This window comes from Hakea prostrata, chromosome 5 (assembly GCF_041222555.1).
Source record: "Hakea prostrata isolate BN-2017 chromosome 5, UWA_Hpros_2, whole genome shotgun sequence".
Lineage (NCBI taxonomy): Eukaryota > Viridiplantae > Streptophyta > Magnoliopsida > Proteales > Proteaceae > Hakea > Hakea prostrata.
The window spans coordinates 20,549,107-20,663,215 of NC_142604.1; the positions used below are offsets into that span (position 1 = coordinate 20,549,107).

Here is a 114,109-nt window from a genome sequence, read left to right on the forward strand (position 1 = left end):
CTTCAGGATATGCCTACAACTTATGCTGAATTGGTACAGAGATGCCAAAAGCAGGCAGAAGTCACAAAAATCTTAGACGCATGCCAGGGGGATAATAAAGCCTCTGCGAAAGAACAGAAGGCTCCTGAAAACAAGCAGAAGCCGAAGCAGGATATTCGAGATCAAGTTGGAAAGCCTCATCAGGCATGGCGGCAGAGATCTCCCGACAAAAGTGAGTATACTCCATTAAATATTCCTCGGGCTGATATTTTAAACATTATCAAGAAACATAATATTTTGAAATGGCCTCCGAAGCTTCCTACTAAACCAGGGGAGCAGGATCGGGAAAGGTATTGTCATTTCCACAAGGATTACGGTCATTATACCAATGATTTCAGACATTTAAAGGCGGATATTGAAAGATTGATATCCCAGGGACATTTGTCCAATTTCGTCAGTAGAAGGCAAGAGGAACCACGTGATGTCGGAGTAAAAAGGGACCGTTTAGTTAGCCCAGATCAACCGAAGGAGGCTCCTAAGTCTAAGAAGGGTAAGGAGGTAATTGATGCTACTCGGTCACCGATCCTTACAATCTTTGGAGGTCCCGAGCCTGAATCACTCCGGAAGCTGAAAGCGAAATCCAAATTTGTTGGGACCAGAGAGACACAGAAGCGTAAAAGGCCAAATGGTGAGGGTTCGATCACCTTTGGCGAAGAAGATAAAAGAGGCGTTTGTTTACCTCATGATGATGCCATAGTCATCAAGGTAGAGATTGCATGCCGAGAGGTACACAGGGTGTTAGTTGACACCGGGTCTGCTACAGACCTATTATCTTATGCAGCCTATCAGAAACTTAAGGTGGATGAAGACTTGATGGAGCCATCGTCCACGAATCTATATGGCTTTGCAGGATCATCTGCAATAGCGGAAGGGTCAGTCCAGCTGGATCTGTCAATTGGAAGCTTCCCCAAGGAAGCTACCGTTCAAGTAAATTTCTTGGTGGTTCAAGATCTCCCGGCTTACAACGTTATCCTCGGGAGACCATCTTTATCAAAGTTAGGTGCTATCATTTTAACGAAGCACCTGAAAATAAAATTCCCGACTGAGATGGGAATTGGTCAAGTTTCGTCTGACCAGAGAATTTCTTGGCAATGTTATGTCACATATTTGAAGGACAAGGAAGTCCCGAGGAAGGTGACAGCTCTACTGATTGAGGTACGAGACGATCGGGATGAAGCAAAAATGCAAAGGCCCGAGCCAGTAGAAAAACTGGAGCAAATCCAGTTGTATCCCGATGATGAAAAAAGAGTTACTTATATCGGGTCGGAACAGCTAGAAGAATTCAAGGAAAAGTTGAAGAATTCAAGTAAAAGTTGAAGACTTTTCTTCAACAAAATAGTGACGTGTTCGCATGGTCTGCAGGTGACATGCCTGGAATTGATCAGCAAGATGCAGAGCACAAACTTTGGATAGATCCAAAAGTGAAACCAGTTATTCAAAGAAGGAGAAATTTCTCCATGGAAAAATACGAAGCCGTTCGGGGCGAAGTTGAAAATTTGAAGAGCTCTGGTTTCATTGAACCAATTGAATGTCCAATCTGGTTGGCCAATGTGGTAATGGTCAAAAAAGCAAATGGAAAGTGGAGAATGTGTACAGATTACACAGATCTCAACAAGGCTTGTCCTAAGGATTGTTACCCGTTGCCCAGGATTGATCTCTTAATAGATGCAACTGCAGGCTATGAAACATTGAGTTTCATGGATGCCTATTCAGGGTATAATCAGATCCTCATGAACAAGGAGGACGAAAAATTTACAGCTTTCATGACTGATCGTGAAAGTTTTTTTTATAAAGTAATGCCTTTCGGCCTGAAGAATGCAGGAGCTACTTATCAGAGGGCCGTCAACAAAATTTTTAAAGACTTGATCGGAAAAAATGTCGAAGCTTATGTTGACGATATGCTAGTAAAGAGCATTGCAAGGGCAAAACATATTGAAGATTTGACGGAGGTATTTTCAGTACTGCGAAAATACCAAATGAAGCTGAATCCGGAGAAATGTGCCTTCGGAGTTTCGTCGGGCAAATTTTTGGGCTTCATGGTATCACAAAAATGTATTGAGGCTAATCCAACCAAAATACAGGCTTTGATTGATATGGAAGCCCCCAAAACTGTTCGGGATGTGCAATGCTTAATGGGGAGAGTAGCCGCTTTAAACCATTTCATCTCACAGTCAGGAGAAAAATGTCTACCTTTTTCATAGCACTCAAAGATTTGAATAGCAGTCAGGAGGCAAAGTGGACTGAGGAATGTCAGAAAGCTTTCGAAGAACTGAAGGAGACATTGAGAAGACCACCGCTATTATCTCGACCCGAGAAGGGAGAAATCTTGCAGCTATATTTACCAGCATCCCCTTTCGGCAGTCAACGCAATACTTGTTCGGGAAAAAGACAAGAAGCAGTGTCCAATTTATTATATCAGCCACGTACTACTTGATGCGGAGACACGATATTCTCAGATCAAGAAGCAGGCTCTAGCTCTTATGATAGCAACTAGGAAACTACGGCCATATTTTCAGGCTCACTCAATCGAGGTATTTACTACTTTTCCCCTTAGTAAAGTTCTTCGTAAACCTGCTTTTTCTGGAAGAATGGTGGCTTGGTCGGTTGAACTCAGTGAGTTCCAAGTAAGCTTTAATCCTCGAATGGCAATCAAAGCTCAAGCACTAGCGGACTTTGTAGTAGAGACTACTGCACCAATGGAAGACATTGCCGAACCCACTATCCCGACCATTTGGGAGGTATATGTGGACGGTTCGAGTAACAAGCAGAGAGCAAGGGCTGGAATTCTCCTAAAGAGTCCGACAGGGTTCATTATTCGATATGCATTGAGATTTACATTCGAAGCAAGTAAAAATGAAGCAGAGTACGAGGCCCTAATAGCTGGAATTAGACTGTCAAAAGTATTGGCGATAGTAGACGTAACTATTTATAGTGACTCCTAGCTTATTGTCAACCAAGTACAAGGGGAGTATGGTGTCAAAGAACCCGATTACAGAAATACCAAGAGATTGTGCAAGCATTGCAGAAAGAGTTCAGGAATCTAAAAGTATGTCAGATTCCAAGAAATGAAAATACAATAGCAGATGAGCTATCCCGATTAGCTAATACTAAAGAAAAGAATTTAGACCCTTCGGTCTACATAGAAGAGATAACATTTCCAAGTTATCACGAAAAGGAAATTTCCTATATTGAAGCGGAGCGTTGTTGGATGGATCCAATGGTAGAATATCTGAGAGATGACAAACTACCAGAAGAACCGAATGAGGCAAGACTAATCAAAGTGCGATCAGCACGATTCATTATACAAAATGGAAGGCTATACAGAAGGTCTTATTCTGGACCCCTTTTGAGGTGTTTGGGTCCCGAAGGAGCGGAATTAGCTTTGGAAGAGGTGCATTAAGGAATTTGTGGTTCACACATGGACAGTCGGGCCCTGGCACACAAAATCTTGAGGCTTGGGTTTGTTGGTGCAACCTAGAGGGGGGGTGATTAGGTTGTACCTAGTGGTTTATACCAATTTTCTGGTTTAGTTGCAATTTCAAAATGAATTGACAGTTCAAGATAAAATCTAATGAAAAACAGCAATCACAAACACAGAATTTATAGTGGTTCGACTCTACAAGTCTACATCCACTCCTCTCTTAGTCTCAAGAGAGTATTTCCACTAACGGATCTCTTTCAATACAGTAGGTAGAGAAACAAACCCTTACAATCTTCGTTTCGGGGCAAGAGTACCCTTTACAATCTTCGTTCACGGACAAGAGTATCCAATAAAATCTTCGTTTACGGACAAGAGTATCCAATACAATGAATTCTAATCAACCTAGACTAGAATTAAAATAACCAATTCACAATACGAAAAGTATTAGATATTACCTATCAAAAGAGAGTAACCCTTTACCCTTTGAGTGCAAGTGATGTAATGAATGAACCAAGAATCAATATACTTCAGCGGTTTCAATAACTCCAGACTTTGCTTCAGTGAAAGCTTCAACTTTGGAATATCCCTCAAAGTTAACCGGAGTTGGGAGGACAGCAATAATGCTAAAAACACCAAAACTTTGCTTTTTCACTTGTGAGTGAATATGTGCTAGATGGGGGAGAAGGATCATTCTCAAATGGGGATGGTTGGGCTTTTATAGACCCCAAGTTACTGCTTTCCCCATTTCCCCAACGGATATAAAATCTTTGCGAGATTTTGTTCCAGACGGACGTCCGTCTGCCCAGACGGTCATCCGTCTCAAAGGTATCCGTTACAAACAGCTGTAGAAGATATTCTCTTAAAACTAGCCGTTATAGTCAAATCTGGGCCAGATGGACGTCCGTCTGCCCAGACGGTCATCCGTCTGACCTAGATTGGCTCAGACGGGCATCCGTCTGCCAGACGGAAATTCCGTCTGGCCTTCTGTTGTTTCTGAGAAACAGAGTTATGAAAACAGACGGACGTCCGTCTGCTCAGACGGTCATCCGTCTGGCCTTCTGTTGTTTCTGAGAAACAAAGTTATGAAAACAAACGGACGTCCGTCTGGGCTCTGTTTTTCTAAACAACTTTGGGCTGGGATATGGCTTGGATTTTTGGATCGTTTTGACAATCCTAAGCGTTGTACACCTTACTAACATGTCCTAGGTCACTCTAGTAACATGGATTACATATTATGGATGCATTTACATGTGTGTGTATGCAAAGGTGTCCTAAGCCCTGATTTAGCCTAAGTCTTGATCTTTGACTTGATCTTGATCTATGATCTTGATGCTCTCCTCTTGACTTTGGTTCTTTGTCTAAGATGGTTTGATCTTGAGCTTAACTCTCCGGAAATTTCTTTGAACCGGATATTTACATCAAGATTCTCTGCAGTGATGAGCTGGACAAAAACATATCTACATGGAAACATTAGTAGAGTGTTTGTCATCATCAAAACTGATTGGAGACTGATGTGGCAAATGCTGACTTGGCATTTTCCAACAGGGTTGTATTGGCCTAAACTCCAAAGTTCCACGCCATCAAAGGAAATTGAACCCTTCATGGGAAGGACCATATATGGTTATTAAACCAGTCAGTTCGGGTGCTTATAAGCTGAAGAACATGACAACCCAAAGAGAGTTGGATCGTTCGTGGAATGCCAGGCATCTGAAGAAATATTATCCCTGAAGATTATCATTTTCGTTCATGATGTAACAAATTTCAACTCAATCAATACAATTATCAATTTTCAACATACTGTCTTTTGATTGGGGGGCATCATACAACTCTCAAGAATAGATCCAGTGACAAAATAAAAAGGCATCGGTTTAAAACCCGAGTGAGTTCCTTCTCAAACTTATTGAATTTCTCCGAGAATTCTTAAGTAAAGGCATTGGTTTAAAACCCGAGTGAGTTCCTTCTCAAACTTATTGAATTTCTTCGGAAATTCTTAAGGAAAGGCATCGGTTTAAAACCCGAGTTAGTTCCTTCTCAAACTTATTGAATTTCTCCGGAAATTCTTAAGTAAAGGCATCGGTTTAAAACCCAAGTGAGTTCCTTCTACAAGGCATCGGTTTAAAACCCGAGTGAGTACCTTCTCAGACTTATTGAATTTCTTCGGAAAACTCTAAGTAAAGGCATTGAATTGAACAACTAGACCTATTGCAGCAATGACTCAGGTGACTGACAAAGTTCAAAGATGAAGTTAATTCTTTATTTCTTTAAACGATCAGAAGGGGCCAACCTTTACATCAAACATACATATGAGACAACAAGTGTTGGGGTACAATTAGGGGTGTCAACGGTGCGGTTTGGAGCGGTTTCGGGCCGGGCCTAACGGTTTCGGGCTAAAAAACCTCCAGCCCAAACCAGCCCATTTAAAAGATAATGGTTTCGGTGCGGTTTCGGTTTGGTGCGGTTTGGGTTCGGGTTGACTAACGGTTTGGCCTAATGGTTTGGATTCGGTTTGGCTAACGGTTTGGACTAAATTAAAAATCAATATTAAAATTTATTTTTATTTTTTCCTCAACTCCAAATCCTAGTTTCTCACACACAAAACTACAAAAGATAGATGAAGACTCCAAGTAGATCTAACGATAAGTGATGGCATTAGCTTGATCCAAACCACCCTCCACCCTCAAAATAAAGAATTTCGATTTTTCTATCATGTGTAAACCAACCTCACAATTTTCACCCAATGAAATTGAATTTGTAAGAGTTAAGAGTTATCAATTAAGACTTTAAATTTTAAAATAATAAAACTAAATGAAATTTGAAAATTAAAAAGTTAACGATTAAGATTAAGACTTAAGAGTTAAAGAGTTATCAATTAAGACTTTTAAATTTTAAAATAATAAAACTAAATGAAATTTAAAAATTAAAAAGTTAAAACTTAAAATTTAAACCGTTAAACGTGTTAACACTAACTCTCAACAACTCAAACTCAAGTCTCAACGTCTCAAACACCGAAATTCATGGATCATTAATTACATTTAAACAATACAAAAAAAATTTTAATTACATTTAATATTTTAATTTTATTTATGTAAATGACTAACGGGCTGACGGGTCGCACACGGGCTGGGCCGGGCCAGCCCGAAACTGTTCGGGCTGAGGACCCTCAGCCCAATTACGGCCCATTAAGGATCGGTCCGGGCCGGTTCGGGCTATAACAGGCCGGTTCGGTCCGGTTTTAACAGTTCGGGTTGAAAATTGACACCCCTAGGTACAATCTTCGCTTGGTCAAAAAGAAAGTCATCATCGGTGATTATTAAGATGTTAAACAAGATCGAAGCAGCTTTGTCAGAGGTAACACAAAGTCGGGACGCAGCATAGATTCAAGAAGAAGAAGAACAACAAAGTCGGGAAAACATATGTTATCAAAATCCTCTACAATTCCATACTCTTTATCCAGCTTGGCCAGGAGAAAACTAGCATTCAAGGCAAGCTCTTTATAACTGAATCCCTTGAGAGGAGAATAAGGAGGAGAATCGTCAAGATGATCCATGATATCCGGATCTGGGGGTGGAAGGTCTGTTGCATCCTTGGTCCAGGCAGGAAGAGGAAGTCCCAGCTTTGCAAACACTTCAGGATGACAATTGGCACGGTGGGGAGTCATGTTGAAATAAGGATTTCTCCTTAATATCGATTCCCCATACTTCGTTTTCGCCATCCCGGTATGCCTGCAAGTTATAAGCTTCAGCATGTCAACAAAAGGCTTATTGTGCAAATACTTGAAGATGCAACCCCTGCGAACATCAGTTGGGAGGGACTCGGGCAAAGGGATAACAGGTTGCCTTTGGGGTAACGCTCCAGACCCTTTCGTCCCTGGCTTCCCTACTTCCCGTTCCAGCTGACGGATCTTCTCCCTAGCATCATCCAAATCCGAACAAAGACGTTCGATCTCGGAATTCTTCTCTCGAGCAATCTCCCAAGCTCGGTTGCCAAGACGAGCAATCTCAGCGTCCTTGGCTTTGGAGTCTTCCCGAAGCCTGGAAACTTCATCACTTAGTCTACTGAGTCTAGAGGCTGCTTCCACTTGGTTGTGGAAGTTACCAGTGAGACTCGTACAAAAACTTCAAAGTTAGTCATGAGCAAAAGAAAAGTCTTTAGAACAAAAAGGTAATGAAGAAAAACTTACATCACCAGTGATTTCATAAAGTCACTGTCTGGATCGTGGAGAGGACTCTACTCTCGGCAGGTATCCGAACAGCAGTGCACCATTCTAGTGCCTTGTCAAAATTGCCTGTCCCCAAGTCAGACCTCTTTAAAGGACAAGAAGGATGAGCTACATCATCCGCCAACCTAGGGCGCTTCCTAGTGGCAAAATCCTCCAGCTCCAAGGAAGGAGCGGAGGAGGATGCCAAACAAGCACTAGAGTTGGAAATAGAAGCGACACCAGCAGGGACCGCATCTTCCTCAGATGCTCGAAGGGTCTTCATCATGGAAGACCAAAAGATATCTTCGGCAGGGGCATCATCAGTACAAGCAATGGCGGAGGGAGCCACGTCCTCCTTGGAAGACCGAACGGTCTCTTCAGGCAGAGGGAGCGTAGGAGAAACATTAGCAGAAATTGTGGGAATCTAATCTGAAGATTCACCAACAGTAGTCTCCTCGCGTTTAGAAGATTCACCAGCGGCAATCACCTCGGAGGAAGCAACCTTCGTCGGTACTAGGGCAGCTTTCTTGCAGGAATTTGCGCTAATAAAGTCCAAGTTAATTCTGGGAGTCACTGCAAAAACAAAAAGCAGTGTCAGTACGAAAATCCAACAACATACAGAAAAAGGGAAAACCCTAGATCTCTGTTGAACATGAACTACTCAGAACATCCGTCATAAGTAAACCCCAAGTATGAATACTGTGGAGTTTACTCAGGAAGTAGAAGAGATTCGTGACATAGACAGAGGAGAAGACTTACTTGTTCAGATTCTGATTGAAAATATTGCTGGATGACAAGAGTACGAATACAGCAAAGGGAGTCGGAATGTCGTTTTGCAAATCTATCAGACAGAAATAACTTGCAGATAGCGAGATAAGGATGAAGTACCCTTGAAGGGTATCCTTGAGGGGCTTAAATAGCCTCAAAGAGAGATGTGATGGTTGAAAGCCTAAGACAATCAAGGGACAGGATCGAAGCAACGCTTCAAATTCCTAAAAACACAGGATCAACGGTCAGGGGATAACGGCGCTTCAAATTCAAAATTCGAAGGTTGAACAAGGTTTCCACGTGGAACAGTATCCACCTGATACGAGAATACTGCCAAAATACCAATCGTCACACCAGCATTAAATAATAGAGTATTTCCAACTCCTTGGGAGGAGTGATTGGTATACGAATACACGAAACGTTTGGACTTCGTCATAAATGAAGGAGCAGTTGGCAATAAAAGTTCAGATGGCATAAAGTTCAGAGCTGAACAAATCTCTCCCGAACGCATCTTCATGATATCCTGAACGTTATCTTCCGTTAAGGTACAAGTTAATCTGCGTGATAACTTATATTATTCACATATTGTTATTAAGACAATTTTTGGATATGAGATGAGGAAGTATTAAAGCAATCATTGGAAGAGTTCGAGAAAAAAGACTGATTTCCATTTCATAAAAATTGATGGAGGGCCAACCCTTACAAAAGAAAAAGGAAAATAAGGAGATGGTTTCCTATGTTTCTTCCTCATTGTCGACAGAAGGGTCTTTCTCAGGATTTTTCTCAGGAGCAGGCTATTGAGGTTCTTTGGGAAGAGGCGGCGAGTCATCAAGGTACTCCTCAATTTTTGGTTCTACTGGAATAGGATCCTCCTCTTCCAAAACCCAATCAGGAAAAGACAACTTAAGCTTCCCGAAGATTTCCTTGTGACACACCTCTCGAAAGGGACTTGTATCAAAGGAAGGGTTAGATTCAAGGATCTTTTCCCAGACGTCATTTTGACCCGCTCGGTAAGCTTGAAGGTTGAAGGAGCCCATTAGTTTGGTAAAGGGGACGCTGTTCAGATACTTCCGAATGCAGTCCTTCCGAAGACCCGGTCTAATATGTTCGGGCTTGCTAGGAACTGCCATCTTCGATAGATGTTCATTATCCAAGGACTTAAACTCGAGGCTCTCACCAAAGGCAATAGCCTCATTCTTGTACTTCTTGGCCTCACGTTCGGTAGCAACAGCACGAGTAATTAACGAGTCAAGTTCCTTCTTCAAGGAATTCATCTCCTCATCGTGCTTCTCCTTCAACTCTTCGACTACTTTCTTCAGCCGGTCTACTTCAGAATTGTCAATGCCAAATTCTCTTCGCAGGTCTGCAGCAAGGAGCCATTGCGACCAACTTGGCTCAATGCCTCCATGTGTTGATAAAAGCTCAACACAGCATTCCAAGAAAAACAAGGAGATTATCAGAAAAGCTCATGAGAGATTACAAAGCAATTAGCGAAAGATCATGAAAAATAGTACCTTGTGGAATGACGAACGAGAACGTCATCCTCCAGGGCCTCAAAGGCCTGACGATCGGCAAGCAAAAGACCGAGAGAGCTCCATTTCGCAGCCTTCTCAGGATCCTGTGTTGCTCGATCTGTCCGCGTCAGTGTCCATTGAGGCATGAAGATCTCCTCAGAATCTTTATTCTTCTTGGATTTCTTCGGAGCGGAAGCATCAGCTGAATCATGCTTCCTTTTAGTTCGAATGGGAGAGGAGAGGTCTACCTCTTCCATTGGTCTTTTTCCTCTCCCCGAAGCCTCAACCACGGCTTCAGGGTTCCTAATACCCTTGTAAGAAGGGTCTGGAGGTGGTGCAGAAGCTACCTGTTCTACAGTCAAGGCTCGAGGAGACCGCTATTCAGCAGTCACAACAGCCCTATCAGCTTTCATCCGAAGACTTTCGGGATTCATTCTTGGAGGCACTGCAAAGAAAGACGAGAGTCAGAAAAGAATTCGCAGTATTTTCAAGAAAGTGAAACGTGGCAGAAAGGAAGCTCACGTTGAGCCAACCCCCAGTACTGAAGTATGGAGTTGTATTCCATCTCATATCCATGTATTTCTTGATACCATGGAATTCACTTGATCTTCCCGACGGCTGCTCTGTCTTCTTCATATAAAGGAAGGACTCGGTTATCCTCAGAATATGAAGTGTGCTCCTTCCAAGCAGTTGGGAAGTTAATATCTGATTGAGGCGCTCGGCAGAAAAAAATACCGCTTGCGCCATCCTTTGTGATTGGAAGGGCAAGTTCCTTTGGCAAGAATGCTACTCGTCCAGTCAAGCTCCACTTTATTGTGCTTAGAAAGCACAACCCAACCAGGAGGATGGGAAATAGAAAGAACGTGAAAATGTACAAAAAAAAAAAAGGAAGAGAAGGTGTGATGCCAAGTTCAAAGCATAAACCCAAAAAGCCGACGATGAGACTCCAGCTATTGGGAAGAAACATTCCGGGACATATGTCCCAATGATTCAGAATGGCTGCAAACAAAGGATTGAAGAAAGGAAAGCGAACCCTGCTTTCCAGTGTATCTATACACAGGGAAAATTCGCCCGGAAGGGTCGAATCAACTCTCTCATCAGACTTGGGAGCCCTAAGGTGATAGGAAGAAGGAAAGTTAAAACCCTGGATAGCTAAAAGAAGGTTTTCCTCATTATAGGAGGAAGCAACAGAATCAGGTCCACCAGCGGATTTGGTAGGTTGTCTCGACTGCCCAGAAGATTCGGTAGTCACATTAGGAGTCATGGAAGGTCCAAACTCAGGAAGGGCAGAAGAAGTCTCAACTTTTTCTTCTACTACTCTTCGTTGGCTAACTTCTGTAAAGTCACGCCAGAGAACAGTTAGGGTTTTATTGTCACTATCCGATTGCTCAGAAGGGACAGAAACAAAGGCCTCATCACTATCGCCTTTGCCGGCGCTAGGTACAGGGGAAGTCTCAGAAGAAACCCTGCTATCTTCCATTATCAAAAGGTCTGATTGAAGTTTTTAGAGAAAAAAGAAACCTGGAGACGAAAGTAAACTTTGCGAAGGAGTCAGTAAACTTACTAAGTCACTGATGTCACGCCCTCCCAGCCGGTACCCTATCTGGCATACCCGAGAGTGTGATCCACAGCCCGAAGATCAGGTATCGAGTGATCAACCTCCCACATAAACAATAACATAATCATGAACAATCATAACATGAGTGCGGAAGATAAATCATAGATCCAATAAAGAAAGAATGAATCATAAATGAATCAGAATACTAAATATAATCAGAGTATCAAACAGATAAGTAAAGCGAGGCAAAAATCCCACTTTACAACCAGCGGAAAAGTAGCTCTAAAAGAATAAACTAAACAAAACCTAATCCCAATAACAAGTACATTGGGTAACTAAATTGTTCTCCACTTTATAGACAACATCCTTGTAAGTGTAAATCTCATAAATAGCACAAGGACGCTTCCACTCAATGGTCGGACTAAGCATCGTACGGAGCATAACCACTCGCGGAATCTTCAGAGTAATTGTGGTAACCGCAATCACCTTCCTGGAGATATGTCTCTTCGCCTTGCGCTTCTTCGTAGGGACCGTCATAGTACTCAGTACCTGCAGGATAGTCTAACAACATTGTACAATAAAGGAATGAGTTTCAAAGAAACTCGGTAAAGCGATTAAAAACCATAATAACATAAATGGCGAGAATTCCAGAACAAACATAAATGCAATATGATATGAGACAAACAATGAATGAATGAATCTAACTCTATGTATGCTGGTCTCTATTGGCGACATGCTTTAAGTCATAGCACCGTACTTCTTTAGGAAAGTCCACTCACATCCTCAACCATTTAAGATATCTTGGATTCTCTCACGGATCATTTCACCGGTCTTGAGCAGCCGATTGGTAATGGGTCCTTCATCCCTCGGGACAAACCTTGGCGAGGGGTTAAGTCAACACACTCTCTCACAACCATTTGGCATAAGTGCTTGGCGCATGTCGGGGTAAAACCTAGCCAAATGCAAGTCTTCTACTTAGTTACATCAAATGGGGATCCGGATACTTCCATTCCTCGTCCCTGACGATCCTTTCCGGTATCCTTCACACTAGAGTCAGCGTATCCTATGGCACCGACCAACTCGGACTACGGACTCATCAACCCTATTGATCATCCACATATGGTAAACGGGAAGCTCTCACGTCCTCTCACGGGTTGGTTACCGGTCTTAAGCGCCCGTGAGCCCAAGTCTAATCATATGCAACCCTACCAATAAATGGCCCCCACAATGTGATTCCTGTCCTCTCACGGGTTGGTTACCGGTCTTAAGCGCCCATGAATCCCCATTGCTACCACGGGTCGTTCGGTCTCAATACCCCTCCGATTAGGGTCTGACATAACAGGACATCCTAGCCAAACACTACTAGACAATCCTAGATATGTCATCCAACAGTTTAGGAAGGTGTCCAGAGGGCATCTCCGGAAACATCCCATAATATTCCCGTAGTAGTCCGAGGACAGAAGTGTCGAAAGGACACCTCTCCTTTCCAAACCATACTTAAGCATACACATGCATCAATTCATATCATCACATATATGGTAACTTCATATATGGAAAGAAATCGATAATTACAATCACTTGTATAACATTGGTAAGTAAATCATACATGAATCAATTTAATATGAATAAGTAATGCTACTGTAATCAAAGTTATGCAACAGTAGAATATCATTGTAAGAATCTAATTTAGGAATCATATCTATGATATTCAAATATAGAAACTAGATTCATGCTATCTATGTAATTAAGGAAATAACCATCCTTACCTTTTATAACTCGCAAAGGAATCCTAAGAAATCAAGTAAGATCTCGGCAAACTTGAGAAGAAGGTCCTAAACAAGTATATACAACATATTAGGAAAGATCCCTAACAGAAAAGATATCAAAACATCCGAAACAGACCAAATGCTGGAGTTGCTTGTACTCATTGGTCGAGTGGATTGGTCGAGTGGTCCAATCGACCAATCGATCGACCAATGCGAGACGATAACCTATAAAATCAGAGTTTTAATATATGAAATCCGAATTTGGTGGTTCAAAAGGGTACTAATCAAGGGGTAGACTACATCAGTAGTATTCTAACAAATAGGGGACCTCAAAACACTAATCAAATCAAGGTATCAAGATCCAAATTAGGAAACAAAAAGTTACCATAATTAAATCAACCATGGATCTTGATGAATTTGAAATAGAAAACAAAGACAAGAACAATAGGAGGATGGATCATTGCTTTCGGTAATGGTATCATGAAAACATACATAGATCTTCATGGAATAAGGCTTAGAAGTATAAATCTAAATAAGGAAATAAAACCTACCATATATGTAACTACCATGCATCATGAAGAACACATAGTATGGTAGAAGAGAACAACTAGAAATCTATAGATTATGGATCATGGAAAGAAAACACAGATGATTAACTACTAACATGATCAACATAGAAGATCCAAAGAGATCGGAATTCAGATTAGAAGTTTAACGAGAGATTAGATCATGGTTTGATCATGATTCCTTCAAAAGCTTGCAATGATCTTGGTTAAGATCATTGTTCTAGCCTCAAATCCTTAGGATGATCATGAGAACATGTTCAGAGATGTTTGCAACAGAGAATGCAGCATCTCTTCTACTGTCTCAACTCAAAAAGGAAAGAAAAACAAAGATGGAGGAGAAGAAGAGAGAGTAGACATACCCTTTGATGCAAAAAGAAGAGTTTCGACAAAGATCCGTCAAGAAAACACCAAGGATGCAAGAGAGATGACTTGCAGAGGTCTTTGGTTCGTTCCGGAGGGTTTGGAGGCAGCAAATACGAAGTGGACTCGAGATTGGACTTAAATAGAGCAAGAACAACCTAATTGCCAAAGACAAGCACTCATTGGTCGAGTGGATTGGTCGACGGCCCAGTCGACCAATCAGTCGACCAATGCTTGACAAGCAAGACCAAAACGAGGGAATTGGAGGTCCAGATCAAATCCAATCTTAAAGGGGTTTTGCACACAAGTCAAGTGACTTACCTAATAGGTAGAAATGCCTTCAAACCAAGATAGAGAGCACTCCAAGTCCATCAACTAATTAGATCTTCATCAGGATTCAGTTTCCATAAATAGAACCTCATCATCAACTTTCATGGATTCAAAGCCAGACACCAAGTCCTCTACTGGGATGGCCCAAAGCTGACTTCTTACTTTACTTCGGGTCATCGGACCTACAAATAACAAGGTTTCCGGGTCAAGGTTAGGGCTGGGTTTTGCAACTGAGGCAGAAAGTTCGAGGACGAGAGAATCGTGAAGGCGCGAAGAAGACGACGAGGTTTCAAAATTCTAGACAATGAGAATGAAACCTATGGAGACAACGAACCGCTTTTAAGCACCCGCACGAGTGTTCGGGGACGTGTACGATCGAGATGAATTCAGCATCAACGATCGAGATTTGAAGACGGTTCAAAAGTTTGAACTCACGAATCCAAAACAGGCGTTCGAAACTTGTCGTTTTGATTGCATGAGCCACAAGAGTTTCCACTGCAAAAAGACACGTGGCATCACCCTCACAATGCTCAAGGAAAAAGCGACACTACTGCATTAAATGTGAAATGACATTTAATGGGTTATGCAAGATTATTGCTCGAAGAAGAACCCAGTTAAAAACCAAGCCCTCGAGATCGACCGAACGCTTGGTCTGGGGGCTCATGATATGGAGAAAATATGATCAAACTTGGTCCATTCTTGGTTCGACCATCAACTCCGGTCGAGATGAAGGGAATCGACTTGCTTCCGAGTGAGCCCGGTTCAGGAGGTGGCTTGCTGAGGAAGAAAACTAACTCAGCCACAAGCACGCCCTAATCCGATACTTTTGGAGTAGGTTAATCAACCTAATGACGGCTAGCAGAATCTGGCGGCTATCACTCATCGCTATCGTACGAATAACCATCAGATAATAGTCGGGTTATCCTAGGAGTCACCTACTAATCCAAACTAGTAGAAGTCTATCACTCAAAGGATCTATCAGTTAAGATCCAACGACTACCCGAAGAAGGCTCAAATACATCCAACGAAGGAGATTGGAAGGTACACTCTATATAAAACATCAACCTACCCGCAAGGGAGGGATAGACGAAAACACTCAGATGCTTACTATCTGAATCGTATTCTTGTTATTCATTCCTTAGCTCTGTGCTCTAGCAGAGCCATTTGTGATTAAGTTAATCAACTGACTTAGCCTTCGGAGGTGGACTCCCGACTCCAGCGGTCATGCCACATCTGAGGCTTTATTTTGCAGGTCACTCTCAAGAGATCTAAGGGCTAAGCAAATTTTGGACGCATCAGATAGTATAATTGAGATCTTTGTGGATGTGGATCACACCACAAGCTGTCGGGACGGATTTAATACCGTCAAGTAGGGTGTGACAATTTACTTCTCTTCTTCTCTCTCTCTCTCTCTCTCTCTCTCTTCTCTCTCTTTACTTTTGTTTCTCTCTCTTCTTTATGCAGAAACCCCTCATATTTACAAGTAAAACATTGTAGTTCTTTATTATTACTATATTTTACACCCAAAAAATTTTTATTATTATTATTATTATTATTATTATTATTATTATTATTATTATTATTATTATTATTATTATTATTATTATTATTATTATTATTATTATTATTATTATTATTATTATTATTATTATTATTATTATTTATTTATCCCATGTTGATGGTAGGGGAAAGGGATAGGACAACGGTGGGTGGTGGGAGACTGGGAGGTGCCACCGCGCGCCTCCTTCCTCCACCATTTCCCCACCACCATATCCTCTTATTCTCCTTATTTTGTTATTATATTTTACTTATTTATTATTTTATCTATAAGATTTGGTGACACTTATTGACTCGTGTCCCACAAGCTTTCACATGCCATTTATTTACTATTTTATGGCTATCGTTATTATTCTTTAATTTATTCTTTTTATTTCATAAATTTTACTTCACCAATTCACCTTTCTTGCAACGTTTTCTTACCCAATGCTTTGAATATATAAATTATTTATATATAATAGAGTTTTTTACATGTGAGTCTTTTTAGTAGATTATAAACTAATGTTTGGTCTTATTAATATAATATATTCGTGTACCCAAGTAAGCTAACACCGTTAACCGTGTTAAAGTATAATCAAATTTCAAATATGAAAGGACCAAAGTACCGCTCAGATTATTTAAAACATTATGTTAATATATATTTTTTAAAAGAGATAATTGTTTATTAAGCATTAATTATATGGTTAAAAAAATGTATATATAACAACACAATGTATTAAATAACTTAGGGGGCATTTTGGCCCTTCCACGTTTGAAATTTGAATATACTTAACAATGACTAATTGTATTAGTCTGGTTAGGACCCACACGTAATATATTGCATCGAGTGGATCCAACATTAGTTTGTGATCCACTAAAGAGACTCACACATAAAAAATTCTCTATAATATCATTCACATTTGAAATTTTAAGAGAATTGTGAGTCCACATTGGGTCTACTTATGGGGTCTATGTCGGGATTAACTTCTTAGTGCCTCTAGGTGCAGAAAATTACGGAGGTCATCTTTCCGCCTTCGGTTTAGTTCAATTCCACTATATGAGAGATCGACGGATGGAAATGCAATCTAATTGACACAAATTATTTAATTAATTCAAAGTATTAGGTGTGCCAACATAACACAATAGTAAAATAATATAATGAGATGCCAGGCATCACACAACCCACCTTGTATTCTCCCTGAAATGAAACCTAATTCAAATCTATCGGCTTTGCCTAACCTGTGAACCCAAAACTTAAGAATATGACCTGACACCCAAATTGATCTCTCATTACGGAAGCCCTCGACCTCTCCCTATCTGCTGCTGTAATGTCATTGCTTGTAGAGTGTATAAAGAATCCTTAATTTCATGAATTCCAAGATTTTCAAGCAGTGGTTCTCAGTTTCAATACAGTACGAATTCTTTATAGTATGAACTTGATACGAAGAAAATTGTGCTGAACCCATTGGACAGGGTTTGCACCCTCCGTCCTGGTTAGACCACAATGGGGACCCACCTTAACCTAATCTCATGATCGGATGAGAGCGCCGCATTATTACTACCGGTCACGAATGACCTCCCAAATCTTGCGGTAGGCAAAGCTAACTTATAGGAAGCAACTATCGTCAAGGCGGAGAGGGAATCGTGCTAAGAACGGTAACTACCCGCACCCCCGAACATCTAGGGCAAAACCCTACGATCGGACAGTCATCTGAAGAGATAGAGAATTCACTTAATAGTCGAGAATTGGAGGTAAAGTTTATATAAGCGAGTGATCCACTCACTCCAGAGGTAACTAAATCATTTCTCAAATACTCTTATTCTTTTTTATGCTCTGCATCTAGCCAGAGCTTTGTGATCAGTTCATCAACTGACTTAGCCTTCAGATGTGGCCTCTCGACTGGTCAGTGCGGCCAGCCCCATCTAACGATTGTTTTGTAGGTCATTCATCAGTGATCTAAGGACTGAGCAAATTTTGGATCCATCATAACTAATTAGGCTCTGATGATAGTTATTTTAAGCCCAAAACTGAATTATTTATTAGAATCAAATTCAAGCAATCGAAAGAGGGAGCACTCATGGTAAGAAGAAGGGGAAGTTGAAATGGGATTGATGGAAAATGAAGCTTGGCAATCACACACAAGAGGTAGGGTTCAAACATCAATCATTTTTGTATGACTCCTTGGAATCACTTCTACTAATACAAAGGCTTTCTTAATATAACCTAGAGGAGGGGTGAATAGATTACTATTAGTGGATTATACAATTTAATTACAAATTTTCAATTCACTTGGCAATTTTGAAAGTAAATTGGACAATTGTGAACAACCACAACACAAAGCATTTTATAGTATTTCGACTTAATAAGTGTACGTCTACTCCTCTCTTAATCTTAAAAGAGATTTTCACTAGTGACCTCTATCAATACAATGGGTAGAGGATCAAACCTTATAAATCTTGGTTGGTCTTAGGGCAAGATCATCATTTATAATATTTGTTATGATAGGGCAAGATTACCCTCTACAATTTTTATTTATCCTAAGGCAAGATCACCTTCTAACCAATTCTAATCTACCTATACTCGAATCAACACAACAAGAAACAAAAATATGCTAAGAGATTATCTAACAAGGGGTGTTACACTTTACCCCTTGTGTGTGAGTGATGCAATGTGGGATGTATGCACTACCAATGAAACCCCAAATGCCTTCATTGACATCAAACTTGGCTCTAATGAACTTACTTTGACACCTTGGAATATCCTTCTAGGGTTGAGAGAGGGTGAGAGGCAAGGGCACTATGAATTCAAGTACTTTGAGAGATTTTGAGAGAGAAGGGAGAGTGTAATTAATGGACAAGGTAAATGCTCTCAAATGCGGGTGGTTGGGCTTATAAAGATAGCATTCAAGACATTGGCCCAACCCCCCCCCCCCCCAATGGCTAGAAGCCTAGAATTAATAGTCAAATTTTGACTCAGACGGTGCACTGTCTGAGCAAATGGTACGTTGTCTAGGCAGACGATGTGCCTTTAACTTAAATATAGCCATTGAAATATAACCGTTAGGCTTTAATTTCTCAAACGGATAGCCATTTGGGTAGACTTGTGCATTGTCCCATGAGACGGTGTGTTGTTGGCTCAAACGGAGTTGAGCTACTGTGATGCACATAGATCTTAGGGTGCACCGTCTATGTTCAAATGGTGCTCCATCACTAGACAATGCGCTATCTGAAGCACTATATGGATTTGAAGGGCTTTTTGGTCCTCCTACTCAACCCTATGTCCATTCACACTCTCCTAACATGTCCTAGGTCAATTCTAATGAGATATGCACATGATTTCAATGAAATGAGTGCAATTACATTCATATGTGCATGGAGGTGTCATAGGCCCTAGTTTAGTAAGTCTTCTCCTTAAGCTTGAGTTGATTTTTCACTATTTCTCTTCATCTTCTAGAACTACATTTTTCATGCTCAGCTTGACTTTGCCTTCATGTCCAATTTGACGTAGTCTTCATCATTTGACTTGGTCTTCACTTGGGCTTGGACATCCAGTCTTGAGTTGGGCTTGGTCCATTTTTTCTCATCTTGAACTAGGCACATACAATTCAATATAACCATTAGTACATTGTTTTTTTAACATCGGAATTAATGGAGGTTAATGTGGAATTGATGTGGCAATGCTGATATAGCATTTCCCTAACAGGCTTCATTATGATGAATTTAAATTCGCCTATTGACGTGCTTTCCATGGAATCAAGCATTTTTCACTAAACTATAGATTTACTTGACTCATTGGAATCATGTGGATTCCAAGTCATTTTTGAAATAAAAATTCTTTTTTTTTTTTTTTAATTTGGAATTATAAATCCTTGGAAGCCAATTACATTGAATTGTGGAACCAAACACAACCTAAGTGTTTCTTCTATAAAGCTCCATTTCATTTTATCCTAGGCATTGCAAAAGTTCAGTTTTAATTGCCATGAACCTAGTTTTGATTTAGATTTTTTTATGAAGTGCAAACACTTATGTGCTAAGTAAACATTATTTGATATAGACCTACTAGTGACAAAAGCACATGTCACTAATTATTATGTGAAACAATGGTTTCAACTTATTTGCTATGCATTTCACAATGACCTTGTAGGGCACAATACATAGTCTCCTTGTATTAAGTGGCTTACCTATTGAGGGTTTTTCCTCTTAGGAATAAAAGATATGATAGTTCTATTAAGGCTTCCAAGAAGAAAACCTGTAACAACTCCCGTATTTCTAACCCGGGATCCGTATTGCAGGTCCGAGAACCCGAAGGTCTAGCTGGGTAAATTTGTGGAGTGTCCGGATAGAAGCCCATGATCCATCTCTGAACCCATGGATCTGAATTCCCTTGTTGAAGAGCCTGCCTTGCTAGGTAGTTGGACCTCTAGAAGGCAAGTGATGTCTGGAGATGTCCGGAATGAAGGTAAGACATCTCCCATGTGTTCATTAGGGTTAAGTTGTACTTGGACTTCAACCCCCTGAGCAAAGCACCCTTGTATAGCAATATACTAGGGGGTGGTTGCTAGTGGTGGTTGATTGGACCAAGCGACCGCCTAGTCCTGGTTGCGGGGTTTTGCACTATTTTGCCCCTAGACTTCTATAAATAGCAACTCTCGTCTATTTTATGAATATTATAATCGGAAGTGTTGTTTTTGGTGGTTAGGCGGCAGTGGAGACGTGTTGGAAGGTGATCCAAAGTGTTGTCAGTGTCCTGGAAGCTCTTTTGTCTTTTCTAGTTGATTTGGTTGAGGTAAGTGATTCCCTGCTCACTCATACTCTACCTTTGGCTATGATTAAAGTAGATTTGTCTCTCTATTTGGTTGTTCATGATCTTCCTATTACAGTACCTACCTTTTTAATGATCTTGATGAGATCAGGTTCGAAAACGAAACCCTGCTTTTGTGAAAAGGACTGATCTAATCAAAGGGAGGATTCTGAGTAACCAAATTGGTGTCAATTGTTAGGTTTCGTTTTACCCTTGGTTGTGGGAGTGTTAGATTTGAAATTGGACTATGACCATCCAAAAATCGGATTAAAATCAGATGATCAGAAGCCTGAGTTTTGGATTGAAACTCATTGTTTTTTGGGCGACCGGCTGGTTTCCTGTGAGCAAGTAACTTTTGGATTTTGTCCGATTTGATTCATTCGACTTACATATTACTGTAACCCTGTTTATAGGTGACCTGCATTGGATTAGAAAGCCTGACATGCGCCAGTACTCATGCCAATGGTCGTGGTGAGAGAGTGTTGACTTAACCCCAGCCATGGTTTGAGATTCAGGTGTGGACTTACCATTTTACCTAGGATCCCTGACGAGAGGTGTGCCGGTCCTTGCCGGATCAGAGTGACTAGACATACCCAGAAGAGGGCTGGTGTATATCTTAAAGCATGTCAACTGTTAGAGACTTGCACAGTTAGATCTTAGCGGTATTCATACTTTGCATTTCATACATATCATATATTCATTTCTGATGGTGTTGACATACGGATGAGAATTATTGTTGTTCTTACTGAGTTCGTCAGAACTCATTCCTCTATTTTCTATGTTATATAAGCCTGTACAGATGGAGGATATACGCCGGAAGATGGATTGGTTTCCCATGAAGGAGCCTTCTCGTATGAAGAGGATGTGGCACCGGCAGTGGAAAATGGAGATAGCATGTGCAGGAGCTCCTGTGAGTGCATGGAATGCGCTTATAGCACCCATTGATGGGCGAAGGAGACAGGTTGCCAGGCAGTTTGCCCATCATATGGAGAAGAACTGGAGAACCCATTTTCTTGAAAAACATGAGAAACATTATCTAGCTTTAGATAAAGAAACTGAAAAGAAGATCATTTAATTCTTTTTTATTGCTTCCGCTTAACTTATATTTTTGATCATTTATTTCTTTTCTTGATTATTTTATTGGAGTATTTGGACTCTTGTAATCCTTTTATTTAATTATTAAACTTATTCTTGCTCATGGTTGTCTTTACTTGCATTTATTATTATTGATGGGTAAGACCGTGGATCTTGTGACGGATTACTCCCACAGGTTGTCGGACGGGTAACCGAGACTGGCGGGTGGGGTGTGACAAAACCCCTATTAAAGAAATGTTGAACTCCTAAGACTAGGTCATCATCAATCACATCCCAGTTTCTATGATAGAATGTAGCAAGTAGTCCATCAATTCAAGGGGTTTTGTTCCCTTTCATTTGAAAAAGGGCCTTTTTTATTTCAAGTTTCTTTGTTCCCTTGAAGGGCTTAATATTTGAGCTAACTTTAGTAGGGGCCATGTGAAATCCAGCCCAAACCTAGCCAGGACACCCTATCTATTTTGGGTGAAGAAAGGTTAGTTTAATGTTACATCTTGAAGTTGGACCTTGATTTCAGTGTTCTATCTCCTTCTCTCTTTTCTTCTTCTTATGTTCTATCTTGATGTTTTGATTATGGAGAAGGTGTTACACTACTATAACTACCTATTCTCTGATCTCCTTATGCCTTAGAGTGAACTCCCAATCACTCTATACATTCCTTGAAACCACATGGTGAATCTCCTCAATTCTTCACTGATTTTGATTGAGTTTTGGACAGCATGATCATTTTACTGTAGCTTCTTTTCTCATTAATGTTTAACATGTTTGATCTTAGCCTTTACTGCTGTTCCAATGTGTTTCATCTCCTTGAATCAATTCCCCTTTCTTTCTAGCCATTTTAGCCTTCTATGTTGACCATTGATATATGCATTCTAGTAAGTTTCTATTTTTGATTCCTCTCATTCTAGGATTAGTATTCTTTTGATTTTCTATTTAGTTATTCTTGCCTCTGATATGTTCTTGATATTCCATTAGAGTGAAGCCTTAATCTCTCTAATTCTTCCCTTGAATCCATGGTGAGTTTGCTATGAGAACCATGTTGTTTCCAATTTAGAAACTCATGTTCCCAATTTATAAAGTACTGATTTTTGGACCATGGATGATGTCAAATTCATGCTAGATAGTCTTAGTATGTGTGTGTGAAGTTCCTTTTCGAATTTCGGATCAATCGGACTTCAAACGAAGAAGTTATGACCAAAACAGTGCAATCTGTACCTTGCTGTCTCCATTGGTCAACTGATTGGTCGACTGGGCCAATAGACCAATCCAATCGACCAATGAGATATGTTTTCTAGATTTAGGTCTTTCTTGCTCTATTTAAGTCCAATCTCGGGATTAGTTCGTCTCCTCTGCCTCCTAAGCCTCGCGAGCGAGGTAGAACTCCATTCTAATCAATTTCCTTGCATCCTTGGTTGATCCCTCGCAAGAACTCAAGTAATCTTCTTCCTCTTGCATCAAAGGTATGTCTACACTCTCTTCTTCTTCTCCATCTCTATTTTTCTTTCCTTTTTGGGCTGACATTGTAGAGAAGATGCTGCATTCTCTGTTGCAAACATCTCTCTACTCATCCCTCATGATCTTCCTAAGGATTAATGGCTAATGCGATGATCTTAACCATGATCATTGCAAGCTTTTGAAGGAATCATGATCTAAATCATGATCTTGTCTTTGTTCATCTTTTGATTCAAATTCTGATCTTCTTAGATATGTTTTATTGATCATATTAGTAGTTAATCGCTGTGTTTTCTTTGCAAGAGTTGTAACCCTTCAATCTTTAGTTCTTTCTTCTTGATCATACCATGCTTTCTTCGAAAACCATAACCGGATCGTTTATGGTAAGTTTTGTTTCCTTATTTAGATTCATGTTCTTCAGTCTTAGATCTATTTTTCTTGAAGATCTATGCATGCTTTTCATGATTTATTTATCACAATCAATGATCCATCATCCTATCGTTCTTGTCCATGATTGTTACTATGAATTCTTCAAGAACCATGATTGATCTAATTATGGTAACTTTTGTTTCCTAATTTGTAACTTGAAGACTTGATTTGATTAGTGTTTTGAAGTCCTCTATATACTAGGATAATGTCATAGTAGTTTCCCCCTTGTTTGGTACCCTTTTGAACCACCAAATTCGGTTCTTTATTCTTAAAACTCTGATTTTGTAGGCCAACGTCTTGTTGGTCGATGGATTGGTCGATCGAGACGATAGACCAATCCAATCGACCAATGAGTACAAACTCCAGATTTGATCTGTTTTGGATGTTTTGATATCTTTCCTTCTAGGTTTCTTTCCTAATATGATATATATACTTGTTTAGGACCTTCTTGCCAAGTTTGGGAAGATTCTCCTTGATCCTTGGAGATTCTCTTCAAGTTATATAAGGTAAGGATGGTTACTTCTATAATAGCATAGATTGTGTGATTTTAGTTTCTATATTAGAATCTTTCGGATTTGTTACCATAATTAGATTCTTTTATGAATATATTACTGCTGTATTTACTTCAATTACAGTAGCATTATTTACTTGCTTTCTTTAGTTTATGAAAGTCTTTATTTGTCAATTGTATATGAGATGAATCTTATTATGGTATATTTTCTATATACTGTAAATGTGTATGATATGATTGATTTGTGATTGTGATTGATTAAGTATGGTTCGGGAAGGAGAGGTGTCCTTTTGACACTTCTATCCTTGGACAACTACGGGAATATTATGCAATGTTTCCGGAGATGCCCTCTGGACACCTTCCTAAACTGTTGGATGACATATTTAGGACTGTCTAGTAGTGTTTGGCTAGGATGTCCCGTTATGTCAGACCCTAATCGGAGGGGTATTGAGACCGAACGACCCGTGGTAGCAATGGGGATTTGTGGGCGCTCAAGACCGGTAACCAACCCGTGAGAGGACAGGAATCACATTGTGGGGGCCATTTATTGGTAGGGTTGCATATGGATAGACTTGGGCTCACGGGCGCTCAAGACCGGTAACCAACCCATGAGAGGACGTGAGAGCTTCCCGTTTACCATATGTGGATAACCAATAGGGTTGATGAGTCCGTAGTCAGGGACTATGAGGACTCTAGTGTGAAGGATACCGGAAAGGATTGCCAGGGGTGAGGAATTGAAGTATCTGGATCTAACTTGATATAACTAAGTAGAAGACTTGCATTTGGCTAGGCTTTACCCTGACATACGCCAGTACTTAGACCAATGGTGATGTGAGAGAGCGGTGACCTATACCCCCAGCCATGGAATGTCCCGAGGGATGCCGGACCCACTACCAAAAGGCGTTGTGTGATTGACCTACCCAAAGAAGTATGGTACTATGACTTAAAGCATGTCTGCCAATAGAGACCAGCATACATAGAGTTAGATTCATACATTCATTGTTTGTCTCATACCATATTGCATTTATGTTTGTTCTGAAATCCTGCCATTTATATTATTATGGATTTTAACTGCCTTACTGGGTTTCTTTCGAAACTCACTCCTTTTGTATCATATTTTTTGTGAGACTTCTCTGCAGGTTTGAAATATGATGACGGTCCATATAAGGAAGGGCAAGGTGAAGAAGATGAAGACTGAAGGTGAAGAAGAGCAGACTAAAGATGTGGATTAGATTTCTCTTATTTCTTCTAGACTTATCTTTTACTTTACTTGTATTAGCTTAGAGCTTTACTTAGATTTCGATCTACCTTCCGCATATGTTGTGGAGTATATTTCCGCTATACTCTACAGTTGTCTTTTGATTTGGTATCATGTTTTCGCACTCTGATATTCTTAGTGATTCTTTTGAGATCTTTTCTTGAATTTTACTATTAACTTATTATAATACAATGATTTGTTCTTGCTTTTGATTATGTTATTGTGCTAAATGGATATGATTGTTTCTAAACTTGATCTTTTGGGCTGTGGATCACTTCCCCGGGTAATCCAAATAGGGTACCGGCTGGGGTGTTGTGACAGACCACCTCCGACAAAGTAATGTCTGGGACACTAAGTCAAGCCTCTTAGATGGAGAAGTGGAGTTCATTGTCCTTTAGAGAGTATACCTGATGAAATAGAATAATACTAACAGAGGATAGCACACCACAAGCATTAACAATCAATGGAATTAGTATAAAACTAAGGAAGATGTAGAAGAAAGAGATTTAAGAAAACAAGCAGCAAGGCGAAAAGTAGAAAGGGCTAGTATCCCCTAACGGAAGGCAAGACCTCATGGAAGATGGTATAAGCATTTCATCCAAAGGGAGATTTTGCAGGCCAACATACTCCCATTGAGACACAATAATGAGAATTTGAGAAGAGTTTCCAAGGAATCCCCTAGATTTCAAGGGAGACAGAGAAAACCCCAACCTTCATGAGGGCAGAGGCCACCAAATTGGTCCAATAAGCACACTTTGCTCTCCATTCAATGACCAATAATCCATGGTGTGTAGCTAAATTCTCCCCTGATATCATCTTACAATCCTTACATGACAATTTATCGAACCTTCAAGTTAGGAAAAAAATCTAAACTACCATAACCCACTTTCGAATATAATTAAATCTTCATCTATCTTTCAAAACAAAGGTTTACAACAAATAAATCAAAAACCACAACAAGATCTGAAATCTCTTCATTCCTCTTTTCGAAAATCATGCCTTCCAGAGACCTTCATAACTAAAATTTAGATTTTTATAAAGTTTTGATATGACTACTTGGAACTCAAACATTTAATCCCTGTATTCAGCTACTTGTTTTCTTAATTGAGATTGATAGACTTTCAGTTCAAATAAAGATTATTCAATCAATTATAAAAATCTCCTTGTTTCCTGCCCTAGCAAATTTTGAAACCCTTTGATAACATTATTTTTAATTGAAATGATTGCCTCTGAACCTAATTCTTTTTTAGGGATTCATAAGCATAATTCTAAACAAAAACTAAAAATTTAAGTGATAACAGAGACTGAGAATACACTTTAAGCATATACGTTCTCAGTGGGAAGTGGTTCGTCGGTGGTGGCCTTCTATCTTATCTTTAACTATCATATTTTATATCTTATCAAAAAGGGGGGAAAATCATATTTTATATTTTACCACCAAGAAACAAATTATCATGTTTTGTACATGACAATGGAAGGGGCTAAAAGTCTAAAGCCCCACCCCTGCCTCTTTCCCTCTAATGCCAGCCACGCTGGACAGATGCTTGCAAGGTGAAACTTTGCAATCAAATATATATTTTATCTTTCATTGAGATAAAGATCAAAGATTATTAACCAAAAAATAAGAGAAAAAATGAATGTTTTCTTTTCTTTTTGTCCAAAAGCCATTCAAAAGGATAAAATATCAAATAGGATAAAAATCAAAGATTTGATATTTTATCTTCCATTGAGATAAATATATTGAGAATCACATTTGTTAAAATCATTTAACAGATATATCGTACAGTTAAAGGTGGGTCATAGTTCAGTACATTTTAACCAACCTTCCTCGCCTCTCTCTCTGTATATTTAGAGGTTTGAACCAGCTTGAAATCGAACCCCACGAGCCAATATAAAACTACTAATGACCAATACCTCTTGCTAAAGAGATTGTACGAGACTCGCTGATTATACGTACATATAACATCCCGATCCCATATATAAAAAACATTATTGTACAAAAAAACTGAGAAACAGTAATTTCAATTAGGAATACTACTGTCAACGCTATCTCAACCACCACCACAAGACCATTGCCGCTGCCTCAACCACCACCACTAGAACATCGCCGCTGCCGCCACCACCACCACCAACTCTACCATCACCACCACTGTTACCATACTGCCATTGTCACTGCCACCACAACCTACACAACAATCACCACTGCTCTATGTTAACTTTCACCTCCTCCACCACCTCTAGTACCCCCAGCATCATCTTTCATTGCTACTACCTCTAGCATCCTCACCAACTCTGCCAACGCCCTCACCGCAGCCAGCATCTCCTCCACTTCCACCAAAATTTTGGGTATTCAAAGGTTTGTTTGAAATTTTATATAAGTTCCAAATACATTAATGGTTATGCACAACAGCACAAGTATGTTTTTGCTTCCCTTTAAGGTTATAAATAAAAACTTACCATGCATCACAAAGCACATGTTTTTGCCCACCATGCTATATATATAAGAATACAAAAGTCAATTACCAATAGAACTTACCATGTAAACCCTTTTTTTTTTTTAAATTGTAATTGAAAATTTATACATGAAACACTAACATAAGAGATAATCACAATAAATTTAAATTTCTGATTGAACTCTGGAAACAACTCCATAAACCTAGGCAACTACGGAAACTGTAACTCAAGCCAAATAGCTTTCAAAGACCAGAATAATTGACCTCTCCTTCAGAGACAGCAAAAATTACCTCTTAGCACAACACTGATGATACCTATCTTGCTTCTCCACTTGTTTGTGCCAACAGGAAATGAAAAGAGAGAACATCTAAAGAAAAGAATAACCCATAAGTTAAAAATTCAGCAATCACAGAAATGTCAACAAGGTAAACACAAAAGCTATCAAATTGATCCTCTTTTGGAGACTTCCAAGTCCCTGCTGACCATTTATGGAGATAGGCTGGATCATGATCTCAAATCTGCAATATCCTGTTGATGGGGATGGGTCAGTCTTTGTGATCATTGAAAGGTTGGGGAACTTGCAAGCACTGTCATCCTGATTTAATCTCTGGTAGTAACTGTTAAATGCATAAGAAATATTCCCACGAGCATCGAGACCGCTACAAGTTGTTCCATAACCAAGGCTTGTGCAGTCAGCTCGCCCACATGCATAACTCACACTCAGTGCCACTTGTGGATCATCCATGCTCGCTGATGGAGACATCACACACCATTTCTTCTCCAGGTAATGAACACCCTTTGCTGAAACTAAATTACTTGAGTTTCTCCCCAGATTCATCTGGTACTTGGCAATTCCATCGAAGTAAAATATTCCCCAATGTCTTTCAAAATTCCCTGGTGTGATGCTTTTATCATCCTCGTCGATCAAGCTAAATAGATATGCATCAACAGGCCCTGATCTCATTGGTGTTCCATTCCCAGTCAGTATGTGGTTCATTAGTCCCTGATTGAATCTCTGTGCATATTGCAGATTCGCATTCTTGTCTCCATCGGTTGGCCACCCAATTTCTCCAACAACGATCGGTAGATTGCCATATCCATTCTTCTGAAGGGCCCATACCAAAGTATCAAGGTTTGCATCAAACATGTTGTAGTAGGAATTCCCATTGTCAGTCAACTGTGCAGAGGTGCTATCAAAGAAGGCATAGTTAACGGGAAAGTCCGGGTTGTTGTAAAGGCTTATGAAAGGATAGATATTGACAGTGAAAGGACCTCCATTGTCACTTAAGAACTTCACAATAGCAACCATTAGATCATGGATGTCAGTCCGGAAATCACCGCCTGATGGGAGTCCCGTTGAACTTTCATATACATCAGCATTGAGGGGTACAGTGACCTTCACCTGGCTTGACAGACCAGCTTTTATGAGTGCAGATTGGATATTTTTTAAAGCTGGAAAGGTTGTAGTAAGGAAGGTTCCATTGTATGTCGTTAAAAAAGGCTCATTCCCGACCGCCACATACCTTTATTTAAGCAAAAGAAACAAGATATTAGGAAAATTACAGTACAGATCATCAGATCTGAAAAGAAAACACTACTAGAACCTGGAATGAAGTTCCCTCTATGTTTAAGGGAAAATGTTTACATTATCATACTTCCAATGGAAGTTAATACATCCAGGGAAAAGCAACTGAGATTGAAGTGGAAATGATGTATATTCTCAAAAGGGAGTCAAAGATTAGCGTTGCCATGATCCATCAAAATATCTAAATAAGTAATACTTTGACAAACCTCCCACGTGCAGCTGAAGAAACCCTCAAAGAACCCATTAATTTAAGATTAATCATGGATCTTAAAAAAAGTCATGATTGGAAATGTTGCAACAACACTTTCAATCGATGGAATATGAAGTTGGACCTAATTACTCATATAAAAAAAGAAACTTCTTTATTTTTTCCAGTGAGCAATGTATAAGTGCACATCAATTATAGATGCCTGAATCACATCATACCATTTGGTGCTTCTGGGTTTTGTGATAATGTTACCAGCTTACATTCTGATCAAAATATCTAACAATCTTAGTAACATAAAATTGAAGATCCAATCCAACCTTCAAGAGGGATTGCTAACTGGTCAAAGTTGCAGACATTAAGAAGTGCAGGCAAAAAAAACGCAACTAAAAGTTGAAGAAGAATCTATAACATTCTGGAAGATAATTCATTTCCCAATGGATTAACATAGTTACAGACAGGAAATCGATAAAACAGAGTAAAAAATTTACTAGCAAAAACAGAAAAATAGTTCACAATTATTCATAAAAGAAACCTTTATAGACACACCCAGCAGCAAGACAAATCCTTTAATTTAATCATTAACAACATCACAATTATTTCACTGCTGATGAAAAATTCAAATCAAATGAAGCTCCTTAGCTCAAAGTCAGTAACAACAACAACAAGAAGCAGCCTTATCCCGACTAAATGGGGTCAGCTACATTAACAACTGTGACATTAATAATTAGCATAAGGCAGCTTGCCCTCAGGAGTTAAGCTTTGTTAAATAACTGAGAAAATAGATTGAAATCTGAAATTCCTCATGTCCAAACCATTAGACAAAGTGAGAAAAGGCTATACTATTTAAAAAGTTTCATGTTTAATAGCTCGTGCTAAACTCAATCAAAAGTAACGAATTACAAATTCCATATGCTAATTACTGAGGACAACAAAAAGGTATCACAGTTACTGAAAGACATGGCAAAAATTATCAAAGTACTAATTACAGCATCACTGGATTTGAATTGTAGAAATACAATTGTAACTAAAGAAAATGGAGTGAAAACTATCACATAGTAACCCAAAGCTACTGAACAATTCTATGAAAGTCTTATATCCTCTTAAGAATAGGAAGATGACACAACTGACTACAACATCAACCACATTAAAATATGCAGACCAAAATATTTAACAATTCCTCACAAGCCAACACCAATAATCGTAGGACCACCTGGAAATGGGAATCAATTCCATTTCACTATCATACAATCCATAACAACGAATATAATTATTTTAAGCCCAACTGAGTTAAGCAAATAGAAACCCATTTCATTTCTTTATAATATAATCTATCAAGGCAATCAATATTATCTTGAGCCCTACACGTTGAGTAAATGCGAATCAATTCCATTTTATTATCAAAACAGCTGTATCCTGAGGCGAAGGTATCAAAACAGTCTCTCAGCAATTTTGGACTGCTTCAAAAAATTGCCCCTTGGACTCTACTTGTGCAAAAGCCGGCACCCGGTTCAGACAACCCATGAAGGTCACACTCAGTGCACAAAGCTCATGCGTTTAGCAGAATCAACCTTACACCTGTTTTTCAAGAGGCTGTTTCCAGGTATTGAAACAGTGACCAAAAGTTCAGCTAGCAAATAGTAACCAACATACCAAGCACCTTCTTTGGAGCTCAGCAGCGCTGGTTGACTCTATTTCACCAAATATTGTGGTACTGTCTAACCCATCTAGGTACCAGATAATCCGTATTAATAATGGAACTCCAACACAAACATTAATGGTTCCAAAACTAGTTGGGCACCTCTGCCCTATGCCTTGACTGGCCCTAATTTGTCAACAGAGACTCATAAAATGAAAGGCTAAGAATTTCCATGGGATGCTGCTGGATGGGGAAAATAGATTTACAGTAAGTGTTGGACGCAGCTTACCTGATGTTTACGGTGTTTTTGGTGATGTGAGAGGAAACATTCTTCTCCACCCATGTCTCAGCTGCTTTCATACTAGAAGCCAGAATAGCGAGCATTTCATTAGGGATACCTACCATAACCTCAATCCCAGACCCGCCAAGAGCTTGCAGAACCCCTGATTCAGCATCAAAGAGCTTTACTTTCTGAATCCCATTATCCTTGAGCATCCTCACAACTGAATCAGGTGACAAAGGGTGTGTTGCCTGTGTACCCCAGTTAGCCCCAATACTGGTAACTGAAACCACCATACAAAACAAAGAAAGCACACCAAGAACCAAAGGCGACTGCGCCATAATCCTTAAATCCAGCTCTCCACCCTGGAACAGCCTCTTTGTGTGAAAACCAAACCGGAAAACAAAATAGCCTTATATTAAAGCTTGGGTTTGAGAGCTGAATGTGCGATTCAGATCCATAAGCTAAAAATGTAAAACCCAGAAAAACTCCTCCTTTAATCCGCTGCTAAGAACAGCTCTGGCACTTGACTCAACACACTAAACCTAAGATGGGTAGATACCCATGACAGAGATGATAAGGGAAGGAAAAAAAAGTTTTACATGCAGCTGGTAGAGAATACCCAACAAGAACTACTTCTAAGTTCTAACTAAGTGCAGATATAGTAGTATAGGTTTTTTGGTAAAAATATAGAAGTATAGTAGAAGATGGAAGAGAGAAAGAGAGAGAGGAGAAGAAAAAGAAAAAAAAAGAGGAAAATTCGGGAAAGACGCCTAAAACGGTAAAGGGAATAAATCTAGAAGAAAACTAGAGAGCAAAGATTACTCTACAACTACTGTAGCTGAAAGCTCCCATATAAACCCAAGAGAGATTTGGGTTGAGACACTTGGATTCTGATAAGCCTTTCCGAGTTGGAATGAAAACTAGCTTAGACCTTCAAGAAAAAGGGCGCCAGCATCTGACGTCACACCTGGAACCACTGTGAAAATGTACAACCGGGAGAGCATGAGCCAGCCTCTCAAGAAATGGCAAGCGAGCTTTGATTAAGATAAGGAGGAATGAAGTAGAGCGAAAGCTCTGGAATCTGAAAATAAAAAAAGTCGAGATCGGAAAACCTGAGGTTGCCGAGACTCGAGAAGCTCCAATAGAGAGAAAAGAGTTAAAAAACTTGGGGAATTGCACAAAGTGGAATTCAAAAGATGGTACCAAGATTCCATTAAAAAACTCAGGAAGCTTGATATAATGATGCCCGTGTAGAATAAAAGTAACTGGTGCAGGTGACACCAGCGAAGATGCTAGAATCATGATCTGAGATATCATTACATGTTGTTGCAAGGAAAATAAAAAATAAAAAATGTGAAGCATCTGGGGGAAGATAAGAAAAATTTGTCAAAAAATTATAAGACAAAAGCTTGTAGATTAGGCAAATAATTTAATACCATTCTTGTACGCACAAGACTCTACACGGCCATACAGGGATGTCTCTTTCCCCCCTTTTTTTCTATTTTGAAAAAGGGATTTGTTTATTTATATTTATTTCGTCTGAGCTCTGATGGTTTCTGCTCCATACTGCACTGCTCAGAGACGAATGGCTATCAAGTAACGGCGAACTTAACGATAAATTCAAAACCGTTTCCAAATTTTGAAAAATCCTCGTGACACTACCTGCCGTCAGTTAACTGGCAGGTAGTGGTCTTAAGTCACCAGATTCCCCGAGAAGCTGACGAGAGTGATTATTCGGCTAAACGCGCGAGGCGTCGACAAGTGTCTCAGAGGGTACTTCTTTTTTATATAATAATAATATAGAAAATGAAAAAAAGTTTCTCGTAACACGTCACGACAAACTTGTTCAAGGAACATTACGAAAACCGATACGAATTAGTTTCGGAGTTCTTTTTAGTTTTTCAAATTTTCGGGTCTCGGAGCATTAGAACAAACATATTTAAGTAACAAGTCTCAGAGACTGTGATAACCTGTTGTACTACGTACGTTGTAAATTTTTGAAATCATAACAGGAAAAGCACTTGGGGTCCACTTCATCATGAGTTTGATTCTCTTCAATCATGACCGTTCATAACAGGTGGTGGATAGAAACAAATGTCCTTTTTGAAACTTTACCCAATTGCTTTCGCTGACAAACTTATTCGAGTTCTCAAAATTAGTTGATGCTTGATAGGCACTTTTCAAACTACGGAGGCTGTTCGTGAAAGATTGTATATTCTCTCTTTAAAGCATGGAAGGAGATCATGGGGGCACCATATTATAATGTTTCTGTTCTAAAAATATTTGATTAGAAGTCATTTTCATGTTTTTTTTTTTCTTAATACTAGAAAACTGTTTTTGGCTTCTGAGTGGGGATCTAAGTACAACCTTTTTTTTTCATGTGTCAACAATGTAGCGGATGCAAATGATACGTCTGAATCTGGCTCGACTGCAAACCTTCCTTTCTTTCTACAAAAGCATTTGTTAGACGTGGGCCAATTATGCGGTTAGGATGCCGCCTCCGACAGTCAAGTGAGTTCGTGCACCACTTCAGTATGCTCTTAGTGATTGCAGAGCACTAACTCAATAATGAAAAGTAGTTGAAGATTGTTCATGCCTTTCGTAACAACTCTGGTATATCTAACTCGGGATCCTTATTGCAGGTCCGAGAACCAGAAGGTTTAGTCGGGTAAATTTGTGGAGTGTCCGGATAGAAGTCCATAATCCATACCCTGAACCCATGGATCTAGATTCTCTTGATGAAGAGTCTGTCTTGCTTGGTAGTTGGACTTCTGGAAGACAAGTGATGTCTAGAGATGTCTGGAATGAATGTAAGACATCCCCCATGTGTTCATTAGGGTTAGGTTGTACTTGGACATCAACCCCTTGGGCAAAACACCCTTGTATAGCAATATACTAGGGGGCAGTTGCTAGTGGCGGTTGATTAGGCTAAATGACCACCCCAAGCGACCGCCTGGTCCTGGTTGCGGGGTTTTGCCCTATTTTGCCCCTAAACTTCTATAAATAGCAACCCTCGTCTATTTTACGAATATTATATTCGAAATTGCTGTTTTTTGTGGTTAGGTGGCTATGGAGACGTGTTGGAAGGTGATCTGAAGTGTTGTTAGTATTCTAGAGGCTTCTACTGTCTTTTATAGCTGATCTGGTTGAGGTAAGTGATTCTTTGTTCACCCATACTCTACCTTTAGCTATGATTAAAGTATATTAGTTTTCCTCTTTGGTTGTTCATGATCCTTCTATTACAGTACCTACCTTTGTTAATGATCTTGATTAGATCAGGTCCGAAAACGAAACCCTACTTTCGTGAAAAAGACTGATCTAATCAAGGGGAGGATTCTGGATAACCAAATTGATGTTAATTGTTAGGTTTCGTATTTCCCTTGGTTGTGGGAGTGTTAGATTTGAAATTCGGACTATGATTATCCAAAATTCGGGATTGAAATCGGATGATCAAAAGCCTGAGTTTCGGATTAAAACTCATTGTTTTTGGGCAGTCACTAGTGGCAGTCGCTCAAACCAAGCGACTGGTTGGTTTCCAGTGACCAAGTGACTTTTGGGTTTGATCCAATTTGATTCATTCGACTTACATATTATTATAACCTTGTTTATAGATGTCCTCTGTTTCCAATAAAAGTTTTATAATTGTTTCTGGTTTGCAATCCAGAGGAATTCTACTTATTTACAGGTAAGGACATACAATCATATATTTATATAATGACTTGAACATACTAGTCCAGTGTCTTTTCTTACTGTTTTTTCATTTCATATACTGTTGTAACCTTGTTTAGCATGTTGATCTTATTATATGCTTGTTGTTTGTATTGTCTTTACATATACTTTGTCAATTATGAATGTATTTGATGATGGATGATAGTTTGTGGCTCTGATGGAAGGGGTATTCCATTGGGATATCTTGGCTTAAGATATCAGAGGGCTGTGGTATGGGACACATGCTCGTTGATGTCTCCAGCACTGTCATAACTAATTGATGACATACCTAGGTAGAGTCTATAATTGCATGGCTAGGTACCCCACATGCTATTACCTTTTCGGTAGGGGAATTGAAGCCGGATGATCCATGACGGCAATGATGTGACTTTTGTCCACTGTTGGTCATACAATGGTAGGGTTGCATATGTTAGGGTTGGGCTCATGGACATACTAAGGAACGGACCGGGTGTCATGAGGAGTCATGAGAGCATTCCGCCCCAACAATATGTGGATGACCATAGGATTATAGAATAGAGTTCAATAGCGGTAGCCAGTTCGTGAGGGTTCTCATTCCTAGGTTGCGAAGGATACTGAACCGAGTTGGTTGGTGCCATAGGGGATGTATCTGGACTTCATATAGTGTGTTACCATTATGACTTGCATTGCATTAGAAACTCCGACATGCGTCAGTACTCATGCCAATGGTCGTGGTGAGAGAGTGTTGACTTAACCCCAGCCATGGTTTAAGAAAAGGTGTGGACTTTCCATTTTACCCAAGATCCCTACAGAGGTAACCAGTCCTTGCCGAATCAGAATGACTAGACCTACCCAGAGGAGGGCTGGTGTTATATCTTAAAGCATGTCAACTGTTAGAGACTTGAATGGTTAGATCTTAGCGGTATTCATACTTTGCACTCATACATATCATATATGCATTTCTTATGGTTTAACAAATGGATGTGAATTATTGTTGTTCTTACTGAGTTCTTCAGAACTCATTCCTTTATTTGTCTATGTTTTATTAGCCTGTATAGATGGAGGATATACGTTGGAAGATGGATTGGTTTCCCATAAAGGAGCCTTCTCGTATGAAGAAGATGTGGCATTGGCAATGGGAAATGGAGAGTGCCTGTGCGGGAGCTCCTGCGAGTGCATGGAATGTGCTTATAGCACCCATTGATGGGCATAGGAGACAAGTTGTCAGGCACTTTGGCCATCGTCTGGAGAAGAATTGGAGAACCCCTCACCTTGATAAACTTGAGTCTTAAGTTTTTAGCTTTAGAGAAAGAAACCGGAAAGAAACTTATTTAAACCTTTTGAATTGCTTCCGTGAACTTATATTCTTTTTGATTATTTATTCTTTCCCTAATTATTTTATTGGAGTATTTGGACTCCTGTAATCCTTTTATTTAATTATTGAACTTATTCTTGCTCATGATTGTCTTTACTTGCATTTATTATTATTGATAGACTAAAACCATGGATCCTGTGACGGATCACTCCCACGGGTTGTCGGGCGGGTAACCAAGACTGGCGGGTGGGGTGTGACACCTTTACCTTGAGGCTCGAGTGGGCGTGTATGGGCATTTACCTCTTGGCTTGCACAATCGGATTACACCGTTTGGCTCTTCAGTTGTTCGTTTGATCTTAGGGTTTGTGCCTTTCTCAAATTTGGGGATTTCACATATCCCATATTACTAGATTGTCTTATGAGTCCGTTGGGATTACATTTCTTTTGTTACTTGGTAATCTTGTTGCGCATGTCATATCCCGAGGGTGATATGGTTTGGCTTATTCGGGTCATGACCAAGCCAGGACGGTCTGGACATCTGATAGCTAGTTCGGGTTGGCTCATTCGACATAACAACTACTCATCACTAGTCCCCCAAGCCACATAGTCGGTCAACTAATCAATGTGTGGCATGACAACTAGGATAAGGAACTTTACTTTCAGGAAGGAAATCCGATGGGCCCTCTCGAGGAGTTCCAAATGCCCTATTGATTGATATGACCATTGCTTTCTTACGCGTCATCTTCGTGCCTCGCATAACAAGCTTCGAAAGCCACGTGGACTGACATGTTCAAAGGCCATGGTAGCTAACTCGAACTTTGAACCGTTGTGTAATCTAGTTTGTCTACAGTGGATCCATCTTAGTCATTGCATCTTAGTCATTGGTTAAGGATTGTCTACAAACAAGTGTGTCGAACGAGTGTGTAATCTTAGCCGTTTGTTTGACAACCAAGGGCCATCGATCCAGCATATCCCTTGCCACTTAAATAAGGGGATCCTTTGTTCCTACTTCATTTTTACGCATCAAAACATCCGGTTGTCTTTTTTGTTGCTGCTTTTTTAGGTGACTTTCTATGCTTTCGCACTTGCAATTCCATTTCCAATTCCATTGTCTTCTCAAAGGCATCAATACTTCACTTGAAAACAGTAAGTTCCTTTACTCCACTTTTGTTTTTGGATCTCAGGAAGTATTAGAGTTTACATTCGCTTATTTTTGTTGGGTTCTTCTCTTATTTCTTTTTTAATTTTTTCCTCTAGTTCCTTGGCTATCTGGCTGAACCCATTCCTTCTCCCCTCATCGTGTGACCTCCAATCTTGGGATTTTTAGGGGCACCTTGACGCACTTTATGGAAACCCTCCCTTTAGATTTTTTTAGGAGGATGGGTAGTGGTAAGACCTCTAAAGACTCCATTAGTCGATTGGTTGAAGGACTAGATTCTGCTCAGCAGTCAGATCCCGAGGATCAAACCAAGTCTGTCGAGTTATCAAGCACTAAAACATTAGGGGTACAAACCGCTAGTTCGGCACTTCCTGCCTTTTACAGCAAGGGAATCTTGCTGAGGACATGGTTACTAGACCCTCGGTAGTTCCTCGTTCCTAGACTAAAGCAAGCGCTGCTTCTTCGCAGCCTAAATGGTCCAAAAATCGTTTGGGAGTTTTGCCTCCGATATTCATTCATCCGATCTTGAGGGAATTTGTGCTAAATACTCGATCCCACCCAAATACATCCTCCAAGCTCTCGTGTGTGACAAGCAAGCAAATTCCGGTCCTTCAGGAGAGTTCTCTATCTACATCGACAGTCTTAAGAGCGGATTTCTTTTCTTTTCTTCCTTGTTTGCTTAAATTTTAAACCATTGGGAATATGCCCCGACATGATGCTCCCGAATAGTTGGAGACATTATTGGTTTCCTCGGTCTCTATTGTCCTCTAGATATAAAGCCCTCCTTCTGCCTTTTTTCTCATTTTTATTCTCTAAGCAAATCGTCGACCCCTAGCTGGGTGTTTTTCTCCAAAGAGAATATGTTACTTCTACTATAAGTATTTAATGCACATTACTCAATGGAAGAGTTTTGATTCATTTTGTCCATATTTCTTTCTTATCTTAAATATATCTTCTCCATTTTATAGCACATTATCAGCACAACTCCACTCAAAGTATTGTGTTTTAAGAAGAAAGATGACAAACTATGTATCATTATGCTTTCTATTATAAGGTATAAAGGATGAGCGACCTCCTTGCGCATTTCTGTAAACAATGGAGTTCGTTTTGTCCATCTTATAATGTAAGTGCATTATGATTAAGGTACGTGATTTATTGAATCTAAGAATCAAACAAATTATAAGACATTAGGTTGCCTTAACAATTATGGTTTGTCGTCAACTAATCTTAATATGATGATTTATTTATTATATATAGGGATTATTAATTTTGCATCACAAATATAGTTGGATGATGCACTTGAAGTTGCAAGATTTTAAATGTATACTTCTGCAAATGCACCTGAAGTTGCGAGATTTGAAACTGTAAATGAATACAGTTCTGCGTTTTTAAAATTAGTTATGAATTGAAATTATGTGGAAAAAAATAATATTATTGATGAGATCTTACTAGCAATTTTTCATACTTCAAATATCTTATTACAAAAACAATATCATGAAAAAGGTTTTAAAGGCACTCTAAATTAATCTCATACCTTCTTGTGTCTGGAGAAAAATAATGAATTATTAATGAAAAATTATGAAAATTGTCCTACTAGTTTTGCTCTATTCCCTAAGTGAATGCATCAATTCTTGATAAGCCTGAGAAAAATGCAAATTTATAGTCATGGTTATATGGATGAAGCAAAAACAAATAATTATCGTTCTTATAATGGAAATAAATAAGAAAATAATAAGGATTCTTAATGTAACTCTTCAAGGAGTAAGATAATATTTGTCAGCAATATGATATAAAATGTCATTGGGCACGTATCTGTCGTACTCCACAATATTTTGTTAAGCTTTGTCAAGCTTCAAATTAAATGAACGAAAATAATGTGGAGATGAATTTGACTTTCCAAAATAATAATACTAAAGCAAAAAATTTTGCTTATAAAGATGATAATTTTGATTGCTTTATAGATACTACGCATCTAGATGCTACAGACTACTTCGAAGATAATAATTGAAGATTTGATTATGTTACTAGAGTTCAAATAAAATAAAATTGATATTATGTTAGTTTGTTTACCTTAAATGCAATTATTTTTCCTTTCTAATTTTATTCTTTCTTTTTTTATATTGACTTTCCATATATATTTTGATATATTTTTTCATTCTGAAGAATATGGATATTTTCTATTGTGATACAATGCATATTGTACTGAAAGATAAAAACTATTTATCTTATTTAATGATGGGGAAGTCAATATTCATACAATAATTGGTAATACAAAAATTGATTGAATGTTCCTGAAGAGTTAATATCTTATTATTTGGAAGACCAAATTGGATATAAATAATGCATTATTTTATAGTAATTCTCCAAAAAACTTATTAAGTTTCAAAGATATTTGTCAAAATGGTTATCATATTAAGATTATAAATAATAGTAAAAATGAACATCTATAATTACTACAAAAATGTTAGATTTTTTTCTCCCGGTTTGCACTACACAAATATTCGCATGGTTGAAACACATGTTGTGGTAAATTCAAAGAATATTGATTTTGTGGTTTTATTATTTGGCATGATCGGTTAGACCATTCCGATCAAATATGATATGAATAATTATTGAAACTTCATATGATTAGTCATTAAAGAACTAGAAGATTATTCAATTCAATTAATTTTCTTATGTTGGTTGTTTTCAAGAAAAATTTATTACTAGATCTTTACCAGCTAAAATTGGTACTAAATCTCTAATTTTTTTTGAATATATATATATAAAGTGAAATATATGAGATCATTCATCCATCATGTAGATCATTCAGATAATATATGATTTTAGTAAATGCATTTATAAGATAGTTACATATATGTTTATTAATTTGCAATTTGGTATTTGTGAAATTGTTTGCTCAAATAATTAAATTAAGAGCACAATTTATGGATAATAAAATAAAGACAATTTGTCTTGATAATGTTGGTGAGTTTACATCTCAGGCTCTAAATGATTACTGTATGACAACTGAAATCACAGTGAATAGCCTTGTTGTTCATGTTTATACCTAAAATGATTTGGTAAAATAATTTATTAAACGTCTCCAATTAATAGTTATATATTTTTCATTATAATTGACTTATGATCATGAACTAAATATTTTTCATCTTAAAATTTTTAGCTATATAGTTTATATTCCACTTACTCCACCACAACGCACAAAGAAGTCCCAAAGAAAGTTTGGAATATATGTTGGATATGAATTTCATTATATAAATCAATATTTTGTTAATAATTAGAAATTTATATAAAGCGAGACTTGTTGATTATCATTTTGATGAATTAGTTTTTCCAACACGAAGGAAGAGAATAAATAGTTGGAAAAAATAAATTGATTGAAATGCATTATCATTATTTCATTTAGATCTTCGTACTAAGCAAAATAAACTTGAAGTTCAAAAAATAATGCATTACAAAGTATTATGAATTAACTGCCAGATACTTTTATTAACCTACATATAATTACTAAATCTCATATTTCAATTCAAATGTTTCAATTAGAATTGATGTCCTAGCAGGATAATCTATCTGTGCATATGAAGTTAAATTACGCTTAAATCGTGAAAGACCAATCGGTTCCAATGATAAAATTCTAGAAAAATGAAATGAGCAATGGTTAAGATGGTCATAAAATGAAGACAATTGATCATGAAAATCCTAAAGACATAACTTCTTATAAAACCCCATAAGAGGTTTCAGTACTTGAAATAATAAAAATGAAAAGATCTCGATTAGTTATATCACTACAGAAAAATGATGGAATAAAAAAGAAATAGTTGTCAACAACATTTTTGTATATTATGTTATTATTGAAATAATGAAACAAGACGATGATCTTGAACCTAAATCAGTTGATGAATGTAAATGAATAAATTATTGGCCAAAATGGAATGATGCAATTCAAGCATAACTGAATTCGCGTGAAAAAAATAAAGTTTAAACATCTGAATATATAAAAGCAAGTGTGGTATGAATGAATTTTCATAAGAAAATGAAATGAGAAAAATAATAAAATCATGATATATAAAAGCAAGTGCGATATGAATTACGTCATGTTTATGAAATTAAAAGTAACCGCAAGCACACGGTATCGTGTAGCTAACGGGTCGATCTCAAGGAGATATGCCACTTTAGAATTAACTTCTTAATGATAATGCGAGTACAATGATTAAAATTTGTTAATTACTTAATTAAACTAAGTGATTAAATTGAAACAAAAATTAAAGCAAACATAATCAATGCGTAATTAACAAAGGCAGAAAAAAATGCGAATAATAAATAAAAATAAAAGGGAAGTGATCCGAGTGTCAATTCGATCTAGGGAAGGGGAGTATAATTATAATGACTTTGATCGTGGACCCTTTGCCGTAGCTTAAAGTCCACAGAATCGGGAAAAGGATATTAGAGAAAAAGAAATTGTAGAAAATAAATAATTAAAGCAATTAAAGGGAAGAGAAATCTTAACCAAAGAGAGGCCTGTCGATCAAGGACCGGGAGGGGAGAACAATAAATAAATGCGAAGTATTGCAAAGTAATTGGCAAATAAATAACCGAGTCAAAAAGGAGGCCTTAACCAAAGAGAGGCAAGCCCGATCAAGGACCTAGGGGAAGGGAGAACAATAAATAAATGCTGAAAGTAAATCCTAAATTAAGAATATGGAGGGGTAGATAGAAGCGGGAATGGACGTGAGGAGAAAAGATTATTGAAGAATGTTACTTGTGAATTGAACAAACGATTCGAATCTCAACCAACCCTAACAACCAGATCTAGATCTAGAATGATCTTGATCTAGATCTGCAATTGCTAGACCCAGAGAAAAATGAATATTAAAACTTGAAACTTGAACTTGAATTGCATTACATAGAAAAATTAAATCTAAACATTCAATCTAGAAATTTAAATCTCATAAATGCAAGCAAAGAAACTAAAGAAAGCCTAAATAAATTGAAGAGAGAATAAAGAGTGCTTCCACTAAGCTCTAAAACACGTTCTCCCTTGATGGAGTATGCTTTCCTTTTATAGAGCTTACATGGGATATGAATCTTTGACAAAATTTGAATCAAACTCAGGGTTTCTATCTGACTCAACCAATTAAGGTTTTGACGTACTAATCGGATTGACTTATAGAAATCAAATGCAAAATTCCACCATTGGATTTGAATATCAAGAAGTCGTGAAGTTCTCCTTCAAAAATCAGCTCGATCGGACACCGGATGACCGTTCGATGAAGGGCTTGATCAAAATTGAACAGAGACATTCAAAAACGGGAATTTTCCTTCTTCCTTATCTGAATATAATTCTTTTTCCTCTTTTTCTTTTTTTAATCAAATCACAAATAGGAAATAAGATATTGAGGTATGCAAGGACTCTTTTTCCATTTGGACTCTCTCAATAATATCTCTGTAGATAATTTATAATCTCAGCCGCAAATCAAATTTGCCTTCTTTATCTCTTAAATATTTCGGAGTTGACCCATAATCACATCTCTAGCCCATCATGCTCCAGATCAGGCCAATTTTTGCATTTGAGGAATTTGAATGGACCTCTTGACGTGTAAAATTGCATGATTCATACCCAAAACTCTAAATATTTGCTTAAAATTTGAAAAGTCCTCAAATATGCAAAAACAACATAAAACTCAAGGTAGCTCCACTCTAAGTATGTAAAATGCATGCTTTATGCCCTAAGATTTCACACATAAATGTGCTCATCACGTCACAAGATTTTCACAAATATCTGGCATTAATTATATGGAAACATGTTTTCTTATGATGGATGCAAACACCTTTAAATATTTTATTAGTATGACAATACATGAAAAACTTGACATGCGTCTAATAGATATTACTATAGCCTATTTATATGGCTCACTAGAATGTGAAATTTCTATAAAAATCCCTCAGGGCTTGTTTGGTTACATGAGTCTAAAGATTTCAAATATCTAGAAATTTCAAATCTATAGACTTCAAATCTATGGAGTCATAATTTATAAAATTAAGTGTTTGGTTGTGGAATGAAATCGGATTCATCCTAAAAAATATTTGTCGCGTGTTGGATGTGCGTTTTTTGAAACTCGGATCCCTTTTTATGGATTCAGCTAGAGATTTTTACAACCCGGGTTAATCTCGCTAATCGATTTGAAATCTCTAGATTTATGTAACCAAACAATCCCTAAAGGATTCAAAATACTTAAAGCACATAAAATTCCTGAAAAATATGTTAAATAAGACTTCAATATTCATTAAATGGATAAAAACAATCAATGCATATATAGTTTAACTGCCTTAGTGAATATTTATTAATTGAAGGGTATAAAAATGATCAAATTTTTTATTTATGTCTTTATTAAAGGATATGGATCTAACTTTTTCATAATAAGTGTTTATGTTGATGACATAAATATCATCGGAACTCCTGAAGAGCTTCCAAAAGCAGTACTATTTGAGAAAGTTGAAATAAAAGATGTTGGAAATACAAAATTTTGTCTAAGCTTGTTGATCATTTGTCGAGTAAAATATTTGTTTATCAATCAACTTCTTTATAGAAGTTTTGAAATAATTTTACATGAATAAAATATATCCATTGAGTACCCTGATGGTTGTGAAATTGCTCGACATAAAAAAAAAAAAAAAAAGATTCATTTCAACCTTATGAAAATAATAAAAATTTCTTGGTCATAAAGTATCATATCTCAATATAATTTGGGCATTCATGTATCTTGCTAATAGTACAAGACCAGATATAACATGTTATTTTAACCTATTAGCAAGATTTAGTTTTTCTCCAATTCGAATACATTGGGGAAACTTTCACAAACATCAATTTCTAACAAACAACTTTTTATATTAACTCATTTATCGCCATCAACAACATGTTTCTGCAACCAATTCGAGTAACCTTTATGTTCTTTCCCTGAAATCACTTGTCCAACTTCCATGTCTCTCACTGAAACGGTGAACAACCGTGAAAGCAAAGAAACCCAATATGAGCACCAACTTAGCACACAAATGAGTCCAAAAAGCTCGATGATATGAACCAATAAATTCTAACAATGAAACCAATGCCAGAATCACTTCAAACGCAATGAAAGGCAAATAAATAAAGTTCACGCATTTTGTACTGCTATTCAAATAAAATCAAAACATCATCAAGGTTACTGAGTCGATAGCAATACTATCAACAAGTTCGCCACTTCGATCAACTTCATTCTCACTATAACTGTAGATCAATTCAACCAGGTCTCCCCCCAGCAGTAAGTGATCAGTAACAATAAAAAATAATTTATGAGAAAACAATGTTTCTTGAAAATCTTTGAAAAACCTTGGAGCTCCCGATTGTTAGTTAGAATCGATAGATACGAACGAGATTATTTTGCTTTTGCGATTGCTGGGCTTCACTAGGATTCTTCAATTCAAATTTGAACAACGTCTCTAACTCCGATTTTTACTCACTGTTCTACTGGGGTTCCACATCCTCAACAATTTCCATGAATTCTGTAATTAGTATGTGACACGTGACATTTAATTCTTCAACAATTACAATTAATTAATTAACAACTGAATCTAATAAATTTCTAAAACTAAGCCTCAAAGAAAGAGGGGAGGTAAAATTAGAAAAAATATTAGGGATTCATTATAGATCTTGGATGTGAAATGGATGGTTGTTTGCAAGCCCTACCCAACCCAATAGCCCAATGTTAAGCATATATTTCGGCACATTCAATGAACTATTGACATTGGATTATCTTATTTAAATGAATGTGGGCATCAACTTGCTTTTTATGCAGATACATGATATTTATTTGATCCATGGAAAACTATATCTCAAACAAACTATTTATTTACAGTGGATGTCAACTATTTCATAGCGTTCAACACAACAAACTATAGCTACCACTTCTTCAAATTAGGCAGAGATAATAGTGATTTATGAAGTAAATCAACAATGTATTTGTTTAAGATCAATGACTCAACCCATTCAATAAACATGCAGTATTCCATTTGAAAAAAATGTGTTTTACTAAATATTATATGAAGATAATGTTGTATTCATAACTCAATCAAATGAATGATATATTAAAAGAGATAGAACAGAACATATTTCATCAAAATTCTTCTTCACTTATGATCTTCAACGGAATGGTAAAATCGATATTCAACAAATTCGTTCAAGTGATAATTTGACAAATTTATCTACTGAGAAGTTGTCTATTCCAAATTTTGATTAGCTAATACATGAGATTGAGATTTGCAGTCTTAAAGATATTCAATAATGTTATCATCAGGGGGAGTAAATATACGTGTTGCACTATTTTTTACTTTACTAAGGTTTTGTCCCACTAGATTTTTCTAGTAAGATTTTTAATGAAACAGCTACCAATACGTATTTTTTATATATGCATACTCTTTTTCCTTCACTAAGATTTTTTTCCACATGATTTTTTCTTAGTAAGGTCAAATGGGAAATGTTATAAATAAAATTTATTTGTGATGTTTATCGTCCCTAAAGAGATCATACATTTTCAAATGATGATCTTAGCTACCTCATGATACAATCTTGGAGATTCATGTTCTCATATTAACTGAAGATTACATCGATACTTCATTCCATATCAATCGAGATAATCATATATGCGCACTAATCATATATTGTATTTCCTTGTAGACTCTAATATTTCCATATTAAAGAATATGCTACTTCTGCTATAAGTATGTAATGCACATTACTCAATATAAATGTTTTGATTTGTCTTATCCTCATTTTCTTTCTTGTCTTTAATATATCTTCTTCATTTTATAACAAATTGGTAATTATATTTTGATGTTTATTTGCATCTTCTAAGTTCAGCTTTATGCATTTTAATTCTCTTTTGTGGATCATAATTGGACTAAGGGGTTGAAAATTAATTAACTAGGTGCTTAGGTTCCTATTTATAAATGTCAGAAAGTTAAAGGTCTTCTATATAATTATATACTTACAAAATGAGTTTGGAGGATTTCCATATAGATATTTAATTAGTTTTGTTGTCTCTTTTTGTTTTTGTTTTTGTTTTTGGTTTTTAGTTTTTTTTTTTTTTTTTTTTGTAACAAATTTCATTAAGACTGGGCAAAAACCAAGGTTGAAGAGTTCAACCAAGGAGTGGAATTGAGCCAAACCGTCGAGCCCGCAATCGACAGGGCCTTCCTTGCTAGGACATGAGCAATTACATTGCTAAACCTAGGGATTACTTCAAACTTACATTCAATAAAATCAGATTGGATTTTCCTAATATCCATTACTATAGGGTCAATGGACAAAGGAACAACAACCGATGAATCATGAAGTATTCTGATTAACTCTGCGCAGATCGATTGAAATAGAGCACGATCAACACAATCACCAATTGCATCCACCATAGCCAATCTCAATGCCAATGCTTCCCCACTGATTGCCGATTCAGAAAAGGCCCTTTTGGATATAGCTTTCACCATGGATCCACTTGAATTATACAACACATAACCTAGGCTCATGCGTTGTTGTGCTGAAATAAGTGAGGCATCACTTTGAATTAATACCCAGCCCATGGGAATGGAGTGTCTAGAGTCGTTGGTATTTCCATGTGAAACAAAAGATCTCTGCATAGGTGCTTTGTTTCTACCACTTTCTTTAACTTTCCAGAATTTTTTATGAAGATCATGTGCTCTATTAACCACATCAATTTGTGTGGTTTTATCAAATTTGAAGATAAAGTTGTTCCAAGCTATCTAGATTTCCCAGAGAATAAAGAAGCATAGACTCACTAACCTTTTGGATTTCATCTTATCCTTTGGCAGTATCGATTTCAAGGCTTCAATCCAATCAGCTATCTGAAGTGTTTCATATTCAAGAGGTTTGTAATTGAAAGGACTAGCAAACCATACCCTACGAGCAAATTCGCAATCCAAAAAAATATGCTATGTAGTTTCTTCACTGTTACAGCCTTTCTGACATGTATAATCTCCATACGTGATCCGTCTCTTCAGATTTTCACTAGTAGCCAACCCATCAGCACAAGCTCTCCATATTAAATTTCTTATTTTAGGTAGAGTGTGAGACTTCCAAATCAGGTTCCAAGTGTTGCTAGGAATGGTTTTCCACCGTGGTGTTCTTGAGGTAGAAGTCTGTTGTTGCTCTGTTTCAGCCACGCTATTTGTTATAGCATGATAAGTGGATTTAACTGAAAATTTACCTGTGTTTTCAGCTCCCCAAATCAAAACATCTTCACTGGGAAAGAAACCGAGGTGTATACATTGGATGTCAGTAGCATCAACAGGATGAAAAAAGGTGTTTAATTAGTTATATTGTCACATTCCCTTTAAAATTTTGCTTATTCACTATTTGATTTGTGCTATGATTTTAATTACAATGAAGCAAGAGAAAGATACTTGGAAATTTAGGTTCACACTATAAGTCACACAGTGAAATTTATGTGAAACAACATTGAGTCTCTCTCTCTCTCTCACACACACACAAAAACACATGCACACACTTGTCATTTTGTAAAAATGCTCACCTGGTTGTGCATCAATTATCGAGTTGTTAGAATTTAATCGGATCCTCATGAACTCAAACAAATCTCAAGCAACCCAAGTAGATGAAAAACCACTATATAGGGGAAGCAACTGAATGGGAAGGAAACAAATTATTTAAGTCAATTGGTCTACAGTTACCTATAGGATAGTTCAAGGTAGCCAACTATAAAATCCATTGAAATATTGTCCCACTTCCATTCTAGTATAGGCAATGACCACAATAATATGTATGGTCTCTATCTTTCTATTTTACTTGCTAGTAGAGGAGGGACATTGTTATGGATCACATCATAATAAATTAAACTAAACTCCACATAAAATTGCTTCAAATCCTTGTACATATTCTTGGTAGAAAGGGTAGATTAAGAAGCGATATGAGACTAATTTGAAACCATATTCTTCAATTTTTCATCTTCCAGTCCAATCAACCTCTACCTTTAAGCCTAAGAATTTTACAACATCCACAATGAAGTCTAGATCTGCTTGAATCATACTCACCAACGTCTGAAAAAATACCCATACCTCTTCTTGGCTTCCCCAATGTTCTTGACAATAGATGGCTATAGTGTAAATACTACGAGTGAAGTGCTTTCCCTCAGTGAGACACTATAGGTCCAATTTTTGGGATTCTTCTATATGTCACTCTCAAAACTAAAGAAACAAGAGAAAAAAGTCCGCAATATTCTGATGAATGCATTTGCAACTATATTTGCTACCTTTAGAGTGTTCTAACCCAAAAGGTTCTTACAAGGCTTTTCCACTTTTGAGGGCTATCAAGAGTGTACAATTTGTGAACAAAATCAAGAAGTCCGTACTTAATATATTAGCTCTAGGCCTTTAAGAGTGTATATATATATATATACAACTATATATATATATAATGGAATTGAGTTTCATCCGAGGAGCCAACTTACACGAGCCTTGACAATATCCTTAGAAGCCCCACATATGGTCTTAAGGAGATTCGAACTCTTAACCACATAAGATGAGATGTTGATTTTTGCCAACTAAACCAGTTTCTTGAGGTCGGGTGTTTAACATTGTTATGCGAAGTTTATAGAATAAACGACTGATACGGATAAAATATAATCGAACCGGGTTCACCCTTGGTTTGACCCTCGACCCCGGTCGGGAAGAAAGGATCGACTCGCTTCCGAGCCGGCCGGGTTCAAAAGATAGCTTGATGAGGAAGTAAACTGACTCACTCAACGAGCACGCCCGAATCCGTGATAATCGGAGTGGACGAATCGTCAAGGAGACGGTTAACAACACTTGCGGAAGATACTGATCGTTATTATATGGATAACTACCATATAACGTTCATATTATCAAAGAAGTTATCTATTAGCCCAACCATGAACGGATCTATCATTAATGGATCTATTCGTTAAGATCTGACGGCTATCCGAAGAAGGCTCAAATATATCAAACGAAGGAGATTCAAAGGTACACAAGGTAAGGGAGAGGGATGTATACAATCTGAATCGCATTCTCAATATTCATTCTTTGCTCTGTGCTCAAGTAGAACCTTTATGATTAGTTCATCAACTGACTTAGCCTTCGGAGGTGGACTCTCGACCCCTGGGGTCGGCCCACATCTGACGTTCGTTTTTGCAGGTCATCCACAAGAGATCTAAGGGCTGAGCAGATTTTGGACGCATCAACGACATAATGAGGTGTCTAAAGTGAGAAAAAAATGATCAATGAGATTTCTTGCGCGAGGACTGTACCCAAGCCAAACCATGCACATAACTCACCATAGGAAGGACCGAAGGAGTCTTTTTTTTTTTGTCCGGTAAGGCCTTTAGAACCAGGTTCGACCGTCCGGTTCATTTATAAGGCTCTATCGAGTATTGACCTCGTTCGCACTGGTCTCGAACCCTGCGGCCTGAGCTCGGCCTCTCTCATTTCCGTTGTCAAGCGAACCCCTGCACACTCTGTCTTGGCCTCGGCGATCCTCTCTCTCTCTCGCTCTGTCTTCAAGAGATCTCTGTCCGAAGCTTAAATTTCTCCTGTTGAGACCGGAATCTTCATTTCATGGTTCTGTGATTTGGTTGAAGATGGATTGCGGATCAAAATTCCCCAAGTTGAAGCTCCATTGTCGGACGTTCTTCTGTCTGCAACTCATCTTATTGCTTTTTCTGGTAAGGTTTAAGATAACAGATTGCTCAAGTTGATTTTGACTAAGCATGCTTTCTTTTATCCCCTTTTAATTCTTTTTTACTAAATTATATGGTAGTTTACAGTTCAATGCTTCATTGCATTTTCGTCATATGTCTTACTTTAAGAGTAGGTTGATATTAGGGTGAACAACTGGGTAATGAACGTTTATCTTGTTTACTAGTTGGTTATCTTGGCTTCTAGTTGACGATAGCGATTTTCATTTTTTTAATATTTGGCACTTTTTTCTTTTTAACGTTTTTCTTTTATATAACTTGCCCGTTTTAATGCTATTTCTCTACTAAGATACCCTGATCTTGGAATTTCATGTCTAGTACATCAAATCGACCCTCTTCTAATTGAAAATCTGGTTCGGTATGGTTGAACACCTTCTATTGAGTTTTTAAGTAATTGGACAATTGTGAATTTCCTTCTGCTTTGTGTCCACCTGAAAACTGCAGAGCGTTTCTAACTGAGACAGTCATGAAGCCCCTCTCATTGTACGGTATCAGCCCTTTGAGGATTGCTTGCAGCTCTATAGCTAGCATCAACAGTTCATCCCTTTTCCCTACAAAAGCCGATATAGGTATACCAGTAGTATCCCTTATCACACCTTTATATTCTGTTGTCGCATCTAGTAACAGTTCATCATAGTCCAGGGCCAGCATATAAGTCGCAGGTTCATTCCATGAGCAGACTTTATGTGCATTGCTTTTCCAGGCAATATGGATGGCCCATTTTCGGCTATGTATTTAGATTTTTGCATTTCACCTTACTGTAACATGCAAGCCTCTACATTTGGTCGCCATATTTTCAGTGATGGGTGTTACCACCTGGTCCTTGTATTTAAAAAAAAAAAAATCTTAGAATTTCTCTCAGTCCAGAATTGTTGAACAGTTGCACTGACCTTACTTCTTAATTACCCCAACCTTTTCATCTGTCTCATGGTGGTACCTTATCCATGATGCTGCGTCTTGCACTCATTCCATGGGCCTCCTCTCATTTGTTAGCCTTTCTTCAATGCATTGCCATACTGACACCAAGCATTGGAAGAAAAGGTGATTCCTACTTTTGGTGCTTGCCCAACAGAATATACAATTAGTCTTCATTTGGATGTTCCTGGATAGGATCTCCCTAGTTAGTAGTGCGTTCCTAGGATACTTCTAGGTAGTGAAGGAGTGCCTTGGGGATATTTTCAAGAAACCACACTGTGATGTGGTTCTAGATTGATAGATGATCAACTAGGAGCCAATTCTTTCGAGATTTTAATCATAACCTCCCTATGGGACAAATAGTTTAGGTTTAGGTAGGTTTGGTTATGGCTTTATGTCTACAACCCTGCTTAGAATCAGCGATAGTTGACTTGGCCTCGGAAAAACTCGCTTTTGAGCAAACCAACCATGGAGCTACCAGCTAAGAAGCAAAACGAGTTCTCATCCATGGATAACCAAGCTTTGACCAAGGAAGGCGAGCTAGTTTATCAGTTCGAAGGCCAGCCCAACAAGCAACCCTTTTTATTTGAAAATGGGGAAAGGGCTTTTTTATATAGAAAGAGAGTAAAAGAAAGGAGTTGGACCAAGAATGAGATACGATTAATGACCAGTAGAACGGCTAGGGCTATTGACCCATCGACTCACTTATGGCGGTCACCTAGGAAGAGTATGGTATCGTTCACCTCAATTGAAAGCCTCTATTTATAGATTGTCTCACCAGCTTCTTCCCCTGGTCTATTTATAGACTTTCTCACCTCACTTTAAGCCTCTATTTATAGACTATCTCACCAGCTTCTTCCCCTGGTCTATCTCAAAGATCACCTTACCTCAAGATGCCTCCTCTTTAACCCTTGCCTTTGGGAGCCTAGTGTGCTTACTGAAAGTATCTGATCAGTTGATACACCACTCATATTTATGGAGTTATGGTTATGTGTCTAGTGGGCACTTTGTACCATAGTTTATGTTCCCTTCCAGGGGTGCAATGGTCAAGTCTTGTGGTTTGGCCTATGATGGGATGATTTTGACTTGGAGGATGGATATGCTTAATGTGTAATGGCTTAACAATCTCGTATGGGATGGTTAGCTTAGGCTTCAAAAAGACTAGTTTAGGTTTTAGGTTTCAAGGGATTTTAAGATATAGGGTCGAAATAGGGAGATATGGGTAATTCTTTTGAAATGGGATCTTCTTTTCTTAGTTTTTTTATTTTTGGGTGGGGGGGGGGGGGATGAGGTGTGTCTAATGGAATCAGAATTGAATGAAACTTTGTGGTCGAACATATAGCTTGCTTCCTAGGATATGCTCACCTAGTTTCATTAAATTTGGATGATTAATTTCAAGTTATTAATAATCTTTATTTTGGGGATTCTTCACATCAAGATTTGCAAGAACCCTGTTTTGACCTGTCAAAATGTGCTGAAAGTTGGAGAGGGTATAGGGATATGATCCTCTGAGTCCCTGTTTATGACAGCGGACTGGTTCACACTAACTAGGTCTTCTGTGACCTATTGTAGCCTGTTAGTCAAGATCTTCATGACAATCTTATATAACAGATTACGCAATGCTGTAGGCCTAATCCGTGAAAAAGTGCTCGCATCCCCTTCCTTTAGAACCAGACCAGTAAATATTGCATCTGTAGAATGAGGCATATAGGCTTTTTCAGAGAACCACAATACTACCTTTTGTGAGCTCCTCATCTCTAGGTCCCAAGAGTGATTGAACAAGTTATCCCCAAGCCCTTCTGACCTAGGGGCCTTCGAATTCTTCATTCCAAAGCCACCTTGCTAACCTTCTCCTTTGATGCAAGCTCTTCTAATGGTCGCTATTAGTTCTCAGAGAGGTCTCTCTCTTTAGGGGAATTATTTGGTGGGCAGCCTCTCCAATGCTCAGTACCTGCTTCAATAAGTTTGGGTGGAAATCTATTGTCTCCTTCTCCATATCCTTTGGTTCATCAAGAGAGCACCTCTGTGAGTGTTTGAGTTCTGGAATGTGGTTCCTGTTCTGCCTGCAGTAAACTGCTTTGTGGGCAAAATTATAATTTCCATCCCCAAGCTGAAGCGACTGCATTGTTGATTTCTTCTTGAGAAATCTCTCCTCCATTTATATGATGTCCAGACTTTTCTCTTCACCTCCTTTTCCCTGTCCAATGATGTGTCATCTGAAGGGGAGCTGCTGAGTAAGTCTTGGAGGCTTGGACCTGCCTCAACTCCTCTTCAACTTCGCTAACTGCTAAATGGATATTCCAAACCATCTTTATTCCATCCTTTCAGCTCTAACTTTACATTGCTTAGTTGGGCAGTGAAGCCTGCTAGAGGATTTGTAGGTTGCTTTGCAGGTCAATGTTGGTACCTATAAATGGCTACCAGTACCGGTTCTTGGTACCATGGTTGTTTTTTAGCTACTGTGGAATCAAGATTTAATTCTTACGCAACAAATTTATTAAGCTGGCATGCAAGGAAATATTTAGGATAGAATGATTCACCATATTATTTCAACTACTTAAAGTGTTGTTGAAGGCGCCTTTTTAATTGGATGTTTCGCTTTTGTTGATGTGTCTGAGGATTAGCTTTTATGGCTATTTCATCAAACGAACTTTATTAATATGTACTAAGTAGATCAGCTTTTTCAGTGTTGCTGCAAGATTGAAAGATTTGGTTTATGGAATGTTGTGATTGCAAGTTGATTTATATTTTTAGACATTTACTGGTGTTTGAGAAGTTGATAACCACAGTGGCCTTTAACTTTTTTTTTTCAGTTCCTAGCAGCCAGGTCATATGGATCTCGTAAAACGGGGATGTCATCAGTATTTTCCTTGTTTAATCTCAGAGAAAACAGCAGATTCTGGAGTGAGTCTGTGTTGCATAGTGGTAAGTCTATGGCTGTTATGGAGTTCTGTCACATTTAAGTGTTGATGATGTGGTTGCATGACATATTTTTAATGATATATTCTAGAGATGTATTTGTCTTTTGGTGATCAAAATCAATTGCTGTTGTTTTAATTATCATCAGTCTGCCCTCAATGTTAATATATGGGCATGCTATCTTTATCATTATCTACTCATCTTGTTAACGTCGGTCATGGTTAGAGAACTCAGTCTCAAAGGCAACTGGATGGTCCAAAAACCATGTTGGACCAAGATATTGACAAGCTGGTGCATTTTGGACTGGAACTCTTTGGCCATCTTGGTGGGTCTAAAGCCTGGTATGCCTATCTTGTGTCTTTTTAACAATATAGCGTTATAACTTTCTATAAAATGAAGTCCAACTAGGAGTTTGACTTTAGACCATAGGTTGTTAGAGCTACAACGTATTGAAGGTCTAAAATACCCTATTTAAACGCATTTAGTAATAGAAATCGATCAAGCATACATTTGGTGCAAAACAACTTCAATCACCATCAGAAATGGGTGAATGTAAAACAAGGTTGTCAAAGCATTTGCCTAGGCCCATTTCTAGGCCAAGGTGACGCCTTATCGCCTTGCTCTGTGTCGCTTTGATTTTCGTTGCCCTCTATCGCCTAACATCGCCTTGTCGCCTTGACCATGATGTAAAATCAATCTAGGTGTCAACTTTAACATTGACCTCTTCAATAAGTAGTGGTATCTTTCCTTCTCACAAAGTTACAATCTCACTTGACTCATACAGAAGAGGCTGAAGACCTAACACTCTTAATGCATCATTCCAATTAGAAATAGGGACTACATCAATCAAAATGCCAAAGCATGTTAGCATCTGGACGTAACAAGAAGGTTTCCCATGTCATTCATAGTATTGCTAAATCGCTTTTACTACCTGCACAATGCATGTAATTACCATCATTGATATAGTACAGCAACAACTTTCCTAGGTTATTGAAGAGGCAGTTGTGCAGATTGAGCTGAGGTTGACCCACTAATACTGCCACCGGGCTGTTGAACTATGAAAGGCATGAATGGCTGGGTGGGGGCCATGGGGCTATGAAGAAGTCGTCCACAATAGCTGACCCAGTGCTTGGATTTTCTCCAATCTGAGGAGGTGCTGTTTCTGAATGGGGATAGCCATATTGCTACTGTCGCAGCCCAAACTGACTATAGCCAGTGTAGTGGGAACTGGTACTCTCGTGACCGACATTTTTGCCATGGATGATGCTCAGGCCTTGAAGGAGAAAATGGTGTTCAGTCTAACTTGTATTTGTTGTAGATGTTGCACAAAGTAAGGATGGTTACTTGTACCCCTGATGCGAAATTCCACGAGGGCCCCAAGGGCCGAAAATAGGGCTTAGGGTTGCTGCCCTGCGCAGCCCAGCTGCATGGAATCTTTTTCATCAACAGAGGCATTTTGGTACCGCTAGTCCAGTCTAAGTTGGCCTTGTTAGATTCAGAATTTTCTTAGGAGTCTAGTCCTATGTTGTATTTTGTTATTTAAATCAGTCCTTGTTAAGTTAGGTAAGAGTCCTTTTCTAGTTAGGTGTTCTATTTAAAGTAGGATTCCTTTAGTTGTTGTCAAAATTTCACTAGGAGTCCAGTCCTACTGTTATTGTGTAATTCGAACCATTCTAGGTTGAGATAAAGAAGAGTCCTGATTGGAGTAGGAGCCTTATTATTTTAGAAATTCTTATTTGTTTTGATTTCAAAGTTGAGTCCTAGTACGAGTCTTTCAATAAAGGCTATAAATACAGCCTATTGCTTGTAAGTTGCAACTAAATCAGTTTTGATGAAGTACAATTAATAAAGGAGAGTTACAGCAGAGGAGTGAGGAATCGATTAAGGTTTTTTGGTTTTTCAAGTGCAGGATTTTCCTGCGGCAGCAAGGTTACTAGCATTCTTCCATTCAAACTTCTTTCACAAACCCACCAAATGGCAAGCCTACATTCCCCCCCCCCCCCAAAAAAAAAAAAAAAAAAAAAAAAGTTTACCCTGAAAATCGTCTGACACCCACGTTTTAAAATACTTACTTCCCCTACACAAATTTAAAAAGATGGATCCACTCTGTTAGTTGAAGTGATAATATCAGCAGGTTACAGTTTACTAGGTGGCCAAATTACCCCTGAAGAAAGGCAAACTTACTGTTTTACCCTTCTTTGCAATAGAGGTTGAGTCTTAATTATCGCAAACCCTCCATCTTTCTCAAAGGCGATGATTCCCTGACAAAACTTTTCACTTGAAACAAAGGACCTTCTTAAGATAACATATGTTTAATTCTGATTTTGAATTTATACTTCAACAGGATAATCATGTCTGAAAATGCAAAATTTATGAGTGTTGTATCAGCAACTGCTGTATCACCATAAAAGGCTTTTCAGTGTTTTGGTGAGTTCTTACTATTGTATTCTATATTTTAACACTTTTAGATTCTTGGTGAGTCTGTTTCTCTAGTTGTGGATTTTATGTTTCAGGGAAATGATTTGATGCACGCCTGAAGAAGATTATATTGTTGATGAATATGGAATTTGGGATGATATAATTAAGCTTGTGTAAAGTCACTGTTTAAGACCTAATAACACTATTCTACTAGACAAAGAGAGGCTAGAAATAATAGTAATGTTAGAAAAGAACCATATGATGTGAATAATGCTTCAGCAAGGATTCTATTTGGGTCTATTGGATTTACAGCTATCTTCTAAAAAATGACTCCTAATGAACTGTCTACATGCCAGCTGAACTTCTTGTCTTTCAGCTCATGGTCCTCTCTGCCACATCCTCTGTCATCTCTGATTCCGTCTTCTGCTTTTGTTCAGACCCACAGCACCCTTTAGACATCTTTTACAAATTCCTGTTAGCCCATACGATTTGTAACTCATGCATTCTGCCCCACTCTCCACTTTCTTTTCCAATGGGTCTTGGACCTCTTGGGCACCCCCTTAGCCCCCACACCCGTTGGTCTGAGCTAGGTCAAGACCTCCCTTCCCCACTCTTCCGTTCCTCAACTGACAAAGCTACTTGGTTGCCCTTCCATAATTGAATCTCTAACTCCTCCGTTTGGAACTTATGAGTCCTGTGGCAGCCCCTAGTTTAGTTCAAAGGTCACATCCCTTGGCATGCTTTCACATTCTAGAGAGCCCTGACCCTTTGCCTTCCCACGCTGACGTTCCTCCTCTATCGCCATATCCTGTCTAACTGTAAATGCATCATGTACCTCTTCTTCTTGTGCCTTATCCCACTCTGTTTGGGAAAAATCCCTTGCCTCCATTTTGGCCCACCTTTGTGGCACATTCAGATTTTTTCTCGAGAACGGTTGTGGATCTTGAGATCCTTCACTGGTAACTCTATCTGTGACTATGCTGGTAAGTTGATGTTTGGTGCTGCTGTTTTGCACATTTGGTGGGAGTGTAATCTTAAGAGATGGATCTCCTATTTTAGGACAGTGGACTTTATTTGGAACGTCATCTGGTTTATGGTTCCTCCAGGTTCAGTCTTTGCCCTAACCCCCCATTTCATTCTTCCCAAGGAACAGACACTTTTTGTTACCTGGGGCCTAGGCTCTTATATTTTGCTTGCCTGTAGTTGTTAGATTGGTCTCCTCCACCCACCCCCACTTTCTTACCCCCTATTGGTAATGATTATTTATCCACCCAAGAAAAATTGCGTTATATATGCACACTTGAAAGATTTGCACTAGTTGGCGATTGCTGTGGAATGGTGTTGTTTTAGAATGCTGGATTCATTTTTGTAGAGGAATTTGGAGTCCACTGTTTTATTTAACATACTAGGAATTTTCTCAATTTGCTTGGTTGATTTGGTTAATTCTTGGATCATCTTGAACTAAAAGGGTAAGCATCTGCTGATAATATTTTTGAAGCATCTTGAACTGGAAACTCCCAAAAGAACGGAGGTGATCTGGGGCAACGGTTGGCTGGAGGCAACCCACGTGGGACGCTAAAGCAACAGGAATGACATATATATCCTATGCAATGGGAAGAACAGAGGTGACTTCAAAGTAAAATATTGGCTGAAGTTTCATCTGGAGAGGTAGTTGGAAGAGGAGATTCTTGGAAAGTGGAAATTTATAGGGAAGGACCCGTATACATATCCGGTTTTCCCATGGGGTTAAGATTTGCTTAGGAAGGGCATGGCTTTCTTGCAGATGCAGGGGATCATTGCGAGGTAATGCAGTATTTTGGTTGGTGCCAATGGAGAAAGGGTTTGATACTGTTTGCAGTCAACGGTAAATCCGTAAATGTGTTCAAGCATATGAGATGGTTTGTAATATTTTCAAAACCTGGCGGTTATGTGAGTTTTGGGCTAATTCCAAGCAACTTACAATTAATTTACCCATTATTATTTTTATTATCTAACATTATATGGTGGATAGCTGAGTTGCGTTGCTGAAACTCTATTGAGAATAGGGAAATAGAAAGGAATGTACAGCAACTATACATCCTAATAGGCACTAAATATGGCAAATAATGTACAATGCTATGCTACTAAATATGACAAATAATGTACAATGCTCTGCTTAGGATCCCATAATAAGGTGTACCCAGTGCATGAGGCTCCTGCCACTATGAGGTCTGGGAAGGATCATATTGTATACAGCCTTACCCCTGCTTTCACAGACAGGCTCTTTTTAGGCTCAAACTTATGGCCACGAGGCCCACGACAAGTTGGTCACAAGGAGCAACCTTGCCACTGCACCAAGGCTCACCCCTCAGCTTATAAACCCCAACACACATAAAAAGTCACAACAAATGGACAACTTAAACCTCACCCTAAGTCTACCTGTCCCTCACACCTGGCAAATTTATTTGCAATCTCATAAGTGGTTCTTGGAACCTATCGAGACAAGTTTTTCATGAGAGAAGCCGAGAGTTATTATGCAAGATGAGCAGTTTCCAGAGGCCCACATCTGCCTGCAAATAACAGATAACATTTGAAGAAGGCTTCACAAATACATCCATCTCAAGCAGTGGCAAAATGAAAGCTCTGTGGAGAGGGGTACCTGAGAGGGCATCTATCATGTTTGACAAAGCTTGCTGCAGGTTTTCTCTGAGGTCATCTATTTAAATTTGGCTAAAACACAAAAGGTAGCAGACAAGATTGTCTGGGATCCCCTGATGAGCAACAATTCCCCCCCCCCCCCCCCCCCCAAAAAAAAAAAAAAAAGACTTAGGTTGCCATTTTACTCTCCAAAATGAATGCTTACCATGCTTGTATGAATATTTCTTTTTTCTGTTTTCTTAATTGTTCATTTTACTTCGTTACTGTCCCGTTTAAAATAAAGTGATTTCTATGTTCACATAAAGATGGTTTGTCCTTGTTATTTTTTTCTCTCTAACAATGCTTGTTTTTCAGATTTTGATGATTTGGAAAATTCAGGATCCTCAAGCCATGGTGTTTTCAATTACACCAAGGCAGGTAATGACATGTCATTAGTGAGGTTTCAACCAAACTATAAATGGGCTCCTTTTTAAATTAGGGTTTTCGAATGCATTTCATTAATTTATATTTTATTTTCTATTTCTTTCCAATTTTTTTTTTCTTTGTTGATTTTCTACCTCAGGTAACCTTGCAAATTATCTGGAGCTTTTGGAAGTTGAATCCATTTATCTTCCAGTCCCTGTGAATTTCATTTTCATAGGGTTTGAAGGGAAAGGGAAACATGGTAAAATATTTATTCTGTTCAATCTTCTGGCTGTTTTTGGTCAGAATAGTTTTTTAATATTTGTTTTGTTTCCCCCCTTCTAGAGTTCAAGCTAGGCCCTGAAGAACTGGAGCATTGGTTCACGAAAATTGATCACATTTTTGAACATACAAGGGTGCCACATATTGGGGAGGAGCTCACCCCATTTTACAAGATTACTGTAGAGAAAGGACAGCGTCACCATCTTCCAATTATCAGTCACATTAATTATAAGTGATTTTCTATGGCCTCTTATTCTTCTTGTTCCCTTCCCCTCCCCCACTCCTAAGATTGAAAACTTGGAATTTTAGGTAAAGTGGAAAGTTAAAAATCATCTTTAGGAGGCTGATTTTTAGTATGGCCTGTTTGCCCTATGCAGTTTCTCAGTTCATGCCATACAGATGGGAGAAAGAGTTACATCCGTTATTGAGCGCGCCATAAAAGTTCTTTCCCGTAAGGATAATGTATCTGATACTAGGTAAAATATTTGGATGACTCAGTAGAAGAGAAAAGCATTCTTCAGTTACTTCGTTGTGCCAGTTTATGGTTTTCAATAACCTAATGAAATTCTAGAGCTTGTATGGCTGTATTGGTAGGTTAGCCTGTTTGGTGGATTAATTGCCATCAAATTCTACTTCCAAGAGTGTTTATATCATTTTGAGTTTACAGTTTCTGGTTTATCCATTTCTAAAAGTTGTATACTTCTATATGTCTATCTCTGCTAATGCTACTTATGGGATCATTACTACTGAAATTAGGTTCGTCTTGCATTTCCATATTTAAAATTTTAAATCTGGCCATTTGTCTGTACAGAAGAAGAAGATATCTGCCACGCTGCTTATTTGTTTATTTTTTAGATCCAGTAAGAACCCTGATGTGATTCCATTATCACTCGTGTTAAACTAGTTCATTGCTGATCTTGTTCTCCGCTTTCATATTAATCCCTGACTATTTCCTATAATAAAAGTTACCTTCGTATAGTTAGAGTCACCACTTAGTTTTTCTTCCCCTTTGTCCAAATGTTGGACCACTTACTGTATGTTAACTCTCCCTAATCAACTGATGATCTCCATATCCCTTACCACTTTATTAGATGTATATTTTTGGGGTTCTGATTTGGTGGATGGAAGAGTTTTAGCTAGGTCCTTCTATTCTAAACTTATCAGATAAGTCGGATGCATATGATTAAGGGCAAAGGGGAAGTGGCTCTTTTAAGTTCAAATTTCTATAAAGCCAATCTGTGGAAAGATAGGTGGATGGGATGCCATTGAATAAGGATCACCGATAGTGCAATGGGCAATCTTTAGTTTAACCCATTTGTTCACCATTGTTTATGAGGAAACTCATGCCTGAACAATTTTGCATTTTCTCCTCCCAGCCAAAATTGCAGCTCTGCATAAAGACTTCCTTTTTGCACCAAAACAGCCCTAGACCTAAACTACATTAGATCCATCACATTATTGCAAAATGTCCATTCCAGAATAAACACTGAGGTAATGGAGATACCATCCTTTCGGAAGGGCACTGGAACAAGTGATTGACAGATTCTCCATCCTTCTTACACTAAAAGAATATGAAGGGAAACGGAACAGTTGTCCCTTTCTTGACTGAAAGGCGTCTGTTGTCACAACCTATCTATAATGCCTTAACATTTTCATAGGTCTCTGAATAGTTTTACGAGGAAAAGAAAAACGAGGATTCTCTGGATACTGAGGCTGGAAGTGGCTGAAGAGCATACAACAACACACCGTTATTCCAACTAAATGAGGTTGGTTACATTTGATCTTTTTATAAAAAAGGTGAAAATTGAGATAAAAAAAATTGAGAAACAGAATATCAAGCTTAAAGACTGTTAGAGGGCATTTTGGGAAACAAAAGTAGGGCTCGAGAATTAATGCCAGGCGCTAAGTCTCGAGCAAGGTACTGCTATTTTGAGTCCATATTGGACTCTTTTCTCCTTTTTGAAGTTGATTGTAATTGGGTAACTATACTATAGATACAAAGGTAATTGTGTGGAGTTCCTCAATCGATTGAGGCTCCTCTAAGTCTCAAATCTTCTCCAGTAGGCTCCTCCTACCTTTTGATTCTAAGCAATTTCTGATACAAAGAGGTGATTTTATAGAAAAGAAAGGGATCATACCTGGTAGAAGGGTTGGATTCCAGACATCAAGGGGAGGCAGCACCTTAGCTGCACTGTGGTTGATGTTTTAGATGAAGATTCGATTCATCATCTTGTGCTGCAACTTTCTTGGTGTCTTGGTTGAAGATTGATTTAACAAAGGAGTCCTCTAACTTTCATTGTTGTTGAAGGAACCCCTGCAACTCCTTTTTGGTGAAGAACGATGCAACCAATTGCTCTATTTTTGGTGTTCTTTTGAAGATTGATGTAGTCAGTTGCTTGAAGATGAAGAAACCTTTCTCTGCAATTTATGATTTGGGGTTGTTATCGATCTTTTTTTTTTTTTGAAGGTAAGTGAACTGTTGACTTGGTTTAGGGTCTGGGTGATGCGGTTGGGTTGTTTGAAACTGGCTGGTTGGATTGTTTCAGTTGGATTGGTTGGTTTATTTTGTTGGTTCACACATCTGCTGGTTCAAATTGGTTAGTTTGACTGATCTATTTTGATTTTTTTTTTTTTGGGGTTGATTGGTTTATTTTGCTGGTTTAAACTGGTTGGTTTGACTGATCTACTTCTTTTAAGAAGAAATTTGGCATGCTCTCAATTCTTTCTGAATTTTTTTTCTTTCTGGTTTGGTTAAGCAATTGTTGGGTCTTGCTGGTTGCCATACTTGTTATGGTGTTTCTGATTAACCATCATGTCTGAACCTAAGAGTTCTATTACTGAAATCACGACATCCATCCCATTGTATTTCTGAACAAAAACTTGAAGGGGCTACCAATTTTTGTTGGTGGAAAAAGATAATCTAGGTTGTGTTGACTGGTCGTGGACAACAAGATGATACTTGCAAGACTGTAGATGCCCAAATCTTAGGGCAGATGTTGAACTTCATAGAGAGAAATATCGTTGACTTGGTTACACATAGTAACATAGTGAAAGATTTATGGGACTACCTAAATATATTGTATTTTGGACAGAATAATCTTTCTCGTATCTATGAGGTTTCACAAGAGTTCTACTTCTACAGGGCTAAGAGAAAGGGTAGCCTTGTGACCCAATATGTTGCAGCCTATAAGAAAATGTATGAAGAGTTAAATTCCATTATACCCATTTCATCTGATGTTGTTGAGATGCAAAATCAGCGGGAATAACTTGCAGTCATGGGATTTTCGGAAGGACTTGGGAAGGAATTTGACTTGGAGCACAAATTTTAGGAGGAGATAAGATACCCTCACTGTCCGAAACTTTTTTCCATGTACTTCGTGTGTCCAAAGAAAACACACATGAGTCTAGTTCCTCAAATAATTTTGCATTAGCATCTTTTTCTCCAAACCGTGGTTTTGGTGGTGGTGGTGGGTTAGGTTTTGGAAGTACTCGTGGTTGTGGGAATAGAGGATCAAATAGAAACCCCAATACTCAAGGATCCACTGAAACTATTGGGAATGTCAAGACTTATCATCATTGTGGAAAACCAGGACATATATAGACTTTTGTTGGAAGCTTCACAGCAAGCCACCTCAGGTTGCTAACGCTGCATTTATGACATCACATGACATTCTTCACCAATCTTTTAATATCGATGCCTGACAACAAAATGGGGTGGCAGAACAGAAGAATCACCACTTGATGGAAGTCAGCTGTTCTTTACTATTTGAACTTTGAAGTGCAGGTGACCAAACTTTTTTGGGCTGATGCTGTCTTGACTGCTTGACAGCCTATTAACTGAATGCCCTTGTCTATTTTGAAAGGTGGTATCCCATATTCCTTATTGTTTATTAGTAGACCTTTGCATGAGTTGCCTCCCCATATCTTTGGGAGTGTTTGTTTTATTCAGGGTCACCGACTTGGACTGTCTAAGCTTGATCCAAAAGCCCTTAAGTGTATGTTTGTCAGGTACCCTCATATTCAGAAGGGGTATTGTTGTTATCATTTGAACTTCGAAATATTTTATTACAGCTGATATTTCATTTTTTGAGTCTCTCCCTTATTCCTCTGACCTTGTGCATGTTTCTTTTATGGGTGTGGATCTTCCTGTTATTATTTCTTCTCCTGTTACAGTCTGGTCACCGCTTCCGCCTGTTTAGACATAAATCACTATTGTGTATTAGCGATGTCCATAGACATCTATGAACCCTCCTGCTCCTGCGGTTCCTCCAACTTCGCCTCCTCCACCCATGTATCCCTTTGGTAAGTCCCCTTGTTTTTGACCTTGATGTTCCAATTGCTCTTCGTAAAGACACTCGGAGTTGTGTTCAGTACCCCGTTTTTAACTTTGTTTCATACACTAATATTTCTCCTACTTTCCGTACTTGTTTATTTACCATTGAGACTCACCCACTTTCTAAGACTTTTCTGAGGCCTTGTTAAGTCTTGGATGGACAGCAGCAGTGACTGAGGTGTTGGCAGCCCTAGAAGAAAATCATACTTGGGATCTTGTTCCTTTGCCTCCTGGGAAGGCTACTGTTGGATGTCAATGGGTGTCTGCAGTAAAAGTAAATCCTAATGGCATGCTTGCTAGGCTGAAGGCTAGACTTGTAGCAAAAGGATATGCTCAAGTGTATGGAGTGGACTATTTGGATACTTATTTCTCCCGTTGCAAAACTCACCTCTATTTGGATTTTGATATCCGTAGATGCTGCATATCATTGGCCCTTGTTTCGGTGGATGTGAAGGATGTGTTCCTCAATGGAGATCTACATGAAGAAGTTTATACGGAGTAAACTCCAAGGTTTATTGCTAAGGGGGAGAATGGTTTGGTGTCATTTGAAGTAGTCACTATATGGGCTGAAACAGTCCCCACATTCGTGGTTTGGCCGATTTACTTCAGTTGTGACAGAGTTCGGTTTGACTCTATGCGAGAGTGATCACTTAGTATTCTACTGTCAGTCTAGTACAGGGAGAATATTCTTAGTTGTGTATGTAGATGACATAATTATTACTGGAGATGATTTAGCTGGTATTGATGCATTAAAAACTTATTTATAGAAACAATTTTAGACTAATGATTTGGGAAACTTAAGTATTTCTTGGGGATTAAAGTGGCCCAGTCTAAGAAGGGAATCTTTTTATCCCAACGTAAATATGTGGTTGATTTATTATTTGAAACAAGAATGCTTGGCTCAAAGCCGTTGGATATTTCCGATGGATTCAAATGTAAAACTATGCTTGAAGATGGAGATGTCCTTGACGATCAAGAGAAGTATCGAAGGTTGGTTGGAAAGTTAAACTATTTGGTTATCACTCGACCTGACATTGCTTTTCCAGTCAGTGTTGTGAGTCAATTCTTATCTAGTCTTCATACCACTCATTGAGATGCAGTTGTGCACATATTGAGTTACCTTAAGAGAGCTCTTGGACATGGGCTCCTCTACACAAATCATGGTCACAGGAAAGTTGAAGGATTTTTTGATGTAGATTGGGCTGGTTCACTGATTGATATAAGGTTTGCCATAGGCTATTGTACCTTTGTTAGAGGAAATCTTGTGTTGTGAAAAATTAAGAAGCAAACAGTAGTTTCTCGATCCAGCGCAGAGTCAGCGTATCTAGCCATTGCACTTGTCACTTGTGAGCTGATGTGGATCAAACAGTTTTTGGTGAACTTGGCTTTAGTCATGAGCTTCCTATGTCTCTATGGTGTGACAATCAGGCAAACGGTTCACATAGCATCAAATCCTGTTTCTGATGAGCGTACAAAGCATATAGAAATTGATTGTCAGTATGTTCGGGAGAAGCTTCAATAAGGACTGATTTCCACTTGTCATAATCAAACTGGAGAACAGTTGGTTGACTTATTTACTAGTCTTTAGTTGGTTGACTTATTTACAAAGTCTTTAGGGGCAGAAAGAGTGAGGTTTATTTTTAAGAAGCTGGGAATCTTTGATGTTTATTCTCCAGCTTGAGGGAGAGTGTTAGAGGGCATTTTGGGAAACAAAAGTAGAGCTTGAGAATTAGCGCCTGGTGCTAAATCTCGAGCAAGGTACTACTATTTTGAGTCCATATTGGACTCTTCTCTCCTTTCGGAAGTTTATTGTAATTGGGTAACTATACTATAAATACATAGGTAATTGTGTGGAGTTCCTAAATCGAATGAGGCTCCTCGTAGTCTCAAATCTTCTCCTCCTTTCCCTATCCTCTGCAACTCTCCTTCAACTCCAGCTGTTTTTCTTTGAATTTATGCCTTAACTAACAAAGACGATAGTAAGAGGAAAGTGAATACCCCAAAATTTTAGGAAAATCTCAGCTACATGGGTCTACAAGATGGATCCTTGTGGCCTGCAATAGGCTTTATCTGAGGTATTATTTGCTAGAAGATCCAAGTTATGCATGTCATTCTTCAGAACCTACCTTTGGTTATCTTAGTCTTGCCCTTAGCTCATTTAGTTCTTTCAATTGGGATTATATCTGATGTAACCCTGGATTACAGGGCCAGTAGTAGGATCTTTATCTAAGAAAGCAGCAGGTAATCTACGGTTCAATTCCTTGCTGTTTGAGATCGAGTCTCAAAGAAGCAGTAGTTTGAGGCTTATAACCCTGCTGTCTAGGTCTGGAATTAGTGCACAGCAACTAGTCTTTTCAAATATTCTCAATAGGTCAATTAAGGTTTGAACCCTTGCTGTCCGGGTCTATAAACAATGAACAGCAGCAAAATCTTTGCTCAAAACACAGTACGAACCCTGCAGCAAGTCTGAATTGAATCCCAATTCTTAACTAGGTAGGGGGTAGGTCTAGGGTTAATTGGGGTAGGATTTAGGGTTCGGCCAGCTTAAGAGTAGGTCTGGGTTAAAAGGAATTTTCTGTTTTTCAACAGAACAGTAATTGCAGAATTTTAGAAACTAGGGTTTTGTAGTTTTAGGGGTTACTAGGGTTAGGAATAGGTAGGGGTGGGAGTTGATGGTTAGGAGGTGTGAGATGTGCTAATCCAAAATCGGTTTAATCTTAGAGTTAGGAGTTAGGGAGAAATGGGTTTCTAATGATACTAGGGTTTAGGGTTTACGTGAAGAATATGAATTGCAGGAAAATTTTGCAACTAAGGTGGAAGAGCTGAATAGGGTGTTAGATGTAAGAGAAGAGAGAGGAGAGGGGTGCGATCCTGGGGCCGGGTAATAGGGGGGAGGGGGTAGAGGGTTTAGGACTTAATGAAAGGGGTCGAGTGCTTCTGCCCCAATAAGAAGTGGGAGAGGCGGAGGCTTGCGATTGGGATAGGGAGGGGAATTGAGATGGGAATGGGGTAAGGGATGATACTCACTTGTAGGGGAGTACACTGGTTCACTCTAGGTTGTTCTATAAGCTTTCACAAGGCTGCTGCAGGATGTAGAAGTTGAAGAACAATTGCAGAAAATCAAACACTCAGCTGTGGAGATTGCTCTTGGAATTCACAATTCCAATTCTCCTTCAATGCTCTTATCAAATTTGACTAATCCAGTCTGAATCGTTTACAAGGTGTGGAGGGTTTTTTATAGCCTCATTATGTTGAAGGAATTCAACTAGGACTCTCTATAAGAACCAATTTGACTTCTCTTAGGAAACCTACTTAGACTCAACGCTGGGAATCCACTTTGGATTGGGATTTCCTTTACAACTCAATAACTTAAATAAGACAACTAGAAAAGGAGTCTTCTAGAGAACTCCTAAACGAAGGTAAATTGCAAAAACAACCAACCAACTTCCATAGAAGGAATCCTACTTGAAAATTCGATTCAATTGGGATTCCTACTTGGACAAGGACTCTTAGTAGCTTGATCAAAGCAAAACCAAAATTTAAAATAAAACAAGATGTAGACTCCTGACAGCATTCTGCACCTAACTAACCCTACTGGGGCTCCAAAAGAGGGGGCAAAGTGACCAAAATGCCCCTCGTCAGATTTGGTCAGCCCTAGGTGCCTCATGCCAGGGATATGTTTAGGGCTAAAATTGTGACCCTGGTTACATCAGTATCACTCATCCTTGTTGAGGCATCCCCATGCTTCCATTGTACATGAGAAAAGCACCTCAGAGAACATTCTCAGAGCTTGTTACTGAACGAGGCAATTCCCACATCTGCTCTAGTATGTTAATTCCCCAGTTTATCCTTCCTACTTTTGCCGCACATCAATGATCAATCTAAAAGTGTGACTAAATTTACACTTATGTTCTCTTGTCGTTGATCTAATAATCCTAAAGCCTCTTGTTTCCCAACACTCTTGTCTTGGCATCCCTGTAATTAAAAAAAAAAAAAAAAAAAATCATGCAAAGATTGGATCAGTTTCTGAATCATCTTTTTGTCAGATTCTGACAGATCGCTTTGTAACCCAAGGTTTAACTTAACACCCCTATTCTCAATTACCAGCTGTCACTGTCTTATTTGTAAAGCCTGGGAGGCAAGTCTCTGAGATTGTCTCCTCCCAGAAAACAAAAAAACCCTCCCAAAATTTAATGCACTTTTCATTGCTCGTATAAAATCTGATCCATTTGGTCATCAACTCAATCACCTTCTTTATCTTTATCTTCACTGGAGACGATAAATGTGGACTCTCTCCATATTTAAGTTCATAATCCTTCCCCAGGAATATTCACTGTTCATGATCTCCCAGTGAACCTTCTTTGGCCCTTCAGAAAAGTTGAGCTATTTTGATTGCAGGTTCCCTGCTCCACAGCATGGCTGTCACAGTGACTTGATCGTCTGACATGGCGGTCAGATGCTTAGGTGCCTTGTCTCCTAAGTGCCCTTCACGGGTCATTTCATGTTAAATGGGTGCGTATGGTGCCTTGCTAGTTGCTACCTAGGCATGTCAAATTAAATAGTTCTATATCTGTAAACTTTCTATCTTTGATTTTTAAATTATTTATTTATTTATTTATATAGATTTGAAAGGACTCAAATCTTTTATAAAGGATGAAGATGAAATGTAAATTATCATGCTGCCAGAGGGTTTCAAGAATCAGCAAATGGGATTAGGAATCACCTTATTCACGTTGGAATCAGCAATCACTGATCCTGATTTCTGATGATTAAGTATGGTTAGTTACAGGATGAAAGCACCAGACTTGTTGCAATATTCCTTGAATTTACAGATTGTAGTGCTTTTCCAGACTTATCCTTTGATTCTGATCTGAATTGAATTTGAATTTCATTGGCTCCTTCCATCGTTAAGTATCCTTTGAATCCCTGGCTGCTGGACTCTATTGTTTATCTAAAATAGAATTCAAGTCGTGTCTGCCAAGTTTGTTACCCTCTTACAACTCGACTCCATTGCCCTGTGACTTGGGGACAGGGATGCCCCTCTTTAGTACTGCAACAAGGTTGGGTTGACTCTGAATATGCTAGCCTAACCCTAACCCTGACCCTGGTTTGACCCGGCCAGGTCAAACACTGAAACGCTAAAACCTGACTGACCCTAACCACATAACAGTGAAGTAATAGATAATTCCTTGTTTTTGTCCTACATTTACCCCAAAAATCCTTTAGGTTGGTAGGGCAGGCCAGGTCAAAGCCAATAACTGAACCTTGAGCTTTATTCAGGACAAGAATTTCCTGCCTTGACATCCCTTGGTGCCAGGATTTTGAGCTAGGGTCTGGGCTCTGGGCAGGCTAGGGTGGGTTGAGGTCATCAGTGTCAAACTTGCTCTGCCTTCCTCCTTCCTTGTGGTGGGCCTGCTAGTTCTTTTCTTTTTTTCTTTTGTATCAGCAGAGATGGTGGCACCGTGGCAGCAGTTTCCGCTGGGCTGCTTGGTTCTTCTATTCTGCAACACCGTCAGATGTAGCTGCGCCAAAGTACAAAGAAACGGAAAAAAAGAAAAAAGAAAAAAGGAGAATGGGGAAAACAAGAGGAAAATAAAAAAAGTCCAATGCTGATGAAGGAGTGATAGGAGGAACTTGCCTCTGTCAGCATTGGTGTTATCAGTCACTGGAATAGTTGGCAGCAAGTACTTTGTAGTCTTCTCTTGGTGTGCCAGTTCTTATGTGAACCAGGATCTAGGGTTTGATTGATTGAAGTAAAGGCCTAGATCTAGGTCTACCCATAGGATGATCTTCAAGAGAATCAGCAGTCTTCTAGGGTTTGTACTTTGTACTACCCTATGGTGGAAAGTAATTGTCTGGTTTAATGTGCCAAGTTTTAGAAAGGGGTAGGGTTAGGTTTGGCTAGGGTTATGATTTCAAGCTTGAAAAACTGCTGTCCTGTTGAATTCAGATCCGAATATTCAAGTTTAGGGATTTAAGGGAATTAGGGTTTCTAGGGTTTGGTGGAACCTAGGGTTAGGTTGAGTGTTCAATGAGTGATGGGTAGTCCTAGAAGGGTTCAAGATTTGGTTGATTGGTTAAGTGGTGTTAGGTGTTTGAAGTTTCTAGGGTTTGGGTTTTTCTAATGGATAAGATGAATTGCTGGGATTTCTAGGGTTTAGGGGGGGAAAGGAAAGGGCTGAAACCTAGGTTCGAGGTAAGGGTTAAGGAAGGGGATTCTAATCTTCTGATAGTCTTAGGACCTTGAGGCATGGTTTTCTGGGTTTTAAAATTCTGGAATTTCCAGAAGTGCCTCAAGCTAATAATGGGGAAAATGAAGAAGAAAAGAGAAGAAGGATGGGATGAAATTGTAGTCTAGGGTTAGGGGTGGGTAGGGAATTAAGGTTTAGGGATGGAGTAGGCGTTTTAGAGCTACCACTAGGTTTTGGGAGAGGTGATGAGGGCCTGCTATCAGGAGGGGGGGGGGTAGCTAGCAGAGGTGGAGCTATTAAGGGGCTATGGCCCCCCTTGATTTTATCAAAAGTTTACATATTATTTGTATTTTTTCTTGATTTTCTCTTTGTTTGTGTGAAATACACTATTCCCCCCCCCCTCCTTCCAAGAATCCCTCAACTTTCTGCTAAAATTTTGATTCCTTCTAATAACAATTTAAATTTCAAGTTTTATTAGTTGGGTGTTTAGAATTTTAGCCATTGATTTTATCAGATCTAAGCGTAATTATTGAATTTATTTTTTCTACTTAATTTATGAAAATCGACTGTTTTCCCCATATTTAGTTAATACACTTCAAATCTATCTTTCCTTACAATTTCTCCCATAATTTCTTCCTACCTTCTTTCTTTCATGATTTGTTAAAGTTTTAAATGGTAACAAATCTAATCGTAGAATTTTAGCCCCTATGCTTTATTTTGATATATCTTTAATAATTTACCTATAATTGTGTTATCTATATTTTTATTCTCCTATTAATTTACCTATATTTTTAATATGAGCCCCATTTCTGAATATTATAAAATAATTCAGAAGTGGAGACCCACAGTTAATTCCACATGGGCCCACACAATATGTGTGGTGAAAAGTAGTGTTGTCAAAGCGTTCACCTAGTTGGCAAAACAGTTTTTCAACCGCTTTGTTTTGAACCGCTTAACTGGACGACGTTTTTTGTCGCTTTTTTCGCTTAAGTGCTACCGCTTTGTCGCCTTTTGCACCTTATTGCTGCTCCCTAGATGCTAAAGCAGCTGCTTTTTTGACATTTTGTACATAATATTTGTTCTTAATTTTTTTTTAATATATTTATTTTATTTTATTCTTTATTTTTAAATCAAAATTTATTTTATACAGCTGTATATAAATTTAATAGTTTAGTCATTTAAGAATTGAGGCTCAAATTGCAAAGGACCCTGTGCCCGTCAGCAACAGAATGTGAAGCATGAGTCATTCTCAAAATTTCAATTTCCAAGCTTCCAACTTCATCTCCAAGTAAGTAACAAGCCCCCGCCTCAAAAACCTCAGCCCCTCCTCCTCTCTCATCCGCAAACCCCCCCCCCCCTTGTGCAACCCCTAATTCCGCATTCTAGCTAGTAGGGGCAAAGCCAAGATTAAGCATTGGGGGGGGGGCGAATAATGAGTCCGGATCACCTCTCTGTCAGAGAAGAACTAATGCCTTTTCACCAAGGCTGTCAAGGCAGCAAGGCGACCAAATTGATTGGGGCTCTACCTAAGCGACAAAGCGGCGCCTAGGCAGCAATAAGGCGATCAAAGCGGCTGGGTCAATTTTTTTGTTTACAACTACTTTTAATACAACTACTTTCTATAATAAGCTAAACAAACATTCAGTAGTCACATTCATCCAAAAAAGAAAGCATTCAAGAATTATAATTATGAAAAATTATCCAAAAAAGAACACAAACATAAGTTCATCTCATCAAGCATCATAACAATGATTATGTACTTACAGGGCCAACACGATAAATTAATAGATCTCATTATTCCGACAACCCAAAGGCTATCTGAATTAGCTCTCGGCTTGGAATTCCCACACAAGCCCCCCCCCCCCACAGGATTTTCCCAATACAGTACTATAATCAATGCTCATTCATGATATCCAAAACAGAAGTAATAAATTGATCAAATATTAAATATGTTAGGTTCGCTGTATTCCAAGTTTGTAAATTAAACAAGTTTCCTAAGTGTTCCCTTTTGGATGAGTAACTAAGGATTGAAAGAAAACAGAGGGGATTGATCTTGAGAAGGTTTTGGGTAACTATGAGCTTGATCTCTAAGAGAAAGAAAAGATCTTGGACAATTGATCAAATAGTAAATATGTTAGGTTCACTGTATTCCAAGTTTGTAAATTAAACAAGTTTCCTAAGTGTTCCCTGTGCCTGGGTTCAGCACTCACATGGCATGGGCACAAGCATATAAAAGAGCCCAAGATGGGACAGGAATTCGGAACTAGATTGGTCAATGATAATCAATCTTTGCCCTAATTGGTGTCAGTTTTATCAGCTAATCCAACCATACTTGAATACTTGTTCCTAGATGTCCTCATTTATGGGCTTCTGATGATGTATTTTTACTTTGTTGAAATTCTCAGTTTCATCATATGCTTATATTTATTAGTGATTTTGTTTGTATTCACAAGCTATGGTGCTCATTTGTTATTGGTTTTCATGGTCATTTCAGGGATGGTGGAGATATTCTTTGGCAAGTAGATATTGATATTATGGATTCTATTTTCACAAATCTTGTGGAATATCTTGAACTTGGAAATGCATATAATATTTTCATCTTGAATCCCAAACATGAACCATCAAGGGCTAAATATGGTTATAGGTGAGTGTTCCAAGTATGGAACTTTGAACTTTAATTTCGTCTTTGTACAAAATGATGATGTGTAGTCTTAGCTATCGTTTAATTTATATCATGTCATTCTATTTTGAAGTAGCCCAGTATATAACTTCATCGTCCATCCGAATAATAGAAATCTAGGATGGAATATCCTGCCTATTATATACTTTCTCTATTGGTTGTGAAATTGTCTATGCTACCTTGTGCTGCTGGGTTTGATAATTGTTTGTATTGAATATCTGTGTAGCATGCACAATTCTCGATTGAGTGGTGCTGACAGGAATGGTTTTTGTAGACTCTTGCCTGGAGCATATGGGCTGGGCAGTCACTATGTCCAAAACATCTTATTTTCTTTTTCTTGTTTAGTTTTCTTTGGAAGGATACAGGACAGAATATGAGACAACTTATTGATCTTCTTGGAAACTGTGGATCCTACACTGTGACTCCTACAATAAAATTTTCGGACAAGGTTGTTAAGGAATTGCCTATGTAGCATCTTGGTACTGAGATGTTTTTGGTAGACCTGGGCACTTTGGTCACCTAGGTAGATGCCTTGCTTGCCTAATTGATGCTTCTTGCATTTTTCATCGTCTCCACTACATTGGTGCCTGGGCACACTGACAACTATGCTGGGGTTGTAAATGAAACAGTTCACCTTGTCTTGGAAAGAAAAAACGTCTTGTACTTGGGTGGGGAAACTGCTAATTTTGGTATTCCGTGGTTGTTCCTATATCTGAAGCAGTGCATGTAGCTGATGGGTTACTATGGAGTGGGAGGCCATTGATTCTCTATTCTTATTTTAGCTTCTATGTACATTATTTTTCATATGATTCTGCTTGTACATTTCCTTCTCTATTTTGTCTCTTAAGGACTTGAAACAGTATGTATTACGCTCCTTTTGTATTTCCTAATCGAGGTTGACTTCGGCGTTAGTGCATAACCCCTAATTTATTCATCAAAGAGCGATTCACTGTTGGTGTACATTTCAAATTTTTGGGAATATTCTTGTGTATCTCTGGCCTGCTATTTTTGGTTGAATCAAAATATTGCCTAACAATGTGGTCGATGAGGGTTTCAGATCTGACCCAGTTTTCTCTTTCTCAAATCATCATGCAGTTCGTCATTGTGACTATAATCATTTCTTGGGAAAATTTACTGAATTCATTTTCTTTCATAATTAAATCAATTACCCTGACTTTCCCGTATTGAAGCTTTTTCTGCTTTTCTCAATTCTCCCCCACCCCACAACAGGAGAGGCTTATCCGAGTCAGAAATAAGTTTTCTTAAGGAGGTATTTCTCAGTAACCTTTAAAATTTCCAAGTTCCATTATAGAATCTCCTTTTCTAGGGTGTCTATCGTCTATTGTTCTTTTCTTGTTAATAGTGGGGGTTCAATGTCGTTCCTTTATTTTTCCAATATTCTTTTATTTGAGAGAATGGCTAGGAACTTATCAGTTTGTTTCTCTAGGTTGCTTTGTGATTTATATTGTTTTATTGGATCATTTTGAGTTTAAATAACTAGTATGTAATTTTGTTGTGCCAGGATAAGGGTTTGCAGGCTAAAATTCTCCAGTCAAGAAGCAACAAGGAACCTATATTTTGTATGGAGCCACCTTATTTTCTTGTATATTATATATTAGACATGTTACAACTAGTAGGAGTGGCAATGGAGTTAGGGTTTAAGTCGGTACTGCCATGTGCCACCCCAGATGGGTGGGGTGTGGTATGACCATTATCAGGATAGGGTTGGGTACTTAAGAATGTATTTAAAAATCCTGGGTATGTACCCTGCAGGCCGATCTTGATAAAATGCAGCTTGTATTTGGTCTATGCTGATCTTGATCCTGACTCCAGTTTTTGTACTCCAGATTGGAGTTGGCCACTACTGATCCTGATCCTAATTCTGGTTCCTAAACTCTGATTCCTGTCCTGTTCCATTTGAATCCATGGTTAGCAATCCTGGTTATCTTGTAAAATTAGGAAGCTTCAAGCATATTTTGAGGGTTGATTGGGTGTGGTGTCGCCGTTTTGCAATATTCTTAGTGGGGTAGTAATGGTATTGGTGATGCCGTATAGAACCTGCTCTGTTGCCATTCCTGACAGCTGGTCTTTGCGTTTGGTAATACATTATTCATGGATGATAGCCATTCTTAAAACCCACTGTTTTTACCAGCTCTTGATAAGATTAGGAGGCCTCTTTATGATAAGCATCCCATGACAAAATTTGCTTGGACAGCTACCGAGGACATCGATACAGTATGTGTTTCTTTACTCTTGAAAGTCATTTTCTATGTTGTTTATTTGTATTGATCTTTCTGAAAAGCAACTTCTGTTATGCTGGCTTTGTTTCTTTTTCTTTTCCTGAGAAAACATATCAGTCTATCAAGAAAGAATGAGAGGCAGGGAACCGTAGATAGAGCACAATGGTCTTGTCCTACAATGCCAAGGGCAAAGGTGGTGGAGAGTCAACTTACCCATAATCGAAAAACCTGTATCTGTAAATTGTAAAGTTCTGTAGAGAAAAAGAGCCATTTTTCCAAAATGTTCAAGTTCAAAGAACCAAAGTTTTACCTCATAGCGCTACCCTGTGAACCAAATCAGATCTAACATTTTGCTGTTTATTTTGTTCCAATACTGCTAATGTAAAAGCTAGTGTCTTTCATTGTACTTTTTTATTTGTTCCCTATCAATCGAAAGCAAAGAATGGAGATACAAAGAGAAATAGAAGAAGAGAGGAAGAGGAGAAGAAGAGAAGCAACCAGAAGAGAGGCTGTATTGTATTGCTTTAAGGAGGATACAAGGGAGCCTTATATAAGGCTAAACTACCAAAAATTAAAGACCCAAGGTGATCCCTTGAGATCTTGAGGATCTTGAGCTGGCTGGCGCTAGCTAGTGCCTGCACAATGGGATCTCAGGAATATTCTTCTAATACTCCCCCTTAACCTGGATCATATATGTTGAGACTGCCCAGCTTGTTTCAACTCTACTCAGTTCTCACAATTCCCAGCAACTTGGTGAAAGTATCAGCTAGTTGTTCACCAGTTTGGACATGACTAAGAGCAATCAATCTGCCTTGTATCTTTTCTCTGACATGATGACAATCAACTTCAATATGCTTTGTACTCTCATTAACATGGGATTAAAAGCAATATGAATAGCAGCTTGATTTTCATGCAAATTGTTGCGTAAGACTTGGAGCCTGAAGCATAGTTCAGAAGTTGCTGTAGCCTCAGTGCAATATTTCATTTTGCGGGAAACACTGAAAATTTCGGAAATTTTTATATATATTTCGATGCCATGTTTTGGTGGGTTTTTGGGGGGTTTTTTGTCTTGGTTTTTGGTGTCCAGCTTAATTTGAGGCCAATAAACACAATGGAAATGTTATTTTTGCCTAAAACCTAACCCGAAGTAGTGTTCTTGATTGACACATGCCCGTCTGTTTGCAGACGAAATTAGAAGTCTGGAACATGAATTTTAACAATTGTAAATATCGATATAATGTAAGAGAATATTGAGATTTTCACTAAAATGCAACAAAAAAAAAATACAAGTAGAATTCAATATACAATTAAAGTGTAATGTAAAACTCAGTAGTTATGAAAGGTGAAAACAATATACATGTATAACATAACAGTAGATGAATGAATTACAATTTAGAATGAATGATGAAGATACATATAAGAACTAAGAAGTCCACAATTACAATACACATGAGACCTACTCTAACCTAATAATAACTGATGTGGCTGGATCCATCCCCTAACCATGGAGCTTTGTGTATAGTGGACATATTGAGGCTATGGTATGCCTATTGTTGTCCATGAAGTCAGTCGTTGCCCTTCTATAGATAGCATCATCCACATAAAATAACAAAGTCATCCTAGGCCATGTGTCATCAAGGAAATGACTTGGGTACTGTGGCTTTGGTTGCAGCGGTGGCTGTGGTGTAGTATAACCAAAAATGGACTCCACAGACAATGCGGATCTATCCTCAAATCCATATGTAGTGTCACCACCTGAATCGGCAGAGGATCCACCATATACCCCACTATATGCTCCCCCATATCCATATCCATATCTGTAGCCAGCCCATAACCTTCGCATGGTGTAGATCTCACACTCTCCTAGCCATCCAAGCTCATGGATCCTATCAAGTTTGCCAAGCTAGCCACATGCGCATCCGCTTACCTTGGTAGATGTAATTGGCCACGGGGTCCTCTAACCCCAAGATGTGGAGCCCTTCATCCTATGATGAGGTATGCCACCATGGTGCTTATCCAAGGTGGCATGCGTGAACTATGACTCCCCGCTGATGGGGCTGAGCTGTGTCTCCGATGGTGGAACTGCCATATGCTTGGTAACTCATTCTCCACCACCACCACCACCACCACCATCATCACTGTAATCATTGTCACCACCGTCACCCATGGTGGGAGATCTCGCGAGATCTCGATATCTCGTTTTTTCACCTTGGCGAGATGAGATGGAGGGCGAGAGAAGAGAGTTGGGATGTCTCGCTCGAGATCTCGCCATATCTCGCCTTATCTCACCATATCTCGCTCTATCTTGCCATATCTCGCTCTGGATCTCGCTGGAACTCTCAATTTTTACCTTTTTTTGTGGATTTTGGCTGAATTTTCACTTGCAACTACTCTTTAACACATCTACAACAAGGAAGATCAATCATTCTCTACTTGTCTTATGAATTTATGATTTAATGACTTGTATAGAACTGCTAATGGCTGTATAATTATTTTATTCTTGAAAATTAAGATTGTGATACCCATATGGATGGAATTTTGATAACATTTAAGTTAGTTGATGCATTTGATATACTTGCTTTTCATTTATATGCCTTAAAGGTTCTATATTACATGTTGTATAACATTGCATTCCATAATCCTACTACATTTCGGTTTCTCACTATGGGTAGACTTAGAAATCATACATAGGGTTGTTTCTAACAAATCCAAGGCCACCAACGTGTTAGAAGGCCTTAAATAAGCTAAATACCAAGTTTCAACCCAATTGGGACCCTAAAACCCACTGAGATGGGCCACCGAGTTGACGCCAAAAAAATGTATATCCCGACTGAGGTCTCACCGAGATGGTCGAGATCTCTCTTTTTCAAGGTGGCGAGATCTCTCTCGAGAGTGAGATCTTCTACCATGCCATCACCACCATCATCCCTAGCCTGGGTTTGACAAGGAGGGTAGGTCACGTCTAGATCCTGTGCATATGTGGAAGGCACAACCTCATCCTCGCTCAGGAGCAGCAACCAATCCTTGTATGCAATAGTAGCATTAGCTGCCTCTTGTGCATTTACTGGACCCTTGTCAGCCATGAACTCATCGACACCCGCCTGCTGAGCAATAGATGGGTCTCTCTGATGAGTTTTTAGAATTTACAAGTGGTACAGTTCGAGAAAAGATTAAAGACAGTATATGGTTTGACTCTCAAAACACATATCAGTGTTCCATCCAGAATCACTCTTAGGTGGATCTTTCAGGTGGGCTGATTCCTACCAGTGAGTGTAAGTTCTAAAAGCTTAGAGTCTGCTGATAATTACTAACTTCATCAAGTTTTTTGTTAGTATTTCTCGTAGAAGAGGAGGATACAACCTCCGTCATAACAGAACACTTCTCCTTGTCACCCATTATATCAGACATATAAGATATGGTTAGAAATGTTACCAGAAAAATCATAGTTACATCTGAAAAATACCTGTCACTGAAAAATAGCGGGAACTACTTACAAGTCAAGCAACCACCAAAAAATTGATCTCCTCCTTAGATCTGTCATGTCATCCGTCAATCGACATTATCAAATAAACCACGAACAATTTGTTTGAACTGTTGGGAGCATATTTACATCATCATGCATGCACCAGTAGATCAGAAACAAGGACACGGGTGAAAATCTACCGCTTCTGCTGAAGTCGTGCCTACTAGATGGTTAATAACCTTGGCTTGATTAGAAAAGGAAGGGAATGAAAAAGTGATGTGAACTCGCGAATCTAATTCAAAAACTAATAATATTTAATTATTCGAATGAAGAAACAAGAACAATAAGCATGGATAAACTTGGTTACAATGGTGCTATCACCCCTACAGCACATTGTTGTCCCTCAGCCAATAGGCCGCCCTAACACACGTAAATATTCCGTACCTTCTCTCAATTCCCCCTATTTATAATCCCCTAACCACACTAATCCTCTCTCTCTCCCTCTCCTCCACATGGCATGATCCTATGTTAGGGCCTTGGATCATGCCATGTGGAGGGGAGAGAGGGTTCTAACCACACTAATTCTCTTTCTGTCCTCCACATGGCATGATCCTGTGTTAGGGCCTCAGGATCATGCTATGTGGAGGGGAGAGAGAGAGAGGGTTAGTGTGGTCAGGGGATTATAAATAAGGGGGAATATGACAAGAGGTTATGGAATATTTTATGTTAGTGTTTGGGTAGTCATAGGTTGAGGGGTAGCGTAATGTTGTGGGGGTGACTGGTACCATAAAAGCTAGTTTATCTTTATTTTTTGTGTGTGTGTGTGTTTGTTCTTTGTTATTCCAGTAACTAAATATTATTAGTTTTCGTGGTCAATTCGCGGGTTCTTATTAACTGGTATTAGAGTGCGTCTCGATCCATGGGGAGGGATATGTAGACCGGATTATCCATGTTTTTCGGCGAAGGAGAAGTGCAACAATGGCTTCCTGAAGTGATGATCTTTTGTTGGGAACATCACATCGAGGATGAGTAGCAGTTAGGGTGGCATTGCAACACTTGGAAGGGGATGTTTAGGATTACTTTTACTGGTAAAGTTGGTTTGAACTCAACTGGTCAAGCTTCAAAGATGCTCTGAAATATGATTTCGCTGAAGAATCAGAGCCTAGAATACCGATGTTTCAGAGGAAAACATTAATGTCATGGTTTCCAATAATGAATTTTGTAGTAATCAGAGACACCTTCATGGCAGCGAAGACAACAAGGTGCCAAACAGTGAAAGGGATCCTAGAACCCTTTGAAATCAATTGGCGAAAACAAAAAAGGGAGAAATATTCCCTATTATCTCAACATGTGTAGATTCCAAGAGATGGCTTACCTGAGCTTTGGGGAGGTGTAAGAGACTAGGGAGGACGCTGTAGATGAGTTGCGGAAGTTTCGCTAGATCTAAGACAGGATTGATTGGTGGGCAAGAGCTCCAACAAAACCCCCTTGGTTGAGTGCGATAGTAAGAAAGAGGTATTGGAGTGCCCATGATAAAAAAACACTGGTGATGACAGAGTTGGCGGCAAGAAGAGGTGAAACGTTTAAGAGTTGGGATACCAGGAGAAGTGAGGAAGAAGAAAAGGGAGGATCAGGCTGTAGTTGGACCCTTGAGTCCTTGACATTGGTCTGGTTGAGGCGGTTAGCCTAGGGAATCAACTCGGCAATATCAGCTTTAAATGGCACAACTAAACACAGCCCCAGCAGCCCGCTCACTTGACTTATAAGTTGACTACCCAAAAATTAAGTCATGGGCCATTTACAGGTTCTATGTTCGGGCCCAGCCTAGAAGGTCTGTTTTTTATTTTGCCAATAATGGCCTAGTGAGTATATAACACATTGACAAAGCAACACACCTAGGGGCATTTTTGAGAAAGCCCTAGTTATCCATCCCCTACCTCCGATCCATTGACCATACCCAATTACCCATGCATTATGCTGCACTGACACCAGAGGTGAAAACCAATCGTCGAAATGCTGGTGCAAAGGGAAGTTCCAGATTAGGGTGGTTGGTTCCATCGGAACTTTAATCCATGCTCAACGGTAGACGGCGAACTAGAATCGCATACCAGGGCCACCTGCGAAGCTCGACGACAGTGGTGATAAACCCACCCACAATTGAGGGCGATGATGGAATGTGCTTTAAATGGTGACGACGACTTCACCATGGTTTCCATTGGTATTCTGGCAGTTTGTCAAAGGGACTGTTCTTGCTTCACAACAAATGCTGTTTTTGTGGGTCAGTGGGTCTTCAACTTCAAGCTGCCAACAATATGGCATAATCAGATTTGTTGTTTTATCTCTGCAATCCAAGAATGATTCCGAGGTGACACTAGTGTGGTTGTGACAATTTCTGATGTAGTTGTTCTCGGTCCCGGATCTGCAGAGCTTTGGGAATTTATTGTGGTACATGTATTCCCTGCCCACATGATTTGTAAGGTCATCAGCATCACCAAATTCCATTGCAAATTTGAGGTTATCGCTTCGTCTGAGAGCAACGATGGCCACATTGTAGACCTGAACAATTGAACCCCCTAGTTGGTCCCATAAGGATAAGCAAAAAGTCGTTTGAGGGAAACTCAAGGAGGCCTATAAATGCTCCGGAGAAGTGAGTATAATCCATAGAGTGAAGGGGCCAGATAACCTTAGGGAAGTGGTGAGAAAGGTATGAAGCTTAGGCCTTGTATCTAGCAGCCTTGACGAACCGTGGGGGCAAGAATCCATGCGTCCCCGCCCCTTTGTGGGAAAAGGCTTATTGGGACTTTTGTTTTTTTTTTTTTTTCCCCCCCCTTTTTTTTTTAGGTCATCCGCCTCACCAAGTTCCATTGCAAATGAGGTTCTTCCCGAGAGCAACGAGGCCGTATCAATTGAACCCCTAGTGGTCCCATGGAAACAAATTTGGGGAAACTCGTTCACCATGTGGGGACAGGGTCCGGGAAATTCCGTGGAAATTTGGGACTTTTTCCTACAAGTTCCGATAGGTTTTAGGGAGTATTTTGGGGTGGGACTCTGCATTTAAGCTAATTAGAGTATAAAGAACACATTAACACATGCATTTTGCTAAAAAAATCAATGTAGATATGTCATTGAAAATATATAACATCAATGTAGAGTTTTTCAACAAATACACTATAAACTTGACTACTTAAGTTCATAACATTCAATATATAACTTTTAAGTTCAAAACATCAAATACAACATAACCAACAATAAAAAGGAAGTACAACTCACTAACTCAGGGCCAAGAAGAGCGCCTTGTTGGATCCATCCCGTGACTTAAGTAGTATTATGCTTGTAACATCCTCTCCTCTGACCAACGGACATAGACATCCCATGACACGTTATGCCTATGGTTGTCAAGGTAATTGACAACTACAAATCTATAGGTCTGGTCATCAACATGCATAAAATAACCAACCTGAGGGGATAGCAGTATGGATAGGGAGGTCCTAATGGAGGGGATATTGTGGTGGTTCCACCTCGAAGATTTGCTCCACAAATGTTTGTGCCCTTGAGTTAGCATCCACATAAGTTGCACCCTTGTGCATATACACCGTCTTCCTATTTGACATTGGATAATACATCTTGGTCTATTCCACTAGTGTATGTCCCGCATAATCCTGAGGAAACTCATGACCATAAAGTGCATGATCGTAAGCCTCAAAAGAAGATGCAACCTCTCTATACCACTTGTGTGAGTGGGAATTTGTTGTGCTAGTATCTAGTATCCGCTCGTGGAGCTTGTTAACTCATCTAGACTCATAAATCCAATGGAGCCTCCCAAGCTACCCACATCCATGGGATGTAAAACCCGCACGATGAGGTGTCATCCTTGTACCCATGTCTATGCTGCCTCCCTTTCCCCTTCCGGCTGTAGGTGGAAGTATGACCTCGAGATGCTGCTCCACTGTGATCGGCATCCTTGGTAACATGGGTGAACTGACTCTCCCTGTGAACCTCAGTGGCCTTCCCTGTCCCTGACTCTCAATTGGGTTGCTGCTGGCTCTGGTGGTGGTCTTCTCTCTTTAGGATCAGCCGAATTCTGATCACTTGGTCCATCATCATCATCATCACTCCCACTGTCATCCCCACTGTTAGGTCCAAAATCATCATCATCATCATCCTGTGCCTGAGTGACATGATCATCATCATTTGACCACACAATATTATCCTCACTTACACTGGATGCATTGGGGTTTGGTATAAAGGGATGGTTGGGCTCGATGTGCACTCTCCCATTTGTCGCCAAGAACTCATCCACATTAGCTCCCATCTCCAGTGCAATATGACTGTTGGGCTGACCTCCCGCCTCATCCAACAATGTCTCTCTGACCTACTCGAATAGGGGGTTCTCCTCATTATCATCAATGGCAAAAATCTTAGCCAACTCAATCTTGTCCTTGTTACCCCCATCCTGACCTTTCTTGATGTGCTCCTCTCTTAACTTCATATTATAATGCACATATACAAGATCTTCTAATTGCTTCACCCCCAATGGGTACCGCCTTTTGGAATGTATCAAATTGAATGTGCTTTAGTTACGCTTGCACTCGGTGGCAGAAGATGTCTAGGAGAGCACTTTAACTGCAACATGAATCAAGTACTCTTAGCCTAGCCGTAGTGTAACCATCACTTAGCTATAAGAAACATACCCAACCCAATTAATAAGGCTAAAAATCGATTGCATAAAAAAATTAAAATTGAGTATGTAAGACTTGGACTAAGTGATTAACTCGGAGTGGTGGTCTCTCGAGCCTGAATAGCCATTGTGCAATTGACAGTGGTGGAGCCACGTTGGGGCCATGCCCCCCCAGATTTTTTAAAATTTTAAATACCCCTATATTATTTCCTTATTTCTCTCACTTTATATGTGAAATACCACTATTTGGCCCCCTCCAAAAATTAAAAATAAAAATGTAAGATAAAGATGATGGGTACAGATGTCATTCTAAATCATTATCTAATGGTTATCATTAAACCCCTAGTTTTAAGGAATAAAAGGTTAAATTCTAATTAAAACTAACTCATGATCCATGAATTTCTCCCTATTTATTCTCTCGTATTTTTCATTCCTATTTATTCTCTAATGAATCTCCTTTTTTATTCCCTATTTTTTTTCTCACACGTCTCACAAATTATTAGTAGCTTGCTTATCCTATTATATCTAATCATAGTCATTGAATTTTTTTAGTTAATTTATGATAGATCGAGTGTTTATCCCATATTTAGTTAATAGACTTCAAATCTATCTTTTTTCCTATAATTTCTCCCACAATTTCTTTTTCACCTTTTTCTTTCTGATTTTTTAAAATTTTTCTCCCACAATTTTAGCCCCTACGCTTTATTTTAATATATTTTTTATAATTTACTTATAATTGTGTTATCTATATTTTAGTCCTCTTATTAATTTACTTAAATTTTTACTGTAGACCCCACGTCGGAATATAATAAAATATTCTGAGATGGGACCCACAATGGGTCCCGCATTGGCCCACGTAATATGTATGGTGAAAAGACATTAGTGTTCGTTCGATAAAGAGGTGATCCACATTCATTATTCCCCCCCCCCCCCCCCCCAATGTTCAATGCTGGCTCCGCCTCTGGCAACTGAAGCTACCAACGACATCTCTAAAAGCCTTCAACTACAATAAATAATTATAGTGTTAGTATAAAAAATTAGTAATTATCTTAAGCACTACTCATCTCACAAGTCACAATCTTACCTCGTGATTAATTAATGCTTGTTTCGTCAGATCCGATTCCAACCTTATCACTACTTGATGGATTGCTCGGATCAAGTCTATCCTCATCCTAAGTTCTTTATTGTAGTGATACATGGGATTCAAATAATACGCAACCAACAAATGAGATGTTAAGAAACTACACAATAACATAATAGGTATTAAATAATAACTTGGAAAAATTAATAATCCAACTCACCAGCCAAATGTAGTGGATGCTGCAACTGCCTCTTACACCTCTCCTTGATGATATCAAGGAGTTTCTGATTGCCCTTAGGATATACCCTCCAACCATCTCCTTCATCATCTCCACTATAACCCATATATGTGGTAAAGTTGGTCTCCTTTGTTAATCTACCAACTTTAAGACTGTCACCACAGGTCTAGAAGCTTCACAACAACTTCTAGATTTGCCCAGAAGAGATCACTAGATATGGTGGCCTGTGCTGCTCTTGCTGCTAGTGAATCTAGTCAGGGCCAATCGAACCACTCAGTGATGCAAACATTGCACGCAATTGGTTTTTCTTCTTCTCAAAACTTTTCAAGGCAATCTAATTTGTAGCTAATCTGGGGATCCTAGGCCTCACTAAGTCACCATCACACATCCTCCTTAACATATCCTATGCAAATCCATGTTTATACATGAATGTGGTCACATGTCTAGCCCGCTGAACATCCACCTTCACAAATTTGATTTGCCTCATGTCCTTCAGCATCGAATCAATACAATGTGCCGCACAAGGAGTTCAGAAGAGCCTATACCTAGGATTCTCCATCAACTTCATCCTAGCCTTCTTAAAGTTGGAGCCATTATCTGTCACAATTTGTACCACGTGCTCAACTCCAACCTCTTTCACCACACTCTTCAACAACCGATATATGTATTTCACATCCTTTTTGTGATTGGATGCATCAATAGGCTTGAAGAACACCATCCTCCCATCATAATTCAACATAAAATTGATGATAGACTATTTAGTGGGACCAGTCCAACCACTGTCACCCCATAGTGCCTTCACATTGGCTTAAAACCAGCAATGTAGGTCTTCAAGTTTTCCTTGTGCCTTGGGAGATATACATTACATATCTCATATGGGGTTGACCCAACCACCCCATGTCTTGTGCCATTACTCTCATCCACCATAGCCTTATAATAAGGCCCCTGTGCAGTGTGCTTAGGAACACTGTGATACAATGCTTACTTAGAGAAGGCCATCCCCACCTTCTCCTTCACATCACCCCAGAAATGCTTAAATTTTTTCTGTTTTGTTTGTGGCCTCCTAAACAAGTCAAGATCAGTGCTAGTATCTGGACATCGGGATTTGTAGTAGGTGCAACAGATGTGGCACTAGGTCTGGACAATGCATCAAGGTTTGGCTTATCAGGATCCATGCGTTGCTCTCCCGGCTCCTCTAAGCATGCTGCATGGAACTTATCTATCTTTCCCCTCTTTTTTGCCCTCCTTTCACATACTTTGCCATTGCAACTTTTACTTCAGAAGGAACATTGGGGCATCCAAGCACATTGCGGTCCCCTCCTGCTAGATGGACCTCCATTCGAGTGGCCTCACCTGATCCAATCTTTTTCAAGCACTATTTACACTTTGACTTCTTCTTGTCATCCATCAGAGCCTACCATGCTGCCAAACTATGTCTAGCATAGTAGTTTTTTACTCAAAAGTGAGTGCCTGATACAAACATACATAATAATCATCGTTAAAAGCACAAAACCACCAGTCTAATTTTAGCTTAAAGACCCTACACACACATTACTTATAAACTAAGGTATTCACAAACATTGGGAATTATTTTCTAATTAATTTTTTTATAATTAAAGTATTAATTATAGTAATTATTAAATACATGAAAAATCAGAAAAAATAGTAGAACACTTCAAAAATCAAATCCAACAACGGACATTCGTAAATCTACCTACTAGAGACCATGGTTTCAAAGAATCCAACACCATTTAACCATGAAAGAAATAAAAATAAAAATAAAAATAAAAAATTCTTTGGGGAGACTTAGGTGACCTTGCAATAAAACTTGAAAACCTTTGAAATAATCCACCAAGAAGAGCCGTAATCACCAAAGGAGTGAATTAAACTGCTTGAAATGATCCAAAATTGTGCAACAAGGGTCGAAAATTGGAGGAAAAATGAGGTTTCCACACTTAAGTTCTGCCTCTGTTTCATGCACGAAACTGTGCGAGGTGCAGAGTTTTGTGTGAATAAAAGGGGTTTTAAGTTATGAACGCAGAGTTTCGTGCAACAAAAGGAGTTTTAAGTTATGAACCAGCTGGTCCACCCGGGTCGAACCAGGTTTCGATCTAGTTGGGGAATTTTCACAGTTTCCCTATGCTTTGTCAAAATTTCCCCGAAACCTGGGACTTTTTTTTCGTTCCCTCATAGTTTCGTTTTGACCTCCCAGAAATGCAAAATTTTGCTGGTTTCGAGCGAATTTTTTTCCATGATTGGTCCTACATTGTATGAAGTAGATTGGGTTGATGAGGTCCAGGGAAGATTCATTGCACACTTACTGGGGGAGAAGAGCATTCTATTTCTGGTTCTAGTTGAAAACTGGTCACTGCTATGCACAGATTTCTTCAGAACACTTATGTGCTGACTGGTCGCTGAACTGGAGTGGTTCTGTGGCAAATATGTGAAGATCAAGCTTCTCATTTTCCTTCACCTTGAGGACAAGGTGAATTTCAAGGGGCTGGTAGTGTTAAGGCCTGGGATCATGCCATGTGGAGGAGAGAGAGGGTTAGTGTGGTTAGGGGATTATAAATAGGGGGAAATTATGAGGAGAAGTTATGGAATATTTTATGAAAGAGTTTGGGCAGCCGTAGGCTGTGGGGCAGCTTATGCTGTGGGCGTGACTGGTACCTTCAAAACCGGTTTATCTTTCATTTGTGTATGTTCTTCGTTATTCCAGTAATTAAATATTATTAGTTTTCGTGTTTGATTCGCGGGTTCTTATCAAAAGGAGGCTGGAAAGCAAAGAACTGATCTAGAGAATGACCAATATCAAGATGGCTTTGATTCCATGTCAATCGAATAGAAAAGAATAGAGATAGAAAGAGCAAAGAGAGTAAGAGGAGAAGAAGAGAAGCAGCCAGAAGGGATTCTGTTTTGTATTGCTTTTAAGGAGGATACCATGGCTCAACCTTAATGTTTGAATTCCTTTGTTGGTATGAAGACGCAAAAACTGCCCACTAAAACCTCAGAAAGCTACATTGTATATCTAATCATTGTCACCTTTAGGTAGTTTCAATTCCATGTCGAGTTCATTTACCTTACAGCTTTGCCCATTGCTAAAAGTCCATGTCAATTGTAAATTTGTAATGTGAAAACCTTTTATTCTTCCATGTCATGATATAATTCAAATGCTTTTGATGTTTTCATTTTGTACTGGTCAGATAGAGTGGTCAAACATATGTCTAGATTCACTGAATAATGTTGAGAAGTTCTATCAAGGGAAGGACACTGCTGATATCATTTCTAGCAAAGTCGTGCAGGTACTAATCATTTTAAGTCATTATTCTAAACCTAATTAGCAATGCTGGTAAAACTTTCAAAGGAACTCAACCTTTTAAGTGTCACATTACTTATCTGTCCTTAATCTTCTTTTCTCTTTTCCAGCTGTTGAATGGCAAGAATGAAGATTTGAAACTCCTTTTGGAAAAGGGATTGAAAACTGGGGAATTATCTGGTCTTCACTCAGAGTGTCTCACAGATACATGGATTGGAAGGGATAGGTTAATCCTCCCCCCCCCCCCCCCCCAACCCCGGTCTCTTCCCTCCATGTGTGTGCATGCATTTATGAGTACCATATGTGTGATACTTATTTGAGACTTAGTTCTGACAAATTATCTTCCAGGTGGGCATTCATTGATTTGAGTGCAGGTCCTTTCTCATGGGGTCCTGCTGTTGGTGGGGAAGGTGTGCGCACAGAACTTAGTTTGCCGAATGTGGAAAAGACTATTGGTGCTGTGGCAGGTAGTAATCATAGGTCTTCTTCTATCAATATTTTTAGCATTCCTTGAGTTTGAAAGAATTTACCACATTCTTATTTACTTCTGTTAAATTTTGTATCTTGTTGAATTGATTCAATGCACTGCAATTTCCACTAATTACATATGAGTGCCTGGATCAATTGATCCTGACAGCTAGCTTGCCTGGATCATTTGATTTTTCATGCCGTATTATATGAAATATTTCTGGAATTGTGCTTTTGCAAGTCTGTAAGGTTGATCCCATTAGGTGAATTTGAGCTTTCCATTTTTGCTCAAAAGAACATGTTTATGATCACTTCTATATTTATTTGGTATTATGATCTTCCATCTTGTGGTGGAACGTTTGCAGCTTTCTTTTTCTGTCCTGCTTAAAGTAATTGATGTTTTGATGACTTTAATAGATGGATTCAATACAAAATTACCCGAGAATTCAAAGTCATAGCAACAGAATTAGAGGGCTCAGATTATCAGCAGCTTGCACAGCTGCCAAGACATTGCCTGGCATCCAGGTGGATATTTTGGGGCCTAGGCAACTGCCAGTTTAGTGTGTTATTGACTGGCTTAGTTTTGTCAACCTAGGTTTGGTCCATTATGTGAAATATTTTACATAAGACATTAATCATAAATCAAAAAGTAAACCCCCCCAAAAAAAAAAAAAATTGTTTTCCACTCAAAATAGTTAAAAAAGTCAAATTCCAGAAGGATTAAAAAGTTAACCCCCCCGCCCCCCCATTTGAAGGATAAAAGCTGGATATTTTTTAGCAGATGAAATTTCAACTTCACTATGTTGAAGTTTCTTCTCAAATCTAAAAAGTCCATTTATCTAATGTGGTAAAATATTGCTAAAAATTTTTAGTGTGGTAAAATATTCATTTACTTGGATATGTAAAAAAATTAATCTTATTCTGAGCAATTCTGATAGCACTACACACATCAAATAAGGTCTGATCGGTATGCAAATCAGATTTAAGCAATATTGGATTTGTTGGGAAGCTGTTTTCTACCTAATGTAAATAATTTCGTGTAAATATGAGATCATTTGACTAGTCAACCTTTTCTTTAAATTGAGATCAATATAATTATTTATAGATCATATTTGTCTAACCAAGATCTGAAATTTATCCGAAACTCTGGGGCACCGAAACCCTGAAAGTTTGGTAAAATTTTGCTGAAATTTGGGAATATTTTGGTGGAATTCCCCCCCCCCAGTTTTGGGTGGTATTTGGGGTCATTTTGGGTTGGATTTTGGTGTCTAGCTTAATTTGAGGCCAATAAACACATTGGGAGTGTAATTTTTGCCTAAAACATAACCTAAAGTAGTATTCTTGATTGGCACATATCTAGTTGTATGCGGGCGGAACTAGAAGTCTGAATCATGAATTTTAACAATTTTAAATATGAATATTATGCAAGACAATACTGAGATTTTCATTAAAATGCAGCAACACATACAACAAATAGAATTCAATATACAAATATGTGTCAAGTTGGATCCATCCTCTGGGTCATGGACTAGTACTCTGAATATTGGACATAAGCATGCCATGACATGGTATGGATAAAGTTATCCATATAGTCTATCATTGGCATAACTAGTTGTGCTGGTCCTAATGGATATCCAAAGATGGAGTCACAAACAATGCACCTGCTCCATCTCCATACTTATACAGACATGTTACTACAATCATAAAATGGACCGCCATATCCATATCCATAGCCATAAGCCTGTATGGTACAACCCCTTGGAATTTTCATAATTTCACCGGAGTTTTTGAAATTTCATTGGAAATTCTGAAATCTCACTGAAATTTCACCCAAATTAGTGAAATTTTGGTGAAATTACTAAAATTTCACTGAAATCTGAGACTTTTCATTTTTGACTCATGTTTCATGTCACTAGATAACAACACAGCTAAATTTCGCCCAGTTTTGGCGATATTTTGCAGGATATTTCACCAAATGTGAGACTAGGTTTATCTGGCAATAACCAAGTCTAAGCATAGTATAAACTAAATGTATATGTTCTGTTTGTTTTAAAATTCCAAAGTTTGCTACTTGCTTCTTGAGTTCTGCTGTCTTCTAGTTCTATATTGATTTATAATGACCTGATATGACTCACTGTTGATTCAGATTGACATGTTAGGATCTTCACCATGTATGGTTGGATGATTCAGTTGATTGCTGCTGTTAAGTAACAGTCTTAGTTTTAGTATGATTTTGAACTAACATTGTGGTATGTTTGGTTTCTTGCATTCTTTTAATTCAGTTTGCTTTTAACCTCCAGAAATTTCTGAAGATGAAGCTGAAGATCGCTTGCAGGATGCAATTCAAGAAAAATTTGCAGTTTTTGGTGATGTATGTTCTTTCTGTTCTTGTTTTTGGTATTGGTTTATTAGTGAGACTAGATTTTACCTTTCACGTATGTATTTTTTGTTTGGACAACCAACACCTTAGTTGGTTGGCAGAGATGTTCTCTAACATTTGGTCTGTAAAATAATTTTTAATTACACTGCACTCATGATTTCCGTAACACATAATTTTTGGCAAATTTTATGCATGTCTTTGCCCCCTTTTTAAGTTTGTGTGTTGGGGTGGGGGTGAGGATGTTGTCTGGTTAGGAACAGAAAAGAAATCAGAATAATAGAAGCATTGGTTTCGTGATGTCATATGAGTCTTTGGTTTTTTAAGAATATCACAGAACATTGTTCAGCTGATTTCTTTTTTTTGGGGGTGTGTGTATAATGTTTTCTTTTACGAATCTAAAGAATGGGATGTAGGACTAATTAGTATCTCATAGTAGAACTGGTGAAAATGAATTGGCTATCTTGATTCTTGATCCCAAGTAGCTGGATAGCATGAAGTTGAGTCTACGTGTTGCATTCAATTTTTTGAACTTTGAATGACCAGAAGACACCTTACTATTTACTGCAGAACTAAGGAGGTGAATTGTCGTTTGCTCCTCCTTTTTTCCTTCTTGAATGCTTTTGCTTGCAAGCTGAAGCTTCTGTTGTCAGTGGCTATACTCTAATGTGCTTTTAAATGTTGCAGAAAGATCATCAAGCTATTGATATCCTTTTGGCAGAGATTGATATATATGAGCTTTTTTCTTTCAAACATTGCACCCGAAGAAGGTCTAAGCTTGCTCTCTGTGAAGGTAATTTACAATTTCACATTTTCCTTAATTGTAGAAGTCTAACATACTGACTAGTCAAGGTTGTCCAAGAATGTTCATTTTATTACATTTATGGATTTGCTTGTACCAAAAATTGTCCTGCATATATGCCTTTTGTTCTCAAATTCCACAAATAAAAGGTGTCCACTGTCCAAGCTTCAGGAGTTTTTATGGCTTTATGTAGAAAAAAGCTTATTTTTCATATGTCATCTGGATACAATTAGGAGAGGAGTTTAGGTACAGCATCTTTTACTGATGAATATCAGGCATTAGTATGGCCCTATCTTCAAGCGTCCAGGAAAGCACCTTAATTGCACTTGAGTACCACAGGAAGTCTCACTTTTGTTGGGAAAGAACCTGTGCCTTTTGTGTTTTTCATCGCCATTTGTCTTTGAATGTTTACTTAAACAAAACTGTGCCTGAAGTGGTTGTGGTTGTAGGGAGACCTCTTTTGTGTTCCTTCTTTGTTGTTTTATATGCAGAATCTTGATGGATCAATTTGTTATCACATAATCCTAGCTTGATCAATTAAAATGGGAGATGTTCCATTTCATTGTTGGGTACAAAAATTTCTGACTTTACAAGTTGATAATCCCAGAACTTAATGAAAGGATGCAAGATTTGAAAAATGAACTCCAGACCTTTGAGGGTGAGGAATTTGATGAAAACCATAAGAAAAAGGCTTTGGAGGCATTGAAACGAATGGAGAGCTGGAATTTATTCAGTGATACTTCTGAGGTGTGGTACTTTTGCTTACCTTTCTTAATGTTTGTCCATTTGGTACTGCACTTTGTAATTTTATTTTGTTCAATACTTATTGCTATTTTTAAGTGAATTTTCTTGACGTAAGCAACAACCAATAACTCTACTTGACTTTACATAGTTATTGTAGCTGTTAAAATTTACATTTGTTCATGATTACTTACCAGTGCCTTTCAAATTCTGACACATCAACTGAAGCTTTTTGCTTGGCTAAAAGTTCCATGTAGAAGCTTCAAGGACTATGCATAAAACATAGGACATGGCCTTCTTAAAGGAAGTGAATGCACCAATTAGGATGTATTCGTAGAAATTTTTAAAAATAATGTTGATGCAGGATGACAAAGAAATAGTTGCAGAAGGGAGTGCATGGTAACTAACTTTGAACAGAAAGAATGGTAGGATCCTGAAAGGCAAACCTCAATGGATCAATCAACCCAGGAGTTTGTTCCGTAAAGGAACTCTACTTTTAAATTGAGGTTTGCATGTGGGGAGTTTCTGAATTTTATCTGTACCTCTTAATAGTTATACTTAATATTAGGTAGTAGTTTTCTTGGAGAGCACATTCACCATGGACCTATAGACTGCTTATCTAGTTGAGCCATGTGAGGGGTGTCATGGCATTTCAAGTGGTTGGATATCTATGGAATGGTCCAGATTGCCCACATATCAGATGTTGGACTCTATCATTTTCTGTATGATGTATTGGCCAAGGAACAATAAACACTATACAACTACTAGTTTACCAAAAAAACCATTGAAAATGTAACATCCAAGTATATACTACATATGAGAAGAAGCGAGGCCTATGCCATCCAGATCCTTTAGAGGTGGAGTCTCTAGAATCATCAATGCTCATCGATCTCATAGATCCCACCAAGCTCTCGGCATCAGTCGGACGGTCGGACTTATATGATGGCATGTCCTTTGTGCTATAGCCGTGCTGTCTCCCCTTCCCCTTCCTCGAATGTGGAGGAAACATTTTGGGCTCGAGATGCAGCTTCGGTATGATCTGAATCCTGTGTCGCGTGGGTGAACTGACTCTCTCCTATGAATCTCAGTGGTCGTCCTCCCTCCCCTTGATTCTCACGTACTGGTGGTGGTGGTTTGTCCCTAGGATTAGTTGAATCTTGATCACGAGGTCCAACACCCTCCTCATCCCCTCCATCATGATCATCATTATTGTCGTCGTCATCATCTCCATCGTCGTCATTGTTGGAGGCCTGAGTCACATCATCCTCAATGTTGGATCAGACAATCAAATCCTCACTCTCGGTGAATGCACTAGGGTGTGGCACAAAGGGACGGGCAGGCGCTGCATGTTAACTCCCCTCCTGGGCCATGAAGTCCTCCACATCAGCCCCCATTTCCTCTGCAATTTGTCTACTGGGACAACCTCCCTCCTCATCTAGCAATGGCTCTCCACTGACCCTAGTCTAATCAACTACTGGGTTATCATCATCATCCATCTCTAATATGTCCATCCCCGGTCTAATATGATCCTCTCTTAATCTCATATTATAGTGTATGTAGACAAGGTCCTTTAGACGCTTCACACCCAATCACTTGCACCTCTTTGAGTGAATGAGGCTGAAGGTGCTCCAATTTCACTCACAACCAGTGGCAGAACATGTCTGGGAGAGCACTTTGCTTGCAATCACATTCAAGTGGGGTGAGTCACATCCAAATTGCAATCACCACTCAGCTGCAAGCCTGCAACAAACATAGACTCCAAGTCATTTCAATACTTAAATAACTAAATTAAAGATAGAGTATAATAGTTAAATATAAAATGAAATAAATGAATGAACTTTTCCCCAAGGGTGGATTCCCGTCTCGATACGGCCACAGAACGACCGAAGCTCCCAGTGGCATCCCTAAGTGCCTTTATCTAATATATAAAGAGAAAAAACAATAACTAGTTACTAGGTTAATGACTTAGTGTAAAACTATGAATTGTGAATTTCAAATGATTCAAATCACTATCTCACCTCTATAAGGATGATTGCTTGTTTAGATGGATCCGGTTCCTACTTCTCCACTACAATTTGGACGGCATCCATCAAATTTTGCCTCATCCCAAGATTGTCCTTATAATGGTACTAGGGATTTAAATAGTATGATGTGCAAGAAAAAAGTATTTCATAAAAGGGAATGGTTAATGCTTAATAGTATGATAACATAATGAAAATTAAATTGAATACTAGACTTAGCAATGCATCAGCCTTATGCGTGGATATCCACTGCAACATAGATTGTCATCTAACTTGGATGATTTTGAGGACTTTTTTGTTGCCGTGTGGGTGGACCTGAGCAACTTGCTGCTTCATCCTCTCTACTACAACAAATATGTGTGGTGGAGTAGGTCTTCTATGCTGATCTATCATCCTTAACACTTGAACCAAAGGCTCAAGTATCTTCACCACTATTCTCACATTATGCCAGAAAGTCTCATCGAGTATGGTCAACTGTGCTCTCCTTTCTTCCACAGATGAAGAACCCTCCTAGCTAAACCACTGCTTTGATGCAAACATGCTCGTAAGGCTAGTCTTCCTACTCTCAAAGCTATCCAATCAGTAGCAAATCTGGTTATGCTTGGCCTCACTAAGCCACCCTGACATTTGTCCCTTATCATCTTTAATGCATATGTGTGGTTATAGATGAAGGTGCTAACTTGTCGGGCTTGCTCCACGGTCTTCTTCACAAGCCTAACCTTTCCGATGTCCTTCAAAATTAAGTCAATGCAGTGAGCAGCACATGGAGTCCAAAAGAGTATATCTGTCCATCCATCAAGGCATCAATACAAAGTCATAAAGTGTACATGTAATGTAAATATATGTATTTTAAAATATTTTGATACCTGGAGTTCCCCTGCATCTTCAACCCAACGTTCTTGTAGTTGGAGCCATTATTAGTAATAGACTCACAATATGGATCACATTTTCCACTCCAACCTCCTTCACCATTTGCTTTAATAATTTATAAATATATTTTGCATCCTTATTATCATTGGATGCATCTACTGACTACTGACTTGAGAAACATTGTCCTCCCATCACAATTCAACATGAAATTGATGATGGATTGTGTAGTGGGATCAGTCCAACCATTAGCCATCATAGTCACTCCATAATGAGCCCATATGGACTTCAATCCATTGAAATACTCATTTAAGTCCTCCTTATACTTAGGCAAATAGGCTTTATATATCTCATCTAGAGTGGGTCCCTATACACCACTCCCAACCTTGCCTATTTCCTCAATCATATCTATATAGTAGGGCCCTTGGGCTGTATGTATTGGAATACTATGGTAATAAGCCCATTTGGAGAAAGCCATCCCCTCTTTTTCCTTCACACTCCCCCATAAGTGCTTCAACTTTCTCTGCTTTTGCTTAGGCCTCCTAAATAGGGCCGGATCATTGCGAAGAATCTCTAGATCTGTATCTGTAGGATGTGTTGATGAAGCTTGACCCCTTATAGGGGCCCATGGGATAGGAACCTGCTGCCTCACACTCTGACTCCTCATAGGAACTTGGGAGCTACCTGTGCCTCCCATACTTGCTGGCTCTCTAGAGGACCTGCAACCAGAGACCTCTATTGCCTCCTTATGTCATCAACCCTCTGTTGCTCCCTACTCATCATCATCACTCTCTTGATCTGTTTGGCCTCTGGGTCAGGGTCACATCCATACTCTCCTGGCTCATTTAGACCATAATCCTCGGGATCTGAAAGGTCATCTAAGCATGCATCCTTGAACTCCTCCCTTTGTGTTCTCTTATCTTTCCTCTTTTGTTTTCCCCCACTATTGCCTTCTTGATATCTACGGGCACCTTTTGGCACCCTACTACATCCCTGTTTCCACCAGCTAGATGCACCTTCAGTCTAGTGGCCCCATCTCCTCTTATTTGTTTCTTGCAATAATTACACTCATTTTTCCTCTTATCAGTGTCAAATGGCCTCTTGTGTTGCGAAGCTATGTCTGACATCTTTGAAAGAGAGTGTCTGATACAAGAAATATGCACTAAGTATCTTGAAAAGCTCCACAATATACTCCAAAATATTACATACATGCTTCTAATAATAACCTCATACTCTAAAATTAATTACACATATATATATATATATATATATATATATATATATATAAGTATTTTTTAATATATAAATAATTTAAAAATATATAAAATACACACTTTCTTAAAAAGCTCCACAACATGCTCCAAAATTTGCATACATGCTTCCACTAATACTCTCATATTTTTAAATTTCAAACAGAAAATAATTATTTTTTTAATAATTTAATAATTTTTAAATTATTTAAATATATATGAATACGGTAAAATTACATAATTAACAGAAAAAATATTGATTCAACTCCATCGCATCAATATGGTGTCTTAACTCTCACATACATTAATTTGAAGCTCATGCATCTACCATAATATACATTTTTAGCAATATACCTTACAAAATAATTTTTTAATAACAGAAAAATAAAAAAATAGTAGGAAGAGTAAAAAATTAATTTTGACACTACAAATTCATAGATCAACACTCTAAAGTAAACATAATTAAATTTGGAAGCAATCCAAGAAGATTTAAGGCACAAACAAAGCAAAAATAAAAAAATGAGGAAGTTGGTTACTCACCTTACAAGATTTGAGAAAATCCACAAATGGAAGAGCAAATCTAGTGTTTGAATGAAATGGAGTTGTAGAAATTAGGTTAAAAGAGGGATGAAATCAAGAGAAATAAAAAAAATAAAAAAAGGGAGTTGAAAATAGGGTAGAAATCACCCTAGTGATATTGCTCGAAATTGGTCAAAAAACAACTTGAAAATGGACATTTTATAACTTAACATTGTATCGTTTCAGGTTGATACCATATCGGTCGAAATATCATATCGTATTTCATTCGATACAATACAATATGGTACACTTTCTATTCCTATCCTTGTATTTTGTTTTGTTTTTGAAAAGTGCAGACATTTCGACCGAGATTTCCATAATTTCAGTCGAATTTTGTCCCATGGTATTGACATGCATGGACCTCCTTGGGAGTCCTGGATTTTTGAATTACTAATCTAATTCTCAATTTTCTGGAGCAGCTGATTCTAGGGTTTTGGGTTTGAGTTTCTGGGCTTTCAGAGTTGGGCTAGTTGTAGGGTTTTTGGGGCTATTTCTGGTCGTTTTCAATCTGATCTGACCCCTGATTCTGAATTTAAAATCTTGGGTCTGCCTTGTTCACAAACTTATAGCCCTAATGTACAATTCAGAGTGCAGTCGAGGTCTTACAGATCTTAATGTTGGTAATCAAAAAGTTGTCTTGGATCAACATATGAAAGGGTTTTCTGGTTTCAGGCCTCTGAAATGTGTTTTAAGAGTCAAACTATATACTGTTTTTAATCTTTTCTTGAAGTGTACCACTTGTATATTCTAAACACTCATCAGAACGAGTGAATTCTTATGAGTTGACTTCATCATTTATTTGCAGGATTTACAAAATTATACAGTTGCACGTGATACTTTCCTTGCACATTTAGGTGCTACTTTGTGGGGATCGCTGAGGCACATTATATCACCTTCAATTTCCGATGGTGGATACCACTATTATGAGAAGATATCATTTCAATTATTTTTTATTACGCAGGAGGTAAGATGTGTGTTCAAAGGTATTTAAATTGACCCGCCATATTTTGACAGCATGTCTTCACTATGCTTCTGTTTGTGCAGAAAGTTAGAAATGTTAAACAGTTACCTGTGGATCTCAACGTTCTCATGGATGGGTTATCATCTCTGATATTACCTTCCCAAAAAACTATGTTTAGTCCACACATGTACGTATTAAGTTGTTCCTTTATTGTTTTCATGAAACTTTACATAGTGGGTCACATGGTAAAATTAGAAAGTTTCAATTAATGGATGATATTGACCTGACATTTATGCATATAGAGCTTTCTGTTGGATATTATGATTTTGACCAGTGGAGAAATAAAAGTTGGTGAAGTAAATGCTGCTTCTACTTCAACTTCTTGTTCAATTTCTATTGACTCTTAGTACATTTTAGGGTGCCTCTTTCAGAAGATCCTGCTTTGGCAATGGCCTTCTCAGTAGCACGGCGAGCAGCAGCTGTCCCACTGTTGCTAGTTAATGGAACTTACAAGACAGCTGTCCGTTCCTATCTTGATTCTTCTATCCTGCAGCACCAGTTACAGAGGCTGAATGATCAAGGATCACTTAAAGGTGTTTTACTTCTTTAATCTCTCTCAATTTTCCCCATTTGCCTATATTCTCTGTGTGGATATTGGTACATCTGTTTTGTCTATTGGCTTCAATTTTAGAAGGCATGCTGGAGAGCATAAGTTCCTTATTACTGTTAATTATGATTCACCAAGTTTAGCATTTGAACTTCTAGTGCCATGATAATTTTTGAGCTATGCTTTATACTGTGGCACATACAAGAAGGGCTTCCTGTATGAGCCAAATTCTGCCATGTTGCAGCGTTAATGTGGACCAAATTTGGTCAACTGCTAGATCCCGATGTCTCCTTTCTTTTTTAAATTTCAATGTAAACAGTGTTGGTCTGATGGAAAAGTAAACTCTTAAGAAATCTGCGACCACCAATAGAGTTCATACTAATGCATGGACTACCAAGACAGTGCTTATCAACACATGAGAGGGCATTTAGTTAAGTTGGGATCTAAAATTTGACCTGCGACTTGCCTAAAGTATGTCCTCTCTTTCCAACTATTGCTAGTGCCACATCATACTTTGACATGTTACTCAACCACTCTTGCATGGTAGCCTTGGATGATCATGTTGCATTATGTATTTCTCTTCTGTTATCCTGAGCTATTTTTATGCACCTAATTTGTCACACATTGGTTGTTTCTTGCATTTCTGTTCATGTCACCTGGAATTGAACTGCCCCTTTTTTATTTTATGATGCAGGGACACATGCACTTAGCAGATCTACTCTGGAAGTTCCCATCTTTTGGTTTATACATAAGGATCCACTATTAGTCGACAAACATTATCAAGCAAAGGCACTTTCTGACATGGTCATTGTGGTCCAATCAGAACATTCATATTGGGAAAGCCATCTGCAGTGCAATGGGCATTCACTGTTGTTGGACTTGAGGTTGAGTTTTTGTGCTCTTCAAGCTAATTTTTGCTTAAGCTTTAATGGTGTATGATTTAGATTTATTTGGCCTTTAGGATCAAGGAAAAAATTTCGGTCAAAACCAAGATTTCGAACCAAGAAAAAGCCAAAATTTTTAGGTTTCGACTGAAATTTCGGTCGACACGTGATTTTTTTTTAAAATTTCAATCCTAGATTTTGGGCCTTATATGACATCCATTTCATCTAATTTATTGCCTCTTACCTATTTAAAGCATAATAAACACAATGGAACTAGTATTTTGCAAAAAAAAAAAAAAAAAAATTGAAAAATTATCATTCAAGTATACTAATAAATGACTAGTTCTGACAAGTACAAACTGTATTGCATACATGCATAGAATCATCAGCATACATGATTTGTTTGGTAAATGGTGACATATACAACAAGTCAACAAAATAAAATGACCAACTAGATCAAGTGATGGTGTCTCACATATATTAAGTTGAAGCCTATATATCATATATCAAAAAATGGTAGCAAATAATAAAAAAATAAGTTTAACAAAACATAATCATAGATCATAGTCCTAGGCTAAACATATATTAATTTTAAGGCAATATAAGATCATTTAAGGCATGAACAAAACAAAAATAAAAAAAGGTGAAGTTTGGAACTGTTGGGTATGGTTCATGCTTCACATTCTATTGCTGTTGGAGTTTCCTTTATAGCTGTTGTGGCTTAGGAGGTGTTTGGAGGCAAAAGATGAGCAAAAAATGTACTTGACGGCAAAGGAGTCATGGAAATTAGGTGAAAATGCAATAGAAATCAACAAAAACTGAGGAAAAACAAGTTGGAACATTGAAATTGTTGATATTGCGGTCGAGATTGTCGAAATTTCGGTCGAAACCTCCGTAATGGTCGAAATCTTTGAAATTTCGGTCAAAATCTGTAACTTTTTCGAAATAAATGGAATTTCGTTTCGTTTTAAAATGCAAACATTTCGACAATTTCGACCGAATTTTCTTCTATGTTTAGGATAGTGTTTCCCAGCTAGCAGCATTGGGAGGATTCTGCATTCCAAACCAATAGGAGTTCACGAAAATTTATCTCCAATGTGGGGGCCACATTTTTAAATTGTACAAAAGGAAATCCACACATGATAGTGTTGGATCTTTTTCCTTTTATTTTATTTATTAGGGAATGGGTTGGGTGTGGGAGGACCGTTTGATCCTGTTAAACCTGTTTCAGAAATAGGGTTGGGCTTGGGGCCCATGGTTCATCACTAACATCTCACATTTTATTTGATCCACTTGTCTATAGATTGAAGAATGAAATTGCCAACTTTGAGCTGGGAAATAATGATAGTCACTTTCTGGACTTTATGCTGGGAAGCTTTTGATGATAAACTAGATGATGTACTATATTAATTGTTCTAATAATTTTCCACATAATGTTGACCTGTAGTTCTTGGAGTTTAATCTTCAAGCTGTAGGTAGAACACTTGGTTTGCTCACTAAGCATGGTTTAAGCTCCAGATTGTGGGATCTAGGTGTTGGAACCTACCTTACAATTTTATATGGTAGCTTCAGCCACAATGTTCACTCTTTCAACATTATGCAAAAGGGTGACACTTTTCTTTGGGCACCCTGTTGTTTCTCTAAATGTCTCATTTTTCTACAATTGTGTCCTTTTTTGGGGGTGGGTATAAGTAAGGTGTGTGAACAGAAACTTACAAAGAAGGCATCCTCCTAGAACACCTTTAGAGAGAGGGTTAAGGAGAATCCAGGCAAGGAGGGCATTCTCTTAAAACCCGTGTCATGTAATCTGCTGGCTGGTTCTATTCCCTCCATGCATGCCGAAACTCCACCTTTATTAAAATAACAGCCTCTTGCAAAATTCTCCCTTTTATAGCTTGACACTTATAAGGCCCTTGGAAAGTCCTATTAAGAATATCCGGTCTTTAGAGTCAAATCTGATGGAGACCTCCAAATGTCCTTTTTGAATGCAAATTTGATAGCTCAGTCCAAAGGTGCTGAATAACTTGCAATTCCATGGCCAAGATTGATAGCTCTTCCCCTCTACCAGCAATGCCATAGTAGGACTTACAGAATTAGTCCTTGGCACCCCACCATATGTAGCTGTTGAATTTGATAGTGCTTTTTCACAATGCAAAGTGATCAAATTTGGAGAAGGTCTAAACCAGGAACAAGCCTTTGGAACCCTAGTCTTCCAAACAACAGCAATACTCCACTTCTCAACTATATAAGCAGCTTGGGCAGTCCTCTTCTTAGTATTACACAAAGCAGCACATTTGACCTTCATGTCATCCACAAGGGCTGTAATCAATTGTTCTGCTGCCCTAATTTCATCCCTGAGAATCTGATAGTTTCTGATGTTACCCAGGAATACTGGGCCAGCCTTCTGGATCTTTTGACTAGGTTTCAGCAGTAGTTTACGGCTCTTAGAATTCTGCAATTAGGGTTTTGGGGTGGATTTACAACGAGGCAGCAGCTGAATAAGGGCTTTGGATGTCTGTGGCTAGGGGAGAGTTGCTTCTAGACCCTGCAGTTGAGAAACCAGGACTTTAAGAGATGATCTAAGGTTGCTGGGAGGGTCTATCAAGTTCTGCTAAGGCTGTTTTGAAGTCGTTTTAATTCTGTTTTAAATTGCAGAATTGAATTCTAGGTCTTAGGGTTGGGGCTCAATTAAGGTCAAAGGCTGGGGGGGTCCTAAAGGGGAAAAGGGTTTGGTTGAGGGAAGAAAAATAATATCAGAATGCAGCAGGAATGAGACAGTGAAGGCTCGTGAAGTAGACAGCAAGCAGCAAGCAACAGCTTTTCCCTATCCAGATGAGTATGCGCGCATCCGTTTTTCAGCGGGGTGCTAGTTGTAGGCTTGTAGCGTGCTTGGTTTGGAGTAAATCTCCAGGTGCTGCAAGCTTCAAGGGGAGAATGGGGGAGATAGGAGAGGGGAATAGAGGATTGGAGGGAGTTGGGTTTATGCTTGCTTTTTATTCACTGCTGGAACTGAAACTTTGATGAAGAAAACCACCTAGGGTGCCGTGGGGTTTCCTCAAGCTTGGAAACGCTGAAGCACATCTGTAGAAATACAATGTTTGGCAGAATGGCTTATCGATCCATGATCTCAAGCCCTCTATTTATAAATAAGTAGAAAGTAGAATATTACAAGGAATAGAATTTTACATGAATGCAAACTCTTATTTAACTCCTATACAAACTCTTATTAGACTCCTAATAGAATCCAACACTCCCCCTCAAGTTGAGGCATGGATATAAAATATGCCCAACTTGACCAAAAGAGTATAAAACATCTGTCCAGGTAAACATCTGCAATTTGATCTTCAAACTTATAGATTACGTCTGCCTTATACCCATTTGCTTTGTCCTCATCTTTACTGCAACTTTATGTCTCCAAGGAAGAATGCCCAAGAAAAAAGGTAGAATCTTCAAATGTTGAGAATACTAAATTTCTGCGCAAATCTGAGGGAAATATACTTTTGGGGTAACAATTGCTAGGGTAAAACAGCCAAAGGAAACTTTTGATTTGTAGCAATGTTAGATCTTTAAAGGGAAAGTTTGCCAAGGGACAATCTCCAAAGGTAGGGGAAAATTTGTCAAGATAAGTGACAATCTCCAAAGGTAATAGAGATCAAGTTCTTCAAAGGTCAAACGACAAATCTTTTGCAAGGTTAGATCTCCGAAGGGAAGATGTCAAGTTAAGGGGCAAATCTCCAGGGTTAACAGAGATCAAGTTCTGCACAGTCAAAAAGATAGCTCTATAGCAATGTTAGATCTCCAAAGTAGAAGATTGCGAAGGTAAGGGACAAACTTTCAAAGGTAACAAAGATCAAATGCTACATAAGGAAGTCTACATGAAAGGCATTGAATTGTAGACAACTTCAATCTCCCCCTCACGTGTAGCTTTACACATGGGAAAACAATAACAAAGGAAATCCCAATGGGGAAACTTGGAAAGGAAGAAATTGTAATGGTAAGATAAAAGTATCAGGAAAACAAATCTAGAGAAAATGACAAAATTTGAAAGGGGGTTGACCGAGCCTACGGTGCCACTGATGAAGGTCTGATATTACCGAATGGACCTGATTAGAAGATGTAGTCAAAGCAGAAGTAGATCCTCCAATCGGCTCGAGCAAATAAAGTCCATTTACCACTACCAATCTCCTTCCCCGTGACTAGATCCTGAAGTAGCAAGGTAGGAGTTGGTAGGGGTAGTAGAGGAAGCAGTGGTCGAGGCTGTACCGGCAGTAGAAGACTGCAGAATACGTCGCAGAGTAGTGAACTCCTCCTATGAAAAACCAACAGAGGGTGTGGTGGAAACTGTCTCAGAAAGATTAGCCTTTGGTTTTCCCTGTCTTTGTGCTCGTTTTTGCTCAAAATCAGCAGGCTTCCCATGCAGTTTCCAACAATTTTCCTTGGTATGATATGGTTTGTGATAGTGCTCACACTTGACAATCTCCTTAGCTGGATTAGATTTAGTGCGAACAGACTGTAAAGCTGATTTCTCCATAATAGGAGTATGAACATGACTAATCGACGACTTTCCTCACACTGAACAAGAGCATAAGACTGTTCTAGTGTAGGAAAGGGAGAACGACTTAAGACTTACACTCTGATCTGATCATACTCCACGTTCAAACCTGCCAAGAAATCATATGCTCGAATCTTATCAATGTACTTCTTATATGTCGCCACATCATCTGGATTAGTGGGGTGGTAATCCCCATAATGATCCAACTCTTGCCAAAGAGGTTGCAACTCAGCATAATAGTGGGCCACAGTTAGTTCCTTTTGGGTAGTCTCATGAAGCTTCTTTCGTAGCTCATAAACTTGTGCATCATTCCCCAACTGTCCATATGTTTTAGTAGTAGCCTTCCAGATTTGGGCTGCAGTATCAAGTAATAGGTAACCCCGGGGAATATTTGGATGCATGGAATTCAAAAGGAATGACATAATAAGAGAGTCATTTATCCTGTAAAACACCTGCGGTAGTGGGTTTGATAGTGGTGCCCGCAATGTATCCAACTAGTCCTCTTCCAGCAATAGTCAGGTAAGCAGATCGAGACCAGATCAAGTAATTTGTGCCGTCAAATCTTACTGAAAGAGAATGAAGAGTGGGAAAATATTCGGATCTAGTGGGAGCAGTAGTACCATCGATAGTGGCCATGTTGAAAAAATTGTCTGCAGTTCTTTAGTCTTCACCTTTTGAAAAAAAACTAAAATGTCGCAGAATGCAATAGCCAAACAATGATATGATCAAATCTCCTTTTTCCCTCTTTTTTTTTCTTTTATTTTCCTCTCTCTCTCTCTCTCTCTCTCTCTAACAGAATAGTAGATTAGAAGAAAAAATAATAATAATATGGTTCAGTCAAATATGTAATGGTTTGGTTTGGTTTGGTAAATTTGGTTTAAAATATGGTCTAAATTTGGTTTGGGAATTTGAAAAAAAACCAAATCTGGTTTGGCCAAAGAGAATTAGGGAACAAATTATGGCTCAATGGGTTTTTAGAAGGGCCAGCTTAACAAGGGAGACGGGATTTAGAAAGGGTTACCTGGTTCGATGGTAGAGGCTGTGATCAGAATCGAAAGCAAAGGTGAAGGCGATGGTGGCTTCTCTTCTTCTTTCCTTTTCTTCTTGGTCAAGCCCACTATAGTGCAGAGAAAGAAATTGGTTGCGATGGATTTGTGAGGGTTTGCAATCGATGCAAACTCTAGCTGAAGCAGCAGCAGCAGCCACCTGTGATTCTAATCGCAAGAAGTAGCTCAGCCACCTGTGATTCTAATCGCAAGAAGCAGCAGCAGGTGACTCTAATCGCAAGAAGCAGCAGCAAGTTGTGGTTCTTCTTCTCTTCTTCTTTCCCTTTTTTTCTTTTTCTTCTCTGATCTTCGAGGTGGAACTGAAACAATAGTGCAGCGGTGCGATGGGTTTGAAAAGGAAAAAATTTCTGCCAAACGATGATTGCAGAATTAGGTTGTAGAAGAACAAGAAAAAACTGCGAAGGGTTTTGGAGAAAAAAGGTAATCTGCTGTGGGTTTATGGGTTTGAAGAAATAGAAACAATAGAAGAACAACCTAATCGAATTTAGGCTCTGATGCCATGTAGAAATACAATGTTTGGCTGAATGGCTTATTGATCCATGATCTCAAGCCCTCTATTTATAAATAAGTAGAAAGTAGAATATTACAAGGAATAGAATTTTACATGAATGCAAACTCTAATTTAACTCCTATACAAACTCTTATTAGACTCCTAATAGAATCCAACAACATCCACGCAAGTCATGGATGCAACTCTCATTTTGAATTTTTATTAATCAGTCCACTGATTTGAGTTACAAGCTTAGCTCTGTACTTGTAACCTACCACAAATGAATTCTACTTGGACTCAACAAACTTTTGAGTTCCAAACTAGCATCTGAAGGACTTCCACTTAGATTTGACAAACTTGATGAGTCCCTAACTAACACGGAGGTCTTCTACTTGGATTGGAACTCTTTTATAACTTGACTAATAGGACTCCAACTAACGAAATAAAGCAAATATGGACTCTCCAAAATATTCTAGACTTAGCACACTGACTGGGACTCGAACTAGGGAAAAAATGACCAAATTACCCTTGTATAATTTGGCCCCCTAGATAATGCCGCAAGATGACTGATGTCCTATGCTCTGATTTGAGCCTTCCTGGAATGCCCGACTGTTACCTAAGTTCTGCTCAATCCAATAGTGCTGAGTTGTGGCAGAAAGTGCTAACTTCAAAATTATTCCATTTCTCCCCATTACCTCCACATGCTTCCTCACCCAAACAGATGCTTCATTAATACTTGTCATTGCCCTTCTTCCATTTGTTAACATTTTAAATATGCCTCTTCACACCAAGGAGCTGAAGTAACACCTAAAGAATAGATGGTCTCTGCTTTCTACTCCTGCACAGCAAAAACAGTAATTAGATTGTACTAAAAATTTTCCTTTTCAGCAAATTGTCTTTTGTTGGCAAGGCATCTCAAAAGCATCTCCAAGCATATAGGAGTGTCTAGGAATATTATCCTCGAACCATACCAGCTTCCACCAACTCACCTCCTGTGCTTTTTGGCAGATGATATTCCAAGCTGTTTTGGAGGAGAACAAACCTGTGGTAGTCCCTTTCCCCACCACATGTCTGCCTTGGAATGATCAATCCGTTCTACTAGTGGAAAGTCTCTCCATACATCAATTAGAGTTACTGAACAGTTTGTACGACTTCTACCTTGTGATGTAGGTCCCCACACCCACTCCAAGAAGGATCTGAAGCCCACAAAGAAGGCCTAGGTTTGTTTTCCAGCAGCCTACGGCACTGCCCAGCAGCCTACGGCACTGCCCAGCAGCATAGAAGCATGATGCGATGGAAGGGGTGTTTTAGTAATTTTGGGGAGTCCTCAAGCCCAGACGGATCTAGTTATATTCAGGAATCTGTTGGGAGTCTAATTCTGTTTCTAGTTTATTATTTGAGTCTGTCTTGGTTGAGATAAGTATCCTATTTTAAATAGAAGCTCTAGAAGTTCTATTTAAAATAGAAGTCCTTTTTAAATTCTGTTTTAAAAGTGTAAGTACTGTTAGGAGTCTCTAATAAAGGCTATAGATATACAGCTTATGCATGTAAAAAAGACAGTTTTGATTAATAAAATTATTTAAGAGAGAATTATAGCAGAGATCAAGGATCAAGTAGGGTTGCTAGGGTTTCAACTTTCAAGTTCAAGAAATTTACTGCGGCAGCTCTGTTGGTCTGATTTCTTTCAACTAATTTTCATTCTCCAGCAAGAGGGTAAGAATCATCCCTAGCCTTCTCTCAAGTCTCATCTTCCCCCTTGCACCGTGATATTTCCCTCTTTACCCCATTCAGCCCTTCTTTTTCTTCTCTAAACCCTAATTTTTCTTATCTTCAAACTGCCTCCACAGAATCCTCTTCCCTTCTAGAATCACAACATGCCACTCCTTCTAGCACTCGACCTAACCTCAGCCCCAATTACCATCAAGATACCCTAAAATCTGAAACCCTAAATATCCAAAACCCTAAAACGCTAGGAACTTGAATCTGAAACTGAGAATAACAAGGTTCAGATTTAAATTTTGAGGACCCCAAACCTATAACCTATGGCCAAACCTTTATACCCAGCCTAAACCCCCCCAAAAATCCCTAGAATCCCTTGATCGCAGGGTATGTACCTAATTATGACTGCTGTCATATATTTGATCTTGGATTTTGGCCTTTACCCTGTTGAGTCTACATCATCTCCCCTTAGTGAGAATCTTATCCACCATCTCCATTTGCTGAGACCTTGTGTCAAGCTTGAGTATTCATGTACATGTCGTTCAACACCCCCTTTAGGATGCCACTTATCCAGCCGCTTACAAGTCCTTTTTCCATCACCAATGACATGTTGTATCATGTATGAAGGGTATTGTCTTATCCCTGTATTTCAAAAATTTTCTTCAAACTCAAGAACAATTAGCAATTGGTTCAAGTGTCCACATGGAATCTTGTTTGGGGTATCCACTGTACATGCAATGAACCCATATACTTTCTTTCTTGCGAGCAATTCACCGAATCTGTCTTAACATACTTGTTGTGTTAATATCCTTTATGTGATGAATCCCGAATCCACCCTCCGCCTTTGTCGATAGTGATCCAGCCATTGGAAGTCAGAGAAAATGGACTGCAGCTTTTTTATCATGTTTCTTGGCAGATCAAAGATTCCAGACCAATAAATATAGCACCCTTGGAGCACAGAGGACAACAATTGCAACCTTCCTACATAAGAAAGGAATCTAGCTTTCCACCCCTCAAGTCGCCTTCTTGCCTTATCCATGATGGCTCCACAATCTCCTCCAGATGTGTTTCCAGTTATGTTACCTGCAAATAAAGGCACGCCTAGATACCTAATAGGTAATTTAGTTTCAGGGAAACCCATTAATTGCAATAATTGTAGTATGCTATTCTGGGTAAGGCCGCCTAAAATAATAGAGGACTTAGCCCTATTGAAATGTAACCAGAGTGGCAGCGAACTCATTTACTGACCTATGCTAGCACTATCGAGTTGTGAGAAGCCCTCATAAAGATCATCAAGTCATCCGCTGACATCTACTGGATATACCCACTGACTTACGTCTGGGCAGCAACTAAATCTGGCCTTCTATCTCCAACTGCCTCATAATCCCTGAGAATGCCTTCATAGCCAAAGTAAAGAGGTATGGAGAGAATGGATCCCCCCTGTCTAATCCCTCCACCTCCTGCAAAGTACACTGCGAGACTGCCATTAAAAAGGATCAAGAACATAGGAGACGCAATGCAGGCTTTCTCCCATCCCAAGAACTTATTGGGGAATTACATCCATTGCATTACTTCTAATAGAAGCTTTTTGCTAAGGGAATCATAAGCGTTGTTCAAATCTACCTTCAACACAGTTGGGGGGGAGCTGCTTTCTGTTCTATACCTTTCATAATATCATTGCATACAATAATGTTATCTACTAGTGACCTTCCTTTGATAAATGCAGAGTGATTCTCTCTAACAAGACCCCCATCCACTTGTTTCATCCTATTATTGATAATCTTGTATGCAAATCATACAAAGGCAGTGGGTCTGTATCGTGCACATGTTCCCACCTCTCCCCCTTTTGGCACTAGAGTAACAAAAGAGTTAGGCTTAACTGTCTGGTCAAAGAACCACAAAATGGCTCCCATTAGCTCCTCACCCACCTAGTCCCACGAACGCTTATAAAATTTTGCCCCAAACCCATCAGGACCAGGAGAGTTTGAGTCCTTCATTTCAAACACCACCTTCTTTATTCTTCCCTGAATATGGGAACTTCTAGCCAATTTTGTTCTACTGACAGTGTCCATTAAAGGAATATTAGGAAGGCAGCTACCTTTATCCTCTTCCCCTGCTACAAAAAGATTGGCAAAGAACTGAATAGCATCCGAAATTCTTGGATATCATTAAGCAAAAATTCATATTCAAGGAAACTGTAATGCACACTTGCATAAGTTCTGAGCCATCGTTATTTTGATGGAGCTAATGCGATTACCATGTGAATGAAATTGTGGGTAGATATTATATCAGCACATCTGGATGGCTACTTTGTCAAGTCTTTGTGAAAATCATGTGGTGCGACATGTTATTTGTGGCTATTTACAGATGGGTTAATATTTCTCAGATTTGTTCTTAAAATTTTAGCTGTTTGTTTTTTCCTTTATGGATGTGCTGAAAATGATACCCTTTTTTTTTTGTTCCAAGTTGCCATGTTGACTTGCTAATAATTCTTCATAACTTCAGTGGACTTTTTTTTGTTCCACATCTTCTCATTGGTGGATCATGTACAAAGACTAACATATGCATATTCACTTGTAATTATTGTATTTTTCAGGAGACCTGTAAAAGCTGCCTTGGCTGCGACTGCTGAACATCTAGCTGGTTTGCTACCCCTTCACCTAGTATACAGTCAAGCCCATGAAACTGCAATTGAGGTATATAAAATTATGAATCTCCGTTGCTAGTTTATTTCAATGCTACATGTTTATAGATGTCACATCTCACACATGCCACCGTCACATGTCATTGTCATCTCTCTCTCTTCAAGCAAGGGAAAGCAGAAGTGAGCATTAAGTTCTATTGATTTTGTAATAGAAGCAAGCTCTCACTCTGGGTGTGTGTAACTAATGACCATCTTGCGTGCTTAGTGTGTTAGTTATTGTCTTCACACAGCTACTCATATTTTGTGGTTGGACTGTTGATAGGATCGCTAAAGTGTAAATTCTGCATCTTTGGACATTCAGTAGTTCTTGTGTGCCTATCTAAGCCACTTATATTATAGCTATTTGATTTGTCAGCCATAAGTCTTGTCTAGATCGCTTCCATAGATGGGAATCATTGAGTTCCTGCTGTTAGACATTCAAAGTTGCTTCGTCTGTGTTAGTACTAGGTATTAATTGTTTAAATATTTATTTATAGAAAAAGTAAGAAATATTCTATACAAATGCCATGCATCCTCCTGAATTTTGATGCATTTCTTGTCAGGTTTCTATACTGCATCTCAGTTTCCACTTTATCGATTGCTAAAGCTTGTGTTTGTAATGCAACAGGACTGGATTTGGTCAGTGGGATGCAATCCTTTATCAGCTACTTCTCAAGGCTGGCACGTCTCCCAGTTCCAATCTGATACAATTGCTCGAAGCTACATCATGACAACTCTTGAGGAGTCAGTAGAACTTGTTAATTCAGCCATTCATCGACTATCCGTGGAGCATACTAGTATCCTCTACCAGTACCTTGGAACTATAGCAAATGATAAGCTTATTTCATATTTTCTTTTCTTGATGCTTCTTCCCTGATTTTGTGAGGCAGCATTCTGAGCATCAGTAGCCTCACAAAACATTCTTGCATTAATCAAATAATAAACAGGGGTGTGTGTCATTGGCAGAGTTGCATGTTATCATGGTCAACAAATGTGGCCTGGGCCCTTCTTTGGTGCGGGACCTGCATTTGCTACAGCTTTGGACTTATGGCTTGCTTTCTATTGGAAACATGGGGAGTAACCCAAATTGTCTTTCACAATAAAGTAATCTGTCTGTGTAGTTAATGGTCATACCAGTTTTTCGTTTCTGATGACAACTTAACATAAATTAGCTGCACGTACTTTTAAGCTTTTCCATCCTCAAGAGCGTGATCTGGTAAACAGATATAAGTCTATTGTTGGGATCTGGAGAAGAGTAAGTAGAATTTTGTTTAGTGTTGTTGTTGTGTGTGTTTTTGCTTGTGCACAATCGGTTGTAGCTTTAATAAGTTGTAAAATGCTGAGTTGATCATTCTTGATGCATTGTTTTAGATCTCAGCTGTTACTGGGGAGTTGCGGTATCCAGATGCTGTGAGACTACTGTATACCCTGGAGGATTCATCCAAACGGTTAGAACTTTTCCTTTTCAGCATATGTTTTTAATGGGTTAAGGTGGATGCTAGTCTTTACTGTTACATAAGAAAATGGGATTTTAGCTACAGTAACATGCCATTAGGTTTTCCTAAGTAAGTTATCAAAAGGCAAGTCTTAACATGTATGTATATAACTAGATTATGCTTCTAACTACTATACCTGTGTTGGACTCATGCAGTTTTGTTTATAACGTGAACGCAACTATAGCTCTTCTGCATCCAATCCACTGCACCAAAGAGAGGAAAGTCCAGGTAGAGGTAGACATGACTACAATCCCAGCGTTCTTGGTTGTTATAGGCATTCTTTGGTTCGTGCTTAAGCCAAGGCGGCCAAAGCCCAAAATTAACTGAGCTGTAGCTCTTGAAGGATTTTGTATCAGAGCTGGTTAGCTAAACAGTAGTGTTTCCTTCATCAAAACAAAAATTTTCTCTCTCTCTCTCTAGGCTCCTGGTTTGGATGTAAAACGATGAAAAATAGTGTAAAAAGATTTAAGCCAACAGTATAACAGAAATGTAGGTCTATATATTTGATTTTAGTTGAGAAGCGAAGGACATTTTTCTTATTCACATACCTGTTTTACCCACCCAAAAAAAGAAAAAAAAAAGAAAGAAAAAGAGACTTGAAATTTTGTAAGTTTTCTTTTTTTCTCTTGGAATCAATCGATTGCTTTATATTAGAGGGTGGGGCATTTTTACACGTACGATTAAGGAGTGTTTACCTATGACCTCTTTACTGAGAATTGTTGATCGTTGCACTAGGCAACTCGTTGATGGTTGAAAATTTTTAAGTTACGGTGTCAAATGTTTTATATCTTGATTTTATTTTGAGGAAAGAAAATTTCTGGTCATGGGTTTGATTTAGGATACAACCTCTTCAAGGTGGAGTTAACACTCTATATATCAGGGTTCTAAATCTTGGGTTTGAGAATGGTTTTGCCCAGCCAAAGTTGAGTGTCCCAGTTGAAACTGAGATTATCTCCAGGTTAACTCAATCCTTGGTTTGAAGAGAGGCTCTTGCTGTATCACCTGTTTTTTTATGCTTGGAATTCAATTCGTGCTTTTTTTGTATGAAGAACACTAAATAATGCTGAACTTGTTTGAGAGCTTGGTTGGAAAGTAACCAAACAAAATCCAAGATTTCTTAGATGTGAAGTATATATATCTAGGGAACTGTGTCTGGTTCAAACATAATTTGGGTGTCGAAGAATGTCAAAATTGAGCTAACTGAAAATATTGTTTGAAGATAAAAAAAAATATTAATACTTATAACCCGACTATTCAATTTGCCATTTGCACTCTCTTAGTGCGTGTGACCCTGCTTTGAATCAGCAAATCCTTCTTTTTAGTTCTTTTGAAAAGCATGAGAGGGCGTGAAGCTAGTAGCAGCGAGTGATTTACGGCCGTGAGAAGTAGGTACGGAGTATATCCTTATATAAGCAGATGTATGTCTAAATGATTGATTGATTGATTGATTGGTGGGTTCGCCCATCCAACAAAGAGTTTTTCTCTAGAAACGTTCTCACTAAGATTTATGAATGTTTTAGATTTGATAAAATCTCCGGCACTTAAAAGTTTAAAATCACTAAAGTCTTTAAAATTGATTTTTTTTCCCTTAAATTGGTTATTATTTCATTTATCTTTTTTAACTTTTTTTCCCCTTCTTAAACAAAGTATCTTAGATTAGTGAAATGCAAATACAAAAACCTTTACTCAAATGATATTAGTAAGAATTAGTTGTTTGGGTGCTTGTCTTGCTTTTCAATTATGTTTTCACAAGTTTTCACGGCATTTTCATTGATGTTTAGATCAAAATTTGCTAAATACAGTTGATATTGATCGAGTTGGGTCCAACTGAGGGAAATTTTGTTTATATTAAGAATTTCACGCTCTAAGAAAAACGAAAGTAGACAATGCACAAGGTCCTAATGAAATCCAAAAGTATGGAAGAATATATGTACATATGGGGTAGTTAGGTTGACCAAGTTGTTTAATAAGATGATGAGAATGAAGAAAATGCCAAATGAATATAGGAGAAGCATCGTGGTTCCATTTACAAAGATAAAACAAATATTTAATACCA

General features: G+C 38.6%; 2 protein-coding genes across 2 annotated transcripts; one reads left to right on the forward strand and one right to left on the reverse strand.

Annotated features, from left to right (window-relative positions):
• Positions 1 to 28,087: 28,087 nt before the first annotated feature.
• LOC149015659 (glucan endo-1,3-beta-glucosidase 6-like) lies at positions 28,088 to 33,104 on the reverse strand. The gene is made up of 2 exons (XM_089156143.1): positions 31,772 to 33,104; positions 28,088 to 29,576 (listed from the first exon to the last, which is right to left on the reverse strand). Exons 1-2 carry the CDS (start codon positions 32,101 to 32,103, stop codon positions 28,460 to 28,462), a joined length of 1,449 nt encoding a protein of 482 aa, XP_089012269.1. The 5' UTR covers positions 32,104 to 33,104; the 3' UTR covers positions 28,088 to 28,459.
• Positions 33,105 to 50,398: 17,294 nt separating this feature from the next.
• On the forward strand, positions 50,399 to 112,863 carry LOC149015660 (uncharacterized). The gene is made up of 25 exons (XM_089154793.1): positions 50,399 to 50,663; positions 54,425 to 54,536; positions 59,940 to 60,002; positions 60,148 to 60,249; positions 60,333 to 60,501; positions 60,647 to 60,745; positions 73,288 to 73,437; positions 74,704 to 74,743; positions 74,996 to 75,053; positions 75,626 to 75,708; positions 88,377 to 88,475; positions 88,600 to 88,715; positions 88,838 to 88,956; positions 91,258 to 91,328; positions 92,022 to 92,127; positions 92,744 to 92,883; positions 98,400 to 98,558; positions 98,639 to 98,742; positions 98,973 to 99,148; positions 99,857 to 100,046; positions 110,471 to 110,570; positions 111,186 to 111,354; positions 111,730 to 111,812; positions 111,929 to 112,005; positions 112,209 to 112,863. Exons 1-25 carry the CDS (start codon positions 50,580 to 50,582, stop codon positions 112,378 to 112,380), a joined length of 2,841 nt encoding a protein of 946 aa, XP_089010919.1. The 5' UTR covers positions 50,399 to 50,579; the 3' UTR covers positions 112,381 to 112,863.
• Positions 112,864 to 114,109: the final 1,246 nt, after the last annotated feature.

Excerpts from the sequence above, each read along its gene's own strand:
- LOC149015659 (XM_089156143.1), bottom strand. The coding sequence starts at position 32,103 with ATGGCGCAGTCGCCTTTGGTTCTTGGTGTGCTTTCTTTGTTTTGTATG. Across the intron at positions 29,577-31,771 it reads AAAAACACCGTAAACATCAG|GTATGTGGCGGTCGGGAATG; the intron begins GTAAGCTGCGTC and ends GCTTAAATAAAG.
- LOC149015660 (XM_089154793.1), top strand. The coding sequence starts at position 50,580 with ATGGATTGCGGATCAAAATTCCCCAAGTTGAAGCTCCATTGTCGGACG. Across the intron at positions 75,709-88,376 it reads CTACCGAGGACATCGATACA|ATAGAGTGGTCAAACATATG; the intron begins GTATGTGTTTCT and ends TGTACTGGTCAG. Across the intron at positions 88,716-88,837 it reads ACATGGATTGGAAGGGATAG|GTGGGCATTCATTGATTTGA; the intron begins GTTAATCCTCCC and ends ATTATCTTCCAG.